General features: G+C 37.4%; 2 protein-coding genes across 2 annotated transcripts in view; one reads left to right on the top strand and one right to left on the bottom strand.

The window, feature by feature from the left end:
* The first annotated feature begins 53936 nt into the window (after nt 1-53936).
* Nucleotides 53937-124548, top strand: LOC145990866 (uncharacterized). Its single transcript, XM_083126311.1, has 6 exons — nt 53937-57302; nt 69241-69416; nt 70761-70954; nt 91309-91639; nt 101041-101138; nt 123445-124548. Exons 1-6 carry the CDS (start codon nt 54323-54325, stop codon nt 124145-124147), a joined length of 4482 nt encoding a protein of 1493 aa, XP_082982437.1. The 5' UTR covers nt 53937-54322; the 3' UTR covers nt 124148-124548.
* Nucleotides 124549-142327: 17779 nt separating this feature from the next.
* The window catches only part of LOC145991371 (trehalase-like), a 27746-nt gene continuing 25894 nt past the window's right edge, over nt 142328-144179 (bottom strand). The window contains exon 5 of the mRNA XM_083127364.1: nt 142328-142613. Within this exon, the coding sequence (XP_082983490.1) occupies nt 142470-142613 (144 nt within the window). The 3' untranslated portion in view covers nt 142328-142469. The remainder of the gene's footprint in view (nt 142614-144179) is intronic.

The following is a 144179-nucleotide window of genomic DNA, read 5'->3' as shown; positions in this document are numbered from 1 at the left end:
GCTTTAGTACCAAATAATCGAGGAAATGGTGTAGTTCTCCTAAACACTTATCTTCACAATATGCTTCGCTTGTAGGACGTGCTGATAAGGTTTGCAGAGCTGTACGCTACGAAAGACACGCAATAAGGAAACGTGCCCTAAACAGGCTAAAGACTGTGCTGCCAAAAAAGTGAAAAATATATAGACGTTGGTATATACACAAACTGCAAGCAATGTTTCTCTTGTTGGAAAACATATTCGATCTATTACAAAGGAGAAATACACATCTGCATAATGAAGCAAATAAATTAAAGATTACAAACAACCTCTTTCAACCGCTTTAACCAAATAAAAAAGTTCAAAATCTAGAACGTAACCTAACCGACAGTACTACAAGAGAAGTCATCAATATCTTGAAAATGTGTTCAACTAGTGCGAAGAACGTAGTGAGCCTAACTGATTTGTTAAGTACATTTTATGTAAGTCGGATTTATAATTATTAACAATTTCATTTAACACAGACCGATGTTGATTGTGATTTGTATGTTCACATTATTGTGAAAAACGTTGTCGGAAATGGGCATTTCGAAGATCGTGTACTAACTTTCACGCTATTCGAAATGAAATTCACTTAGTACATCTTCAATTCGAGTTACATAGCGTTGTATGCACGATGGTAAATATTGCATAAGTGAATATTACACCCATCATTAAAATGTTTGCAACTTTGTTCAATTTTGGTATTTCACAAATATATTGTGAATAATTTTGTACCCTTGTACTCAATATAAACCAATGGATGTTACATTATTTCCTTGTAGTACATTTCTGTCAAAAAGAGCAAGATCTAAGATTAGTGTAATGCAAGTTACTTCGTTAATGTACAAATGTGTGTCGCATATCAGCCTTGGAGTATATTTTCGGGTTATACAACTCAGACACACATTGGAATGGAAATGGAAAATCTGCGGACAAAGTTCTTTAACGAATAATAATTCGTACAGTTGCACGGTCAATCATTGTGAGTTCATGTAACTTTTCTCCTTTATTGTTTAATTAAACTAAGATATTTTCATCGATATTCTCAAAGCGTTTCATTTACCGTGTGATCAAAAATCTATTTCTATAGGCTTGAATTAGTAGGTTAAGACATTTAAGTTTGATGTTCCTAGTACTCATCAAGTATTTCGAGTAGGTTAACTTAGTTAAATTAGTACTTGTACACTTTGACTCATCTTCTGCACGCGTTTGTATGTAAAGTTCTTAATACGAAAAAATACTTTTTAGAACTATGACAACTATAACTTGCAGCCAAATTTGAACCAGAGAAATTAAAAATATCTGCAAATTACAAACTGGAATTGCGTTTTCAAAGTCTGAAACTACTATCTTACAAATTATTTCATCATTCTTCCTCCACATAAAACTTTTCAAAAAAATTTTGCATGTAGAACTTTGATCCGTACGTAAATTATTGTACAGTAAATAAATATATGAAGAAGGTTGGGAATTCTTTCGAATTTAGAGTAAGTATCAAATGCAGAGTAAAAATTTATCTAGATTGTATATTGCTTCTTTCACTTGATAACTTCAAAAATAAAGTTACATTATGGTGAATGGTAAAGATTGGATTTTAAGTATATCGGTATAATTTTAATACTTTCTGATGTTATGTAAAATTTGAAATGTTCCTGGAAATGATTGCAACGTTCTGAATGAATAAGAAGGAACTATTTAGTCAGAAAACTAAATATTAGGCATTTGTTCTGCGTTGTGTTAAATGTTGTAAATAGATTATACCGGACTACTATCGGATTAGAAATTACGGTTATTCAAGTTTAGACTCCAATTAAAAGTTAATCAGTAGAACCACATAAAAACGAGTTACATCAAAATTCAGCTTATTCAATTCTGTGTCAATCTATAGTTACCAATTTATTTTTTATTATGCCTTCTATTTTTATTATCGTGAGAACAAGATAGGATTATTTTTTAGTTTGGCAAACTATCGCTCTCTTTGAGATTCTATAAATAAAGAACCGGTGTTTTTTTTATTTATAGATTATATATTATATAATTTATTTATTTATTATCCAAACTCTAATATCCATAATTTATAATCCGATAGTACTCCTGTGACTTTCTGTGAGCCCGTAGTACCTCGGAGGCCTCTGTCGATCTCCTTGGCGTAGTGCTTAGCACATCGCGCTTCGACGCCAGGGGTCCCGGATTCGAATCCAATCGGGCAAGATATTGATTTGTCCTTAATGGGAAAATTGAGAATTTAGTAAATGTGATAGTATATGTGAAAACAAATATTGATTGATTGATTTGCTTCATTTTACTTCGCTTCTTGTGCCACTTTTGGATAATTTGCGAAGATAGGGATGAGTGATGAAATGATGAATGAACACTCACAACCATCCATGCCCAAGCCAGGATTCGAATCCAAACCTTTGGCCTTGAAGTGCGATGTGCTAACCACTACGCCAAGGAGGCCGGTTTGTGGAAACAAAGAAAGAGATCGAAGGGGGGGGACTACCTCTTATGGGTTTTCCTTTCATATTTAAAAAAGACAGAAAAGCAAAAATAAACCAAATCTGTCAATCAATTCTTTCTTTGTAACTCTTTCACTATGCAATTCTTCTTTAGCATGCAACGTTTCTTATTAAAATCATAATACGATTTATGAAATGATGAAATCTGAAATTCTAATTAGAACACGGACAACCTTCTTTGTAATATACCGATCATGTTTCAGAAAAATGAATTTTTACAATACTTTTGCATGTGCAATTTTCCCCTCTTTTAAAAGTAGCATGTTTTAATTATGTTACTAATCATTAAAGGAATACCTCAATACCATCCCGAAGTATGATAATTAATATTTACCCCTCAAAGTAATGAAACACTTTCCCTCTCTGAAACTCGCATAGAAATGATAGCGGCCGTTTGCTTCTGCCAAGCCCCGAACGAACATAACCGAAGGGGCACCGAGCATAACCGATCCTCCCACATGACGTCACGCGTTCGTTCATGATCGGCAATTTTCGGATGGCGCTACCTTATAGTATATTAAGTTACCTTGGCCATTACTAGCGTTCCTTTGAGCGGTTGTTCTTCGATTGTTATTATGAAAGTACAAACTTCGATCGTTAACTTGTCGCCTAAACCTCTCTTGGTTAGCTCCAGATTGCCTATAGTTGTTTCTGGGATTCCTAGCAGCTGGTTGGCCCATAAATCTCTCTGAAACTACAGTTTGAGTAGATGAATCACTGCATGACTTATTTTCCACAGACACTTGCCTTACAAAATGCCTAGATTTTTCGAACTTATTCGAGTTGTACTCCCCGCTTATATAATCACCAGGTAGTGACAAAGATTGGGTTTCATCACTAGAATATAAGTCTAATGTCCTGAGTTTTTGTGTTAATTGTTTAAGGTTGGAAATTTCGTGACAACCCACAATCTGCAGCGACAGCTGTTCTTTATTCAACCCTTAAAGTCAGTCATTAGATCATGTTTGTGCATGCCAATTTTGACGGCCAGCGTAGAGAGAAGTTTCTCGAAGATTACTTAGGTAAAATCAAAAATAAGAACCAGCATGACACAAGATCGACTCGAGGAATTATTGATGATGTTTGGTGAACAAAACTTGTGCAGAAATGTTAATATTTCGCATTGCATTGAATTGATAGATTCAGATCATACGGCCCTCGTAGGCTTCTTTTGTAAACTCAACTGTTAACCTTGGTATTTTTAACATGCACAAACATTTCAGTACAAATAGAGGAAAATTAAATAAACCTTACGGCACCGGTGCCACAAGAGAAAGGTAGATTTCATCTGCTTAGAGTGTAAGGTGGATGGAGGACAGAAATCAATGATCGATCAAAGTTAACTTTCGTCTTTCGGAACACATATTGAAAAAATATTGTATGTAATACCTCGTATCATGTACTAGGTTTTATTATAACAAATAAAAAAAGGTAAAAAAGGTGAAGTGCTCCCCTGTGCAAAGCACCACGCCATGAAGGCGTATAGGGGGTGTGGGGGTAACGCCCCACACTTTCTTGATCCGGTCGTGAGTGGGGGTGATGTGATCAGCATCACGCCCCTGACCGCCTTTACCCCCCAGGGTTTCCCCCAGGTACCCATGTTATTCGACGCTGGGTGGGCGCCGGGACCGCTTCCATCGTTAGAAAAGTTCCCAGATTTGAACCGGCCGGGGATCGAACCCGGGACCTTTAGCATGGTAGTCAGACGCCTTACCGACTTTTTAATTTTTTTTATTTTTTTTATTTTTTTTTAAAAGGAAAGCCCCTATGCGGAAGCTTCCCCCATCACACTTCATTCACTCATATCATTTCATTCATATTTCAATTTCAAGACTTTTCAGGACAGACAATCACAAACATCCATGGCCGAGCCGGGAATCGAACCCGGGACCCCTGGCGTCGTAGCGCGATGTGCTAACCACTCCGCCACAGGGGCCGCCCACCGACTGAGCCACCGCGGCCACAAATTATTATAACAAATAGAAAATACATTAACAATACAGAGGCATTAATTATATTATTTAATTATTAAATATTAATAATTAAATGTTAATAGTTTCGTTAGAAGCATATAGAAATATGCCTGTATAACATGGGATCCTTTTCACTAGTGTTGTATATTCCAAAAGTTCTTACGTTAATTATACTGTATTATTAACAGTGACGTGCACTGAGGAGTAGCTAGTCTAGCAGAGATAGATCAATCAATCTCACATCTCGAATTATATTCAAATCACAATATTTATTGTCTTGTTAAAGCCACCACAGCTCATATGCAACACCTTTTTTTCCACGCTCTTCTCGTCCATGTTCTCCGCGGGCAAAGCCGGCTGGATACCCTAGCTCGCTCTTCTTCCGCCTGACCAGTTTCCAGGTAGAAACGGCCGCCCGAAAAAAAAAAAAAGGAAGATTTCTACCTCTACCTCCATCGCCCCCTCTCCCCGCTGCAATGGTTGAAAGCCCGTGCTTTCAGGTCCCCCAGTCTATCTCCTATAGGACAGATAGCGGATTGGTTTCTCATAGATTTTTTTTTGTAAATTCTCTAAAGAACTCAGGGTAAAATTTTCTGCAGTTCTCTGTATTTACACAACTTTACACAACATTTTACACGTTGTACAATGTGTATGTATAATATGGGATGTAGTTTTATTATTTATGAAATGGGAACGTGTTATGTGCAGACAATAATGTTATGCTTTCTTTCCTTTTTTTCAAGTATGGAATATATAATGATTAAATTACAAATATGTGCTCGGGCTCTCTCTCACTCTCTTTTAGTAGGGTTTTATTTAAATATACTACTCTTGGCCTCTAAAAGTCATAAATACGGATGTATTTATTTGGGCAAGAGAACGGGCGTTCATATTGTTGTTGGATTTATTTATTTTACTTCGCTTTTCTGCCACATTTGGTTATTGCGAAAATGAGGATGAGTGATGATATGATGAAATTGATGAAGGGACCTCATATGAAGAATCCAGGCCAGGATTCGAACCCGTGATGAGTGCGCATTCTTGTCTTATGTGTTGTACTCAGCAGTGAATAATGAAATAATTTGGAATGAAAAATGTATCTCAGAACTCAAAAAGCCAAATGAATATTATTGAAGAAACTACAAAAAAGTGTGTTTTGTTTCCTGTTTTGTTTCTGTGCATAAAGTGGACTTAAAACACCAAATGAACCAACTGTGCGGGAGTGGTTATCACAGCGCGCTACGACGCCAGGAGTTCCGGGTTCGAACCCCGTCATGGCATGGGTGTTCTTTGTGTTTGTCCCTTCATTAATTGTATCGCATCATTTTCGCAATTAACCAAATGTGACAAAAAAGCGACGCTAAGTAACAAAAATGAAATCAAATCATTGATTGATTGCTCGATTTGGTTTATTTTAGTTCGTTTTTCCGCTACTTTTGGCTAATCGCGAAGATGATACGATAAAATTGATGAAGGGACACACACAAAGAATACCCATGGCCAAGCTGAGATTCTAACCCAGGATCTCTGGCTTAGTAGTCAAATCAAATCGTTTTTTATTTTCGAATGTGGGTGGGGTTTACGTGTACTTTTTTAGTACTCATTCATCATTTTGTAATCTTTTCCTGTTATTGACATTCTTCTTTTTAGGGATACTGGGCCATAAAGGGGGGAGGGGTGTGACCCACACCAACCCCAACCCCTCCCTTGAGCACGCCACTGACTGCTACCCCAAGTGTCGACGTCACCGCACGTCACTGATTATTAAACATAAAGAAATCGTCATACAGGCTACATATAAAATTGCTAGAAAAAATTTGAAATAGGGAGGGCGCTGTTTTGTTTATCGTACCTCTTGTTCACGAATCCTGAAACCGCCAGTGCTAATTGGGGAGCAATTTGAAAAAAGTTAGCGGGATCCGGTGTCCGGCGCCAGAAAACAGGCGCGATGGGATTCGATGCGCTGACCACACTTCACCCAATGAAAAAGTCGCTCTAGCAGGACCTGGCTGTCGGAGGGCTGTTGCGCCAATTCATTTACACTAGCTATTATCAGCAAAGGTTATACGTACTCCTACAAGTACATTTATAGACTCCAAGGGGTAAGTCTCGATTACAAATATTATTACTGTTTTTATTAAAACTTATTGTAAAAATTATTTGTTACTTCAATAACCACCCGTAAATGCTTCTCGCATTAAATAAATAGTATTCCACTTAATTGTCACTGATTTTTTCCACTGTGAAATGGTTAACACAACGCGTTACGGCGCCAGGTTCACCGGGTTCGAATCTCCGCCTGGGCAAGCGTGTTTGTGACTATCCTTTCATCATATCACGCATCCTCATCTTCGAAAATAGCCAAACGTAGCAGATAAGGGAAGAGAAATAAACTATCAATGAATTATTTATTTTTAACTCTTCATTTATTAGATAATTCTTTTTAGCATGCGACGTTTTGGTTAAAATTATAATACGATTTATAAAATCTTGAAATGCTAAATGTTCTCAACTTTCTTTGTAACGCATCGATCAGAAAGTTTCAGGCATGGATTTTCAAAATACATTTGCACGTGTACTTTGCCCCCGTTTAAAAGTAACGCGTTTTCAGTCATGTTACAAATCATTAAAAGGATGCCTCAATACCATCTCGGAGACAACTCATATTTTCCCTCTCCTCAAAGTAAAAAAAAAATACTTTTGCTCTGAATCTCCCATATAAATGCTACGGGCCGTCTGCTTCAGCAGAGCTCAATGCCTCTGGCATGTTCTGACATCCCAAGCGGTTTGGCATAGGCGAAAGAATGCACGCCAGTGATTTGTGCTGCCAGGTGGTGACGTCACAAAATGAGAGTGCAGGTGGGTGGAGTTTGGACGTCACGGACGGTTAATGTCGTAGCGCGTATCAATCAACGTTAATACTTTGGAATCCGCATACCTTTATGAATTATCATTCATTTATATTAGTTCGTGATCGTAAAGAAGTGTAAATCTTAATATATAAGCATAGAAGTTAAATAGAAGGGCAAAATGAAACATATTCGAGTAATGTTGTGTGATGCCAAGTTTTGTATAAGCTACATATTTATTTAAATTCCTTCAAAATTCGCGATTGTATTTAAAATAAAATAATAAAAAAAACTCACAAGTTCTAAGTCCCACGCTGAAGTGGTCTATTTTTATTTTGTACATTGCACATCACTTTTCAGTACGCTATTGGGTTAATCGCGACGATGGGATGCACCCCTTATTTCTTTTTTGCAAAACCCACAACAATTTTCATAAAAGCCATATTCATTGTAAATTTTGGCACTAATGCCCTTATTCTCCCCTAAAAACGACTTTACACTTTTGTTTTTTGACATTTTGACGTTCTAGCATCGCAGTCAAGGAGCACAGTGTACTAGGTTATACCCCGCCGTTCGGGCAAAGGAGTGTCAAGCAGGGTGTTCGACTGATGATTCCGGTTTCGAATCATGGCAATTGTCTCGAGCGTCTGAGTCAGAAAACAGTCTCATGTCAACCTCTCTTTAACGTAGCACACCCTGAACTGCTGCAGGCTAACGAGACCTTGGCGCGTGGACTCACATTCAATATAGCTAATCTTCTGTGGGGCTCGTCTTGATTGATTGATTGATCACTCCTGCTACTTTTGTCTAATCGCAAAGGTAAGGATGAGTGATGATATAACGAAATTGATGAAGGGACACTCACAAAGAACACATGCCCAGGCCGGGATTCGAACAATTGTATACAATTAGTTGTAATGTATACAGAGAAATTCATCTTCTGGGCTTCTACAACCCAACTTTTTCGCTTATAGATGGCGGCTGTTGATAAGGGATAACCCCCGAAATAAAATTGTCCTCCCCAGTTCCGACACACAATCATGGACGTCCGCAGGATTTTTTCCAGGGAGGGGCAAGGAAGGTATTTTTTCCAGGGGGGGCAAACAAGGCACATTTTCTCCAAAAATAGTGTTGTTCCCTAAAAAAACATTGCTTAAATTTGAATTTATGATGTTCATGCAACAATTAACACATATTATTGTGGCTAAAATGAAATTATGTGTGTGAAATACATAATTTTTGGTTGATTTTCATTTTCCAGGGGGGGCCACGGCCCCCCCCCTTGCCCCCCCTTCCGGACGCCCATGCACACAATCACCGCTATTGATTTCCAATGTATGGGCAATTTACTCTGCAAACAATAACAATAAATTTGCAAGAGAATGAAGTTGGATAGTTCAATTACGTAGGAAATAGGCACCTCTTCCGTAGTTCGTTGGAACTTTCGTCGGCTTGAAGAAATTATTAATTTTTTAGAGCATACTATTGTTTAATAACGGTGATAATATTCATCTACACTAAATTTCTAAGTGAGAGTATTATTATTCATTTTGCAACAAAATATTTGTGTGATGAAAATTTCAAACATTAATCGAGGATTCTGTATGAGAGGATTTTAAGTCTTTATTTCCTCAGATTTCTAATACTAATTAATTATATTATTTAAGATTACGAAACTTTTGAACACAGGAACTTTGCATATAAAGAAGCGGTAAATTTAGAAACAATGTGGAATTTACCACCCAATTGAGTCTTTGTTTTGTAGTGTCCAGCATGTCTGTGCGTTTGCTCTAATTCATTATTTTTTCTTTCGAACACACATTTAATCTTGAAAAATGTATGTTGTATTAAGATTTCTCTTCTCGTTGGCCCTCCATCCAATAATAAACATCACATCTTTTACCAATAAGATGCCTCGCTCCTGTGCCACCAATTTTAAGGACAACACATCAACATGGACAGAAAGAGGACAACAGAACGGCTTCTAGACTCCCCCCCCCCAATCAAACGAAACGAAATCGGTATTTATGTTTTACTTAGCTTTGTCTTCCCCCTCAAATATCGGAAGAAATCGGCGACAATGACAAAACCACTTTACATTTATACTGATTTGACAATACTGTACTTCGAAATTAAACGTATGCAAATTAAGCATATCTTCCACAATTTCCTCATAAATCTGTTGAAATTCGTAAAAATTCAAGCAGCCGATATTCACCATAAACACATTCCATATATATTCTCACAGAAATATGATATTTTTTACTATCGGCGTTCCCCTCACATCCGTGTAACTGGTTTCACGAGGTTTTACTATTCGTAGTACAATTTAAATTTATTTTTACTTTATTTTACATTTCTATCAAGCTAAAAATTCGTCATTAAGACCAAAGGCGAGCGCACTTGGGGGCAAGGGGGACAGTTAATACTCACTTATAAATTTAATGTAGAGAAATTTTATTACCGTTATTAATTAATATTATTCCCTTTGATTAATCAATTATTTTCAAACCGACGAAAATTCGCAATTCCCTATGTAATTGGAATATCTCATTTCGTTCTACAGCAAATTACTGGTTACTGGTTAATACCATGTTAATACTCACTCATTCGTTAGTCTCGTGTTACACCTATGTGGTCGCAGAAAAAATTGTCCACACATTGGAAATGAATAAATTATCAGTGGCCTCAAATTTGGCCGGGGCTTATATTTTTTAAGAATTTAAAATATAATGACAATTCAAATGAATTACAAAAAATAGGTATTTTTCTTCTTCTAGACTACAAAACTGGACTTATTTTTTTAAAAAAAGTATTCAAAAGGTAATAACAATTCATATGAATTACAAAAAACAGGTATTTATCTTCTTCTAAACTACAAAATTGGACTTATTTTTTTAAAGAATTTAAAATATAATGACCATTAACATGAATTACAAAAGAAACAGGTATTGCTGTGAAACGTACCTTTCTACGAACGTTGGTTCTCATTTAAACAAGAACTGTGCTCTCCTGTTCTTCTGCTCAGCAAGTTTTGTAATTATTTTTTTTATTAATTTTGTAATTATTTTTTCATTGAAGCCCTCTAAACCTAATTGTTTAACAACAAGTTTTTCTTGGTCACTCAATGTCCGAAATGGTGTTGCCAACAACATAGCGTATCTTACCCAATACCCACCACAACGCTACACTACAACACGCGGGATCGAACGAACGCGACGCCACGGAAGTAGCCCCGAATCAACATCCAAAACCATTGCACCCCTCCCTTCGCTCTCTCTACTAGCACGTGACCTTCACTGTAGCGTGTAGCGTAGACCACGCCGCCTTCCTCTGCGACGAGCCCCGAGATGATAACTGACATCAATGCCGCTAGGAGCGCTGTCGTATCCATTGCTGCTGACCATGAACTTACGTCGGTAAAAATCGCCTTTTAAAAGATTGTGTGATACTTATGTATTATGGTGATTGAAAATTACGTCAATACGTCCGTTTTCCTTTAGGGGCTAAGCCCCGGAAGCCCCAAGGGACGAGACGCCACTGTAAATTATGTGTAGTTGTTTTGAATCTGCTGTACGAAATCATGTTTACGTGTAAGTATGAGGCACAGGGAAGGGAAGGAAGGAAAATAAAGGGGATGGGAACAGAGAACTTTTGCGCCACGGAAGCTTCCAACGCATGGCGATTCAGCAGGATTTGTAACTCATATCTGCACAATATATTTATAAACAAACATAGAAATCATGATTACTGCAACACTATTTCCTCTTTCGAAATGAAATACATCCTAACGCAACATATTTACAGCAGACGACGAACGGCAGCAGAACTTCCGACGAGTCTGTGACGTCATAACATTTGCACCAATCAGTCTTCAGTTTAGAACTCCCTATTCCTAACTGCTTGGGTGGCTTGTGATTAGAGAGCATGCATGCCTCTGCGCTGACGTCACGCGTTTGTGAAAGATCGGCAAACTTCTGATGGTTCGACCTATGGTTCGACCCAAGGTACATAGAGATTAGGTAAAGCCATCTGAAGATTGCCGATCTTGCACGAACACGTGACGTCACCGGAGAAACGGTGAGCTCGGCTGAAGCAGACGGCCCCTAACATTTATATGGGAGATTCAGAGAGCGAAAGTATATTATTACTTTTAGCAGGGGGAAAATAATAATTGTCATCCTCCAAGATAGTATTGAGACATCCTTTTAATGATTAGTAACACAATTGAAAACGCGCTACTTTTAAAAGGGGCAAAGTACATGTGAAAAAAATGCATTTTGAAAATCCCTATTCCTGAAACTTTCTGACTGAAGCGCTACAAAGAAAGTTGCGTGTTCTCCTTTAGAATTTCGTCATTTTACAAATTGTAATATAATTATAACAAAAACGTGGCATGCTAAAGAAAAATTAAGAGTTTTAAAAGATACTTGATTAATAGACTTAGTTTATGCGTGATGCGTGATGATGTGATGAAATTGAAGAAAGGAATGTAGACCCATGGCCGGGCGGAGATTCAAACCTGGGTGCCGTTGGCATCGTAAAGTGTTGTGCTAACCACTTCGCCACGGAGGTCAGCATTACAAGGAAATAAATAGAAAATGTCATCTATGTTTTAATATGCGAGAAACATTTGCGAGGAGGTTATTGAAGTAACAAATAATTATTACAAGACGTTGTGATGAAAATTATTAATATATGTGAAATATCGAGAGTTGACCTTGCAGTCTCTAAATGTAATTTTGTGGTTACGCAAAACCTTTACTTAAAATTGCTAGTGTACATTTATAAGCTATTAAAATTTAAAACTTATTCCTGTTCGAAAAAATAAATTGCCAAGTCAAATTAATATTTCGTAGAAATACATATATTTTTCTTTCATGAGGCCAAGAGAGTATTTGGAGGGGACGGTGGCTTGGGAAGGCTATAGCCCCGGATCTCGATCTGCAAAGGGGCTTCCAGTGGGAAAACATTGCTATAGATCTACCACAAGGAAAAAAACCTTGGGAGGACAAGTCCCCGCGCAGCTTTCCCTTCTTCCCTCCACCTCGGGCCATAAGGAAGCATGGTCAACTCTACCCCTCCCCTACTCGCGGGGGTACGGTGCACAGGACTCGCGGGTCTGCGCAGGTTGTTTTGCTCGTGGTTCTATTATATGAAGTAGTCCAGAAAAAGGGGCGAAATGATTTTTTTTTTAAATGGCTCAAGAATACAAAGATATAAGTGGACATTTGACCAGTGATCAGAACGCTACATTTTAAAAGTAGCTTCGCTACAGCTACAGCTACTCTTCCAAAATGTAGCTTCGCTACAGCTACAACTACATTTACCAAAAAGTAGCTCGCTACGCTACTCATGTGCGCTACTCGCTACTTCGCTACTTTTGCGCTACTTCTGCATAAAAAAATTAAAAACAACCATATGGATGGGTATTAAAAATCTCCTAATACTGGTAAATAAATTCTGTTATTTATTAATATGATTCCCATCATTCAATAATTTTGAAAGCATGGTCACTTCAGTTACTTATTTTTACTATAGTTTTTGAGAATACCATACCTATGCAAGTGGCATATCAATTCAAATTTGATATATGAATATTGCAATTAGGGTGTTATCCAAATTAATGATTACAACTATACACAAATAAAATTTGGTAGGATTACGTATTCATGTTCACATCAACATATTTTTCTTCAGAATAAATATTTCATTTTTTGTAGGCTGATAGGAAGGCAGCATTTTGAATTAAAAGTACCTGGAGCCCTTTGATTACAAAAGGGCCCCAGGTTCGATACCCAGCGGAGGCACATAGTGGTTCGGATCCAGTCTCGATCAGCTTATCTATGCATAAAATGGACTCAAAACAAAAACTAGGAAACACGCCAAGTTGGGAGGACGGGATCGTCGTGCTCCTCCATTCCCCACACTGCTCATAATTCAACATTCTTCCTCGTACTTACAATTAGCGGAAAGTGGCAGAAAGCGACTAGATAAGAGAATAATTAAATAAACCATTCATACTCATTGTCATGATTGAGAGAAGTTGAAGAATAGATGAGGAGGTAAACAGAAGAGGACAAATGGGTAGTGGACTATATCAAAGCGTTCGAAGATTAATATGGAACAGGGGTGTACCTATGAAATGCAAGAAGGTAATATATAACACATACTATGTGCCAGTAATTACTGGATCAGAGACTTGGACAATGTCATAGAGAAACAAAAAGAAGATGCGGGCAGTGGAGATGAAATTTTTAAGGAGTCTCTTGAGGAAGGAATAGAATAAGGAATGAGGAGATCCGACAGCCAGTGGGTGTGGTGAAGCTTCAGGACAGACTAGATCAGGCACACATGAGATGGTTCGGACACATGAAGAGGATGGATGCAGAAAGACTACCAGTAAGAGCTTATAATGCAACAGGAGTCGGAATATGGCCAAGGGGGAAACCAAGATGTTTTGTGAAAAAAGCAGATAGCAGAGAGTGTTAGGAGAAGAGGACAAGATTGGAACACAGTAGAAAGAGAGGAGTGGTGGAAGACCAGGAAAAAATGAAGAGGCTTGACTTCTATGCCGACCCAGCCAGAGGCAGGAAACGGCGAAGGATGATGATGATGATGAGAATGTCATGATTAGCAAAAGTTACAGGAAAGTAGGAAAAATACATAAATTTGAAAACAATGAATATTATCTAAAGAAAATTGTCGTTTCTGCATACTTTTTTGCTATATGATAAAATATATTTAGGAAACTGTCGTGTAAACCTGAGTGTTCTAAACGTATTGTAATTTTAAAATTTGTGAACAAAAATTATCGCGAAAATAATTGTAATTCCAGAAACTGTATATCATTCTTGTAACAATAATTTCTTGCTGGTGAGATTCTGTATACTGACGATGATCAATGCTGTTAAAGTATTGAGCCATTTATTGCTGGCACTATTCCTTTGTCAGTGCAGTGGAAAATCCATCGATCGTTTTTGCACTGCAAGTTATATTTTACACAGCAATTAATGACATTTTTATGTATCTTACACCATGGATATCCACAGGATTTGTTCCGGGGGTGAAGCAAACGAGGCACTTCTTCCAGCGGTGCAGCAAACGAGGCATGTTTTTCTCCAAAATAGCGATGCAGATAAAAAAAACGTAGCTGTTAGCTGGAATATATTCATATATGTCAGTTAGTTATGTGGATATCTAAATTATTCAGATACTAATTAAATAAATTACACAGATATCTATAACACTGGGGAACAAAATAAAGATTTTATTTTGCGGCATAAAGTTTAATAACAGTTTCAGCACACAAAACAGCTATTATTGCCAATTGTATGATTGGTTCAGTTGAATTGACTCCAGTTATAAAAATAAACACATCATGGAAAATATAGGAGGTAAAATTACTCTACGCTTTTCTCGGTAATATGAAAATTTAATAATGGGCTGAAATTCCCATAATAAACTTATTTATTTATTTGTAAATTGTTGCTAGGCAACTTATGAAGCATCGCTAGGCAATATATCGGACACTCAACAAACCTTAAGGAAGAATACCAAAACATAAAAATGGTTTTAGAAAATAATTTAATATGCTGAACATAAGTGGCTCGTGTGTGTGGATTTGAAGATGGTGATTTTTTTACTAGGACAGCAAAGTGGGTACACAAAGTATCCCTGTTTCCTATGTTTGTGGGATAGTCGTGCTAGAGAAAAGCATTGGACGATAAAAGTTTTGCCCCCACGGGAAAATATTAGTGGGAAAAGCTAATATCATTCATGAACCGCTGATAGATAGGGACAAAATCATCCTTCCGCCACTGCATATTAAACTTGGGTTGATAAAACAGTTTATCAAGGCCTTAGCTACAAGTGGTGATTGTTTCAAATATATATGCCACACTTTTCCAGGACTAAGTATTGAAAAATTGAAGGCAGGAATCTTTGACGGACCACCACAATTTGTACTCATAAATGATGCCAATTTTACAACTTACATGTCTTACATCGAATATGAGGCCTGACTGAGCTTTGTGTCCCTCGTCAAAAACTTTTTGGGGAACCACAGAGCAGAAAAGTACTCCGATATATTTGGAAATATGTTGAAAAAATTTTAGAAATTGGGAGCTAATATGAGTGTGAAGATACATTTTCTACACAGCCACATTGACAGATTCCCTGAGAACGTTGGTGATTTAGTGAAGAACGGGGAGAAAGGTTCCATCAGGATATAAGGATAATGGAAGAAAGGTACCAGGGACGGTGGGATCGCCACGTGATGGCCGACTACTGTTGGAGTTTACAGAGGGTTTGTCCTCAAAAGCAATACAGCAGGAAATCGTATAGAAAACGTTTCACATAGTTTGTTACTTCATTCTGTACATATTTTCTTAATTATTTTGATCATAGGCCTATATAAATTTATTTTTATAATAATGATTGTAATCACAAAAAGAAATATTAAATTGTTGTTGGAAGTTCATTTATATGTATGTCTTATGTTTCCGCCATTTTGGTTTAGTTGCATTTATTTCATAAATTAGAGCCAATTCAGGAAATATATTATTATATCATTATTCAGCAGCATGAAATTGCACTAAATTAGCTCTCAAACACTGTGCCGCAATTTCACTGTTCCCCAGTGTAATCTACAATCTAGATAATCTGTGTCTTCATGTAACAGACTGTCTTTATGAACCTCCTGCAAAATTAAGGGTTATTGTCGATTTTTCTGACGCTGTTGCCACATTCAAAATGCTGAGAAAAAATGTAGCTGTAGCGAAATTTTCGCTACAACTACAGGAATTTTGTAGCTACGCTACCGCTACAACTACAATTTTCAAAATGTAGCGTCGCTACAGCTACAGCTACAAATTTTGTAGCTAGCTACAGTAGCGACGCTACAAGTAGCTCGCTACTTCTGACCACTGCATTTGACAAGCTTAGTCTAAAACTTACAACTGAAATCGTACGTGTGTATGTGTGGGGGGAGGGGGTTGGCTACGTGAGGTAACACAGTGGAATATGATTCACAATACTAAAATTAAAATAAATATGTGGAAACAATAGAAATCAAAATATGTTGTTGCTAGTGACGGCGCAATAATAGATATGGAGGGGTAAATCATATTTTCCCGGGGCAATCATGTTTATTATTTAGTTACATACGACACAAAAATACATATTTTGGCTACAAGAGCATTCATTCATTCATTTATTTATTTTTGGTGGTTTAACGGGAGCAGATAAGAGAGAGAGAAAGAGAAATTGTCGAACGAGAATAGGGGGGTGTTCCTGCCCCTCCCCCCTGTAGTGTGTTCACTGCCTATAGCTATGCTGGAGAAGAATGCACTAATTAATACGCTATTAAATAAAACAGATACTTTTAAAACTTTTCATCAAATTATTTGTGAACTATGATTTAAATTTAGAGAGAGCACATACCTGTTTAATTTAATTTGGACGAGTTAACTTCTGAAGCCTGCCATTTCCGAGCTTTCTTCCGGTGTAACTGCACTGCCCTTTGAGCCCTAGCTGCTGCGTTCAGGTGGCGGAACGAGCAGAATACTAATTAAAACAAATATGTGACAAATATATATATAAAAAACAACGTGTTGAAGCTATTGACGGCGACAAAGAAAAGACAGAAAAGAAACGCGGAGAGTGCAGTGATATTTTACGGGAAGCAGTCGCGTTTATTACACCCTTACATTTAAAAAGTTCTGCTTTTAGATCTCGCACAATGCCTTTTTCACAAAAATGGGCAATCCCGCATTTTTTATATCAATCAAGCTGTGATATTTTAGATTTCTTCTGTTAGTTTTCTGATAATAGTTTTCACAGCTTTCCATAGCATTTAGGCATGATTTCTGTTGACAAGAACAAAATAATCTTATTTCAAAACATAGAGCAAAACGAAATCCAACGCGCTTAAGTTAAAACTCCCTTACTTTGGAAGCCTGGAGAGAACAAAACAGGGGTTCCTTCGTAACACGATTTCTTGAAAACCATTTTACAGATTTGAATCAACTTTGTGATAAATTGATTAGAAAGGATGAATCTTAACAGTTAAAGTTGTAACTTTTCCCCTGCTACTATATTTTAGAAGATATTCGTTGTCAAATATCTGAATATTTGCATAAAAAACCAGCCTTTTCCGTGCCGAGTGTTTCGACGATGACGTAATGCATCCACGTACAACTGCGCATGCGATCTGCGCCGCCGAACGAGCACCCCGTGGGTTCGACCATTTCGTTGGGGTTTATCGATATTCTTCATATGTCTATGTGTAGTATGTCTATGGTCTATGTTCTTCACACTCGTTTTATTCGATGGTTAGCAGGAATCGAATCATTTGATTATACCTTTTCTGAATATACAAGTTGTCCATGTGTGAAGAAGAAGTATCTACTTCTCACCAAAAACACTCTGCGTTAATTAAAACTCAGATAAAATGATATTTTTATAAACAAAACAAGTTGATAATGCACTAAATGCATATTTTTATTGTTACATGCTTGAGACGTAGACGTTTTTTACATACCAACTTCTGTGGAGACCAATCATGGAAATTTCACTACACACTTAACATTACCTTACGTGATCGACTAACCGAAAGAATACGATGATGTAAGTTTAACCAAACAGCTTTGAGAAAAGTGATATGTATTTTTTTTTTGGACATCCAAGTATGTTCCGAGATCAATATTTGAACATTTCACTAATGCTCTGTGAGAATTGTGAGTGAGAGGAGCATATCCCCCTTCCGCTGAATGTACGCGGGGAACCCCCTGATCGAAAACCTACATTAATTTGATTAATATGTATATATTTTGGTACTACTTTACTATACCGGAGACACCTATCAATGATTTATTTCACAATTTTTTACATTGCTAACGTACTATTCTGCGTTGCAGAACATTTCTTTAGGTGAAATAATGGATTTCTAACGAAAATAATGTCTTATTTCTTACATACGATAGCCCCACGAACCATCACGGGACGAGGTATGCCTACAGGTTAGGTTAGGCCTGTTAGGTTAGGTTCCATTAGCACTCCTTTCGTTCAATTTAGCATATACGGACAACATCGGAATTACAAATTCCACGGCATCTTCCACACCCGGCAACAACTTCACGACGCATCCTCGACACGTCATGTTATAGCAGCAGCAATAGCGCGTATTGTGCTCTCGTGCAGAAAGCAAATGGCGGCAGCAGCAATAGCGCGTCGGAAATAGATTTTCGTAGAAAACCACATGTATTCGCATTAAAATGGATCAAAACTACATTCCCGAACATCAACAACGCTACAGAAAATGATTTGCGTAAGTACTTTCGGTAAGAATTTACAATATAGAGAAAGTCTCCAATTTCGTTAATTTTCGGTATACTAACTAATTTTGGCCTCCTAATCACGAATCTGTTGTAAAAAACCGGGGGTCACGTCTGGAAATTGTACATTTTGATGAAAAATTGTTCGGCCTCCTAATCACGAATATGTTGTAAAGAACCGAGGGTTACGTCTGGAAATTGTACATTTTGATGAAAAATTGTTCGTTAGCGCCAAAAACCATCCACGGGTAGCCCCACAAACCAGTGACGTTAGCCCCAAAAACCATCCACGGGTAACCCCACGAACCATTCACTCGAGGTTAGGTTAGGCCTGTTAGGTTAGGTTCGATTAGCACTCATTTCACCCCTAAATTCATCAAAAAAATAGGGATTGTACTAGAATTGAACATCATAAATCATTTTCTTGTAAAACAACGGCGTGGTTGGAACTACGCATATACACCTATATATATAAAAAAATTCAATCGGCTTTTTTTCAAATTTTTAGACGTGACCCTCGGTTTTTTTTCAACAGATTCGTGATTAGGAGGTCAAAATTAGTTAGAATACCGAAAATTAACAAAATTGGAGACTTCTCTATATTGTAAATTCGCTCCATACTTTCCCCTGTAAATTTGAAGAAATCCGTCTCCAGTTAAGTAAACTGTTACCATTTTTTTATTACTGTAAGTTGCTAATACACTCTATTTTCACAGCTTGTAAAATTTGGTACACATATTTATTTTGTAAAATTTGTTGCTGTTGTCTGCAGGTAGTTAGTTATATGTAACGTCATGCTATGGTAAATTTTTAGTGGTGCCCGTAATGTAGAGTGACTGTTTATTTGCAGTTACGGATGGAAAAATTTCGAGCCACCTTCTCATTGGTGAATGATTTTCAGAAGTTGTCAGGGGGAATGAGAAAAGTTATTTAAGAAAAATGGAAATGGGTTTTAAATTATGGTAACAGTATGGTATAGTGAAAACACATTTCACTTGTTTATTTCCTAATTATTTACATTTGTACTTACCTGTTATACCTATTTTGCATAGCGGAACATTTTTGAACGTGGGATTTTGCTTTTTTCACTGAAAAAAGCGTAATTTTTCACATTACAAGTATGTATTGTTCGTTGCTAATTCACTTTCGTTATACACAATATGGCGGGCAAATCTTGACTCACGTTGTCTATCGTCAGTTGATATGCAGTGTTTCCAAACTTATTAACCGAAAAATGCCACACAAACTATTCACAGAAGGTTTTTACGCGAAAATTGATCCACAAACCATTCACTGAATGTTAGGTTAGGTTCAGTTAGGTTAGGCAAACATAGAAAATGAAATTTGTAAAACTACCGTGTGGTTGCTACACTAATAGGGGGTTACATAATGGAACACACGGAACATTTGATTCACGTAGTCGATGGTAATGGTGACAAGAGCTATCGTACATCGGAGATACATTAATGTCGAAAAATACGTGATTTACCGGTGGGTCATTCCATGCCAAACCATCCAATGGTGGTTGCATGACCATTTTAGGAAAAAATCATTTTTAGTACATAGGTTTGTACATGTTTCTAGATATCAAAACCAATGTTAAAAAAATATTGTCTTTAGTTCTCCTGGGGCAGCCATTTTTCCAACATGGCGCATTTCTTTTTTTGCTCATGTAGCAGTATACAGAGACCTTAATATCTCAAAAACCATTAAAGCTAGAGACCTGAAACAAAATTCATTTTGTAGCTAATGAAGTATACTTCCTATGATATTCAGGTATGTTTTGCTTGAAATTGCATCGTAAGTACGAAAATTATGGTGGAAAATGGGGTAACAATAGTTAAAAAATTGCATTTTTAAGCCCGATTTTGTTAATGAAAGGGTTTAATCTAAAGCTTGATTTTTTTTCATGTGTAGACCTACCTGCAGGGTGTCTGTAAATAAAATATCAGTGCTTAGAAATGCACCCCTTTTTTACAGCATGGGCTCAAACATGGCCGTTCATTGAATTTTGACAGTTTTCGGGGTTAAATATCTCAGATGAGTCCCCTTTAAAAATTCTGAAATTTGGCACATAGGAACCTAACTCACAGTAAAAATCTCAACTTTTAGATTCAACTCGTTTTAGTCAATATGAGGTAACGTATGTCACCTAATTTCTGACGTTGCAAAGTAAGGTTAAACTACATTCCATACTTAGAGTAATGAAGTCTTTTCTTTTTCTTTCTTAAATTTGGGTTAAATAAAGGCTCAGAAAATATAGTAACATAAGGTTTTAACACTTGACTTACCATAAATTGAAATTACAAGGTATGACAATTGAAAATCTGCAAAATCTAATTGCAAAAGGTTTTGATTTATTAGGTACCCATGGCCAGTTGGTGTTTTTAGCTCCAGTTTCCTATTCATTCTCTTTGTTAAATCAGGCAGAATTTTTTGTTCTTTCACTAAGTTCCTAAGTAAATTATCAGAAACCTTCAGTTCATCACATATATTTTTTCTTGACCAAGTGGTAGCAGTCACACTGATGATTCGGACCTTTTCAACATTAGTTTTCGCTAATTTACATTTTTCTTTGTATAACTTCCATGATATGATTGTACTGGCCACGCAAAGGATTGTCACACTTGCCTTCTATTTCTTCAGTTCTAATACTTTGTGAAAAGCAACTTTCCTCGGTACTACTTTACTATACCTGAGACACTTGGGAATCATTTCTTTCGCACTTTTTCACGTTGCTAACGTACTATTCTGCATTCCGGAACACTTATTTAGGTGAAATAATTGAATTTGTTAGGAAAGAAATGTATATTTCTTACATTTACGAGTACTTACTGTTCTTGTTTATTTCCACACACAACATGGCGATAGCTTACCGTTAATCGTTCCTTGAGCCAGAAAAAACATTGACGTTAGCCCAAAAATTCACGATAGCCCCACAAACCATCACGGGGACGAGGTATGCCTACTAGGTTAGGTTAGGCCTGTTAGGTTTGGTTCCATTAGCACTCCTTTCGTTCAATTTAGCATATACGGACAATACGAGAGCGTATTGTGCTCTCATGCAGGAAGCAAATGGCGGCAGCAACAATAGCGTGCCGGAAATAGATTTTCGTACAAAACCACATGCATTCGCATTAAAATGAATCAAAATTACATTCCCGAACATCAACAACGCTACAGAAAATGATTTGCGTAAGTACTTTCTCCTGTAAATTTGAAGAAATCTGTCTCAGGTATAGTAAAGTGTTACCAATCTAATTGCAAAAGGTTTTGATTTATTAGGTACCCATGGCCAGTTGGTGTTTTTAACTCCAGTTTCCTATTCATTCTCTTTGTTAAATCAGGCAGAATTTTTTGTTCTTTCACTAAGTTCCTAAGTAAATTATCAGAAACCTTCAGTTCATCACATATATTTTTTCTTGACCAAGTGGTAGCAGTCACACTGATGATTCGGACCTTTTCAACATTAGTTTTCGCTAATTTACATTTTTCTTTGTATAACTTCCATGATATGATTGTACTGGCCACGCAAAGGATTGTCACACTTGCCTTCTATTTCTTCAGTTCTAATACTTTGTGAAAAGCAACTTTCCTCGGTACTACTTTACTATACCTGAGACACTTGGGAATCATTTCTTTCGCACTTTTTCACGTTGCTAACGTACTATTCTGCATTCCGGAACACTTATTTAGGTGAAATAATTGAATTTGTTAGGAAAGAAATGTATATTTCTTACATTTACGAGTACTTACTGTTCTTGTTTATTTCCACACACAACATGGCGATAGCTTACCGTTAATCGTTCCTTGAGCCAGAAAAACCATTGACGTTAGCCCAAAAATTCACGATAGCCCCACAAACCATCACGGGGACGAGGTATGCCTACTAGGTTAGGTTAGGCCTGTTAGGTTTGGTTCCATTAGCACTCCTTTCGTTCAATTTAGCATATACGGACAATACGAGAGCGTATTGTGCTCTCATGCAGGAAGCAAATGGCGGCAGCAACAATAGCGTGCCGGAAATAGATTTTCGTACAAAACCACATGCATTCGCATTAAAATGAATCAAAATTACATTCCCCTATTCATTCTCTTTGTTAAATCAGGCAGAATTTTTTGTTCTTTCACTAAGTTCCTAAGTAAATTATCAGAAACCTTCAGTTCATCACATATATTTTTTCTTGACCAAGTGGTAGCAGTCACACTGATGATTCGGACCTTTTCAACATTAGTTTTCGCTAATTTACATTTTTCTTTGTATAACTTCCATGATATGATTGTACTGGCCACGCAAAGGATTGTCACACTTGCCTTCTATTTCTTCAGTTCTAATACTTTGTGAAAAGCAACTTTCCTCGGTACTACTTTACTATACCTGAGACACTTGGGAATCATTTCTTTCGCACTTTTTCACATTGCTAACGTACTATTCTGCATTCCGGAACACTTATTTAGGTGAAATAATTGAATTTGTTAGGAAAGAAATGTATATTTCTTACATTTACGAGTACTTACTGTTCTTGTTTATTTCCACACACAACATGGCGATAGCTTACCGTTAATCGTTCCTTGAGCCAGAAAAAACATTGACGTTAGCCCAAAAATTCACGATAGCCCCACAAACCATCACGGGGACGAGGTATGCCTACTAGGTTAGGTTAGGCCTGTTAGGTTTGGTTCCATTAGCACTCCTTTCGTTCAATTTAGCATATACGGACAATACGAGAGCGTATTGTGCTCTCATGCAGGAAGCAAATGGCGGCAGCAACAATAGCGTGCCGGAAATAGATTTTCGTACAAAACCACATGCATTCGCATTAAAATGAATCAAAATTACATTCCCGAACATCAACAACGCTACAGAAAATGATTTGCGTAAGTAATTTCTCCTGTAAATTTGAAGAAATCTGTCTCAGGTATAGTAAAGTGTTACCAATCTAATTGCAAAAGGTTTTGATTTATTAGGTACCCATGGCCAGTTGGTGTTTTTAGCTCCAGTTTCCTATTCATTCTCTTTGTTAAATCAGGCAGAATTTTTTGTTCTTTCACTAAGTTCCTAAGTAAATTATCAGAAACCTTCAGTTCATCACATATATTTTTTCTTGACCAAGTGGTAGCAGTCACACTGATGATTCGGACCTTTTCAACATTAGTTTTCGCTAATTTACATTTTTCTTTGTATAACTTCCATGATATGATTGTACTGGCCACGCAAAGGATTGTCACACTTGCCTTCTATTTCTTCAGTTCTAATACTTTGTGAAAAGCAACTTTCCAGTTTGCTTTGCACTCCTTGTATGATGTGAATAGTTTTTCGAGGAAGGGAACTTTATTGTTTTTCTGCAATCAGCCTCCTCACTTTTGAAACAGGAGATACATCAAAAACAGAAGAGACTTCATGCATTTCCTTTAGTTTTTCTTGGGTTGGCACAAATACATCATTTCCATTCTGTCATTCAAGTGAGTCACTTTCTCCAGATATGAAAATTTTACTCCAACATGTCAGGCATATTGATTTAACTGGTATAAGGCTTACTTGATACTTTTTTACCTTACCATATGATGCAAATTGATTTTAAAAATTCCCTTAATTAAAGAAAAAGTTAAGTGGTACTTCTGAAGATCACAACATATTTTACCATATAAAAATCTATTTTCAATGGTATTTGCATATTGTCTCTAAGCCATCCACCTGGAGTCTTGACCTAAGAAGTGTTTTATCATTTTCCCTGAATTTGTTAAGATTAATTAGGTCTTTTGGAACCTTACCAAAGTGTATTTATGACAGTCCTGTCCAGTTAAAAATTCTACAGAACACTACATTTCCTGTCACAGATAACGAACATTCACAAGTCGCTACTCTCGGCACATTAGGCAAAGAAAAAATGACAGCAGAGATTGTACATGCACAGATCAATTCCAGGCTGGTCTCACATCCTATCAAAACATGTATCTGAATCTTCTGCTGTGCATGACTCACATCTATTTCAAGGAATGTCTTTTCTTGGAAGAAAAAAAAAGTGGAAAATAAAGGAAACAAAAGATAATATATTCTACCAGCTTTGATCCTCCAAAATAAATAGCCTACTTTCAGTGGAGTGCCCAAGGAGGGGTTTGTGGAGGTCATAACCCAATACCTTTGGCCTAGTATTCCATAAACAATTACGTCAAAGGCAGGATAATGTGGCAGAAACAGGGCTGTATACTAAAAAGTATATGTAACCCCCCTCCCCTCCCTTTCGAAATTCCTGGGCATGCCACTGCCTATCTTAAGCTGCATGTACTGCTACATTGATAAAAATATGGGGGAAGCTCAGTTTTGGAGCTGACAATACCAACTGATCATGGGTACCTAATAAATCAAAACCTTTTGCAATGATTCACAGATTTTCATTTGTCATACCTTGTAATTTCAATTTATGGTAAGTCAAGTGTTAAAACCTTATGTTACTATATTTTCTGAGCCTTTATTTAACTCAAATTTAAAAAAGAAAAAGAAAAGAGTTCATTATTCTAAGTATGGAATGTAGTTTAACCTTACTTTGCAACGTCAGAAATTTGGTGACATACGTTACCTCATATTGACCAAAACGAGTTGAATCTAAAAGTTGAGATTTTTACTGTGAGTTAGGTTCCTATGTGCCAAATTTCAGAATTTTTAAAGGGGACTCATCTGAGATATTTAACCCCGAAAACTGTCAAAATTCAATGAACAGCCATGTTTGAGCCCATGCTGTAAAAAAGGGGTGCATTTCTAAGCACTGATATTTTATTTACAGACACCCTGCAGGTAGGTCTACACATGAAAAAAAATCAAGCTTTAGATTAAACCCTTTCATTAACAAAATCGGGCTTAAAAATGCAATTTTTTAACTATTGTTACCCCATTTTCCACCATAATTTTCGTACTTACGATGCAATTTCAAGCAAAACATACCTGAATATCATAGGAAGTATGCTTAATTAGCTACAAAATGAATTTTGTTTCAGGTCTCTAGCTTTAATGGTTTTTGAGATATTAAGGTTTCTGTGTACTGCTACATGAGCAAAAAAAGCCATACGCCATGTTGGAAAAATGGCTGCCCCAGGAGAACTAAAGACAATAATTTTTTTTTAACATTGGTTTTGATATCTAGAAACATACAAACCTATGTACTAAAAGTGAAATTTTTCAAAAATGGTTGATTTGACATGGAATGACCCCGGCCGAATTAGTTGAACGAAGGGAGAAAACACTTCCACGAGCTTCCAAAAGTCTACAGAAACTCAGTTCCGTAAGTAGTTTCTTCTGTAAATTTTAAGAAATGTGTTTTCACTATACCATACTGTTACCTAAATTATTTTTTATTTGAGAAGTTAAATTGATACTGACCAAAGGGTTGCACATGAAATTACAGTCCAACTTCTGATTGTTGCATGAACATCACCGACATATCTTCTTTTTTGATGTGCTGTGTTCACAAGATGTGAATTGACTACATGCCTACATTTGAAAGGTAGGTTTTGTACAGCTATATCTACTCGCTACTTTTGCATAAAAAGTTCAACAACCACATGTATACTCAAAGGAAGCCCGGTGGAGACACATGGTGGTTTTGGATCCTACTTTAAACTGTAGGTCCATAAATTGGACTTAAACTCAAAAGAAGCCCCAAAATTTGTACTTACTATGTCCTGTTATTGATTACACTAGTCAACCACTGATACAAAATATATGTGTAATGTCACACTTTTTTCTACAGGGTGTCCAAAAAATAACTGACACATGTACCGTGCGTCCATTTCGATCTTCAGCCGAGAGATTGGGAGAAGCGTGGCGGGCGGCGCTGACGGAAATGCCGAAATTTGTGGCCTGTAATGGCTGCTTATTTTTATGGACATATGCAGACATTTATATAAACATTGCAAAACGAGCACTAACCTGTGTTATAAGAGTTGTTCAAACTGATATCCACCAAGTGCCAAGTGTGTAGACTTTCGGGGAGAATACGTTGAATAGCCTGAAGCTAAAGTCCTTCTGGGTCGGGCCGAGAACTTATCAGCCTCGTACTGACACAACACACATACACACTGCAATAACACAAGCAAGTAACGGCAAGTAACCAATAATAACACTCTTGCGCACACTACGAAATTAACACGCTCTTGGTTTACATCTGCTCGCCACTATATTCACAGCTCTGTCGCGAAGGAACAAAAAACTCGAGCTCGGAGATTTCGGATTGCAAGGAAGCTCACGAACACCATTGACTTTTAACGGTTTTGTCTACAGCATAATCTTGATACAGTGTTGCACATTCGAAACCTCCAAACAATCCCCATAGACACAAAACTCTTTCAAGGATATAAACTTAAGCAGGACGTTACTGGTCAAAACTATGATTAAAATGTTTTATTATCTGTGCCTCTTTACATTGTTTTTTAAAGCGTATTTATTTGTGCATATAAGGGCAGAACTTGGATGAATTACAGATGATAAATTATAACACAGGTTAGTGCTCGTTTTGCAATATTTATATAAATGTCTGCATATGTCCATAAAAATAAGCGGGCATTACAGGCTGCAAATGTCGGCATCTCCGCCAGCGCCGCCCGCCACGCTTCTCCCAATCTCTCGGCTGAAGATCGAAATGGACGCACTGTATATGATATTTATTGTGCCATTGGATGTGTATGGAAACATTTTTTTTCCAAACAAAGTGCTGTGCTCAATGCAAAACAGCAAATTAAATTTCAGTACATGAAAGTTTGTCCCGCACTGTAGCCATGCTTGTGCCTGTCTATGGGATGCACGTATGTTTGAGTCTCCTGGTGGAGGTGTAAAAAAATTCCTGAGATTTTTCCCTGTTTATGAGACGCCTGCCGTGGCAGAGAGCTCACAGCCGTCATTGAAGTATTGGCGGTCAATTGGGGCAATCTGATCTTTGTTTTCTTCAACATTATTACAAAGTCAATTCGTTTTCATTTGTACTTGCATCATGTAACACAGGCCCATTCCATTTCAAAACATGTCCCTTCGTTTGGGACATTTGACTTTCCAATAACTGTCGGCATCCTGAATACGTATGGGTCATTCCATGTCAAGTGAACCAATGAAAAACACCTGACCATCTCTAATTTTATTTATACTTAATTGTCATGAAGTACCAGCCTAAGGTAGGAAAAACTGCAAAATTTCAGATTTTTATCTGTTCTACTTTTCTAGTTAGAGGCCTCTAAATTATGAAAAATAGCACAATTTGCCGCACACATGCAATCACAAAAAAAGTCATAAATCAAACTAGAATTGACGTAGAAGTTTGGGATAAGAACCAAATTGTTGCTTTTGGTATGAACTTTAATTAGATATATCACATGACTACTATTCAATTTTTTTTCATTTCAAGGTCATTCAAACTTTTTTTTGAAAATAGAATTATTCAAAAACCTATATATTGAAAATTTTTAAAAAATGCACATAGAAACATACATATTTCAACATCAAGTCTTAGAAGTTTTGTTATAGGATCACAATGGGATCATAGTTTTTGACATGTATAAACAAGGCATCAATTCAGGCAGGCAAAGAAAAAAAATCTTACCTTCATAGTCTCAGATGTTATTGAATTAAACATATGTTAAAATTCAGGACAAAGTAAGAAACCCATATTTTTTTTTGTTTTGTCCAAAAAAAATTCCTGGCCCGAGATACAGGCTGCCATTTCTCACATGCGATTTTCAGCAAAATATTAAAATGCCCTAGGCCTATCTCTGAAACGGTTCAAGATATTTTGTTGCTGTTTTTTTTATTTGAAAGAGAATAATTTTCTGATTAAAATGATGATCTCCGTTTGGAAATATGTGTCCAAGTTCTCTTCTGAAATTTTTTTTGAAAAATCAAAAAATATATATATTTTTTTTTTTCAAAAAATGCCAATCCCAAAAATTGTGATTTTTTTACTTTTGATCAGTACCATACAGTACTACATTCCCTGAAAAGGAGAACTTACACTTTTGAGTTAAACAGGTTTTATAAGCAATTGAAAATTTTTCCATATATTAAACCAGTTTTCATTACCACATTCTCACATATTGGTCTCATGAAATCAAAATCTAGTCTTATTTGACATGCCATTTTAATTCTTCATAAAGATATGTAACAGACACAGCTTTCAAAACATACTAAAGTTTCCAAAATATATGTGCAATTTCCAAAACATATTACAGGTTCCAAAGCATCCCACTTCTGTGCACTCTGCTTAGAACCGAAATTAGGAATTCAATGAACTAAAAATTTGTTCAACTGCATCAGTATCTTCCTTTGATATTGAGTGATGCCTTCCTGTTGAACCAATAGGAACTGGGGTACCCACAATCTTTAAAAACATCGCGAATTGGAAGTGAGCACTGGTGGTGGTGTTGCTGTCTAAACTGGAAATCTATATCCAGCAGCTGGTCCATGTGGTAGCATAAGGTGTGTAAGGGGTAACCTTCCACTTAGGGGCCTGAAAGTAAACCTCACTTCCACATTATACACTCTGGACTGCATTTTGCAGACAAACGAGGCTCTTGCGACTAGCACTATGGCCAGTATAAATTTGTGTGTTGTCCTATTTTTTGTCCTTATGTGTGCTGAGTGCCTGTTTACAGCCTCAGCTTTTAACCAAGCTAAGGATATTTTAAGATTTTAGTTATGCAACGTTAGAGTTGCTATTTGTAATGGTAACCGGTTCCGTCTATTTCTCCTCACACCGATGATGCTATGAAATTAGCGAAAATTTTGAATTTTTCTACTGTCCGGTGAGTGTTTCCTTTTACCTTCTTTGATTTTTACTTAGCCCTTTTGGCCCTCCTTGCTTTTATCCATTATATATATATATATATATATATATATATATATATATATATATATATATATATATATATAGTGTGTGTGCACGCGTGCACGATTTGTAATTAATTAATACACTTACAAGGGAGGTCTAAATCTGCCCCTCCGATTTCCATGAAACTTGGCAGGTGTGTAGAGCCCCCCCCTCAAATGTCAAGATGAGGAGAAATTGAAGTGGGGATCTGACCCCGAAACCACGTAAAATATGGCATAGGAAGAAACAGGGGGCATAGGGCCTCTCTATACACCTGCCAAATTTCATGGGAATCGGAGGGAGACACAGGGGTTAGATGATCCCCACGTCAATTTGTCCTCATCTTGACATTTGAGGCTGGTTTTGCTCCCTAAAACAGTTTTTTGGCCGAAACAAAAAAAACACGTATTTCTTCCTTTGAGCCCTTTATACACTGCCAAGTTTCATGGAAATCGGAGGGGGACACAGGGGTCATATCCTTAATTCAATTTGTCCTCATCTTGACATTTGAGGGGATTTTGCCCCCTAAAACAGTTTTTAGCCAAAACAAAAAAACAAGTATTTCTTCCTTTGGGTCCGTTTATACACACACCTGCCAAGTTTCATGGAAATCGGAGGGGGACACAGGGGTCAGATCCCCACTTCAATTTGTCGTCATCTTGACAATTGAGTGGGTTTTGCCCTGTAAAACCGTTTTTTAGCTGAAACAAAAAAACACGTATTTCTTCCTTTGGGCCCCACTATACACCTGCCAAGTTTCATGGAAATCGGAAGGTGACACATAGGTCAAATGCCCACTTAAATTTGTCCTCATATTGACATTTGAGGGGGGTTTGCCCCCTAAAACAGTTTTTTAGCCGAAACAAAAAAAAAACACGTATTTCTTCCTTTGGGCCCGTTTATACACACAACTGCCAAGTATCATGGAAATCGGAGGGGGACACAGGGGTCAGATCCTTACTTCAATTTGTCCTTACCTTGACATTTGAGGATGGTTTGCCCCCTAAAACCGTTTTTTAGCTGAAACAAAAAAAACACGTATTTCTTCCTTTGGGCCTGTTTATACACACACCTGCCAAGTATCATGGAAATCGGAGGGGGACACAGGGGTCAGATCCTCACTTCAATTTGTCCTTATCTTGACATTTGAGGGGGTTTTACCCCCTAAAACCGTTTTTTAGCTGAAACAAAAAAACACGAATTTCTTCCTTTGGGCCCCACTATAAGCCTGCCAAGTTTCATGGAAATTGTCGGGGGACACTTAGATAACCTCCCTTGTTAGTCTTACACTTTGTAATTATGTAACACTACATATATTATAATGTTTTATTTTAATTTGTAAAACTGTAACTGTAGAACAATTGTATAATTTTTGTATAACATTTCTATCTTGTTATATGTGTTAAAGGTTTCATCCTGGAATGGAATGTCTCACATTTATGTGTGTTTTCATTTCCAATACATTCGAATGAATACATATTCGTTTTAATGACATTTACAAAATCACCTCTGACATTTTATGTTAAACAAGTAAGATTATTTTTGTGCACGAGTGTGTTAGCCGATGCGTAGCAAAGTATTTTAGGAACAACACTTGAAAAAAATTCTTGTAGGGCTAACTAATGAAAAATTTCTTTGTAATCGAAGATCATAATACCTTTTAAGGTGTGGCAATGTTATAATGGGATTGAGATACGAAACTCTCTGATCCGGATTTTCGGATCCGGATCCAGATCCGAAACTTTTGGATCCGGAACTCTCGGATCCGGATCCAGATCCGAAACTTTCAGACCCGGATCCGGATCCAGATCCGTAACTTTTGGATCCGGATCCGAACGGATCCAGATTTTTCAGATCCGGATCCGTTTGGCCATACCTAGTCCAGACATGTGTCTTCCTTTCACAGGGGTAGTTTGGTTGGACCATTCTTCTATTTTCTGCTGGTGGAATTCTTCAACTTCCTCTTTGGGCAACAGGATGAAGGCTGTTGATGTGTATGACTTCATCACTCTTGTAATATCCTCGGCATTCTGAATTGCAGCTGTACTTGGGCTGGAAATATTATGTTTTGTAGCATGGTGCTTCAGCAGGTCTCCTACACCATCGCAAGGCCCCTTCCCATGACCACTAGCACTGTATACCTGCTCCACTGGCACAAACAACTTAGTCAATTCAAACAGTTGGTAATGATTTTTGAAGTGACTTGGAGCACCATCAGAAATAATGATGATCTTTTCTGCCTGTGATTGCAGCTGTTGTTGAATTATGCATATTGCCAACAATGCATGTGCTGAGTCATGTCCTCTGTTATCACTAATAACTGCAACACTTGTGGTCGTGTTTTGAAAATATGTGACTCCTGTAAAAATTGAAACTTGGTCATTACTCCAGTGATACCCTTGTACTTCTTGTGGCAGAATCACAGACGAGTTCTCAGCAAAATCACAGTGAAGCACTAAACATAGTTGTTCAGCCCCTACACGTCCCTTCACTTCTGCAATTTTTTGTTTTTGCAATTTCTTCAGATGTTGGTGTGTAACTGCTTTCACTGTCCATTTCCTAAGTTCGTCAATGAAGGTATCAATGGCAACTGTTTTCTTAATGAGTTTATTTTCCTCCCATGTTGCATATGTAACTTCCGAAGAGTCATCTGCTATGTTTCTGTAAGGCAGTCCAGGGCAGTCACCACATTCCTGAAACAAACAGGTCTCTCGCTCTACATCACATACTACTAACGACTTCACACATCCAACCATGGTGTCATATTCAAGTAAGTTCTTCAAAGTTACCATGGAAAGTTAAAAAAAAATACAAACAGACATCTCTAGGTGGGTGTGGAACCACCCACTTAGGTCATAGTGCATAAAATTTTGATCTTCCAATGTGGAATACTGAATGTTCCTTCTTATATATAGCGAAAGTTTCTTTAATACTGTGGGTCATGTATCTTTTCACTTTCACCACTTTTTCTCCTGCAACTGTTATAGTGTCTTTTTTGTTGGCACTCTGGCGAGAACAGTCCCATTTATCTTCCAGATAAAATGACTGTGCAATTTGAACATGTGCTTCATTCACAGGATGACCATAATAGGGATCCGGGTTTCCAAACACTCCTTTTGCAGACCTCACATTTCTTTTGTCCACCATGTATTTTGTTTCAGATGGAATGTGGTGCAAAATTTGTACCTTAGAAAGGAACACTGGGATAATTGTTAGAACTTGCACCTTTTCATTGTAGGGTTCACACAATTCAACAGCTGAATTGAGCCGGACCCTGTGGTTGAGTGGTTAGCACAGGCTTGGTTGTTTGTGAATATCCATTCATCACTCATCTCCATCTTCGCAAATTAGCCAAGAGGAACAAAATGCGAAGTAAAATAAACTAAATCAATCAAATCAAATCAACAGCTGAATTGAGGTTTGATATAAATTCACGGCAAGTTGCACAAGCTTATTTTGGTTCATTTTCTTCTGCAGATGGAATTTCTACTTTGAATAGTTTGGTCAGTTTTGTTTTGGTATACTCACTCACAGCTTCAGTAATTTATCTGCACTTTCTTGATGCATACAGCTTACGACTGGACTTCACTGACCATGGTTTCTTAACAGGACTAACACCAACCTCTCTAGCTGACTGATTAAGGAAATCTAATTCATCTTCTGCAGTTACAAATTGTTCATCATCCACACCATGGGAGTCTTCTTCTTGTTCAGTTAGTGTCATTGTTGATATTCTGTCCAAGCATCTAGAACACAGAAAGTCATCACTGGAAACATCTTGACTTTGAAACAGAGTCTTGAAATGAGCACTCTTTTTCCCAACCTGAAGAAAGTCTGTTGTTTTGCTAGTCGTATGTATCACTCTTTTTAGTCAGCACGCTTCACTCTCCTGTGGACCCAGTCAGAAGACATTTCAAACTCAGTCCTTTCCACAAAACACCCTACACCTCAATCAATCAGCAGAATCCTCACAAAAGCTTACAGGTACTGTGGGACCACACCTTGGTGAACTGCTCTCTTTGTTTGCCTGTTGACAACTGAACTGTGAATTCATGTGTCCTGCCTTTTATATGCTAGGCCAAACACATACAATTATCTGGATGGTCCAGAATGTTCTAGAAAGTTCTGTTACATTCTGGAATAATCTGGATGGTTCCAGAATGTTCTAGAAGGTTCTGTTACATTCTGGAATTATCTGGAACTTTCCACATTGTTCCAGAAGGCCTTTAATGATTTGGAAGGTTCTATGTAAAGAAAATCCATCCAGAAGAATAGAAACATTTCACCAGTTCCAACTTTGTTTAATTTATCGTTTTTATTCCATCACATTGAGCACCTTGGTCTGAGAGTGGATTTTTAAATAAAAATCATTATGTAAAATTCCAGATCCAAAGTGGTGCGTCTCCTTTTCAGGATATGTAGTACCCTTAGATATACAACTCCTGTAAAAATCTCAGAATTTTTTAGACAAAAGAGTTTAAAAAAACCTGCAATATAGAAATTAGTCATGGAAGTTAAAACATGAACATTGGGGAATGTAGTACTGTATGGTACTGATCAACAGTAAAAAAATTAAAGTTTTGGGATTGGCATTTTTGAAGAAAAAAAATGATTTTTCCAAAAAAAATTAGAAGGCTACAGCAAGAGAACTTGGACACATATTTCCATACAGAGGTTATCATTTTAATCAGAAAATTATTCTCTTTCAAATAAAAAAAAAACAGCAACAAAATGTCTTGAACCATTCCAGAGATAGGCCTAGAGCATTTTAATATTTTGCCAAAAATCACACGTGAGAAATGGCACCCGAGGTGCCTTCTTTGGCCAGGAATTATTTTGGACAAAACAAAAAAATACGGGTTTCTTACTTTGTCCTGAATTTTAACATATGTTTTAATTCAATAACATGTGAGACTATGAAGGTAACCCCCCTGCCTGAATTGATATGGACTATGCCACAAATACTATACACTAGGTAAGACCATATGCAAGGAAAACATAATTATCATACCTTCCCTTCTTTCATGGCAACAACTTTAATTTATTGTATTGTAATTTTCAAGAGCCATGATTGCTGCATCCATTTCTTACTTTGAAAGGTAGTAATTACGACCAGTGGGACATCTAGGTTCCATAAGGGTGAGGATCTGAGAGACAGGCACTTGTAGTTTATATGCATAGTCGGTTTTGAAATTAAATTATGGAGAAGGACCAGCAGGGTGCAGAAATTCAACTTCCACCGTATTTGCAGCCTCATTCTTGTCCAAGACTACAGCAAGCCACCAATGATTGTTGTTCTCCCATGTTACATTTCCTTTCACTTCTGCCAGTTGCAGCTTCTGTTTCACGCCTGCTCCTAACATAGTAAAAGTGCATGACTGTTCACTTGTTGAAAATACCTTTGTCACCAACACTGTATCAGACACCAGGATGAAACTGTGGAATTTATGTGTATCTGGTATCGGTTTTGCAGACAGAAATATATCTGCAAGTATTGTTTGTTCTTCATTGTGTAGTTTTTCATTGAAGAAGAAGAACTGTATGGAGTCGACGTTTTCCTCACACCATGTAAACAGCTGTGATAGTGTAATTATTTGATCATCATAGGGCCGCTGCAGACTTGCCCTTCCTGCAAGTCTTTTCACAGTACCGCCTAGACCATCACACACTCCTTTCCCATAAGCTGTAGCATAAAAATGCCACTCCGCTGCTACTCCAAAATCATTAACATCATGGCAAATGTTTGAGAAGTTTTTCCTGTTTTTGAACTGCACAGCTGAACCATCTGAGAAGTAGTAAATTTGTTCCAAATCTCTAATGAGCACCAATCTAAGATGAGAGATAAGCTTTTTTTTTTTTAAATAAATGAACTGCCTGCAACAGTGTCATGCTCCAGACATTCAGAGATACATACAATACTTTTGAATTTTAGATCATTGTGATCCTTGTAGTAGACTGCTATTGGAAAAATAGTTGCTTGGTCATTGTTCCAATGAAAAGACTGGGCCTCATCTTGTACTACAAAGAATAATTTTCCGCAAAGTCCATACGTACCACAGCCTCATTTTCTTCAATGTTCTGCTTCAAGTAATTGTAATAATCTCTCTGTTTCCTTGCAATAATAGAATGTCTCTTCAAAACTAACGACTGTTCACATAAAGATTCTACAAACTCATCTGTAGTTTTAGTAAACGTTACTAAATTACATCTGTCAACAGATACCCACTGCTTGTATGAAATGTAGTCTACCGGTTCATTATCTAGCTGCAACTGTAACTCATCTTTAAAATTATCTACACCTTGACATGAAGAACATTCATTAAGGTGGCATGCTGTACCTGGTGCTATACACATTATCTGCACTAAACACGATTTATAGTCACTTACAGCTGTGCCATCATTCAGTGTAATTTTCTTGGATTTCAGCACTTGTACCATTAGTTTTATATTTTGATGTGTTGTGCAAACGCAGACTGTGTGGGTACCACTTCCACCTGCCAAGACACAATGTTTAGGTCGTAAATCAGCAAATTTTGTAAACCCAATCTTATCAGTAGAATTTTCGTTTTTGAACAGCTCATACAGTTCCTTCAAGTTGCCCAACACTAGCCTCTTTTGAACATGAATTCTACAGTCACCTGTTTTTATTGAAACAAAGTCTTTTTTCCAGGCACAAGACGGCTGACAGCATCACTGTTGTAGAACTGATTACATTTTCAATGACAGCTTCATTTAAAACTTTTCCAGGTTTAGGATTAGGTGTTGCCAAAATACCCTTTCTTTAACCAATGCTTTCGCTTTTCTTGCCATTCTGTTGCTAACCTGAAATTCTCTTTGTATTTTATTGCATGACCAGCTTTTAGGTAGTACTGTTAAAATTTGCAATTTTTCACTCACACTTACATTATCTACTTGAAACTTTTGTTTTAGCTGACTGATCATTTCACATTCTGCATTCTTTTCCACAGTGCAGTGTACTTGCTTCTGTTACTATTTTTTCTCTCAAACATCTTTTTATTTTCCTATATTTTTTATCACTGTATGATTTCCTTTGCAATTTTCTCTCAGCACAAGGTAATTCTTCTAGAAAGATTGTAGAGTTATTCAAATACTCTAAACTGACATCTAAGGACACAAATGCTTTGTCAACATTACTAGGTCCTGGACTACTGGCACTGAACAATCACATGCCTCCTGATTTGTAACCGTTGCAACTTCATTTGTTTCCTACAACTGTCACAAATTTTCATAGCCTACCTGCCACAATGATGTCTGACATGTCGCACATCTATTCAGTAACAGGCTGGGGACTTTTTTTTAACACTCTGGTGTCTGTCTTTCTTAAGAGGGTCGCAGCAGAAAATCTTTGCTGTTTCACTTACTTTTTCAGCCATACTGGAGAATAACAACACTCACACAATGTCTAAGATCAGTAATAATAACCCTTTTACGGAACCCACTACTTAACTTGCAGAAATACATAGTCTTTATGTAACATGTGCAAAGAGCAACTTCACTGCAGGAGAGTCAAGGCACAACTGAATGCTGGCCGATGGAAACAGCAAGCATGTACTTGTTTGAACATGTTCTGACTTGCATTCCCTGGCTAAGTCTCATTTTGGCATGTTTTCAGACTGCGGTTGGTCATAATATTTCACCCATAGCCATCCTAAATCAGAGGCATAACTTAGGGGCGACAAGGGGCACTTGCTTTCCCCCAATATTTTGAGACTTATAACAACGCTTTATAAAAACCTGGTAATTATTAAAACTTTTAAATATGTTATACAATAGTAGTTTCAAATGGAATCGTATCCAAATATACAAATTTGTACATTTATTTTAGATCGGCCTATACATTTTATATACATTATATATATAATGTATGTATATACAGCATGTAACATTGTTATTCGTACACATAGAATTTCCGAGGGAAAAATGTCATATCTACTAGTAAATATAATCATTTTCATATCTACCTGGAAATTAATGTTAATGAAGGTTTCACCAACAAATGTCAATAAAAATGTATGTTCAAAGTGTATAAAGAGAGCATATAATTTGTGTGAAAATAGAAAAACAAACTGTTTCATGGAATATTGTTATTCATACAGGTAAGAGTTTCAATCTTCCTCGCATACAGCGCCACTGCTATTCGGGCGATTTCGTACAGTTTGCAACTTCATAACAAGTTTGAACATGCAAGTGCGCTCCCCGTCAAGCGGAATGCTGGCGTAGGTATTGTTGCAGGCCTATCGTCTATCTGTCAGTGTGTTCGAAATGGGTAAGGTGAAGGAACTTAGTTCCGATCTGAAGGATGTTATTATAAATTTGGCCCTTAGAGGGTATTTGTTACGAAAAATTGGACAAACAGTCTATAAATCACACTCCACAGTTCAATACATAGTAAACAAATTTAGAGAGGAAACTTCACAGAATGTGTCTAGAAAACCAAAAGAGAGATGGTTGAATAAATGTGATGAATGGTTTAGTTTAAAAAGAGTGCGAGAAAACCCCTGGCTAAGTGTTCCACAGTTATGACCGTTAGTAGAAAATGTTGCTGGCAAGATGATGTCTGACGTGCCTTGTATAAGCATGGATATCATGGCAGAATACCACGAAAGAGGCCGTATGTAAATAAGGTGAATTGCAGGAATAGACTTTCATTTGCGAATGAGCATATCCACAAGGACCAGGAATTTTGGGATAGTGTCATATCGTCAAACGAGTCCAAGATTAATATATACGGGTCAGATGAGATTAATATGGTCCGGAGAAAATCAAATAAAGACAATGATCACATTAACACATCAAATAAAGACAATGATCACATTAACACAGTTCCAATAGTTAAACATGGTGGTGGATCATTAATGATTTGGGGCTGTATGTGATCCAAAGGTGTTTGTACCATCCAGTTTATTGATGATATCATGGATGCATATGTCTATTTGGACATATTGAAGAACAATGTAAAGCAGAGTGCCCAAAAAACGGACATGCCGCCTATCTACAGATTCCAACAAGACAATTACGGTAAGCATAAGACGCGAGTTAACATGAATTGGCTAATATGGAATGAGCCCAGACTACTACAAACACCAGCTCAAAGTCCAGACTTAAATCCCATTGAGCATTTATGGGCAATTTTGAAGAGGCGAGTAATAAAGCAGGCATCAAGTACAAACAAGAGTTGAAAACTGTTGTGCAAGCCGAGTGGAATAAAATAAGCTCTGAAACATGTCGGAAACAGGTTAATTCTATGAAGAACAGGTGTCAAGCAGTAATTAAAGCCAAAAGATACGCATCAAATTATTAGAACTGTCAGTCAATTTGCTCTGAATATAGTATTTCTTTTATATTATTAAGTGTACGAATAGAAAAGTTGTACAAGAAATGACATGTTTCTCTTTCAGTTTTATTTAATTTATTATTGTCATTGATTATACAGAATTTGGGTAAGATTTTATGTTCCTAATGATATTAGTTATTGAATTGTAAAGAAACAATCCTTTCAGATATTAAAGCATTTTCTTTGAAAACCCGTGTGTACGAATAAGAATGTTACATACTGTATATAATATATATATATATATTGTAAAGTTTTTTTTTAAACAAATATTTGTTAAAAACTCCCCCCCCCCCAAAAAAAAATGTGAAACCTCAAGTTTCCTACATACCCATTATTTCACCATGTGGCCAATTTGGTAAAAAACATAGTCCCTTTACAAAGGAATGGAATTTACATTGCAATATTTCCATGTCATATGGTCTTACCTAGTGTATAGTATTTGTTTATACATGTCAAAAACTATGATCCCATAACAAAACTTCTAAGACTTGCTGTTGAAATATGTATGTTTCTATGCGTATTTAGTAAAAAAAAAATTTCAAAATATAGGTTTTTGAAATATTCGATTTTCAAAAAAAGTTTGAATGACCTTGAAGTGAAAAATATAATTAAAAGTAGACATGTGATATATATAATTAAAGCTCCTAGCAAAATCAACAATTTTGTTCTTATCCCAACCTTCTACGTCAATTCTAGCTTGATTTATGACCTTTTTTGTGATTGCATATGTGTGCCGAAAATTGTGCTTTTTTTTCTTTTCCATATTTCAGAGGGTTCTAACTGGAGAACTACAACAGATACAAATCTTCAATTTTGCAGGTTTTCCTACCTTAGGTGGCACTTCATAACAACTAAGTATGAATAAAATCAGAGGTGGTCACTTGACATGTAATGACCCGTATGATACTTTTGTGACCAGCATTCAGCTTGTTGTTTGTGCGAAAACCATGTATCAATGCCACTTCTCGTTTCTTATTCAAGTTTGTCTCCCTGAATTTAGTCCACATCATCTTGTGATGTCTGTGGCAAATCTGGATGCTGGGCATTGCGGATGCCCACACTCACTCTGATGCCACCACTCAGCAGCACCATTTCTATGCGATCTTGACGAGTTTGTGACAAGGATAACAACCTGCCATTACATTGCTGACAATCCTTCTTCGGTCAATACTAACTTTCTTCAGAATGAAGTTATGTAGAAAACAACTTCTGTTTCGTGTTTCTGAGTCAATTCTAGCCTGAAATTGTGTATCACATAACCCCCTTCCCATTTCAAACATGAGCTGAATCCAAGATGGCGGACTTTAAGATGGCGACTAGAGACCACTGGGCCCCTCGACCACATTTACATCGGTGACGTCAGAACTGCCGTGAACCTTCAGGTTTCAGAACTATTCGCTGTGGTACTTTTAGGTGCTCCACCCGGTATATGACATTTTGTGTTGTATATGATTTCATTGTTTGAGCTCTGAAGCATGTAATCTCAGAAAGCAGATGCAAATGATTATATTCTTTCGGTGACAGAAGGTGCTTGTGCATTAAACTGAACCGCCAACTTGTCCAACCTATCAAAATATCGCTCTTGTGCAACTGCTACGTCAGATAAGGAGCCATCGAGCAATGTAGGCATGTTCGGTTGAAACAATGATCTGTTGTAGCTTTACAATACTGCTGCAACAACACTGATCCCATTGCTTTACAGTTAGCCAACTATTCTTCTTTCTCAGTTTGGGATTACCTGCAAGCATATTTAGTAGACTTAGTTACATGCTATGGAACACATTATTTAAAATAAATGTGAGCCAGGATGGATCAAATTCGAAATCCGGATTCCATTCGAAATCCGGATTCTCTCCGAAATCTGGATTGCCCCCAAAATCCAGATTGCCTTTAAAATCTGGATTCTCCATTTTTACTATCCGGATTGTGGATTTTTAAAATCCGGATTTGGTCATCCCTAGCCTCAACCGCCAAGTTTTTCATATTGCAGACAATGAGAGAATCAAAACAAATTCATGCATGTCAAGCAGAATGTATTTTTACTTATTTTTTGTCTCCTGAACCATACATTTTTTGTAAATGACTTTCTGTGCATAAATTATATAATAAATGTTTTATTGCTTAATATAAATTGCGAAATATCTTCGAAGCATGGGGGCATGTGAGTTATTGTTTTTGGTTAAGGAAGATATAAATTTATGAAAAACTTGGTTGCTTCATTCATTACTATAAGATGCTCACATTTCAAGTTTATACCATCAATTGAAAAAAGCGTGATTTGTTATTGGTGATACATGCAATTTAATGTAGTGTCTGCTACTATTACTCTGTTTGGTTCAATTTATGAATCACTTCACTAAACCAGGATTCAAGTCTTGGTCTGTCCATTTCTTGGCGATAATCAACCTTCCCTTTCTTTGCATGGAACAGTAAACATTAGGGCTGAGCTGATACCACTTTGAACAGATACCCTCACTGATACCAACCGATGCTGATACTGATACTTGTAAAATTTTGATTTTAAAATAATAAAGGCTACTTAACTAAGTCATAATCACTCATCACATCACATTCCTTTAATGACATTACATAACTCACAAATTATTCTCATGTAGCATTATAATACTTTAAAATGTCTTGTGACATTTGATAATTTTTTTTCATGAGAACTTCTCTGTAGACCCAGAGCATGCAAAGAAAGAGTTTTTTCAAATATTGCAAGACTTTTACCATGGATTGTGTGTCTTCTTCAGTTTCATGTAAACACTATTCATTGTCATGTTTTGGGTTAAATTGGAGAGGAAGGAAAGCAACGTAAACATTTATGCAAATACTGTTATTAGAATAACGCCTCTTTATACTATGCTGTCCAACATTCTCAGTCATTTGCAATAAAAACAAGTCGCTGCGGTGAAGGCTGATACCAACAGTCACATAAAGATACTTACACAGAAAGGAAGAGTACAGTTGTTGAATCCACAACCCTCCCTCCTTGCTCGAATGCAGATAAAACAAAACTAATTCCACAGCGAGCTTCACCCTTGTTTCCCAAGAACCGCGCAATCATCTGACCTGGAAACATGGTAGTAATGCTGGTTTTACAGAAGTTCACGTTTCTTAACCCACAAATCAAATGAATGATTTATTTTATTTTCACACAGTCTTTACAACGTAGTCAAATACAAGCATAGTTTGAAGCTCTTGCAAGACATGTTAAATCAGTCTGTCATCCACCATCTTTAGACAAGGTGACCAATTATTCTTACTATGTGAGACCAATCCTTCAAATTATCTTGCAACTGTAAAAATTGCAACTCAAGAGCTTTACATTTATTGCAGTTATAAATAAGTTTGTGATTTTACCACCACCTCACCTAAACCATGAAATATAATTTTATAAGTTTTGCTGCAAAATTGCAGTTTTTCATCCACCATCTTCAAACGCATTGTCCAATTTCACTCACAAGTTATCTAGCTGCAGAAATAATTTTACCCAAATGATTCTAAATTTGCAGCCATGGCCACTAATTGATGACTTATCCCTCTCACCCATCCACCCCAACTCATGCTCCTAAATCATGCACCATATTTTGATAATTTATTGTCAAATTATAGTGCAAGTAATATCATAATGCTCCTGTAAGTTTTGTGCACGAAGCTCAAAACTGTAGTTTCTACAAAGGTTTCATAATGCTAAAAATAATCAAAATATGAAAGTATCATGTACACCAGTGGCAGCTCGTGAGAAAAATATTTAGTGGTTCTGCACAAAAAAAAAACAACTGAAAGTACGAATTTTGGTTGTAAGGTATATACATATTCATGGACGTCTGCAGGATTTTTTCCAGCGAGGGGCAAGGAAGGTACTTTTTCCTGGGGGGGGGGGCAAACATGGCATATTTTTCCCATTAATAGTGTTGTTCCCTCAAAAAACATTGCTTAAATTTGAATTTATCATGTTCGTGCATTACTTAACACATATTATTGTGGCTGAAATGAAATTATATGTGTGAAATACATAATTTTTGACTGACTTTCATTTTCCAGGGGACTTGCCCCCTTCCGGATGCCCATGTGCACATCAGAAGTACGTGATCATGCAGTCAGAGGGAGAAAGAAGCCATTTTGATTAAGAGAAAATAATTTTTTTTAAAGAACGTATCATACAAACTTACCTTATCGTTTGTAAATGAACTCCATTCATTAAATATTATCCAAATATTCGCACACGAAATTCATAAACACGTTTCACTACCCTCGGCTTCGGACTCGCAATCGAATACTGTGATAAACGAAGGGATAGTTTTCACTTTTCACAATGAACTGAATGATTGACCTTCTACTCAGCAGGAGGGAAGAGGTTCGGGCAGAGAGTTGTGATGGCTTTCGAATCAGTAGTGCCAACCCTAGAATAATATATTTTTCTTTCTGGAATTAGTATTGTGTCGCCTGAAGAATGACCGAATAAAATAAACAAATCAGCGGTACTTCTAATTTCTAGTTTCGTAATTTTACCTCGCTTTTCTACCTATTGAGTTTATTATGATGATGAATGTGGATAGTAAAAGTAGGTGGTAGAAATTATACTATTTCGCACTTAAAATAGAAATTTTCCTTTCCCAGTGGTTGGCAACCCTCATTCTTTCTGCAAACCATGCAGCTCAACGCTACTCTATGCAAAGCAATGGGAACAGGCTAAAGCATGGGAAAACTTCATATACACGGAGAGGATAGCGACCTGACGCTTCTAGCACTCAAAGCCGAAAACAAAGCAAGGTACACATCTGGGTAGCGTGGTGTGTACAACCAATGATCGAATATCTAAAGAGCAAAATCTGTTGCTTCATAAAATACAATATAACTAATTTCCTAAATAAATTATTTTGATAAAAAATGTGGTGGTTCTGCAGCTCTGCAGTTCTTATTGCAGAGCCAACCCTGATGTACACTGTATTTGCTGTACTTGAGTACCCCACACCATTAAAAAAAATGAAATAAAGAAGAAACTGAAATTGTTGCAGATTATGAAAATGCACGACTTATATGGGTGTAGAGCTCCTAACCAGACATTTATCCTGAATAGGCAAGCAACCCATTATGATGAGAAATGAAAAAAAATCGTTTAAAGAACATTTGGATTTAATTATATCACAATTTTCAATAAAATGTACTCAATTCTCCCTTGTAATGCTTTAAACAGGCAAAATATTATTGTATATATTGATTGTCACAGGTGAAACTATGATGTGCCACTATGGTTTTCCCAGTGTTCCGAAAGTTACTTTTGAAAAGGTAACTAGTTACAGTTACTTGCTTAAAAAAAGTAACAGTTACAGTTACTCATTTAAGAAAGTAACTCAGTTACAATTACCTGTACTTCAAAAGTAACTGTAAGTTACTTTTACAGTTACTTTCTGCTGAAAATTTTCTTGCAACCAAATTACACAAATTGACCATTAACTGTAATGAAATATTTTATGAAGACTTTCATGTATTTCACTTATGTTGTACATGATATGTCTTCGTATATTTATATTTATCACAAAATAAAATGCTCTCCTGTGCTTTGGGCGATGCAATGAAGGCGTATAGGGAGTGTGTAGTTAGTTAGGGCCCCATGCTTTCTTGATCATGGCCTAAGGTGGGGTGATGTGATCAGCACCACATCCCTGGCATCCATTACCCTCCAGAGTTTTCTCCAGGATGCACTTTATACAATGCTTGGTGGGTGCTGGAGCCACTTCAACAGGTGGAAAAAATCTGTTCTCCCCCACCTTGGATCATATCCAGGAGGTCTCGCATGGTAGTCAGGCACCCTAACAACTTTTTTTTTTTTTATGAAGGAATATCCCTATGCGGGAGTATCTCCCGATATTCACATTTTCTCAATTTTCTGTTGAAAAAAAAAGGAAGTCTCAAAAAAGGGAAGTAAAATAAACTTCTGTATTCTCATTGGAACAAACACAAACATTCATGTCCAAAACGAACTAGAATGCGGGACTCCTGACATATAGTGCATTGTGCTAACCACTCCGCCACCAAGGTTGACCTGAGCTACTGCGACTTAAACATTTGTATTTATTATCATTGTTGTACTTAAGGAGAGTCCATTGCAGTGGGGGGTTGATTCTAGAAACTGTATAGAAAGAGAGAGAGAGAGAGAGAGAGATGTCACTCACATAGAATATATTCTAACAAGGGTGTTATGCATAAAGGGTGTGTCAGAGATAAATAAATTTGAGGTACAATTTCAAGTGTTTATGAACCAGAAAATGATAAAAATGATAATGTAGTAGCCTTTAATTGAGCATTATGAATGAAGGTGAAAATGGCATTTTAAACTTACCTCAGTTCTCTCGGAGACGATTACATAAGCAAGCAAGAATAATGGCTAGGGTCTTCCTTATCCGTTTGTTTGCCACTTGAGTGTTGTAATTCACTGTTGTATCAATAACAATGGTGAGATCTGTCATTTCAAGGAAATGGTTCTCATGTACATCTTAAAAGAATAGCACTTACCAAAATATAGTACTTTGTTCCATCACATGCATGTTGCATCAAACATGGCATCATGGAGCTGTGGAACAGTTGTGTATCATCAGTTTATTATTATTATTATTATTATTATTATTATTTAATGAAAGAGTAGAAGGAACCAGTAGATATTTGGAGAAGGTTACAAATAGATTTTGAGAAAGTTGCAAGTGCATTTTGGAAGACAAACAATGTCAAAGACAATGGTGCCTGAACACCCTTCCCTCCTCCTAAAAATCATAGTTCAACCATTTGGCCCATCACATGGAATGTGTTATCCATGTACACTTCTTGGCGAAAGGTGCAGCAATTAATGCCCACCCACTACTACTCCATGCTGCTGAGAATAGCACTTACCAAAATATAGTACTTTTTCCAGCATTTCCAGAAATGCTGAATAATCGTAAATATGTGAATTCTAAACAGAAATATTTTTACTTCCGTTTTTAAATTATCAGGAACTGAGATAAATGAATTCACGTGGAAACAATTACATTGTTTTCCATTCATATGCGCACTTGCTAGCTCTCGTCTTCTTCAGTTTCATTCATAGTAACAGTACCGTTGAATTCTTTCGTAAAGACACTGAAATATTGCAGTACGTCCCTTGTCATTTTAATCTGATATTATAGCAAGGATGCTGCTTACACAAGGGGGAAGTTATAAGGTCACAGAGGAACAAACTACAAAAACAAGAGAAGCTTATCTTGACGGTTCTGGGAAATCCACCCCTCTTCCTAAGTGTGTATACTGCTTTGGAATTCAGGTCTACCAAACGAAAGATGAAACATCGATAAACCTGTCACCTTGAAATTTCTGGCTCCTGGAGCCTACCAACTGCCAACTGACAGGACACAAATTTAGTACAACTACTTTCTCTTTTCTTCTTCATCTATTGTATGTTTGAAAGAATTAATGTATCAAAGAATGAGCTTTTGTATCGCAGCAGAAACTAAATTCTGGCTCACTTTAAGTCTTAATCGTCAATAATTTACGACACTTCCATAGAAATTTAAGTGTCGCAAAGTAACTGTAAAAGTAACTGTTAAAACATTACTTCTATTGTAAAAAAGTAACTCAATTACAGTTACAACCTTAGTGACAATGAAGTTCGACCAGTCACAAATATAGGAGTGCGTTGTAAAAGAAGGAGAACACATGCATATGCTGAACATATTTTATTCAGCAGGCTACATGGAACAAAGGAAAACATAAATTTCCGCTGCAACGCAGCAATGTATGGTGTCCACACAACATAAAACATTTTCGTCCATCTACACGTGACATTGAAGTTCGACCACTGTTAGAGGGGATCATGTTTACCATGGTGTGACGCCGCCCCGTCAGCGAATAACTGTGGCAATGCGTCGGGGCATGCTGCGGACGAGTCGTTCAAGGTATTCCACATCGATGCGGTGCCATTCCTCCTGCAGGCAGGCGATAAGAGCAGCCACTGTCGTGGGTCCCCTCTGTTGCACACCTCGCTTAAGAACACGCCACACATTCTCAATGGGCGAGAGGTCGGGACTCGATGGTGGCCATGGCAGAGTTTGCACGTGATGGCGAGTCAACCATTCTCTTGTCAGCCGCGCTGTATGAGGCCTGGCATTGTGTTGAAAGATGAGACGCCGCCTGTGAAACAGGTGCCTTCGCACTGTGGGAAGATGCCGCTCCAGTATGCGTGTATAGGCGTGTGCATTCACAATGCCCTCACAGACGTGTAGTGGGCCAACCCCAGATGCCGTCATGCATCCCCATACCATCACTGACGCAGGTTTCTGTACCCGACGTGCATAACATTTTGCTTCATTCTGTTCCTCCTTCCGACAAATGACTGTTTTCCGTATTTTCCCGTACACAACATTGAAAATGGATTTGTCCGTCCACAAAACCCTGTTCCACTGCCAAAATGTCCATCCCCGGTACATTCGTGCCCACCGTAGTCGATTGCCTTTGTTCAACATGGAAAGGAAGGGTTTACGTTTCGCCTTGTACACTCGGTAACCGCATCGCTGTAGGTAATGGCGAATGGTTCTGGTTGACACTTCAATGTGAAAGCGTTCTCGAGTCCACAGTCGTAATTCGGCCACAGAAACATGATTGTTGGTCTGGATATAGTGCCTAAATATCCGTAGGTCACGCACGCTCAGTAGGCGTTTTCGACCGGGGGCCTTACCTGGCTCTGTAATACCCGTATTTTGGTGGTGTTTGATCATGCAGTGGACGGTTGACTTGGGTAAGTTCAGTTGGCACCCTATTTCCCGTTCACTGAGTCCATCCCGTTGCAACTCCACCACTCTTCTCCTCACGGTGTTGTCAATAGGTTTGCCCCTGGCCATGGTGATGATGCACTGCGGTTCCTCGGTGCATAGCACGCGCTTATATACGGCGGACTCCCTTATCGTGTCCGTGACGTCATGCTTCCGTCGAATGCACCACTATCTGGAATTTTCCGTATGGGTCTGGTGCCTGGTCGAAGTTCAATGTCACGCGTATAGTTCCCCGTTTTCGTTCTTTACGTGACCTTGGGTGAAACATGCTGGGATCACGGTTCTTGCCTGCTGACGCGCCTCCTCTTACACACATGCGTCACTTCTGCGGGTCACCCATTCCACCGCCTATGCCTCTGTGCATTTAATCACGTATTCCTTTCTGGTCGAACTTCATTGTCACCAAGGTTGTACATACTTCTAAAAGTAACTAGTTAAAGTTACATTTTCTCAAAAAAGTAACTGTTACTTGTAACTGAGTTACTTATAACTAGTTACTTCCAATCACTGGGTTTTTCCCACATAAGGAAGTGGCTGATAACCAAAGTGCTACCACATTCCAAAATTAAAACCTTTGTTCAACTATGCTGCAACAATCAATGCAAACATTTTATCTAAAAATTTCTGATACTTTTTCTTTTTTCATTCTTGTATATACGAGTTGTGGCTAGAAAAAAAATGGATTGATGTTGCTGTCGACAAACGGCAATCGCGTCAAGGTCAAGTGGTGCATGAGTGTATAACGTGATATCCTGCCTATCGATTGTGTGATTTCTCAGGTTGTGTGGCGCTTAGTTCGGCTGTAGCTTGTGGACGAAGTGAAGCAGTACATCTGTGCTCCATCAGGAAAATGTTAAGTGTGAAAGTGGAACAGCATATCAATTTGAAGTTGTTTATGAATCTCGGAAAATCCGCCATGGAAACTTACGGTTTGTTGAAGGAAGTATACGGAGATGAGTGTTTATCACACACTCAAATGTCTGAGTAGTTTCAATGGTTTAAAGAGGGACAAGAAGCGGTCCCAGATGAGTAGCATCCTGGACTGCCTTGCACGTCAAAAACAGAATCAAACATTGCAAATGTCAGTGAATTGATTCGAAAAGATCGTCACTTGAGTATTCGAGCTATTGCAAAACAACCAACATTATTACATTACGGTGCTGATGACCCTTCGTGAGCGAGTAAGAATACGACAACCTGATTTGTGGAAAAGCAAGTCATGGATTCTTCATCAGGACAATGCTCCTGTCCACACGGCATTGTCAGTGAAGGCTTTTTTGGCCAAGAATGGGATCCCAGTGTTAGAACATCCACCCTATTCACCGGATATCACTCCGTGTGACTTTTTTTATTCCCAAAGGTCAAATCAGCACTGAAAGGAACCAGATTTACGACCGTAGAATCTGTGAAAACAAAAGCGACGGAGGTCATGTACATGGTTTCAGAAAATTATTTCCAGCACTGCGTCCAGCAATGGAAGATTCGTATGGAGCAGTATATCGATAGTTCAGGGGAGTACTTTGAAAGGGATAATGTTTGTATTGTACAAAATAACCAATATAAGATTTTGAAGCAAGAATCCGGTTTTTTCTAGCCCCACCTCATACATATGTTCTTTTCATTTCTGTTTAAAGTTCGTGATTTGAGGAAAATATCCTGAAATAATTCACTGGCTTGTACTACATTAATTATTTTTAGTATTATAAGCTCTGCTAAACCTTTTCCTCACAAGTTTTGTTTTAAAAATTGACAATTTTAGAATCTGTAGAACCTCACAAGTATACAAAGCATTAATTTGCAACATTTTCTGGAAAAAAAATAATTCTTGACTGGGTTTTTAGGTGGGTTTTTCTGAAGAAGAAAAAAAAAACATTTGGGAAAACTGGGCTGAGCCCACCCAGGCCAACCCTAATTTTGAAATGGCTGATGTGCAAAATTTAAAGGAAAAATGGATCCAATTCCAGTTGTCAATGCAAGTTAATATGTGAACTGGTGATAAATTAGTAGCTAATGCTGCTGATTGGTAATTAAGAGTTTCTGGGTTAGATTCCTGTTTTTGACAAATTGCACAATGCTCCCAATGGCAATTTAAACTTTAGATTCAGTCCCGATTAGCCTGTCTGAACACAAAGTGGAGTTGAAACAAACAAGATGCCAGCCAGAATGTCCAGTGGCATACCCTAGAGGGGAAATAATGGTCTAAATGGGTTTCCAAATGGCTAAACTAGAAACTATTCATGGAAAGGCCTCCTTGTAATATTTCTCGTGGAAAGATAACTTTGGTTTCACGGAAAGCTATTTTTAAATGTAATAAAGAACTCATGTGTTTGATTCTCGGTAGAGACTTCAATTTCTGTTTTGGCAAATTGCACAATACTTCCCACAGCAATTTAAACTGTATGTCGAATCCCAATTATTATCCTGGCTTGGGCATCGACGTTTGTGATGTCTATTCATCAATTTCATCATATCATCACTCATCCCCATCTTCACAAATTAGCCAAAAGTGGCACAAGAAGCGAAGTAAAATAAAGTATATCAATCAAATCAAATCAAACCAAACAGAATTATCATATCTGAGCATAAAATAGAGTTAAATGAATCAAGATAGTGGTCAACGTGTCCAGTAGCATACTCAGAGAGGAAAATTAGAAGACAAGTGCACAAATTGTCATAGCTAATCTCCATCTTCAATTGTATCACCAACACTGCACAATTCCATCTCAGTTTCATTTATTTTTTCCAAATAAATTTCCATACTTTCACAGTCATGCAACCTTTGTGAGTGTAACTTTCTTCACAATTCGAGCCGGCCCCCGTGGTAGAGTGGTTATCACATCACACTATGACTCCAGGCTCCCAGGTTCGAATCCCAGCCTGGGCATAGAGGTTTTTGAGTGTCCATTCATCATATCATCACTCATCCCCATCTTCGCAAATTAGCCACAAGTGGCACAAAAAGCGAAGTAAAATAAAGTATATCAATCAATTAATCAATGAATCTTCACAATTCAAAACTTGCTATCACGTGGTGCATACAACCGTTGTAGTTCTTTCCACACTTCTTTCGCAGTACACAAGTGTCTTATGTGCATTTGCTGTTCATCACAATTTGCAAGCACAATTTTTGCTAATGCCTTAACTTGTCACGTTTCTAACTTGCGTTCTTCCTCTGCATCATTTTCCACATCAGGTGGACTTCCCTTTGGATCCACGATTGTCCATAGATCGTTTTCCATTAACACCATCTTGCATAATTTGTTCCATTTAATTTACATATGGTATTAGACATATTGCCTGACATCTTGAATCATCACCGGTACTTTAGTTCTTTCATACAGTTTGCATCAGGCGCTTGTGCCCATAACCATTGTTGAATTATTTATTAACAAACATTTCAAACAGTGCAGAGAACAAAAATACCGGGTGTCCGAGAAGTCTTTGTATGAAAACAAAAATTAACTGTATCCGCTATATGCAACATAGACATGAAAAAATGGTACCAAAATGTTCGGAAACTATTCAAGTTTTATTGGCAATAGGAAAGAAATCAATAAATCTCCACGTGAGCACCCTTGGTAGCACGGAGTACATCTAGTCGAAATTCAACTTTTCGCCATGCATTAGCCAACATCAAAGGAGGGATTGATGTGATGACTTGGGTTGTCCGTTGTTGCAGAGTTGCAAGATCGGATGCAGGAGTTCTGTAGACATTGTCTTTCACATAACTCCATAGAAAAAATCTAAAGGGGTTATGTCTGGAGATCGTTCAGGCCACGCCGTCGGTCCATCTCGACCAATCCATTTTCCAGGAAATGTCTGTTCAAGGTAGGAACGAACCTCCAGACTCCAATGTGGCGGTGCACCGTCTTGTTGAAAGATAACATCTGGGTGGTATTCTAGCAATTGAGGAACAGCAAACAATTGCAACATGTCGAGATACACTCCAGATGTTACGGTGTCCTCACAGAAAAAGAATGGTTCGATTATTCTGTCATGCAGCAGCGCGCACCAAACGTTCACCTTCGGGTTGCCCATGGTCGACTTCCTCACCTCATGAGGGGGCTCTTTACCCCAGATACGCACGATGTTTGAAACTGTCTCTGCACTGTTTTTTGTGACCTGTTCTCGTGAAACCACAGGACACACTCAGCCTTTTTCTGATTTGTGTACATTTCCGGTTTGCTGGGCACTGGCACTGCTACACTACTGCAACGGTACAGAAATCTGAAACAAAAAAAACTTGAATAGTTTCCAAACATTTTGGTACTATTTTTTCATGTCTATGTTGCATATAGAGGATACAGTTAATTTTTGTTTTCATACAAACACTTCTCGGACACCCGGTAGTATGAACATGAAGATTATGCATGCATGAAGAACAACAACTTGGCATTATATATACATTTCATGAAAATCTGGGATGGTCGGGTTGGGAACTGTGATGATTTTGCATGGAGTGACCCAATTGGGAAATATTTTATAGTGTATTCCACCTTCCCCCAGAACACATCTCTACAGGGTGCTTCAAAAAGAATCACCTGATTTCAAATGGCTATATATTTTTTATTTATCAAACCAGGAACTTGGAATTGCTTTTAAAATGTACAGCTATACATAAATTTTTACATAAAGAAATGTTCATAAATGCTCAATGTGACCCACTTCGGACGCTCTGCATATGTCCATACAGTAGGAGAATTCATTCCATACAGATGCGAGCATGTCTGGAGTCACTGCTGCTGTGATCCGATTTTGCAGTTCATTCACAGTAATCAGAAGTGGAGGCACATAAACAGTGTATTTATGGTTCAACACCATACTGTCGCCGAAATTCACGCTGCACTGTTGTAACAGATTCACACACTTCAAAGTGCAGTACACAGAAAGGTTTTTGTTGCGACGTGGCCATCTTGCTTGAATCTGATGCGAGCACAGGGGGGAGCAGATTACTGCTACCTGCCGGCAAGCATGTGAAACTTACGAATATCTTCTTCCTAACAGTACATTGTTCGATGTGTTTTAGCGAACGTTTACTGAGTTAAATGACTTCGAAATCTGATGATTCTTTTTGAAACACAGTGTATAATGCCCACCTAAAATTCCAACCTGTTCCAAAGGAAGGAAACAAATAGATCCTGTGTATGTTAGTGTCCATGGTGCCAACTCTCAAAATAGGCATTTCTATGGGCATTATGAAAATTCATTTTCGGAATGATTGATTGAATTGTTATTTTAAGTCCACTTCATCCGTAGAAAGGGTAATCGGGACTGGACCTACAGTTTAAAGTATGATATGAACCACAGTACCACACGCTCTGCCTCCACCTGGTATTTAACCTGGGACCCCTTGATTACAAGGGAACGATGTTACCAGTACACAATCGGGGAGGCCCTCATTTTCAGAATGAAATGAACTTAAAGCATAAAAGTGTATGTTGTACTACGAAGGAATAAGAAAGGCAAATAGGCAAAAATCCACACCCTACTCATGAGTTTTGTTCCATCACATGCATGTTGCATCAAACATGGCATCATGGAGCTGTGGAACAGTTGTGTATCATCAGTTTATTATTATTATTATTATTATTTAATGAAAGAGTAGAAGGAACCAGTAGATATTTGGAGAAGGTTACAAATAGATTTTGAGAAAGTTGCAAGTGCATTTTGGAAGACAAACAATGTCAAAGACAATGGTGCCTGAACACCCTTCCCTCCTCCTAAAAATCATAGTTCAACCATTTGGCCCATCACATGGAATGTGTTATCCATGTACACTTCTTGGCGAAAGGTGCAGCAATTAATGCCCACCCACTACTACTCCATGCTGCTGAGAAACTATGTATGAAAATCCACTGGCAAGGAAGGGCTTGGAAATGCATTCCCCCTCTGTTTACAGTCTTGACCTGGCTCAAATGTATTTTTTTTCTACTTGGTCCTCTTGGAAGTGTTTGGGAATGTGTTCTTGATTGGCTTCCATATCACTTTACTTCTTTCTTCGCCAAAAGAATAATCGCACCAATGACATGCCTTTACCTTCAAGGGGAATACTTTATGTGTATAATAAAGACTGACCTAATTAGGCAAGTGGGCCACTTTGCATTTCCTCTGTAGAAAAAAGAAAATAGTTTTGGCCAACTCCAAACACCATTTGTAAATTCTAGGTGTAGAAAAGTGAGGTATAATAATATAAACACATAAATAATGTGTGGTTTCATTTTCTTTACAGCTGGAAGCAATGTGTGCACACATCGGAATGGCGAGGGAGGTAGATTTTTTGCTGCATGTTGTCCAGAAGTTGTGCAGCCCTTCCTTCAACCTTGATATGCACAGAAGCTGTAATTTCTTAGCAATAGCCCAGCATGGAAATAGTAATTTGGCAGTAATGTTCATTTTACACACAGTGACATGCAATTTCTCATGTGAAATGTGGTAATATTTCTAGAGAAGTCTTAATGATTACCTGCCAGTATGCAGTGAAAAATGTGATTAATAATTCAGGCCCATCTAGAGACAATTGTGAGACATTATTTGTGAACAATAGTTTGTTTCTGCTGATTGCATACAAATAGATTACCTGACAATTGAGTTCTATTGTATTATGCTTCAGAAACCGTAACAATGGAAAAGATGGAATGTGGAAGTTACTGTAAGGATGTGATTAATGGAAAAGATGAAGCAATAATAAAAGATGGCTCAGTTTTTGTTGGTGAATTGTTTGGGATCTTGGTGAAGATAGTTTCATCTTCCAGTGGCATCATCAGAAGTTTCATCAAAGGTAAAGAGATACTAGTGCAGTTGAATAAAAGTCGACTCTACTTGGATGGTGTTGGATGCAATAACAGACCTTTAACAGAAAGTATCACCGTGGGAACATTCATCACCTTCAAAGTCGAGAGAAAGATTAATGGAAAAGGAAAGAATTTGTACTTTGCTGTCTTGGCTTGGGCATGTTCCAAAAGCTCTCACACTCCAGAACTCAGTTCATCAAAGTTGATGGAAAAGCTTAAAGTACCTGCATTGCAATGCAAGAATAAATATAATTATAATGCACAAAAGGGAAATATTTTGAATGAAAGTCAGCTTGTAGCACAAGATATTGAGGGTTGCATTTTGACACTGAGAAATGAATCTGGTGTGGCATCTTTTAATTTTTTAGCAAGAGACGAGAAAGCTTATTTTACGAGAGATAACATATTCTTCTTGGGACGAAGATTTAAAAACAAGTCATCCTTAGCCTATTATTTACACCAAGGGCAGAAAATTAAGATGGATGTTATTAAAAACAACAACAAACTGCAAGTGCCTTATTCAGCATTGGTCGTATTTGTGGAGAAGGAAGATAAAAGAAGAGAAGACCTTTCCTCTACAGGTAGTTTGTTAAATGAAGTATCATCCAGCGCAGTCTCAGATTCATTGTCAAATGGTAGTTCTACTGGTGAAATTTTATTTGATATCGACTGCAAAGTTGAGCAGCCTTTGGAAAAGGGAACAGTTGCTGTTGGCAATGTACAAGGTGCAGTGAATGACCTCACTGAAAATGTGGCAGAATATTCATGTGAAGATGCTATCAAAGTCGCCTGTGATCAATTCGGGGTTTGCTTCAGTGATGAGCTACTTGGAAATATCCACATAGTGAAAGGTCAAAGTGGGAAGGTGACCTACAAGGACAATGCTAATAGATTGGGTGTTGTTCAGTGGAATCATGAGGGAAGAACCTTTTTGATTCCTTTCCACAAGAACCATTTGTTTTATGATCAAAAAGAATGTTCTCAAAGGGAATGGGAGGAATCAGTTTTGAATGGAAGTACATTGAATTTTGATGCATTTGGCTTCAAGTTGGATTCTGGAAGTGTTTACTATGTGTCGCTTGCTTGGGTCGGGAAGAAACCAAAATTTACTGAGGAACAAATGACAGACCAACATGACGAGAAGATTGCAAGCCAAGAGCCACAGAGTAGAGCTCACGTGAAACAATCGGAGACCATGGAAACAGTGAAAAGTCAAATTACTGCTAATGCCTGTTGTTATGACACAGAGTGGACAACTGAAGAGAGTTCAAAACACGGAGCAAATGAAGTCTTACATCCAACAGCGCACAACATTTCTAACTCTAGTCTTGTAGAATTAGATGAAAGAAAAGTGGCAGAAACGAAAACTGCTTCTGATAATATTGTACAATGTCAAACAGAATTGAAAAAATCAGAAAACAATATGTGTGATGTACAGAAAGTATCAAACAGTCCTAATTTGTCAAACGAACAATTGAATTTAACACAAGTGGGTACACACACTAACTCGGTAATCAGTCCCATTGCAAACAAATTCAACACCAAAGCAGGAGAGCCTGATGATTGTACAAATTCTCAAAAGAGTGACAGAAAGCATGTCCAGAATAAGCCTTCTCAAGTTACTGAATGCTGTGGACCCTTGTTGTGTTTCCTGTCACATACAGAGGGAGTTTTGCAGCTCAACATCTTCACTGGTGGAAGGAGCGAGGTTGTGTTTGACAAAAGCATGCTGTATATGAATGGTGAGCTGTGTGGTGAGGAACCATTGTCCAGTTACATTAGTTTGGGAACAAAGTTGAATTTTAATGCATTGAAACTGAAGCATCCACATAGCTGTGGAGCAGAGTACCAGGCATTTCTTGTTTGGAAAGGTTCTAAGCCTGCTTTATCAAGAAAAGCTTCACCACAGCCAGATGCAGTCTCATGGGAGACTAAGAATCACCAGGCCACCTCACAACACACTTCTGCAAAATGTACAAACAAGATATACTATGGAGAAACAGGACAAATAGGTGTGATCTTGAATTCTGATGAAGTTATTATTAATAGAAATCGGAATGGTTCAAGTAAAGTACTTTGCTCAAAAAATGTCCTTCACGTCAATTCAGGTAGTTGTTCCCAAGTTGCTGATGTAGGTCAGAGTATAAAGGTTGGAATGCGAATAAATTTTGAATGTTTTCGTATGGCTAAAGTGCACGAGAGTGGTGCAGAATTCCAATGTCGGATTGCATGGACTGGAAAGAAGCCACAAACATCAGGAACATCAGAAAAACAAGCAACTGAAACAGAGATATTGAAGGACACTCGGCAAGCTGCTGGTGAAGTACAAGAACTCACCACAGGAAAAACTTACAATGGTTTAGTTACAAAACTGATGCCTCCCTATGCTTTTATCATCAGTGTGAAAGTTGCAAGCAATTTTGTAGAAGTTTTTGCAATGACCAGCAGCTTGTGTATTGGGGGTGAGAAATTGCCTTATGATTCCCATGTAGATGACTATGTGTGGATAGGGGATGAGGTGCAACTCAAAGTCCGGAGGGGGGATGGTTCCACAAGCCGTGGCAAGTCTTACAAATGGGTGGCAGCATGTGTTTGGATGAAACTTCTGCCAGAGAACGATGAACCTCAACAGCAGAAGGAAACGGTGGGTTGCAAAGAAGTTGAAAGTGATGGTGAAATAACATACCTCTCTGTAGATTCAGGTGTTCTAACTACCTCTACAGGCAACATGGTAGACGTCTACAGGGATAAAATGGAACTCTTTGGTGTGTCCCTAACCAATCTGGATTTGAAAGATGTATTTTTCGAAGGTAAATGTCATTTCTTGATTTTCATGCATGTTTCTCTCTCTCTCTCTGTGTGTTTATGTATGATGGCTGAGCTGATTTCACTTTGATCTGACACAGATTCTGATATTCTTGACTATATCAGACTTGTATGGTGTCACATCTGCATCAAGGTTTGTGTAATGATTTGCCAGAATGTGGACAGAACTCTGTATTCTATAGCTGCATCAAAACTGGAATGATACGACACAATCATGATCCATTGACTTCGATATTTTTCTGAACATCAACGAAATATGTGATGAAGATACACATAGTGTGGATTTCAATTCCCAATGTGATGATCTTTTCCTTTCCAGTGAATGGGAGGAATAGCCTAGGAGCATTTGCAATCCTGTGGGTTTTTGAATGAAGGGAAAAATGACTACCACTGTTATGTTTCTAGTATGGTAGACAATCATGTACTACCAGGTGTTTTGCCTGCAATTGTTGCATATGGACTGTGTGACGTCATCAGTCCAAGTGCTACTTCAGGCACTAACAAAGAAATCACAACTCCTTTAAAATTGGTGTTTGACAATTTGCATAAGACATTCTTTGTTCAGAATTGAAAATGGAACAAAAAAGATTCTTACATTTTTTTCAGTATTTATTTGCCAATCTGCCATGGTGGCCATCTTGGATTTTGGATGTCATGTATGTTCTCCGACACATTGCATGCCTGCTAATGAAGGCATCGTCCATTCACATGTCTTCCCTTCATGCAAGAAACCAACAAACTTACAAATGGTCAAAACCACTCCTAAAGGAATTATGAACAATTTTATTTGTTAATGTCTGCTGCGGCAGTCATCTTGGATTTATGATGTCACATAGATCATGCACCACAATTGTAGGCATTAGCAAATTATCACGAGCAGTAATTTATCCCCTTCTTATGCCAGAATGAGAAGTAAAGTGTAAAGTGTAAAATATTGCTTAGAACCTTCACAGAAAGGGTTCAAAATAGTTTCACTGGAGATATCTCCATAAGAGTTCAGATATAAAAGGAAAGCGTTAAGAATAATTTTTGTTCCGTTTTCAATTCTAAACAAAAATGTATCTTCAGCAAAATTGTGAAAAACCAATTTTATAGAAGTTTAATTGTTTTTTTTTATTAGTGCCTGAAGCAGCAGCCCTCTTGAATTGATGATGTCACACAGTCCATATACCACAATTGCAGGCAAAACACCTGGCAGGAAAAATGATTGTGTACCATACTATACCTTTTCTGCGCTTAGAAGGGACTGCACTGTAAACACAAGGGCAAAGGTATTACTCCGCCAGGCTTCAGCGATTGGATGATCGTAAAACTTCTGCTGCTTCCACCACGTGTGAGAGAAAGTTGGCACGAAAGCAATGTTACAAGCTACGAGAAATTAAATAAAAAGGAAAACTATAACTATTCACAAGATAAGCTGAACTTCTGTACTTAAGAATTTAATTTGAAGATATAAAAGTGTTTTACTTGCCTAAGCAGAGTCAGAAAGTCGATTCCTTCCATAGATTCCTCCCCTTCACTGTTGGTGCCGCCGCTACTGCTATCAGCTGGATTGATAACAAGTCGGTCAACAATCGTGTCGCACATGTAATCTGATTCCCAGAAGCGTTCCTCTTCTTTCTCCACTATGCAATACAATAAGGCGTCTGCCTTTGCCGGTCGGGTTTCTTAGCCTTGTGTTTAATCCTGAGAGGAAATCCTGTTTTTTAGATTTTACAGCAGAATCTACCCACACTTTAGAAACAGTATGACCTTCATTCACCCACGTTTCATCAAGGAAATACAACTTTCGCCCCTCCCGCCTGTATTCGCGTATTTTCCTCAGGTAGTTCCGGCACCACAACAATATGTCTTCTCGGTCAACAATAATATTTTTTCTGTTGCGTTGCACAAACTCGAAGCTGATTTCTTTCAGAAGTGTGTGGAAACTTGTTTTCTTAAGGTTCGGCAGATCCGGATCACTATTCACACTCACCAACACTTTATTTATTGTTGGCGCTTCGTTCCTCTCCAAAAAGTGATGAACCTTACGACGGATCCTCGCAAACTCATCGCACTGAACTTGGAACACAGGCTTTTGACGTTGACGCTTTTTCCCTGGTATTGTTAAAATGCCCTTATTTAGAACCTCGCTGCGTTCAGATTTTACACTCTTAACAGAGACACCAGTAAACTCAGATGTCAATTTCATCACGTCCTGGATAACCATAGTTGGATATTTCTCGCAAAACTTTGCGAACACATTCAATACAATTTGTTTCTCGGCGCTTTTCAACGGTTTTCCGCTGCAGTGTTTAACGTAGCCAAAGCGAACATCCATCTAGCACAAATTGAAATTCCCTCCCACCTGCCCAGCCATTATGCATGCGTGTTGTACCCAGAGTAAAAATTGTCACATCTTGTGTATTTATGCCAACCTGGAGTTCATTTACATACTAAATATTGGTTATGATAATTCTAGAGTACGATAATTACAATTGTGTTGAAGGAATGTTCTATTCTTGCAAGTTAGAAAGTGGACTATATTTTGTTGCGCGTGGCAGGGTCTGTTGTTCAAGCAGACTCAACGATAAGTGTTGCCAATCTGCCTATTCTTTTGCTAAAATTAGCTGTTTTGAACTTTTTGGTCCTGCATTAATGACAATAATGGCTTTCAGATATTTGCACAGCACAGTAGTATCATACTTATTTGACATCATTCAAAAATAGACACGGAAGTGACCTATTTTTCGTTTGTTTAATTATTTTCTTTAACAGCAGTATTAATCCTTGTGGTATTGTTGCAGATGTTCCTATTCGAACGTTCTCTACGTCGCTGTTTGTAAATATGATGCTAGATTTTAAAAATTTTTAAAAATGGAAGAAATAAAGTGGCTGAAGTTCCATTTCGTTGGTAATTTTCGATTCGTCAAACCTCTTACGATTTTTGAGTAAATTAGACGAAATTCTGCACATATATTCTCTACGTCCATTGCAAGACAGGGTCTACTTCAATTTTTGATAGCATAATAAAAGAAAATCGCGGATCCACGATATTGAATTTTTTTTTCAAATTCACTTACAATTTTTGTCCAATTTGCGTGAAATTTGGAAAACTCTAAAAATGTATGCAAAACTACTCTAGTTATGTGAATATGTTTATACTACATATATATATTTAATAAACCTACGGATATACAAAGATAACACTCGGAAAGAACTGGCCATTCAAGAAATGGCTTTCTTGTTAGGGAAGTGAGGAGGAAAATTTGTATTCTTTATTCTATGAAAACTAGCAACAAATAGGGTATGACATGTCCACATTGTGATTATGGTGATTATCCCTAAAAAGCATTTCTACAATATAATGTAGAACCCTACACACTGTGAGAATTCGCTTTTCGCTATATTCTGCAGTTATTGGTTGGCAACACTGTATTCATACACGTGCATTTGTTTACCGTACAGTTCCTTCTCAGCGCGGATCCTGTATAGCAACATATCAGTGGTAGTCATTTCTTCCCTTCATTCAAAAACCCTGGATGTAGGGAATATTGACAAATGCCCCAGGACTGGAAGTGATAGAGATAAAAAGTACCACCATGTCATTTGTTTTACTTTTGTCTTGACATTCAAGTAAATGTTTGGATTAAGATGTTTATAAGTAGGATATCATTCTTTTGAATGCCAATGATCTCCATTGTTTTAGTTGCTTAAGAAAGAATAATGTATGAGGCTACATACATTGATTTCTCCCTTTGAAGAAATGTGTCGTTCTTCGAAATCTGTTCCCTAATCAAATTTGGAAGGTACTCAAAAGGTATCTGTGAATGTCTTATACTGTCCACTTATCGTGAACTACTATTTGCTTGGCAGCTCAGAAAAACTTCAGTTTTCAATTCCGCCTGCAACGTACTCCAGTTGGACACCAGTCGTCCTCCTTTAGTCGGGAACATGAGAATCTTTGCAAATCATCAGGGCTTGCTGGGTAGAAAAGAAACACAACATTGTTTTCAAAGTTAAAACGCAGTTTTATAATCACTTATATTTCATAATAACTTACCAATAAAACACTAGAATATTCAATACTAACGTTGGGCAATTCACTCACATATAGCGAAAGTCAAATTACATAATTAATTGCTTACTTTCAACTTATTGGCAAAAAGAAAATGCCAAAACCCAAAAACTGTACTTGAATTCTCTCAGTTTCCAAGTTCTTATTGATTTTTCACCTTCACCTGTTTTCCAAACTCAGTCTGTCGTCAGGTGAGAAACATTCAGGTGGGTTCACTTCCTCTGCTGAGATGAGAAAGTGATGTCAACACAAACAGATTATGATGTATTTATAAACATATATACAAGTTCCGAACAAAACTGTATCAATCTAACTGTAGTTGTCTGTGACAGCTTGCACATTATTTGAAGTAACAAACATTTTATAAATCTTAACTTCTTACAAATATAAAATATTAAAGGCTCAGGTTCGTTACAATTGCCCCTCTTCCGGGGAAAATTTGTGAAGAAATTGTAATTTACAAGTTCTGAAAAAATTTTGAGGACATAAAGAATATTTAAATATAGAGTTTATCTTGACAATTGAATGACTCAATCTTGGCTTCTCTTCATTTGACAACAGCTCAGAAGGAACGTAGTTTGTAGTATCCAATACAGAATACAATCCAGGATAGTTAATCACCCATTAAACAGAGAATTCAGGCAATGATTGATTCCATGATGGTTTAATAGAACAGTAGGCTTCCATATATCTAGTTTCTTTTCCAGAAAGACTTTGTAGAAAACGGTATAGGGTTCGATAAGCAATGAACTGAAACAGTACTTTCCTATAGCACTTCAAACTCAACACTCTTGTTGCTTCTGTGCTTCTAGAATAATGCCTTTAAATTCCACACCAGCAATATAATAACTCCTGCTTATAGGAATCCGTCCGAATATTTACTATATGGACCTTCTCTGAGAGGTCTGCGACTTTATACATCCCGACTCTATCCTCATCCTGGACCTTTCGAATGTACCACACTAATATATATACGTGGGCGTACCCAAAAGAAACCGAACTAATTTTGTGGTGGGCAGAGCTTTTGTAGTACTGCATTTTGCCGCTAGGAGCGCATAGAGCGAACCTTCCTTAGTCCGTAAGCCGAGTTCCGTCGCTGAAGCAGGTCAGGACACGTTTCGGCGGAGTTTAGAATGACAGCTGTTTTGTGTGATCGTCGTTTTTGCAATGGCTGATTTTTGGGAACAGCGTATGGCATTGAAATTCTGCTTTTTGCTCGGAAAGAGTGGAACAGAGACTCTTGAAATGTTAAAAACGGCGTACAAGGACGATGCTATGGGGAAAACTCAAGTGTTTGAGTGGTTTTCCCGTTTCAAAAGTGGTGAAATGTCAATTGATGACAAACCTCGTTCTGGTCGTCCTTCCACGGCCCGAACACATGACAATGTTGAAAAAATTCTTGAAATCATCAACGAAGATCGACGACGGACCATTGAACAAATTGTGGAGCTGTCGGGAGTGACTTGGAGTTCAGTGCAGTGAATTTTGACAGACGATTTGGGAATGAAAAGGGTGGCTGCCAAATTCGTGCCATGACTGCTGACTGCTGAACAAAAACAAGGTCGCGTGGAAGCATGCCGTGCTTTGAAAGAAGAATCCCAAAATGATCCAAACTTTTTTAAAAAATTATCACAGGTGACGAAACATGGTGCTATGCTTATGATCCCGAATCGAAGCAACAATCAAGCCAGTGGAAGACTTCAAGTTCGCCGCGCCCCAAGAAAGCTCGTTAGGTGAAATCAAACATTAAAACAATGCTGCTTTGTTTTTTCGATGTGAGAGGAGTCGTCCATTCAGAGTTTGTTCCCCAGGGTCAGACAGTTAACCAGGCTTTCTACTTGGAAGTTTTGAAACGATTGCGCAACAGTGTGCGGCGGAAGCGGCCAGATTTGTGGCAGTCGGTTGACTGGTTTTTCCATCATGACAATGCCCCAGCTCACACAGCCCTGTCTGTACGACAACTCTTGACCAAAAATGGTATGACCCCTGTTCCTCACCCCCATACTCACCTGACCTTGCCCCGTGCGACTTTTTTTTTCGTTTCCTAGAATGAAAGGTGACATGAAAGGAAAGCATTTTGCTGACATTGCTGAGGTGAAGAAATAAACAACGGAAGAGCTGTCACACATCACAAAAGATGACTTTAAAAAATGTTTTGAAAAATGGAATCAAAGATTGTTCAAGTGTCTTAATGCAAGTGGAGAGTACTTTGAAGGGGATTGATGGTTTGTACTTAAATTGTGAATAAATAAGTTCACAAAAAAATTAGTTTGGTTTCTTTTGGATATGCCCATGTATATCTAGAGGATACCTTTTTATTTGATCAGGAGTGGTAACAAATAAAACACTAACTGCATTCTTCCTAAAACTTATATCTGCCTGGTGCAGTTTTTAGAAAAAGCATACGCCAGAGGAAGTCCGAACCAAAACCTTCTTAAATGAATACTTTGGTGCTAAAATTCATGCCACTAATATCATGTTCTACTTGTCTACCACCTAGCACTATCTTCTTAAGGCTTCTGGAAAAGCTATACCAGTTTTACATCCAGAAATTTTTTTGCCCTTGACTGCATGAAGATACATTTTTTGTCAGCAAAAAGAATTTACATATTATTATTGTTTTTTTTCGTCCCTTTGAGTTCACTTGCCTAAACGAAGAGGAAGCACTTAGAAAAAGTTGAGGTTTGTTTGACATGATTGGGATTGCTGGTTGTGCAGAAACACACTAGTAGTCTCCACTGCTTCTTCTTCCTGCTCTGAGGCAACACCATGTCTTTGTGAGAAAGAACCACAATTGTCGCCTCTACGTCGTGGAGAGTACTGTCTAGGCAGACTAGGACTACGTCGTTCTTGGTAACTCCATCTGTCTGGAGAACTTTGCCTTTGTTCTGGACGAGGCCTGTAGGAGTTTCTCTGTCTTTTGTTCTGATCTCGGTTGAAACCTCTCCTGCCTAATCCTCTGTTGAATCTTCGAGGTTGTGAGAAATTTCCTCCTCGACTCTCTGAATCAGTCTGGATATTCCGGATCTTAAAACTTTTATTGCCTGCAGCCTCTTTATTCTTAGAGTCTTCTTTATTCTTCCAGGCATCAGGGTCATCAAAAATATCGAAGTCCTTTAAGAAATGTGTAAATTCATCCACACTTCGTGGAGCGTGCGCCAGACAAAGATTCCGAATGCTATACGGCAACTGTCCAATGATCAAATTAAGAACTTCACTCTCATTAAAATTGTCAGCTAGGTTTCTGTACGCTGCATAGACACTCCAAGCAAAACTCTCTAAGTTGTCGTGGACCAGGCGAGAATATCTTTGGTTCCTCACAGCCGCTAGTTGACTTTGTTTCACCTTTTCTGATGCAAATTCATCCTTAAAGCGTGAGCAAAAAATCAGCATAATTCACAATGTTGTCCGTATTACCAGCTAACCAATGTTCAGCCTTGCCGGTGAAAACCGTAGGTAATAATTCCAATCTATAGTGCGCAGGCACTTGTATTAAGTCAGAACTGACATTTAATTCATGCAGATATCATTCGGCAGATTGAGCTTCACCTTTAAACTTTGGAATGTTCGCGATATCAGCCATTCTGGGCATCTTAAACTCTGTTCTGGGTCGAGGAGAAAAACCATCATTACTATCCTTTTCTCTAGGCCTCTTGCATCTATCAGAAGTTGTGGTCACTGGGGAAGAATGGGTTTGGAAGTACAACAGGAGGTCCATAGGCAGTAGCTTCTGGGTTCAGTGTCCTTGGATTGGATCAGGTAGTATATCGGAAGAGGTTTCTGGTCGAATCTGTAAGTTATGGATCTTTTCCTGCAGTTCACTGACCCTACTTATAATTGTACCTGTCTGTTCCTGAATTTCTTGGCGAAGAGATATTTCCATCTTTTTAGCCTTCTCATGGAGAAAATTAACCTTTTCTCCAGCTGCCTTTATTTCGACTTTCTGTTCTTGCACTATATTTTCCATGAGTTCCATTCGTTCACTGAAGGTTTTTAGTACTACATTAATAGACTCTACAGAACTCTTTAATTCTTGAACTCCCTGTGGAGGGTCACATTCAGATTCTCTTCCAGACTGGACAATTTCAAGACAGGTTTCCATATTTTTCTTCAATTGCTCCTGTTCCTTCTGTATCTGTCCTTGTCGAACTGTTAAGAACTCTAGCTGCTCTTCCACAATTTCCTTTACCCTTTCGTCCACCTTTTCAGTGACTTTAATACGAAGTTTTTCTATCTCTCCTCTGATGCTCTCTACCTGTTGAAGTTTATGTTGAGAGAATAGAGCCTGTAACTCTGTATCCTCCTTTCTTCCTGGTTTTCAATCAATGCACGGAAAATATCCAAGTCTTCTTTTCTATTTCTCTCTTCCTCCTCTTTCTCTTTCCTTCTCTTTTCTTCTTCCTTCTCTTTCTCTTTCCTTCTCTTTTTTCTTCTTCCCCTTTCTCTTTCTGTCTCTTTTCTTCTTCCTCATCTTTTTCCTTTTTTCTCCTTTCCTCTTCCTCCTCTTTCTCTTTCCTTCTCTTTTCTTCTATAGACTCAACTATGAGTTCAAACTCTATATCATCTCCTTTTTTCGAACTTTCTCTATCTGAGCCATCTCTTTCTTAATTGTAATATAATTAAGCCTTGTTTCCATATTAAAACCAATAAGTTGCTGACCAAGGCAGTTTATTAAGATAAAAACACTTAACACGTAATGTTTCGACCCTGTATCAGGGTCTTCCTCAGACGAAGAACTAAACTAAAATGATGAAATATACTACACACAGAAAGATTACATACACATAGCAGGGTTTCAAGCCACACAACAACAAATCAAGTTGACAGTCCTTATCTAGGAAGATTTCTCCAAAGGAATTAAACATATCACCTCCTGACAGTTGTTGACTAATGGGTCTACTACACTGACAGGTGATTGGCAGGTCAAGATTAGTAAGAGTCTAGAACCACCTGCTTACCACTCCCCCACCCCTCCTGCCTTTTTGGTTATGGATGAATACCTCCTCCTCTGGTCTTCTTCTTTTCCCTTCTTTCTTCCTTCTTCTTACTTCTTTTTTCTTCATTCCTTTTCTTCATCCTTTCAACTTTCTCTAACACACTCTTCCATTCCTTGTTTATCTCGAGTCCTCCATTCCAATTCATGATGTCTTCACCTTTCTTTTCTATTTCTTTGGCCTCCTTCCATTTTCTCACTAGTTCTCTCTTCTCTTTTCCTATTCGCCTAGCCGAATCCCATTCAACTTCATGTCCTGTTTCTTTCATGTCTTTATCTTTCATCAACCAATCAAGTAGCCAGTGATCTGATGAGGGTTTGGCAGGAACGCTCGGTTCTGGTTCTGTTTCTGGTGCTGATAAACATGATGTGCATCGCATCTCTTTATTTGATGCCGAGGTTACTTCCTGCCCATCACAACTACTGTGAAACCTCTGCAAACATTGGCAACACTGAAAGAATTCCCTGTCATTGGTAAGATCATCACAGCATCCAAACTTGGTTTCTGCATGCATTGTCGTTCTTCCTCTGCTTCGCAGATTCATTTCTGTCGCGTCTTTCTCCATTCTACAACACCGTCTATGGCTCTTACCAGTTAATACCTTCACTTCACTATCACACTTTTACATTCGTGAATTCGAAGGACTTTCACTATCACCTTCGTGAATTCTATGGACGAACACTTTCAGTATGCACTAAATCGGGCATCACGTTTGAATTGCAAAAATAATTTGCACTCTAGCTCCCACGATTGTACCAAAATAACTATGCACACGAGCCCCACGTCGGTGTGCCAAAATAACTTTGCAACGTACTCCAGTTGGATACCAGTCATCAGAAAGTTAGTCCGCTCCTCCTTTAGTCGGGAACATGAGAATCTTTGCAAATCATCAGGGCTTGCTGGGTAGAAAAGAAACACAACATTGTTTTCAAAGTTAAACGCAGTTTTATAATCACTTATATTTCATAATAACTTACCAATAAAACACTATAGTGCGCGTCAAATCTCCTGCATATGGCGATAGCCAATAGCAGCACACTGCAGCGGTGCCATGTCGAAATCTCACACGGAAAGAGACAGCGTGGTCGAGCGAAAGTCCTTGTCACGGAGAGCACGGAACATTAGATAATATAACATATAATAAACTTAATGGGAGAAAATAACATACCTGATTAGGGACTGCATAATTCTTTCAATATTCTCAAGGTGGAAGTTGTAGAGCCTTTGTAAGATATTTTGTCCCATAAAGAGTACGTTATCTTTTTGGTAGTAGAAAATTCGCCACGATCGTAAATTTCAAAGACTGTTCTACGAACTACGTCTTTTTTCAAAGTCATCTAAATTTATCGTTCTTTTCGGTATGTTAATGTGCTTTCTAGTCTAGGTTATTGAAACATTGGAGCAGGCCCCGATCCACATTGTTTTGCCCCCGAACATATCCGAGAAACGGTAGCTTGATTCACACCACACGCTTGAGCTGTTAGATCCTGGCACTTCAATTTTACTTCTTTGTTCGTCACTCGAACACTTTTTTTTTTTAAAAAAATGTATTTTTCCCTCTTCTCTCGCCATCACTACCACTTGGTTTACTCAACGACATGCTGCACACACCCACTAAACACATGAAAAAAAACGAACAATGACGGTATCCTCTTCGTCAACTTCTTCTGCCATCACTGGGAACGAACGTGCCCTGTTCCCTTAGCTAATCGGAAAGTTTCAGAATGCAACAGGAACGAAGGGAGAGCAAAAAGGATACAATGCAAATACGTTTATAATAACATTGCTTCTACAGAGGGAACGGTACAAGCTACAATCACGCTTGTTTTTCGTACATACTCGCAAATTAATTATCTTTCCATCTGTGGAACTACTGATACTTGAAATAATCTATTTATATCCGAGCGCCAGGTACACGATTTAGTAGCGAGGTGAAACAGCTTCTGAACTAGGCAACTCCGCACGTCCGTGATTCGCTGGTGCTGTTCAGTCGTTCAAGGCTATATGCAGGAGATTTGACGCGCACTCTAGAACATTCAATACTAATGTTGGGCAATTCACTCACATATAGCGAAAGTCAAATTACATAATTAATTTCTTACTTTCAAATTATTGGCAAGAAGAAAATGCCAAATCCCAAAATCTATACTTGAATTCTCTCCGTTTCCAAGTTCTTATTGATTCTTCACCTTCACCTGTTTTCCAAACTCAGTCTGTCGTCAGGTGAGAAACATTCAGGTGGGTTCACTTCCTCTGCTGAGATGAGAAAGTGACGTCGGAACACAAACAGATTATGATGTATTTATAAACATATATACAAGTTCCGAACAAAACTGTATCAATCTAACTATAGTTGTCTGTGACAGCTTGCACATTATTTGAAGTAACAAACATTTTATAAATCTTAACTTCTTACAAATATAAAATATTAAATGCTCAGGTTCGTTACACGCCATTGCTCTTCTTTTTAAGTCTGAAACTGCAGCTGGAAGCAGTGAACTGTGACACATGAGCACATGTTCATGCACATGCACACACACACACACACATATATGAATATCTTTAATAAGTGTTCTAAATGACTGCAATGGGTTTACTTTTAAAAAGAAAATGTATATTTAGACTTTTTCCATTCCAAGCCAGGGCATATTAATCATGTTTATATCAGTAAAAAATTGACAAAATGCAAGAATTTTGCACTAAATTACATCCTATGTGTAGATGTATTTGATTGATAAATTTATTGGTAACTTACCTGTATGTCTCTTTTGGCCAATACTGATAAGAGTACTGATTAATCTGCCTTGTCCATACAATATACCATTCATTCTTTGCCTGTCATTTGTAAAGGCAGATATATATTTCTTTAAGGTCAGAAAATCAGTTACGTGTGGAGATGTGGGAATGAAGAGGAATCAGAAACTAACAAGTCAAAACATAGTGTTATAAATTTTGGAGGGATGACAAAAGATCCTATACAGCAGTCTGCCAAGATATATAAGTATTGTGATGAACGTAAAATAAGAAGACATGTGGTACATCAGCTGGTAAGTCGTTAGGAAAATAATGAATTACTAAATTGTATAAAAATTCTAAATTGACATATTTGTAACACATACATTTTCTGCAAATCTGACTTGTAGATGTGGCAAGTGAAATTAATAGAACTGAAATGAGATTGGAAAATATTGTGTTATCTCACCTTCACCATGTTTGCCTTTTCATAAGTTGAATACAATGATTCTGTGAATGAAAATTGTGGATTATTTGGAGTTCTGTTAAAGGGAGTTGCAGCTTAGCCAAAGAGGTAATTCAGCCAGCCTCTGTTGCAGAGCGGTTAGTAAATACACCATGCCCACAAATTATTGGATGATTTTATAATGCTACAGTTTCACTAATATTGAACACAGACAGATCTTATATTACCACCACGTGAAAGAGGGTTTTGGAAGTTTTGTACTAGCCTTAAATGCATTCTGTGTGTGCCCGACGTGTGACACGGCAGATGTCCAGGCAGTACTCTGATTCTCTGGTATGGTTGTCACCTTGTAATCAAGGAGTCTCAGGTTCGATACCCGGTGGAGGCACATAGTGGTTCAGATTCCACTTTAAACTATAGGTCCAGTCCCGATTAGCCTTCCTGTGCATAAAGTGGACATAAAACACCAAATCAATCAATCAAGTACTCCAATTCTCACCAAACCCTCTCAAGCATGTCTTGTGTGGTGTTCCTGATGGCTGTGTTATGACCCTTTGGAATTCTGACAGTGTCTGTGGAAGTTGAGGGATGTAAACGTAGTCTTTGACAAAACCCCACAGGAGGAAATTGCTCCACTGTTAGGTCTGGTGACCAAGGAAACTGCTCACTGTTAGGTCTGGTGACCGTGGAACCTGGTGAGAATAGAGTACTGCCTGGACATCTCCCCTGTCACGCGTTGGAAGCACAGTGAATGCATTTAGGATCTGTGTAAAACTTCAAATATTCCTCTTTCAAATCATGCTAATATTATGTATTTCTGTTCATGACTGAGCTAGACTTTTTCTCTTTCCTGTAGATGACAGTAAAGTTCAAGGTTTTCAACTATCACCTGGTTCCAACATTTTACTTGTATTGTCAGTAGAGGGATCTGAGTGTACTGCATTACATGGACATGTGTATATCACACTATCTTTAGCATGCATGTTTCTGAATGTATGCATGTACATTGTACCAGCTACAGGGGTTAAATATAACAACAGAGGGATGCATTAATGCAAGATATTTGAGTTTAATACATGTTGGTGAGTGTTCCTATGTGCTTTTTGTATTACATTATTTATTGGTTCTAATGGTTTTCATGTATGGTGCTCAAAGGATTACAGTAAACATGTGTTCCCATGTTTATCTGTAGATGCAAGAGCTGGGTCGCCAGATAGAGAAAACTCCACACGATTGTTCACCATCCAAGATAGACACACATTATGAAGAGGAAGAAGAACTGAATGAGGAAAAGGAAGATAAATCCATTTGTAGGGACTCGGAGATAATTAACGAACACAAGAAAATATTAGAGACAGTTTCTTCAAATGTTATCGATGAAGACAGGTAAGAATTGCTTCGAGTAAGTAGAGTGTTCAATTCTACATTGTTTCCTATGCCAACATTGTAATTTTTTCAGCTTGGTCTCCTTGAAAAACATAAAGTCTAGGTTTGCCACGTTCTATTTGACACGAGCCAGCTTAGCTCAGTGTAGAAACAAAAGATACCTAGGACTATTAGAATTGAGTAATAACGTTTATACTTGAAAGAAAATACAAGGTTTACCCACTACGGAAGGTCTAAACCGAAAATATATTCTGGAAAAACATCTATACAATTTATATGCTGAATACTATTCTTTTTATTAATAAGTTTATCCTTCCTTCTACGTTGTAATGATTCTATGTATTATGCTGCTTCTTCTCACATTCCACAGGCCTCTACTTTAGGATTTTTACGCTTTTGAAAGGCTTCTTCTTCTTTCAATCAATCATTGGAAACTTCTTCTATTGTGAAAGGCTTCTTCTTCTTTCAATCAATATTTGGAAACTTCTTCTTCTATTCTGAAAGGCTTCTTCTTTCAATTAATAATTGGAAACTACTTCTTCTATTGTGGAAGGCTTCTTCTTCTTTCAATCGATCATTGGTAACTTCTTCTATTGTGAACGGCTTCTTCTTCTCCAATCAATCATTGGAAACTTCTTATAATGTTGAAATGCTTCTTCTTCTTTCAATCAATCATTAGAAACTTCTCCTTATAATCAATCATTGGAAACTACTACTTCTTAATTTCTATTTACAATCAATCATTGGAACTTTCTTCTTTCTATTTACAATCAATCATTGGAACTTTCTTCTTTCTATTTACAATCAATCATTGGAACTTTCTTCTTTCTATTTACAATCAACCATTGGAAACTTCTGGGCCTCCCCTAGGGTGCAGTGGTAGCGTCATTGCCTTGTAATCAAGGGGTACCGGGTTCGATACCCGGTGGAGGCACAAGTGGTTCGGATCCCACTTTAAACTGTAGGCCCGATTAGCCTTACTGTGCAAAAAGTGGACTTAACAACTCAAACCAAACCATTGGAAACTTCTGTTATGGGCATATAACTTGCGATCATGTCATATTTATATTATCTCCTAAAGATGAGTCTCTTTTCTTTCTTTTCTTCTTGGGTCTTTAACATTGCTTCCTTTACTATTGTCATAAATGCCCTGTGCTGACTTCGATTCTTCTATAGCTACAAGCTTAAACTCCCTTCTCTCTCCTTGATATGTCACATTGGAGACCTTACGGATCTTGGCTCATAACAGGAGGTTGAATCGTCTCTCTGCCTTCTTGTCGTCGACGTTTCAAGATGAATTCACGTACTCTCTTCCCTCTTTTCTTTGGCATAACAACCTAGTCAAAGAACTATACTCGAAAAAGAAAATTTTAGGTGCGTCTAATCTTAGTACTAGCACCGCCTCCTATGCCAAACCACGGATCACTAACATGAAGCGCTCACACTGGCCCAGTGCTACTAACAGAAAGTGCTGCCGGGAAGTGCTTCGAGGCGACTAACTTATAATAGCACCTCTGGGGACGACAGAAAGCAACCAATAATAAAAACTGACAACTTTCTTCTTGCCAGAGGTAAGTAAAACTATTCTGATTCTCAAATCAGAGAAGGACACATTTTCATAATTGTTTCCTCGGTTATCAACTTTCCTCAATTTCATTCATGTTAATATATACTTTATCTTAATAGTTTATCATTTACAATCTGTCTATTCTTTAAGATACATAATTTTGTATTATTCATTCATTTGTTTCCTAATTATTATTATATATACACAATCATCTTTCTTCTCTTCTTATCTCTACAATCTATTTCCGCCTTTGTACTGCAGCATGCTGACATCTATTGTTGCTCCCGTGAACTACTTCAAATTTTCCTACACTGACTTCCTTGTCGTAACTTTCCATCTTCACCTTTTCTCTGCATCATTTCTCTTACATCCTTCGTACAGTTGTACCTTTTTATGTTGTCCAAGTTCTCTCTTTTCTGCACCTTGGTTTCAACATTTTTAAGAAGCGCCATGTTCCTAAATATACTTATTACTACATACGGCCCTTCATATTTGAAAAACAACTTCTTGATCGTTTTGTCATTGGCCTTACTTATCGTGTGAGTTTTACCGTACACTATGTCTCCTTCTTTTATCTCTATAGTGTTTTCCTTAGCTTTTCCCTTGGGTCTCTTTTTCTTTCTTCTATTATACAAATCTAACAACTCTTCTCTTCTTACTTCCTTTTCAGTAATTTCTTTGGGCCATTCTAATTCATCAAAAATTGTAGGTTCTTCGAAATTCTGCTGGCTCATAGCTGGTGCCTCTAACAAATCATGGTTTAGTCTCTTGAATGCTTCATCTTCTTCTTTTTCCCATTTCCATTTGACGTGTTTTCTCAAAAGATCATACAAGGATTTAGCCTTACTTGAGAAGTTCTTTATGAATTTTGCTCTCCAATTGCATGCTCCTAAAAATCTTTGCAACTGTTTCTTGGTTATGGGCCTTGGGAAACAATTGATAGCATCATTCTTGTTTTCACATATCCTTATTTCTCCTCCAGATACCAGATGTCCCAGGAATCTTACTTCTCGTCTTGCAAAGGATCACTTCTCTAATTTCACAGTCAATCCAGCATGTCCCAATTTCTTCAATACCCAATCTATCTTTGATATGTGAGTTTTCCAATCTTTAGTGTGTATACACATATCATCCACGTAAATGTTTAGCCAGTCCCTGGTTTTAATACAAATATCCGGCTCAAGGCAGTCATGAAAGCTGAGACTGATGAATTTAACCCATAGGGTAATCTTCGAAACTGGAATAACGTTGACCCATATCGGAATCCCGTGTATTTTCTAGATTCTTTTTCAATCTTAACTTGAAAATACCCGAGATTCAGATCAAAGGAAGAAAAATACCTACTTCCGGCGAATGTATGAAGTAGTTCGTTAATTCTCTGTACTTGGTTCCTTGGAAGCAGAATATGTTTATTTAATTCTCCCAAGTCCAATACAGGCCTCACACCTCCATCTGGCTTGTCCACAACATGCATTGGACTTACATGAATCAGGGTGACGACAGGCCTGGAAAACCGGGAAAAGTCAGGGAATTTGAGGTGTCAAAAAAAGTCAGGGAAATGTCAGGGAATTTCATCTTCATTGACTTCTTTTTATTATTATTTATTTATTTAAAGATATCGTTATGGAACTCTGCACGGGAACAGGAAATCTCGTCCGTAAGTTTCGGCCTCAACTTTTAGGCCCCTTTTATGTGCCACACAACCACGTCGCCAGAAACCAGTAATGGCAGGAGGAGAGAGAGAGAGAGAAATTTCTCTCGCCCTGGCTTCTCGGCGTAAATTTTAAATTCGAACACTCTTTGGAGGAAAATTGTTATAACTTGGGCACTATGGGAGCAATCTACTTCGGATAACTTTTATCTTGCAGCTAAAACATCAATGCATGCAACCGTGTACAATTCAGAACGCCGAAGCGAGGAAGGGGGTTTGGGGGGTGCGACCCCCGAATTTCAATGGAAAGAAACATAATAATCTTGAGTTTGCCCTCTCTTCTCCCACTATTTTGGAAAGAAGCCGCGAACTTTAGTATTCTTTTCAAAGAATGGATATTTCTCAAGAGAATGAAAAATGTTTCATGTTCTTGGGTGCCATACCAGTTGAATATTATTTTTTTTTACGAAAAATAGGTAATTTGCAGTTTTTGAGGAAAATTGTTATAACTCGGGAACTATGGGAGTAATCTACTTCGGATAAGTTTTGTTTTGCAGCTAAAACATCATAGCATGCAACCGTGTACAATTCAGAACACCGGACTGAGGAATGGTGGTTTGGGGGCACAACCTCCGAATTTCAGTGGAAAAACATAAAAATCTGGAGTTTGCCCCTTTTTCACCCGCTATTTTGGGAGAGAGGGCATCAACTTTAGTATTCTTTTCAAACACATTTCTCAAGAGAACTTAACATGTTTCATGTTTTTGGGTGCCATACAAGTTGAATAAAACCAAAATGTGATTTTGTTTTTACGAAAAATAGTAATTTGCATTTTTGGAGGAAAATTGTTATAACTCTGGTACAATGCGAGCAATCTACTTCGAATAAGTTTCGTTTTGCAGCTAGAACATCAGAGCATACAAACGTGTACAATTCAGAACGCCGGACCGACGAAGAGGGGCTTGGGGGGGGGGGGGGTGACCACCGAATTAAATAAAAAAAAAATCTAGAGTTTGCCCCCTCTTCACCCGCTATTTTGGGGAGAAGGCGCAAACCTTAGTATTCTCTTCAAAGAATGGACGTTTCCAAAGAGATTGAAACATGTTTCATGTTCCTGGGTGCCATACAAGTTGAATAATGAGCCAAAATGTGAAATTCTGTTCAGAAATGTGGCATGGATATGTTGCGGAGATGGGGGTGAGGGGATGTGAGGTTGGTCATCAATATGAATTTCCCAGGCTTGCTCCAGACCTGTGTCAGAGTTTCCACCCAAACATAAGAGTATGGAGCTCCAAAAAGCACATTCATTTCGTAATCAGCACCATGATACCATATGGTATCATCGGGGGAGTAAAGGTTAACCCTCTAAATATTACGTGGAAAATGCTTTGAATTATCATTTTCTCTTGTTCGTATGGGAGTAGTAAAGGGACTTGTCAACAGATGGAGGGATGGGAGCGGCTGGCGCCGTCCGACGTCAGACGTCGTAGTAAGGCATTTTGTTGGGCAAACTAAAGAAACATGGAAACAAATAGGTTCCATTGATACATTCGATTTTTGTTGAATATCACCACCCGACAAAGTACCTCACTACAACATGCAACAGAAATTGCATGGACTGCAGCATCCAACAAAGAACGCATGCATAAACAAGAAGAGCTTTAGACTGCCAATATGCTGCTCGAATTTTGTTACTCTTCTGGCTCACTTCACCTTATTTAATGTAGCAGTGCTTACGAAGGTTTTCTTTCATCTTCCTGACGTATTACTTCGAATTTGAATTTGAATTTAAAATTTTGGGAACATCAGCACTTAGGCTATTTTGCTTCCGTCACATTATACGGGGGCCAGCCCCTTATCATTACTAGAGCCTGGAAGTTTGGCAAATGCCTCTTTTTATTTACTGCATATATATATAAAAATTTTCCGGATATACGTTTTTTATGTTGTTTCGAATGATTTAGAAGCCTTTTCATTTTGCCTGTTTTGCCTATTTGGGACCCCACTGCCTATTTTTAATTATAATGCCTTTTTCTGCTTTTTCAATGAAATTTAACCATTTTTTTTTTTTTTTTTAAATGTTGGCATTTATTTTTCTTCCGTTTATTACGTGAATAATTTTCGCCTTATTTAAGTAATATTGAACTCACGCATGTTTCAACATTGCTGAAGGAGAAAAGTGTGAGAAAAAAGTATTTCATGCTGAGTTAGGATATTGCCTTTCGGTTAACATTTCCTTGTGCATGATTGACTGCTGAAGTGGAGAGGTTGATTTCGAACACAAAGAAAATATTTCTGAAATCTCCCTCTCGAACCCGAAAATTTCAGGAAGTTGCGCCTGAGCTTAGTTTACCTCCGCAACCAGTCTTGACGAGATGGGGAACCTGGATATCAGCAGCTATATATTATGCTAACAACCTTCAAAACATCAGTGAGGTGATCGATGCTCATCCAGAAAATGAAGCGGCTTCAATTCGTGAAGTGAAAAACTCCTGTGCTATTCAAGTGTATTTTTGCACATTATGGTGCATTGCCAGAGACAATTACAAAGCTAGAAAAAAGAGGTGAAACTCTTGTAGCATCCATGAAAATCTTCGAGGAATCTATGCAGCAGATGATGGAAGTGCCAGGAGAAAAGGGGTCAGCTGTTGCGGAAAAGTGCAAACGGGTAGTGAGTGCAAAAAAGGACTTGAAACAATTGAAAACAATTTGTGATATTCTAAAAGATGAAAATGCTGTTACCAAAATGAGCCCAGCTACATTAGCTTGTTCTATGTATATTCCAATAACTTCTGTCGAAGTAGAAAGATCATTTTCTATTATGAAAAACATTCTCTCTGACAGACGACTATCAATGAATGTTGAGAACTTAAAAAAACACCTTGTAGTTATGTGCAATCAAGACGGAGAAAATTGAAATGCTCTTCCCAATGTAGATTTTAACATGTTGCCAGAAATTATATATAAAAGTAAACGACTTCCAAATGTGCCATTTTTTCGGATTATTTTGCCTTCTTTTCTTCCATTTTTAGTGCCTATTTTCCACATTATAAATGCCTTTTTGCCTGCCTATTTTAACGAAAATAAATGCCTGAACTTCCGGGCTCTAATCATTACAAATAACAACTCTAACGTTGCATAAGTAAAAATCTTAAAATCTTGTGACTTCTGTTTAAAGCTGAGGCTGTAAATGGGCACTCAGCACACACAAGGACAAAAAACAGGACAACACACACAAAATATTATACTGGCCATAGGGCCAGTCGCCAGAGCCTCGTTAGTCTTTAGTCCAGGGTGCACTATGTGGAAGTGAGGTTGACTTTTGGGCGCCTACGTGTAAAGTACCCCTTACCCCCTGACGTATTACTGGTTTCGCACAAGTTAACATACGTTTACAATGACATTGCACTATTCTTAGATATCAAGAAGAATCCAACCCAATGGGATATATATCGAATACTATCACGAAAAAGTTAAACATAAATCTGCATTTGTGAAAGTTATAAAAATTGGCAAGTGGATGCTCCCAACCTCAAATTTTCTGCAACACTAGTATTGCAATGAAATTAACGCCACTCTCTGTCCTGTCTGTTTAAACTCATGAGAGATTGTCATTAATCTCTCACTGAGTAAGGTTAATATCCAATATTATGAAATAACATACTAATAATAAATACGTAAATATTTTAATATTTACTCAAATCATTCATTCATAAAAGCAAAGCCCAGCCCTGCTAAATGTTCACTTTCCATCTACTGATTTATACGAGGGGTGGCCAGAAAGTAATTTCCAATTAGTAGGGACATTGATTTTTCGCAAACGCCAAAACCGTGAAAAATGGTAATTGCTGCGAAGTTATGTTTAGGAATGTGCAGTGATGTCTGGACCATAGGCGTAGCTAGAACTTTATATTTGGGTGTGCACAAAAGAAAATGAGGTCTTGTACCTTTTTAATAGCATATTTTGCAACACAATCGCTTGGCTCTTTAACTGCGCTGATGTTTGTAAAGGAATATAAATTCACTAAACGACAGTGTTGAAAATTTCTGAATACATGTAGTAGAAAAAATCAAATTGCATAGAAATTACACACACACAAAATGTTCATAAATGTTACAAACAAATACATCAAAATACACGTAATCTATAACAAGAGACGTCTGTCAAAAGGTACAATGTTCTTAAACTCATCAATAACTTCATTTACATCAATAGACTAAGCTTTTTCCTGTTCCACAAATAGCAAGAGCAGGGCTTCCAATCTATCATGCTTCTGAGTTGCTTTTAATTTAGTTTTAACTTGGGTAAGCTTGGAGAAAGCTCTCTCTCACATGTGCAGCTTGTGACAGGTATAGAAGAAAAGCGCTTCAGTACAGAGTAGAATGCAGTAAATATCTTCTTTCTCCAATGACATCAAAAAATCGAAAAACTATAGACACTCGTTTCATCAGCGATAATGCACACGTTTGTACCAAGTATTGACATTTTCAACTTCTTACAAACTGCCGCTTATTTTCTGTCTTATTGAAATATCTGTCTTTAATTCTCTTTGATAAAGCAGCCCATTAGGGTTTGCCTGGGCACACCCGGCACACCCCGTAGCTACGCCTATGGTCTGGACAAATTTTTCGCCCGTTCAAAATATCGAAATAATGCGAATTTGGCATAAAATGCGAATTGTTGGCGTTTTTAGTGATTTTTTTTTAAAGAAATGTCCTAAAACAACGAAAAATTCCATGAAATCCAACATTCTTGTCTTTTCTAGGCCATGTTTGTGTACATAGAACATGCAAGTTTTCCAACATTTTACTCAAGAGTAAACTATAGAGTTGTACGTACATGGAATAATTCCAACAGCCACATTAAATCATGTATTTTTCACGATTTTTTCAACTTCTATCTAAACCATTTGCATCACAGAGCAAAGTGGCAGAGTTCTAACAGGAGATTGAGTGCGTATCTACCGTCACACGGGAGCCACATCTTCGTATTTATCGCACGAGATATGTATGTATGTTTCGAATTACCAAGCTAAGGCGCACCATCGGCATTTGTCGAGCGAGTAATAATGGAGCTGTCATTAAGACGTCTGACTACTATGCGAGAGACCCAGGGTCGATGCCCTGCGGGGGAGAACCAGGATGTTTTCCACCTATTCAAACTGCTCCGGCGCCCACCCAGCATCATATGAAGCTAGTACCTTGAGGAAACTTTGAGGGGAAAAGGTAGAAAGGAACGTGGTGCTGATCACATCACCCCTACCTTCAGCCGTGATCAAGAAAGTGTGGTGCCCTAACTCCACACCCCTATACACCTTCATGCAAAAGTGCAGGGGAGCACTTTACTTTTACTTCCTCAAAAATCTGTTCCAACATATCAAACTGTCACGAAAATACGTAGACCATGCGACCTACAATTTAAAATAATAGTTTAAAAGCACAATGGAGTACTACGTTTCGGTATATTTGGCAGATAAATGTTCTAAAACAAAAACACGAATTTTGGGAAACGTAACACTAACAAGTCAAAAAAAGATAATGCCAACTTTTGGTGCCATAATATATCGGTATCTGTCACATGAGATTGTTTGATTTAAATTTTTTGGGTGCATCGCCACTTATGGTCATTATGCACCCTTCAGTATATACGGGGAAAATTCAATTATCTAAAATCCTTACCTTAAAATTAAAAAAGGGGTATGGAAAATAACTTTCCCAAAATATCTTTCAAGATATGAAACTCTCACGAAGAGGCGTAAGCCATGTGACTTACAAGTTGAAACAGAAGTTTAAAAACCCCATAAAGGTAAAATTTCAGATATTTGCCAGAAAATGCGCTAAAATGAAAATGTGAATTTTGGGAAAAATAACACCGTATAGTAAAAAATAAAAAAATAAGAAAATAAACCATTTTTTAAAAAAAAGAACAAAATATCAAGGTCCCTACCGATTAGGCATAAATGAAACAAGAATATCAGTTGTAATTTGTTGCATTAGTAACAGTGAGTCCTAACCTAATTTTCGGCATAATCACCACCATTGTTCTGGCATTCGTCGTAGAATGGCACTAAATTTTGTATGCCCATGGTATATGTGTCTGACAGCAAAGACTGGAACTATCTCTACCGCAGTGTAGCGGTCAAATCCTTGCCCTGCCAGAAACCTCTTCAGTTAAACAAAGAGATGAAAGTCTGTACATTCAAGGCCAGGGCTGTACAGGGAGTGGTTCAAGATCTCTCACCTGAAGTGATGCAAAGGGCTCGTGTGTACTCAGCTGTATGGGGTTGTGCACATTCGATTGACCTTCCGTGAATTATCTGCACCATCGTCTGACCATGCTATCACTCACGACGTCCGGTCTGCACACCTCACACGATTGCTGGTGGCTCTGTGCCAATTTCTGAGCGTGCAATGTAGGCTACATCGCAGTCGGTGGGAGACTGTATGAGAGCTGCAATCTTTAACCTAGAACTGTCCTAAAACGACTGCATTGCAACTGTACCAGATTGCAGTTACATGCCACTCATTACAAATAACAACTCTAACGTTGCATAAGTAAAAATCTTAAAATCTTGTGACTTCTGTTTAAAGCTGAGGCTGTAAATGGGCACTCAGCACACACAAGGACAAAAAACAGGACAACACACACAAAATATTATACTGGCCATAGGGCCAGTCGCCAGAGCCTCGTTAGTCTTTAGTCCAGGGTGCACTACGTGGAAGTGAGGTTGACTTTTGGGCGCCTACGTGTAAAGTACCCCTTACCCCCTGACGTATTACTGGTTTCGCACAAGTTAACATACGTTTACAATGACATTGCACTATTCTTAGATATCAAGAAGAATCCAACCCAATGGGATATATATCGAATACTATCACGAAAAAGTTAAACATAAATCTGCATTTGTGAAAGTTATAAAAATTGGCAAGTGGATGCTCCCAACCTCAAATTTTCTGCAACACTAGTATTGCAATGAAATTAACGCCACTCTCTGTCCTGTCTGTTTAAACTCATGAGAGATTGTCATTAATCTCTCACTGAGTAAGGTTAATGTCCAATATTATGAAATAACATACTAATAATAAATACGTAAATATTTTATTATTTACTCAAATCATTCATTCATAAAAGCAAAGCCCAGCCCTGCTAAATGTTCACTTTCCATCTACTGATTTATACGAGGGGTGGCCAGAAAGTAATTTCCAATTAGTAGGGACATTGATTTTTCGCAAACGCCAAAACCGTGAAAAATGGTAATTGCTGCGAAGTTATGTTTAGGAATGTGCAGTGATGTCTGGACCATAGGCGTAGCTAGAACTTTATATTTGGGTGTGCACAAAAGAAATTGAGGTTTTGTACCTTTTTAATAGCATATTTTGCAACACAATCGCTTGGCTCTTTAACTGCGCTGATGTTTGTAAAGGAATATAAATTCACTAAACGACAGTGTTGAAAATTTCTGAATACATGTAGTAGAAAAAATCAAATTGCATAGAAATTACACACACACAAAATGTTCATAAATGTTACAAACAAATACATCAAAATACACGTAATCTATAACAAGAGACGTCTGTCAAAAGGTACAATGTTCTTAAACTCATCAATAACTTCATTTACATCAATAGACTAAGCTTTTTCCTGTTCCACAAATAGCAAGAGCAGGGCTTCCAATCTATCATGCTTCTGAGTTGCTTTTAATTTAGTTTTAACTTGGGTAAGCTTGGAGAAAGCTCTCTCTCACATGTGCAGCTTGTGACAGGTATAGAAGAAAAGCGCTGCAGTACAGAGTAGAATGCAGTAAATATCTTCTTTCTCCAATGACATCAAAAAATCGAAAAACTATAGACACTCGTTTCATCAGCGATAATGCACACGTTTGTACCAAGTATTGACATTTTCAACTTCTTACAAACTGCCGCTTATTTTCTGTCTTATTGAAATATCTGTCTTTAATTCTCTTTGATAAAGCAGCCCATTAGGGTTTGCCTGGGCACACCCGGCACACCCCGTAGCTACGCCTATGGTCTGGACAAATTTTTCGCCCGTTCAAAATATCGAAATAATGCGAATTTGGCATAAAATGCGAATTGTTGGCGTTTTTAGTGATTTTTTTTTAAAGAAATGTCCTAAAACAACGAAAAATTCCATGAAATCCAACATTCTTGTCTTTTCTAGGCCATGTTTGTGTACATAGAACATGCAAGTTTTCCAACATTTTACTCAAGAGTAAACTATAGAGTTGTACGTACATGGAATAATTCCAACAGCCACATTAAATCATGTATTTTTCACGATTTTTTCAACTTCTATCTAAACCATTTGCATCACAGAGCAAAGTGGCAGAGTTCTAACAGGAGATTGAGTGCGTATCTACCGTCACACGGGAGCCACATCTTCGTATTTATCGCACGAGATATGTATGTATGTTTCGAATTACCAAGCTAAGGCGCACCATCGGCATTTGTCGAGCGAGTAATAATGGAGCTGTCATTAAGACGTCTGACTACTATGCGAGAGACCCAGGGTCGATGCCCTGCGGGGGAGAACCAGGATGTTTTCCACCTATTCAAACTGCTCCGGCGCCCACCCAGCATCATATGAAGCTAGTACCTTGAGGAAACTTTGAGGGGAAAAGGTAGAAAGGAACGTGGTGCTGATCACATCACCCCTACCTTCAGCCGTGATCAAGAAAGTGTGGTGCCCTAACTCCACACCCCTATACACCTTCATGCAAAAGTGCAGGGGAGCACTTTACTTTTACTTCCTCAAAAATCTGTTCCAACATATCAAACTGTCACGAAAATACGTAGACCATGCGACCTACAATTTAAAATAATAGTTTAAAAGCACAATGGAGTACTACGTTTCGGTATATATGGCAGATAAATGTTCTAAAACAAAAACACGAATTTTGGGAAACGTAACACTAACAAGTCAAAAAAAGATAATGCCAACTTTTGGTGCCATAATATATCGGTATCTGTCACATGAGATTGTTTGATTTAAATTTTTTGGGTGCATCGCCACTTATGGTCATTATGCACCCTTCAGTATATACGGGGAAAATTCAATTATCTAAAATCCTTACCTTAAAATTAAAAAAGGGGTATGGAAAATAACTTTCCCAAAATATCTTTCAAGATATGAAACTCTCACGAAGAGGCGTAAGCCATGTGACTTACAAGTTGAAACAGAAGTTTAAAAACCCCATAAAGGTAAAATTTCAGATATTTGCCAGAAAATGCGCTAAAATGAAAATGTGAATTTTGGGAAAAATAACACCGTATAGTAAAAAATAAAAAAATAAGAAAATAAACCATTTTTTAAAAAAAAGAACAAAATATCAAGGTCCCTACCGATTAGGCATAAATGAAACAAGAATATCAGTTGTAATTTGTTGCATTAGTAACAGTGAGTCCTAACCTAATTTTCGGCATAATCACCACCATTGTTCTGGCATTCGTCGTAGCATGGCACTAAATTTTGTATGCCCATGGTATATGTGTCTGACAGCAAAGACTGGAACTATCTCTACCGCAGTGTAGCGGTCAAATCCTTGCCCTGCCAGAAACCTCTTCAGTTAAACAAAGAGATGAAAGTCTGTACATTCAAGGCCATGGCTGTACAGGGAGTGGTTCAAGATCTCTCACCTGAAGTGATGCAAAGGGCTCGTGTACTCAGCTGTATGGGGTTGTGCACATTCGATTGACCTTCCGTGAATTATCTGCACCATCGTCTGACCATGCTATCACTCACGACGTCCGGTCTGCACACCTCACACGATTGCTGGTGGCTCTGTGCCAATTTCTGAGCGTGCAATGTAGGCTACATCGCAGTCGGTGGGAGACTGTATGAGAGCTGCAATCTTTAACCTAGAACTGTCCTAAAACGACTGCATTGCAACTGTACCAGATTGCAGTTACATGCCACTTCTTCCTGCCTGCATGTGTGTGTGTGTCGCTCTCCGACCACTAGTGCTGCGTATAGGCACCATTGGAGCTTTTTTCAGGATGCCCCTCGTATATGAACTTTCAGAAGCTTTTATTATTAGAGTGTTCTTGTTTTAATGTGTGGTTGGCTAAATCAGGTACCTATACAATGCAATTCTATAAATTCCTTGCGTTAAATTTCTAATACCTACATACCCTTTCCGTCAGCAATAATGGTATAACTGCATGTTGTCAGTTTCACCGTACTTCACTTGGATATACTGTACTGAAGCAGAAATCCCATTGATAATGTAAGGAAATATGACACTTTATTTTGTTTGATTCAATTGTTTCACTTATATGCAAGAGTTAAGTTGTTTGCTTTACAGAGAAGAGAGTTGTAGCTTTATGCATTGAAAAATGAGTCCGCAGTCCGCACTCATGGTTCTTGCAAGCAGAGGGTTCCAAACCCCAGTGGAAATATCAACATATAATACGGAGAATGCATAAGGAGACTGATAAATTACAAATTGCATTTCTTAATCATTCACTCTTCACTCTTATCTCATTTAGTCGTAACTTTAAAAATAATCAAGTATTTTATTTTAAACTTACTGCGTATGATAAAATTCCGTAATCCTTTCCTAGCTTGTGAATTGTAATAATTTTGCAAATTCACTATTTGCAGTTTGAATTCAAATCATAGAGAATGGAGAAATTAAGTCAATTTCATAGAAGATAATATTGGTACTTAACAAAACCATACGTGGATCTGTGTCAATTTATTATTTCTATTTGCAAAAACATCGATTTAGTTTAGTTTGTAATTGTCAGGGAAAAATATAAATTTTGTCCTGGAAAACCTGGAAAAATCAGGGAATTTTATTTCTGCATGTTTGTAGCCACCCTGATGAATGCTATTAGTTTTCTATAATTTCCCCGTCGATCCATTTTTCCAACTCTTTCTCTAATGCTTTACTCTTTGAGAAAGGTATGGAGTACTGACGAGATACAATGGGTTTATCCGTATCCACCTCGATTTTATACACATACACATCAGTTAGTCCTGGTCGTTGGCTATAAATTTCTTTGTGTTTTATTAGGATATTCTTCCTTCTCTTGTTTTTAGACATCTAGGCATTCTTCGACTTTTCTCTGTATTTCCTCTGCTGATGCGATATATTCGCCATCATTTATTTCAACATTATTTTTCTCCATTTCATCTTTCAAATTTTCATTTGTACTATAGTCATCATATTTTTCTTCATTATACAGTGCATCATCTTCATTAAATACAATACTCTGCCTATTAATGCCAACTTTCTCCTCTTCTTCAGTTTTCATAGGAATATCAATTATGCCTTTTCCCAACGATTTCAGGTTCAGTCTTTTTTCTATGTATATATGTCCATCATAATTTTCTAAAAATGGTACTCCCAATATTATGTCACATCTTAATCTTTTGACGACCAAAAATTTGACTTCGAAATTAACTTCTCCAATGTTCATAATTACTCTTACAGTTCCTTGGATCTTATATTCCTCTTTTCCGGCTGGCATAACCAATCTAACTCTATCTTTATCCGATGCGTTCATCTTCGCCTGGTGATATCTTAGTTTGATTCTTTTCCAACATGCATCACTCATGACTTCCACGATGCTTCCACAGTCAATCAAACATTTGACCTTTAATTCTATTATTCGTGCCTCGACATACAACGTTCTTCCTGGCTTCAAATTTTCAAAGTTAGGTTCCCCAATAAGATATAATTTCAAATCTCCATTCCACTTTTCATCCAATTCTCCCTTCATGTTTTCTTTATTTCCTCTCGCCCTTACACCTGGGAGTCGCTGTAAGAGCTCTACATGTTTGTTGTTCTTTGGCTGTTCCGCATACCTCAACTCATCATTTGGTAACTACCACTCGCCATTTCTTCTTTCCTCGTGTACTTGGTTTCTTACTAATTCTACCGCTTCACTTCTTTCTTCATTCATTTGTATATTTCTTCTATCATCTTCCTTGTTGCCACTATTCCTTTGATAATGCCTTTCGTTTTGTTCAGATATCCAACCCTGGTTAGCATCTCATCCATATTGACGATAATTCTTTCCTCCTCGGTATCCTCTATTACCTCTCCTCTATCCAGCATTTCTTCTATTATAATTTCCAACATCCTCTTGTCTATAGTTTCTTCTCTGACAACCTTCATCGTTTCCTATGAACAGTCTTCCTCTTCCCTGGAATGTGTTTCTCAGCCCTACATTCCTGATTCCAAACTCCTGTCCCCTAAATTTGGGTTCTGGACAATGCTCTTCTTCCATATTTTGCCTTTTCGTGTAGTATCTTCCCTCTCGTTCATTCTTTTTTCTCTCCCAAGAACCTTGCGTCTTCTTCAGCATATCGTCAGTTCTTAAGTAATCTATCAGATCATCTACTTTCCTTATTTTTCATTTCTCTGTTATCTTCCATCTTTATCATCAATTTTTGCAACATATCCATCATGTTTTTTCTTCTTTCTTTTCTTCCTTTTCTTTTGATTTTCTTTTTCTACAATCTTTACATTTGTATCCTTCTCTTCTTTCACATATTTTCCCATGTTTCTCCCTTCGGATTCCTTCACATGCCCAGTGTTTCATTCCTTCACATATCCTACACTGGATTATCTCTTCCTTATTTCCTTCCTATTCTACATGTATACTTTCCTTCTTCCATTTTGTTCTATTTTCCTTCCAACCTTGGATTTCTAACGTTACTCTCAAATCCTAACTTTCTTCAAATCCCACACGTTAGTCGCCATTAATCGTGCCACATTCTATTTGACACAAGCCAGCTTAGCTCAGGTTAGAAACAAAAGATACCTAGGGCTATTAGGATTGAGTAATAACGTTTATACTTGAAAGAAAACACAAGGTTTACCCACTACGGAAGGTCTAAACCGAAAATATATTCTGGAAAAACATCTATACAATTTATATGCTGAATACTATTCTTTTTATTAATAAATTTATCCTTCCTTCTACGTTGTAATGATTCTATGTATTAGCTGCTTCTTCTCACATTCCACAGGCTTCTACTTTAGGATTTTTACGATTCTCAAAGGCTTCTTCTCCTTTCAATCAATCATTGGAAACTACTTCTTCTATTGTGAAAGGCAAAAGGTAAAAAAAAAATGTAAAGTGCTCCCCTGTGCTTAGCACCACACCATGAAAGCGTATAGGGGGTGTGGGGGTAATGCCCCACACTTTCTTGATACGGTCGTGAGTGGGGGTGATGTGATCAGCATCATGCCCCCTGACTGCCTTTATCCCCCAGGGTTTCCCCCAGGTACCCATGTCATTCGACACTGGGTGGGCGCCGGGGCCGCTTCCAATGTTAGAAAAGTTCCTGGATTTGAACCGGCCGAGGATCAAACCCTGGACCTTTAGCATGGTAGTCAGACACATTACCGACTGAGCCACCGCGGCCACCTTTTCTGATTTGAGAAACGTGAATTCATCTTGGAACGTCGACGAGAAGAAGGCAGAGAGACGATTCAACCTCCTGTTATGAGCCAAGATCCGCTAGGTCTCCAATATGACATATCAAGGAGAGAGAAGGAGTTTAAGCTAGTAGCTATAGAAGAATCAACGTCAGCACAGATGTCGGCTATGTATTCTTATTGTGAAAGGCTTCTTCTTTCAATCAATATTTAGAAACTTCTCCTATTGTGAAATGCTTCATCTTCTTTCAATTAACAATTGGACACTTCTTCTTCTATTGTGGAAGGCTTCTTCTTTCAATCTATCATTGGAAACTTCTTCTTCTATTGTGAAAGGCTTCTTCTTTCAATCAATCGTTGGAAACTTCTTATAATGTTGAAAGGCTTCTTCTTCTTTCAATCAATTATTGGAAACTTCTTCTATTGTGAATGGCTTCTTCTTTCAATCAATCGTTGGAAACCTCTTCTTCTATAGTGAAATGCTTCTTATTTCAGTCAATCATTGGAAACTTTTTCTTATAATCAATCATTGGAAACTTCTTCTTAATTTCTATTTACAATCAATCATTGGAACTTTCTTCTTTCTATTTACAATCAACCATTGGAAACTTCTGTTATTGGCATATAACTTGCGATCATGTCATCTTTATATTTTCTCCTAAAGATGAGTCTCTTTTCTTTCTTTTCTTCTTGGGTCTTTATCATTGTTTCCTTTACTATTGTCATAAATGCCCTGTGCTGACGTCGATTCTTCTATAGCTACAAGCTTAAACTCCTTCTCTCTCCTTGATATGTCATATTGGAGACCTAGCGGATCTCGGCTAATAACAGGAGGTTGAATCGTCCCTCTGCCTTCTTGTTGTCTCTCCCCTCTTTTCTTTGGCATAACAACGTAGTCAAAGGACTATATTTGAAAAAGAAAATTTTAGGTGCGTCTAATCTTAGAACTAGCGCCGCCTCCTAGGCCAAACCATGGATCGCTAACATGAAGCGCTCACACTGGCCCAGTGCTACTAACAGAAAGCGCTGCCGGGAAGTGCTTCGAGGCGACTAACTTATAATAGCACCCCCGGGGACAGACAACCAATAATAAAAACTGACAACTTTCTCCTTGCCAGAGGTAAGTAAAACGATTCTGATTCTCAAATCAGAGAAGGACACATTTTCATAATAGTTTCCTCGGTTATCAACTTTCCTCAATTTCATTCATGTTAATATATACTTTATCTTAATAGTTTATCATTTACAATCTGTCTATTCTTTAAGATACATAATTTTGTATTATTCATTCATTTGTTTCCTAATTATTATTATATATACACAATCATCTTTCTTCTCTTCTTATCTCTACAATCTATTTCCACCTTTGTACTGCAGCATGCTGACATCTATTGTCGCTCACGCAAACTACTTCATCTTGCGTCTTGATTGTGTTTGCCATTCTGGCATGTAACAAGTTCCACTGTATTTGTCTTACGTTCTTATTTAACTTTTATTGTCTGTGTATTGTGATTGGTGTAGATCTGTTAATCATTTCTTGAGATAGAGAGAGAGAGAGAGCAAACTTTTGGGGGGGGGGATTTCCCCTTCCTACCCCTCCATGGTTTCTCATCCTGGCCAAAGCTACATCACATCCATGTTTAGATAAAGTTCCCTGTGCCATGAAGGCACATACAGGGGATATGGATCCACGTATTCTCAATCTTGGCCATTTTAGAAGTGATGCAATCAGTACCATGCTCCAGCCACTTTACCCATGCATACACCAATCCCAGCTGCACAATGCCTAGGAACTGTCCATTTCTATCCAGTCTCTAACCAAAGTCCTGTTGTTTACGTAAAGTAACTGCCAACAAAAAAGTTGATTCCCTCTGGCACACTGCCCACTCCATCAATAGTGATCTGAACAAAAAACACCTTCAAAAACAGTCAATCCTCTGCCATCAATCTTTTCAGGCTGACTGTCACCCTCCCCTCTCCCTCCCATTTCACACTTCCACCTCCCATTCCACACTTCCACCCAAATAGTCTTCCAAGTGTCTGTTATTACTTGATCCCCCTTACCATTGCCTCTTTCTCACCACTACCGATCGTCGGCTTGTAATCAAGGGATACCAGGTTTCATACCCGGTGGAGGCACATAGTGGTTCGGATCCCACTTTAAACTGTAGGTCCAGTCCCGATTAGCCTTACTGTGCACAAAGTGGACTTAAAACACCAACTCAACTCACCACTAGGACCACCCCCCCCCCCCCCCCCAGAAAGAAGGAACAAATTTTCACTCGCACACATTGCACCAGTCCACGGACCAACCCAGCCTCACCAGACACATGATCACAAACGACCCTAACCCACTTCAAAATATCCAGGCTGTATTTACTTTGTTCAGCCATGAGCTCTCCACTGCCCAAATGGATGTTTTATCCTCACGTTCCCCCAATCAATTCTACCACTATTCCATGCATTTGCCTGGAATCTCCTATGGCAACATTTTTGGGCAAAAAAACCTCCCTCCAGACCACAGCCAACAGAACCCATCCAAGAATTCTCCAATCTTGTCCTCCCTTCTCCCAACACCCTCCCCCTTCCTTCCAACCAGCCCCTGAATGGCACATCACTGCCACTATTTCTTCCATCTCTGACTGCTCATTCCATGCTCCATGGCAAACCAAACTTCACCCCTCTCAACAAAAAGCTCTTCTAGACATCCACCACAACAATGACGTCAAAATCCTCCCAGCTGAGATGGAGTCAGTCCATCACGGTGTTTTTGAACTCTCTTGATTACCTGGCTGAATCCACTCGCTGGCTATCTGGCTCCACCTACAAAACCACACATAGATATCAGCCCACCTGGTTTGTAAATGTTCAGCAGTTCTGCAGTGAAAGGTGCAAACACCCAGAGGGGTTAGGATTGGATTAGATTGGATTGGTTTGGCGTTTTCCACAACTTAAGATAAATATAGAAAATTCAACCTTAGCAAACCAAATATCATGCTCCAGCCACATGATCGATTCTGTTTCGCGAGACATTACAGAAACCTAGCTAGAAGTTATTTTAATGATTGATTGATTGATTGATTTGTTGTTTTAAGTTCACTTTATGCACAGTAATGCTAATCTGGACTGGACCTACAGTTTAAAGTGGGATCTGAACCACTATGTGCCTCCACCAGGAATCAAACCCGGGACCCCTTGATTACAAGGCGACGACGTTACCACTGCACCATCGGGGAGGCCAGAGAGAAAGAGGCAGGTTAGGATGCAGCACGTTTTTTACACCACTTCTGTTAACAGACTAGAAAAATCTGATAATCCAATGCCTTTTATGATATCTAGGATATAATCAGTCTTAGCAATTAAGGAAGAACTGAGACCCCCTCCCCCCCTTTTCTGTTCACTTTTGCAAAATATGCATTTCTAAATTCATTCCCAACCGAAAATTTAAAGGAACATATCATATCGGTATTTTGCTGTGTAAATGAAATGGGAATGAGTATGTCAATGTTTAAATGACATAACCTTACTAAATTCATTGTCTATATGCAAAAAAGTATCTTGCCAAGTCATTCTGTAGGCTAAATCAGGTTCAAAGTTCATCCCATCCCCACTCCTCCAAATATATTCCGGGGTAGATTAGTGCAGATTGCTCTTGTAGTTACAGCCATTGTAAACTTGTTTTTTTTATGTTTCTTTCAATTTTGTCAAATTTTCCCATTTTCAGAACTTTGGAATTGGAACATAACACCAAAGATTCTTCAGAACCAAAAGATGGCAAAGATACGGGGCAGAGTAGCGGCAGTAGCACGAGTGGTGAGGAACAGGAAGAAGAGGGTATTTCAGGAAGGAACATTATTGCACATAGGGAAAATGAATGTGTACAAACTGCATCTGAAGCCGATTCTGGTACCAGCTTTCAGTATGCAGAGGATGCTCTCCATGATGATGATAATCATGGTGACTCTGAGGAAGAGACAAGTGAGGAGATACAAGAGGCTGTAATACTCACTGCTGATGATTACATTGTGCTTCCAAGGAAGAGATCCACAATGCAAGTAAGTATGCACAAACATTTTATCTTTAACACTACTTGTGATATTAAAACCAGGTATGGAACAGATTAATCTGTACTGTTCAATATCTGTTTATAGGTAAAATTGTCTATAGTTTTGATGGTCCAATACTTCTTTAAATAGGGTATAATTTAGTGCAACATTCTTCCCTTTTGTTAACATTTTTATGAATATACTCCTATAATTCACATAGCATGGTTTTGTAGACGAAATGCCTAAGAACGCAGGTAAAATTCATGGCAGTTGTCTGAATTACATGCATTAAAAATGAGGTTAATGCACCATTCATGTTCTTCAAGTAGCATCGCAATAATTTTGTATTGGATGTATATTGCATATTAAATTTCCTATAGTACTTCTATAGGAAGTAAACTTTTATATCAGTCGATTCTTAATAAAAACCATGTGCATGTCCTCATTTCATTCAGCTAATTAATTTTTGTATTTTCGTGATCAGCATATTGAGTAACTATACCACTATTATACATACTTTTATTGTGAGGGTGAAATGAGTCAGTTACCTTTATATTCTTTATTCTGTATGGAATATAACTCATGTAATATGTTTCATGCATGAAATGCAAACACATTGTTCTTTTTCTTTCCACTCAAGTTAATTTCCATTAAATCATAATTAACCTTACATATCTAAATTTGACAATATGGAACGGGGTCCCAGGTTCATATCCTGGCCTGGACATGGATGTTCTTTTGTGAGTGTCCATCTATTTCATCATGTCATTACTCGTCCTCATCTTTATGATTAGCCAAAAGTGGCAAAAGAGTGAAGTCAAATGAACCAAATCAATGAATGACAATATATAGAGGTAACAAAATTCAAAATTTCCTCCCATATGAAAACTTGAAGTAACTGTCATTTTTATTACTCACTACTTGGCAAACTAATTTAGTTACAGTTACTGTTACGTATCTTTCTCTTTTCATGTGTCATTTCAGTGATGTTCCCAGCTGCCCCAGTGACTGAGTAATTACTGTGTTTGTGTCATGATCTTGCCATATGCAATGAATATGTTTATTTTGCACAGGAAAGATCTAGTGTGGAGCTGAGTATCTTATAAACAAATAGGGGGAGGGGACAGCACTAGCTACCTAAATTATTAAAGGCAAAAATTCTTCCCACCATCCCCTTTGAAGGCAAAGGAGCATTGGTCGAAAAGGGGGGGGGGGAATGCATCTCCCCAGCTAAAAAAAATAGCAAAAAGCATCCCCCCCAGCTAATTCACTTTCAATGGCATCCAGGGATGCTTTAAATTCAGGGAGGATGCTTTATTCTTCAAATGAAATTTTGAAAGTGCATTTCTCTCTTACAGACAGCTCGTAGTAAATGTCAGAGTATCGGCGAATGCTCAGCCAATGTAGGATAGATGCAACTGAGTGCAGTAGTTTTTTTTTCGTAACAAGTCTGAATTATTGTCATAGAGCCATTGAAGAACATTCTGACAATAGATCCCTCTGGCATATCATTAGGACAGTAACAAAATTGTGAACGGAATCAGCAATGGGGTTGTGCTGGATGGAAATTTTCAGTCAGGAAGTGGAAAAATAGGTTCCATGTTCGGGATTTGAAATGTTCACCATTTCCTGACAAAGTAAGGATATTTTTGGGATGAGAAATCCTGAGGATTTCCTGGCACAAAGGAAAGCTCTTTGAAGTGACTGTTTTCGCACATGTAGACATAAGTAGAACTGCCCATTCCAATAAATTTCCTACTCTTTAATTTCAAGAATGAAGCATGTTTAGTACACAAAATTATATCAGGTATACACTTAGGCCAATACCTAATCAGCTTCTGAAAAATCTCCAGGGTTCTATCAATGTCACAAGTAAATACATGATGCAGAATATCAATACAATCTACAATTCTGACTGATTGTATTAATTAAAAGTAGCTAATTCTCAAAATTTTCTGCATTATAGGTGTTAAAATTTCTTTGAAATATCAGTTTTCAATCCAGGAATGCAAAAGTAATCTCTTCATGAAGAAATATTGTGTAGTATTTGAAGTTTTACATGTTGGGAAATGGCGAACATTTTCCATTTCAATCTCACCCCAACCAAACAACAGAAAGAAAATAAATAAATAAATCCATCATTCACACCCATGTGAGATATTATTTCTTGAAATAAAACAGCTTTATTGAACTAGTTTTTTTCCTATTTCTGTATTTTTTTTTTATACATCTTTCATTGTTTCAAGTTTCTCTAGTTTCTGTGTTATGTGGTTAAAGAGTAATCATCAATTAAAATATTTGTTGCATTTCTGTTCACAGAAAGTGGCACACTCGTTTGAGTTAAGTCCAGCTTCGGGTCTGGCAGTACACCCGAAGTAAGTGTTCGGAAACCAGCAGTGTTGCTTACTATCAAACATTTTAACCATGTGCAGGAAGTCTTGTGTCTCTCAGACTCAAAGAAAAGGGCTAACAGAAAGATTGCAGCATAAATATTAATTAACTGGACTGTCCACGTCTACATCGAAAGTAATGTAAATGCGAAAAATTAGTGAAAAGTATATTTTAAAAAAATGCATTTTTGACATTCGTGATGAAGTGGTTATCACAATGCGTTAAAATGCGAGGGGCCCCGGGTTCAAATTTGGCCTGAGCATGAGTGTTCTTTTTGAGTCTCTCGGCACTGAATATGCGATGAAAAAAATAATAGAAATCCGAAGCAAGAAGAGTTTATGTCACAGCCTGGAGGAGGTACCCTTCCCCCACAAATACACACACATCAGTCATCCAGGCTATTAACAATATGTCAATGGTTGTCCTCTCATTTAACTTTAACAGTAAATGGAATTTTTGTAAAATGAAAATTGTTGGGCTTTCCTTTTTTACACGTGCACGTTGGTTTCATAATGGAGCAAAAAAATGGAATTGTGACTCATAAAATCACTACCGGCTGAATGAATTTCTCCGTACATTCCAGAATAATGATTCTTCTGTTTTAAATAAATAGTTTTAAAATAATATAATATATGTGCCGTTGGTTAATAAGATTCCTCGTCACATAGCAGAATCTGTTATGTTGATGGAAGCTAGAACACGATTATCATTTAGGGTTGGAAACACTCACCTTCCACAAAAGCACGACTTCACAACGTTTTCCTTCATTTTCATGCACAAGCTTGACTTGTATTCTGTCAGCAATGTGCACAGCACACAAACACTACCCGATGAAGTGTATTGCTTTCAAATTAATGTAATTAGCGAGAAGCGACATCAAAAGTTTCGAGCTGGACAGGAAAAGATGCAATATTATGGGTAAATTACTCGAATAGCTTGGTTTCTTCACTGTGTCTTGTGGCCAAGTCGGTTAATGGCCAGGTCCGTAAGCTGAAATAATAGGTTCGAATCCCCGTGTCTCCAAAATATTTTTTCTATCAAATGGGTGCTACATAATGTATTTTACTCTTGTCACACAAATTGCAGCCTCACACTTTGTTATTGTTTGCGTGCCAATAAGAAAATATGACTAACTAACTAACTACCTCCCTAGCCTTCTTAAACCCGAAGGTTCATGGCTGCAGCAACACAGGCCTTCCATCTTTCCCTATCTTGAGCAAGATCTATATACTCTTTTCCATCCCTACCGATTTCCCTTAGGTCCATCTCAACGTTGTCCCTTCATCTTTGTCTTGGTCTTCCTACAGGTCTCTTACCATCATTTTTCCCAACAAGAATCCTGTAAACTCCTCTTTTCTCTCCCATTCGTGCCACATGGCCTGCCCACCTAAGTCTTCTTGATTTAATTATTCTAATAATATCTGGACATGAATACAAATTATGTAGTTCTAAATTATGTAACCTTCTCCACTCACCTGTCTCCTCATCCCTTTTAGGTCCAAAGATTTTCCAAAATATCTTATTTTCAAATACTCTCAATTTATGTTCCTCTTTCAATGTAAGGGACCAAGTTTCACATTCATATAATACTACAGGCAAAATTACTGTTTTGTATATTTTAACTTTTAGTTTCTTAGATTTTGATTATTACCTAATACTTGGTTTCGACCTGTAAGCATATATTTAGTTTTCTCTTTGTTAACTTCCAAACCTATCTCTTTAGCAGTTTTGAAAAATATTTTAGCATTATTCTTAATTGTGTTCACATCATCCCCCAGTAAGTCTACATCATCTGCATATGCTAACAACTGAGTCACACCATTTAATTTTAGTCCTTCTTTAGTTTCTTTTACCTTCCTTACAGCATATTCTAAGGCAAAATTAAAGAGCAATGGAGATAATGCATCTCCTTGTTTTACCCAACATGAATTGTAAATTTGTCAGACATATTAATACCCACTCGAATTTTACTTTCTGTTTCACTGGTGCATACTTTTATCATACTAACAAGCTTCTTAGGTATTCCAAACTCGACTAATATATTATATAATTTATCTCTTTTGACCGAATCATATGCTTTTTTGAAATCAATGAATAGCTGATGGACATTTTGATTATATTCCCACTTTTTTTCAAGTGTCTGTCTGATGTGAAAAATTTGATCTGTAGTTGATCTGTTACGTTTAAATCCACATTGATAATCACCTATAATTTCATTAGCATATGGGGTTAGTCTTGTTAAAAGAATGTTAGATAATATTTTATATGTTGTTCAGAGTAGAGAAATTTCACGGTAATTATTGCAGTTCATTTTATCACCTTTTTTAAACACAGGAACAATTATGGATTCTTTCCACTGTTGAGGAATTTCTTCTTTATTCGATATTAAACAAATTAATTTATGAATTTGACATATTAATGAATTTCCACCATATTTAATTAACTCAGCTGGTATTAAATCAATGCCAGGTGCTTTGTTATTCTTTAGCCTTTTAATAGCATCTTTAACTTCAGTCAAGTTAGGTTCTGGAACTAAATGTTCTGCTGTGTGGGCTTCATTTACTTCTGATTTATCTCTAGCATGGACATTTAAAAGGTCATTAAAGTAGTTCTTCCATCTATTTAGAATATCGCTTGGGTGAGCTAGAAAATCACCATCTTTATCTTTATCAAGTTTACTTTAGGTTGCCACCCCTTTCTAAACTCATTTACACCTTTATATAAATCTCTGATATTTTTATTTTTGCTGTTTGTTTCAATTTCGTTAATTTTGCTTTTCAAGTAATCTCTTTTTTTACTTCTAAACGTGCGGTTAACTTCTCGCTTTATTCTATTATAATTGTTTAGATTTTTATCATCAGAGTTATTTAACCACCTAAGTCTAGCCTGATTTCTTATTTCTATTAGATTATGACATTCATTATCAAACCATGGCTTACTTTTTCTCGGTTTATGGTATCCTATACTTTCTTTAGCTGCTGATTCTGTTGCATTACGTATGTGCTCCCAATTCTTATTTACGTCGGTTTCATTTATTTTTTTATCATCATTTAAATCCTGCAAAACATCAAATCTATTTGACAGTTTAATTTGGTAATCTTTCTTCATTCTTTCATCAGTAAACTTTCCTGTATCAAATTTTAGAACTTTTAGATTTTGTTGCTTATGATTTATCACTGAATTTAGCAATTACTAAATAATGGTCACTGGCACAGTCAGCACCTCTATGTGTACGAACGTCAATTATACTAGTATGCCTTCTCTTATCAATGAGAATATGATCTATCTGATTATGAGTTTTACCATCTGGAGAAGACCAGGTATATTTATGGATATCTTTATGTTTAAAAGTGGTACTTTTCACAATTAAATTCTTTAAGGTTGTAAATAATCAATCTTATACCATTATCATTACTTAATTCATGAAGACTTTCTTTACCAATCCTGGGTTTAAATGTATCTTCTTTGCCAATCTGTGCATTACAGTCACCTAACAGAATTTTCATATCATACTGAGAAAATTTATCAAAGACCTGTTCTAACTCTGTATAAAAATCATCTTTAGTATTATCATCTTTATCTTCCGTTGGTGCATGTATGTTTATTAAAATAATTTTACACCACCTAGCCTGTAAAACTGCATATGATATCCTATTATTAATAAATTCTACTGTTTTAAGAGCCGAGATAAATCTAAGTATTATTTATGAAAAAGCCTGTTCCAAAATTATGAATTTCAGTACCACCATAGAAAAAAGTATAATTTTTAGTTTTACAATTCCCTTCTCCTGGCCACCTAACTTCCTGGACAGCTACTACATCTAATTTATACTTAACTATCTCATTAACTGTACACTGAAATGCCCCAGGCCGGTAAATGCTCAGAACATTCCAGGTGCCTAATTTAATATCCTTATTCCTAACGTAGATCTTATCCTTAGTCCAGGGACCTCCCAAAGTAGTCCCCACCCAGAGATCCGAACGGGGAACTATTTTACCTCCGGAATATTTTACCTTGGGAACATCCATGGCCTTATATTGCTGATTCTTGACATGTCTTTTTACAGTGCAGAGTTGTCAGCTCTACGCCTAACCCCCAATATGAATGTAGGAACTACTACACAAGACAAACATAAACACATTAGACAGCACAATTACTACACAAGATGAACATAAACACATTAGACAGCACAACTACTACACAAGACACACACAAACACATTACAACTATAACACAATATAAACACAAACAAACCATAACTACTACATAATATAAACATAAACAAACTACACACCACAACTACTACACAAGACAAACACAAACAAATTAGACAGCACAACTACTACGCAAGACAAAACAAACATACTAGACAGCACAACTACAACACAAGACACATACATACACACCACCGATACTACACAAGACAAACAGAAACACATTAGACAGCATAACTACTACACAAGATAAACACAAACACACTAGTCAGCACAACTACTACACAAGACAATCCCAACCACACTAGACAGCACACCTACTACACAAGACAAACCCACATACAAGCACACCACAACTACTACACAAGACAAACCCAAACACACTAGACACCACAGCTACTACACAAGACAAACCGAAACACACTACACAGCACAACTACTGCATAAGACACACAAACACATAACAACCACTACACAAGAAAAAAAACATAAACGCACAACTACTACTACACAAGATTATGAAAAAAAAGAGGAATGTATGTCTTCTTCAAGTACGAATTTTCAAAGACCGGATGAAATCAAATGAACCACTGATAAACTGATATGAGCCGGCACCGACAATCTACACAGTAAAGATAGTTTGTCATATTTGTTTTAGCTTAATTTTGCTGAGTTGGCACCACTCGTAGTCTCAAGACCAGACCAGTACGTAGAAGAGTGGTGGGGACTACTTTTTATTTCCTCTTTAATATAATTTTCATTTGTTAATATTACTCCTAAGTATTTGAATTTGGAAACTGGTTCAAACGAGTTGTTATCAATAATTAGATTTTGATTATTACCTAACACTTGGTTTCGGCCTGTAAGCATATATTTAGTTTTCTCTTGAAACTATTACTCGTTCAGAGAATGTGACTGTTGAGATCTTTTAGTTGCTGCTAAGCCCCGATATTTACAACAAGTGCTAAAATTGAAAATTGTTGTGTGATGAAACACGTTAATATTCTCAAGAAGAAAACCACTGAAATTAAATGAGTAAGTTGTGAGGAACATCAGCAGATGTATTTTAAGATGTTCCGTCATTCACATGTCACTCTCCTCGTTTTATACACAGACCACAATGTTCAATCAAAGTAACCAATGGCTTTGTACTGTAACACTCTTGGGGATGGTCTCTGATTTTCAACCTGTCAGGCATGTAGGTAGTGGGGGAATAGTTGGGAAAATGGCCTGATCCATTTTGCTAAACCAAGGGCCCACAGTGTCTTGGTTTGGAGATACAAGAAATCACACTTTTTGCTTCAGGCCTGTGGCAGGAGAGGGAGGGTTATGAGTAGATTAGGATAGCAGTCCAAAGGTGGTAGTGTGCATCATTTTAGAGAAATGCAGGCCATTCTTCTGATGCAAGGAAAAAGAGGAAGCCTAAGAGACTGGTTGGCCAGAAGCCAGTCTCCTTCTTACAATACTAGCACTATACAGACACATATACAAATAACAAAAGGAAGAGGAGAGTTTGATGACTTGGCCTAGGGATAGAAAAAATGTGGAAAAAAAAGTAAATTAAAAATTTGATGATATCAGGGACATGGAAGCAGCTGGGGTAGTATATATCTTAAATTATCATTCTTTTTTTCTTCAAAATTTCAAATTCTTAAATCCAGTGGTGCTTACAGAAAGATGTATTTTAATGTGTGTTCAAGCTAAGCATTGTCACTTGTAGCAAATAGCAGCCACATTGCTTAATAAAATTACCATGGGAGTATTGAAATGTTGCCAATTTAAGAGTTACTATCAATTAAACATTATGGTTACTAGAATTTTAGACTCCAATTAAAAAGTAACCAACAGACCTACATAGAAGCAAGTTATTTCAAAATTTAGCTTATTCAATCCTGTGATAATCTGTGATAACCAATTTTATCAGGTATGCCTTGATTTTTTTATCTTAATGAGAACAAATAAAAGTGTCTGTGTTTTGTTTGGGGTTTTTGAAACTACTACTCGCTTTGAAATTCTGTAAATAAAATGCGTTGTCCAATCGTGAGAAAATTTAAATAAGATGAATTACACTCTACATAAATGTGCATTGAACCATGGAATATGTTGGCTGTTACTGTGAGCCTGGTAGTGACAATCAGCCCACATCTTTACTTCGTTCAATAAAAATCTGTATCAATTGGTTTCACAATGTGAAGTGGCAATGGTGATGGGTTTTAAAAACAGCTTCAAAGGGTTTCAAAACAAGATCAAGATCATATTTTTAGGACTACCCAATACTAAGAAAAAGTTTCTTCACAAAATTATAAAATAATCTGAAATTTTAAAATTGTATTAAAAACCATTCTACCTGCACCATATTTAAATTTCATCATTATGATGTTTTTTATTTATAGAATTTCAAAGAGAGCAGTCGTTTCGAAACCCCTCAAAAATAACATTTTTTTGTTCTGACAGCAATAAAAAATCGAAAGCCTACCTGAAAGAAAATGGATACCGTAGATTAAATCAGAATTGAATAAGCAAAATTTTGAAGTAACTCGTTTTTTTTTGTAGGTCTGTCTACTGGTTATTTTTAAATTTCGAGTATCCATAATTTTTAATGTGAAAGTACACTGCTTGTATCTGATTTTATCTTCTTTATTAATATGTAATAATTTTATTTGGCAGTCAGTTTCAGTGATTTGCTGTCACTACTCCCATGAAGGCTATTGATTTTTTAGTCCAAGTTAAGTTTGAAAATGTGATTTTAGTTATTTATTTTTTGAATTGCATGTATTTTATTATTTTTGTTTCACCTTCCGCAGTTTAATTCTGAAGATTCAGAAACCACTGATGAAGACAGTAGAAGCCACTCTCCCATGTCTTCTTCAGATGTCTCTGATGAATGTTGTTTCTCAGAAAGGTATGATAGTTATTTTTCTAACATTGAGTATTTCTTGGTGTTTTGCATGTACTTAGTGTATAATTTGTCTTTATTGAATCGCTCTTGAAAAGCACAAAAATGACCAAAATACTATATTTTATTAGGTTCAATAGTCGAGAATATATATACACATATTTGCAGCAAAACATACAGTAGACATGGACATACTTTATTTTGGGTGTATTAAAATAATATTGCAGGAACATAATAACATCATAATGACGGAATGTTTCTTTAAGGGAAAGACACTGTTATGGGGGAATGTGCCTCGTTTACCCTCACCAAACAAAAAAAATTCCTGCGGATATCCCCATAGGTGTTAGTGATTATTTGACCTGAAAGCATATCCTTCGTTATGGCCGCCGAGCGCTAGAACACGTTCAAATCGCGTCCCGCTAACTCATACATTTATAATCATATGTAGCAGCTATAGAGTTCTATTTGGTGCATTACAAGTAGTGTGAAGTGTAAGTGCAGCGGTTTGGACTGAAAAATATCAAGGAAGTGCCAGCTTTGTGGTTCTTGTGGAATATTATTGAAGCGAAAACTCCCACAACGCCATGGCTCCTGGATCGCGCAGAGGCAGCAGCAGCACTACGGCAGTCAAATCACCGTCTGGCAATGCAGGTAAGGGTGAACTTATGCAGCAGATATGCGACGAGGTAAAGCGGGCAGTGCAAACACCTGAAGTGTCGAAAGTAATTGTTGACGCGATAATTGAATCGGTGACGAAAATCGTGGTGGAAAGGCTTGAGGATTCGCTGAAATTCAACAGCTACATGTTCGAAGACCTACGCAAGGAGCTCCGCAGCAAAGATGATGAGATACAGGAGCTGCACGAAAACATTCACGAGTTAGAACAATACCAGAGACGTAACAGTGTCCGTATATTCGGGATCCCTGAGAAGAAAGACGAAAACACGGACAATATTGCGCTTTCGCTTTTTGAAGAACAGCTGAGCCAAAAATTAAAGCAGGAAGATATTTGTCGCTCGCACCGTGTTGGACAAAACCGCCCCGGAACAACAAGACCCATAATCGTGAAATTCACGAGCTACAGATCACGGTCGGCAGTCTTCAGGAAGAAAAGCAAACTGAAGAACTCGGGCATCGTAATCAGGGAGGACCTGTGCATGGCAAGACTGCAACTTCTACGTCAAGCCATCCAAAAGTTCGATACCAAGAATGTATACACCCAAGATGGAAAAATTGTGGTCGTCGTGGATGGCAAGAAGAACTATATCACGAGAGAGGCACAGCTCCGGGGACTCTAGAATAGGAATGATCATTCAAAATCCAGTGCATAAGTTGTCCTCCCCCGAACTACACTGTGTTGTTAAAATGAAGCACCAGACATAGACTGGGACGCGATGCATTATGTGATACTTATCTGGGACACAAGAATCCTCATTTTATTTAATATATTTAATTTCATTCTTTTTTTAAGTTTATTTTATATTATTATTTTTTACTACTATTTTTCATTATTTTTTTAATCTTTATGAAATGTATATCACAGTTGATATTTTTCTGTTAAATGCAATCAACTTTATAGATTTTGTGGAAAATATGTGCACAGGTAAAGATTTTATTTTGCTTCTGGTCGTCAGAATTCACGGGGTATATGTTAAACTTTCAAATGTTGCCACTCCTGGGTGAACCTCCTCTAACGGAACAGTGCATTCCATCGCCCTCAACCCAGTGGCAGTGGCAAACGGGGGGACAGACCTTTGCTTTCTTCCAAGAAAATCGCCCCCGGCCAACGCGACCACTGCTGCCTCCCCCCGCCCTCCCTCCTCTTTCACTATCGCACATGTAAACATTCGCTCCCTGATGCCCAAACTGGACGAAGTACGTCACACCGTAAAGGAAATGAACGTGGACGCCCTTTTAGTTACCGAAACGTGGCTCAAAGGACACATTGATGACAAAACCATAAATATCCCTGGGTTTTCAGTTTTGCGAAAAGACCGAAAACACAAAAATGCAGGCGGGCTTTTATTATATGTACGGTCTGAACTGCAAGCTGAAGAGATTTCATATATTTCGGAAGAACAAACAAATATTGAACATATAATAGTAAAAATTCGTTTAAAGAAAGAAACAGTTGGGATCTGTGGGATTTACAGACCCGGAGATATACCCTATTCTAAGCTATCAATCCTAGAAGATATTATGTCAGATATTAACCATAAAGTCCATCATCTAGTGGTATTAGGCGACTTTAATGTAGATTTCTTGAAACCAAACGAACCCGACACTTCCTATCTTCAATCACTTGTTAATCAGTTTAACCTCACTCAAATCTTAACTGAACCAACGCGAATTACCGCCACAACTAGAACGCTCATTGATCCAATATTTGTAAATAATGTAAGTGACATTATCAATTCTGGTGTTACGGTACCAGTCAGTAATTCTGATCACTCTTTAGCGTATCTCTCTTTACGTTACGGGAAATCACAAAGTAAGGGCAAAACGATCACATACAGGGACTACAGTGCGATAGTGAAGGATGCTCTGAAGGAAGATCTAGAGAGCATCGACTGGAATTCTTTGATGCACTATGAAAACATTGACGACAAGGTGTGTTTCTTTACGGAGAAACTGATTAAAGTGTTTGGTAAACACGCCCCTCTGAAAACGGTTCGTGCAACAAAACGAAAAGTACCCTGGATTACAGATAATGTTAAATTAATTATGAGGTTACGCGACAACATGCTGTTAAAATTTAAACGAACAAATAATCCTGCCCATTGGAATGAATGTAAGAGATTGCGTAACTTTGCTACTTCAGTCGTAAGACAAGAAAAAAAGGCATATTTTGAATACATCATTAATTCATCCAACGATTCGAAACACATTTGGCAACACCTGCGAAGCTTGGGATATGGCAGGAAAAACAAAATGGAGAGCCTTCCACCCACACTAAATGCCGCAAACGCACTGAACAACCATTTCGTCAACGTATCGTCCAAAATGGAAATTAATGAAGAGCTAGTCTCTCAGCAATGTGACAAATGTTACGCCAGCAGTTTCGACCACGGTGCAGAGGCGTTCAGTTTCTGCGAGGTGGATGGTTCTCGCGTCAGGAAAGCGATATACGAAATCCAATCAAATGCATCTGGATCCGATGACATATCAATAAAAATGTTAAAGCTCTCTCTTCATCATATCCTCCCACCGCTCACGCACATAATCCACATAATCAACTACTCACTCTCCACGGGCAGTTTCCCTGATTCTTGGAAGGAGGCGACGGTAATTCCCATCCCTAAAAAACAGAACCCGGTTTCTGTGAATGACTTGCGGCCCATCAGCATTCTGCCGGTGCTTTCAAAAATCATCGAAAAAATTGCAAATAATCAAATTCGAAAGTACATTGACAAACTTCATATCCTTCCCCGGCAGCAATCCGGTTTTCGCCCTCACCATAGCACACAAACGGCGCTCTTAAAAGTAACCGACGACATTTTTAAATCGATGGATCAATCTAACGTAACGCTACTGGTGTTGCTCGACATTAGCAAGGCCTTTGACACTATACCGCATAAGCTCCTTCTGGCCAAGCTTCATTATTATAAATTCTCGCCGACTGCACTTAAATGGTTCGAAAATTATCTTAGCGGGAGAAAACAGCGGGTTAAGACAGGGGAGCTATCTTTTCCACTTCAGGTACGAGCTGGGGTGCCTCAGGGCTCGATCCTTGGTCCGCTGCTATTCACGCTCTCGGCTGCTGATTTAGTCAAGTCTGAAAATATGCAACGTTCACTGTTATGCTGACGAAACTCTATTGTATATATCCACACGCATATCAAAATTGCAGGACGCGGTCGCACTTTTAAACCAAGATTTAAAGAACATAAGCGATTGGTGCGCTTCAAATGGGTTAGTAATAAATTCAAACAAATCAATATTTACAATTATCGGAACAGGCAGTCTCTTGAAACATATTAACATCAATGAATGCGAAATAATTCTTCACACACAGCGTATTAAATTTTCTGAAACAGTAAAAAATCAAGGACTGATCATGAACCATCGGCTCGATTGGTCTGAGCAGGTGATACAACAATGTGGCAAGGCGTATTCGATATTAAAAAGCCTCTATCTTCTGGTAGACTTTCTCTCTCCTAAGATAAAATTAAACCTAGTGCAGTCTCTTATCTTCCCCCTATTTGACTATTGCGATGTTGTTTACGGGCTAAGAATAACAAAAAAGCTTGCAATAAAAATACAGAAAGTTCAAAACGCATGCATTAGATATGTATATAGAACAAAAAAGTGTGAACATATTCTCCCTGTGCTTAATGAGCACGGAATCATTTCCATGGCACGAGGGAGAAAACTGCACTTGTTTTGTACACTGCACAACATAATTAATAGCAAGAGCCCAAACTACCTCTTTTCGAAATTAAACTTCAGAAGCAAAATTCACTCGCATTCAACCAGAAACGCTACCAGTTTCAGCTTACCTCGTTGCAGAACTTCAGCTTATCAGGCCTCTTTCAGCTACGCAGCACCCAAAGCCTGGAATGCACTACCAAATCTAACCAAAAATCAAAACTTCAGACGTTTTCGCGATATGCTCCGTGAATCACTGATCAAAGATCAGAAGCGGGGTAAATCAACTTATGAATAATGATAAATACTGTGAGTTGCCAGAATTTTTTTTTTTCTTACTATCAACTTTGTCGACTTCAGTTACTTTATTACCTAATTCACTGCCAATATTGTTCCAATGGATATGATTTTATTCCTATTGTATTTTATTGTACTTTCTTGATCAATTTCTTTGTAATCTGAATTTAATTTTAATTTTTAGTTTTTATCTGTTCTATTGTATAAGATTTTATTCCATTTGTATTTTATTGTACTTTCTTGTTCCTTTTCTTTGTAATCTTGAATTTTATTTTATTTTAATTTTAATCTGTACTTTTTGGGGTTAGGTGGTAGACCAGCAACAGCTGAACCTCGCCCAGCAATAAAGTCAATTCAATTCAATTCAAATGTCAATTCAATTCAATTCAATAATTGCTTATATTAGTATGTGAGCAGCTGGTTTAGGAGTGGTATGTCCATGCCCCTTGACTGACAGTACCCTTCAAGAATTACATATTATTTCTTTAATAACTAAAAAAAAATAGTTTTTATCGATACATTTAGACTTTGATGGAATATAAAATGTGTTTCCATGTGCGAAAATCACAAATAACAGAGATATTTGATCCCAAAATATGGCCCATGTAAGTTAAAATAAAACCTACCTCATAGTACTTTCAATGTACAGGACCAGAATTTCTTCTGCAAGGGGCTTCAGTTGAGGAATTATTGGGTTGAAAAAGGCTCAAAACATATTGACTATCTGAAACAACTTGGTTTAAAAGTTATAACTGAAATTGTATATAAGGGAGCCCTCACAATGTTGTTGACCAGCCACCCTGGTGAAGGAGGGGTAGGGGAACTAGTTCTTCCCCTCAGCTATTAACTAGCATGAGTTAAAAATCTGTGCAATTGAACAAATTATAGTAACAATATGCATAATTCATATAATAAGCAACATGAAAATATGCTGCAACATAACCAAATACAGTCAACTCTCGATTCTACGACCCCAGGTATAACGACCCTCTCGAAGTAATGACCCTTTTTTCACTCATTCCTTTCACGAGTGCTCTACCGCTCACAATTGGGTCTGAACTAAAAATAGACACCACCACACCATGCTTGAGTGATATCCAATAGCACCTGACATCTGCCCTCCTCTCCCTCAAGTGCACCAATGTTACCCCGCACCCGACTGCTGCTACCCAACACACCAGGCTTGTTTTGCCACGCTTGCTCTTGGATATGTGAGAAGAGAAGATCGAAGGTGCTTGGATGTTATTTTAAATCGACCTTGACTTGTTTCCTTGTCCTAAGAGCTGCTGAAAACTCGCAAGGGAGGGGAGGGGGAGCAGCCCGAAATGACTGCTGGACTTGCAGTCCTTGCAAATGTGTATGACAGGTCAAGCTCTTTCATCGATAAATACACCACCTTGAGAGATAAGATCGCAGGAATGTTCCAAAATACAGACGCGTGGTGCCTGGAAGTCTGGCCCATCTGTCCAGTTCTGACCTACAGTTCAGCAGGTTCTCGTGAGTGAGCAACTCTTGGCCTTGCAGCCTACAACTTCAGCTAACTGCTTTCATTCAAAACGTGTTCGTTGTTCCCTGTAACACTTCATAAAAAAGCGAAACTGTTAGAGATAATCAAAATCACATAGGCCAACTAAAGATCGTCAACCCGCTTAATGCGTTTTCATCCAGGTTTCCACAAAAGTTTACTTCGATCTTACGTGCAGCATAACTCCCGTTTCCCACTTCATACGTTTTCCTAATTGTGTCGATGTCGTAATATCTGCCAGAAAAGTGTTCCGTTGGCTGACTGACGTCTCTCTCTTTTCCTGTCAGCAAACGTGGGGGGAAGGGTGATGCCGATTGTTTCAGCCACGATTTTCTTGCTCGTGTGTGCACATGGGCTGATTACAGGCGAGGGTGGTAGTGGTCCCACCATCTTCCTTTCCTTTGATGTCTAAAATGGGGAAACTAGTTCTGACCCTCCCCCCCTTTCCCCAGGTCATTCCTCGCCACTGGTGTGCACAGCAATGTTGATAATTGCAGAATTCAGGTCCTATTTTTTTTTATGCTGTTCTCTGCATAGGAAATATTGCCCGTATTATTGTCTGTTGCATGGTAAAACGTAAAGCAAGGGTCATTTCTTTCTTCTTTACACTGCTGTTAAAAGTTCCGTCTTCGACAGTTCCGTTATCTTTAAAATGCTGGGGTTTTCTCTTACACCACCTGTTGCTTGAACTTCCAGCCGGTCTCCTTGTTTTTACGCTGCAGCTGGTGCCAGTGTTTTGTCTAGTGTCTGCAAAGCTCTTGCTTGCCAATAACAGCAATGACTCTTCAAGTGCGAAGGAAAAAGTTATTGTTTTGAATCTTGCAAAGCTGTTTTGATTTGACGATCTCCAGAAAGGAAAACAAGAGTTAATAAAACAACTTCATGTACTGCTCCTTCTGATAAGCAAACTGTAAATGTAATTCACATCCGCTTTTCTTCAGAACCATTCATGTGAAAAAAAAAAAAAAAAAAAAAAAGAAACTGCAACATTAAATCGTCGATTAACGTGAGAGTAAATAACGATCTACCATTTTGATATGTGAAAATGTGCAGTTTCATGAAGCTTGTTTTCAGTTCATTTTATGCTGATGGGCTAATCGGGACTAAATATACAGTTTAAAGTGAAATTCAATTCCAAACCCGAATGATTATCGACTCCGACACTGTTTAATGATGTGTCCTAGAATACGCATTGGGTGAAAACAGATCGCAAGTTGCACGTTTCCTTTTTCACACTGGATTACAATGCAAGTCAAGGAAGGAGTTTGGACTGCTCCCTTGAATGGGGGAGGGGGGTGAATGAAGTTGGTTGAAGCAAAGAAAACGTGACCTTTTTTTACGATGTATTTTACACAGCCCCACCTTTTTTTTTCTTTTTTTTTCTGGTGCCTAGAAAGGTTGTGTTGTTTCTTCCGAGAGATCTAATCTTAGCAGTTAATCTTGTAACAGACAATGCTTCAGTAGACCCGTATAAAATCCAACATTCATTCTGCCAGATTATCTCCCGAGTTTTGCTGGTGCCAGTCTGACTGGTGTCAAGATTCTTTAAGTTTCGCTTGCAATAAGCGAGAGATTGTTTTCCTTTCAATAGGTCTCAGTGCAAACCAGTTTCTCATGAACTAGAATTGTAAGAATTTCCTGGTAGAGCAATGACTGTGCAATGTTTTTATGTTCTATTTTCCTTCTCACAACATGCATCCTGTGCATAACAGGTTGTATAACTACCAGGATAAATGTTGTTTCCATCTCCTAGGCATCTTTGTGTCCGTTTGAGTTCTGTTTAAGCTGAAAATTGGTGCAAATTCCAATAACGACCCCTTTGAAATAACGACCATTTTCCCGGGAACTGTGAAAGGTCATTGTATCGAGAGTTGACTAATAGCATTACACAAGCCTCACCCATGGCGTAGTAGTAGAAAAAGTAAAGTGGTCCCCTGTGTATAGCACTACGCGATGAAGGCGTATAGGGGGTGTGGGGGTAACGCCTCACACATTCTTGATCCGGTCGTGAGTGGGGGTGATGTGATCAGCATCATGCCCCTGACTGCCTTTACCCCCCAGGGTTTCCCCCAGGTACCCATGTTATTCCTCACTGGGTAGGTGGCGGGGCCGCTTCCATCGTTAGAAAAATTCCCGGATTTGAACCGGCCGGGGATCGAACCCGGGACCTTTAGCATGGTAGTCAGACGCGTTACCGACTGAGCCACTGCGGCCTACTAAAGTTTTCCATTATCCCATCTGAGTATACAACAACAAACAATATTCATCCAATAATATTCACAAAACTGTCACGTGATACATGTTTGGAATATTCAAATGTAAAGAAATGAATGTGAATGCCAAAAAGGAAGGATTAAAAATCATAGATACTAGAGTTTGGACTTCAATAAGAAATTAACCAATAGACCTACATAAAAATGATTTACATCAAAATTTAACACTGTTAAGCCTTGTTTCCATGTTGGTAAAACATTCAAATGCTGACCAAGACAAAATTTATTGTAGAAAAAATTATACACTAAAACATAACGTTTCCATCCTCTAACAGGGTGTTCTTCAGACAAAGATTCACAATAATTTAGTTTATTCAATTCTGCATTAATCGATGTTAACCAATTTCCTCTCCAGTATGCCTTATTTTTTTATCAGTACAAAAAAAAAATGCCCTTTTTTTGAGTTTTGCAAATTATCCCTCTCTTTGAAATTCTATAAATAAAAACTGCTGGTCCAATCATGATGAAATTTTAATACAGTGCAGGCAGAATGGTTTTAAATACAATTCTTAATTTTCAGAATTCAAAAATTGGCAAAGGTCACTCTCAATTTGTGAAACACCTCTTTCTTAGGATTGGCCTTACAACCTTGGTCTTCTTTTTAAACCCTTTGCATCTGTTTTTAAAATGTAGTAGCATTGTTAATTCACATCCAAAAAACTATATGATACAGATTTTCATTCAACAGAGTAAAGATGTATGTGGAACGTGGCAACACTGCTCACGCTGACTCACAGTAACAGCTCGCAGTTTCCATGGTTCAACAACATGGTGTTTCAACAGCACTTTTTTCTCATTCCAATAAAAAAATAGAAGGCATACTGGGAAAAAAATGGTTACCTTAGATTAACACAGAATTGAATAAGCTAAATTTTGATGTAATTCTTTTTTATGTAGGTCTACTGCCAAATTTTTAATTGGAGTCCAAACTCTAAAGTCGTTTTCACGTTCAGAAGACACAACGGCGCTTATGGAGAAACCGTACAGTGTTGCCAATACAGCGCTACCTCATGTCGCCGGAAAATGATGACCTTGCTTCACAATGAAGGTGTTACATATTTTGTATATATAATGATAATTATATGTAATTATTAATATTAGTATTATACTGTGAACGTTACAGTTACCCTTTTTACTATGATCCATTGCGATCACTACACACGCGAGTGTAATGCACGAATATGACACCTTCAGAAATCACTTAAAAAAGTAAAAATCACTGAGAACTCACACAACTGAAAACACTTTTTCGAGAGAGGGAAAAAGTCTAAACAGACCAAAGCAGATCTCTCACTCAAGTAAGGGGAACCTGGCACATGGGTTAGATTCAAGTTGCAACTCAAACAAGCAAATGAGTTATGGCCCACGTGAACTGATAAGACGTGAATGACTCAAGCAAGGCATGTCATATTTCTATCTTGAAGCCCCATATTTTGTCACGTGTTGGAAAGCCTTTCAAAGGTTAATATGGTGTCTATGAATTTATGTGTACGTTGGAAACTGAAAGGTGATCTTCATTTCAGTATTAATGTCGACAGTAATGTAAACAAAAACAACGTGTATTTGCGACAGCACTAATGTTGCTCACAACAGCAGCATTGGAAATAATTGTCAATTATTAAATTTAAGTAATTTCAATTCTATCATAACAAACTGCATGAAGTTCATATTTTTACTGAATGGAAATAAAATAACAACTCGAAAACTTGGTGGTGATTAGCCAGAATGCTGCGGTGAGTCAGCTCAAGATGGCCAGACAACGTCTCCTTACTTCGCGCGCAGTTCGGGTTAAAAAGAAACTCCAAATGCATGGAAGTAATATTTCTGGGAACCTTTGAGTGGTTATAAAAAATAATTTCATTATTTTCTCCACAACTTTGTCGCTGGAAGTTTTTACTTAGAATTACAGAACAAAAAATGGCCAGCGACGACATTTTCTACTGCACGAATATAAAAAATCTCCACATACTTTATTTGAATATTTTTTAATGCAAATATGCTTTAAAGTATTGATAAATTCTGAGTACCACCGTCACCTATGACAATTAAAAAACAGTGTCAATTTTTTTAATAATGAATGTTTCAATTTTACGGCATGTTTCAACATTAGGAATGAAAACAATGTAAAAATTGTGTTTTCACAGAAAATTTGCGTTTTTAATTTATCTAAAATTATGTAAGCAAGTTACCAGTTTTTTGTGTTCACCATCATATTCTCTACAAAATTTCCTGCAAAACTGCAGGTACCAATTTTACTTAAGCTAAATTTGTAAATCCAGAAATTTTACAACAGCCCGCTCGTATTTCCCATAAGAAAAGCATTGCCCATAAGAGCCCATTGTGTCTTTTGAACGTGAAAACGACTATAGTATCCATGATTTTTAATCCAACAGTAAGTATTGTTGGCACAAGTCACCAAAGCGATCAAATCTTATAATAATACAAGGTACATTCCTCATTAATTTCATTCCATGTGTTAAAAAGTTAGAGTATCAACTACTTTTTAAAATGTGCCTTTTTCCTAATAAATGTAAATAAACTAATATAAGAAATTATAAGGATATTCTTTCAGGTCAAATAATCATTAAGAACAAAACATTCATACAGGATTTTCTTTGCGGAGGGGGGGGGGTTAAACAAGGCGTATTCCCCTCCTAATAGTGTGACACTCATGATAGTGTCTTCCCTGTAAAGAAACATTCAGTCAATATGAAGTTTTCATGTTCCTGCAATATTATTTTAATAATAAACACAAACAACTCTGACTGAATTAGAATTATGGGTGTGATATATATACTTTTAGGTTGACATTGGCTTCAATGATATTTTGAAGCTAGATTCTTAAATTTTTAGTTAATTTGAAAAATATGAAATATGGAAGCCATTTTTAAAAATTTTCAGAAATAAGTTGTCATATTTTCCGAAAAATGAAAATGCCATCAACTTAATTTCTGCGTAAGTTAAATCATATATCTAAGTTCATTTTTAAAATATTTGTGTTGCTGTTGCACCTTTCCCTTTCAATGATAATTCAAATTTTAGTAAACCATGTCCAGTCCAAAAAATCGCATAATAAAATTTTATTAATTTATTAGTGTACTAAAATATAAATATTATATGTTGGCATATTTTTTTCTGGAATTCTTATTGTTTGGTTAACATTGTTGTGAAGTTTCAAAAGGATTGAATAATTTATAAGGGAGATAGAATTATTTTTCTAAGACAGTGCAGGTCTTACTTCGAGGCTCTGGTAATGGAAGAAAGGTTGAATCACTGAAAGTTTGAGGGGCTATAAAAATGAAACCAGACAAGTTCGAGACAAAAAAATGTGGTTTAAAATTATGGTTTCTCACCACCTTGGAAGGATTAAATGTGCCAAGTTTCAATAAAATCTAAGAGCCTGGGTTCCCTAACTCCATTTTTTTGTTAATTTGACATGGAATGACCCTCATATCTTTGATCTTGTCAATCATTTGCTTCCCAGGCAGGGACGTAGCTAGGTTGATCAGTTTGGGGGGGCCCAAACGTAAGATTTTTTCTATCCAACTATTATAAATTAACTATTTATACACCATATAGGCCTATGCTGCATACATACATTATGTATGTATGTGTGTGTGTATATAGTGTTGGAAAGAAAAGAATCACACAGTGTGCAAAACACACTGACACGGAGGTGGATGGATGATCCAACTATCGTACACTGCACTGACGTAACAGTGCCGATTATTAATTCAGACCACTGTTTATTACATCTTGAGAATGTTGATAAACATTTTAAAATAATTTTGTCCAGAGACCATTTGATGTTAAGAGTTTTCAAATGAATGCTAAACATTTCCATTGACACAATATTAAGCAGTTATATACTAACGATATAATAATAATAATACTAATAATCATAATAGTAGTAGTAATAATAATAATAATAATAATAATAATAATAATAATAATAATAAAATAGTTTTGCTGGTTAAGTGGTAGAGCAGCCAGGTTTACAGGTATTGGCAACAGTGCAAATATGAAATGTGTGCGTAATGAGTTCAAGCTAGGCATCTCATGTATACAGTTCATACCGGAATCGAATCCGGTATCTCTTAGTTCAAGGGCGGGCCCGAGTCTTCTATGGCATCTGCTGATTATTCACTTGGGAAATGATGACGATAAGAAATTATATGCACACGTCTAATTTCTTGAAATTAATCTTATTTGTGTGTGGAAAACTGAATATATGATGTCACTGGATAAAACAAAGTTCCCACACGCTCAAATAGACTGCAGCCCCCGAGCCCCTTCCCTGGGTGTGTGCCTGCTTGTATTAGTTCCAAAATTTCTGTGCTGTTCCAACATCGTGAGGACAATTTGGGAAGTACTTGAAAGCGCAACCGAATGAAAGAACTCTTCGCAGGCCTTGTCCCTCAATATTAATTTTACTGACTAATTGTAAGTTTTCTCGGCCTCCTCGATGTTGTAGCGTCGCCGCCTTGCAATCAAGGGTTCCCGGGTTCGATACCCGGTGGAGGCACATAGTGGTTCGGATTCCCGATTAGCCTTACTGTGTATACAGTAGACTTAAAATACGAACTCCATTATTGGAAGGTTTTAGAATAACTAAACATGGCTTTTTATGCATCGTACAACTTTGCTTCTTTTCACCCTACTTTACAGTTTTTCTTCCTAGGATTTCCACTGAGTATAACACGCTACGAAACCAGAGGTCCAAGGTTCAGACATTGGACAGGTATGGTTGTATCATGTCTGTCCTATCGCCATTCCTTCGGCTGATCATTCATCCTCATTGTCGCATCCCAAGAGGTAGAAAAGCGGCGTAATATAGAAATATTTAAATGATTGATTTGGTTTATTTTACTTCGCTTTTATGACATTTATAGGCTAATCGTGAAGATGAAGATGAAAATGAATGATGTGAAATTGATGAGGACCATCATAAAGAACACACACGCCCAGTCCGGGATTCGAACCCATGATCCCTGGCATCGTAATGCACCTTGTTAACCACTGCACAACAAATAGAAACAGAAAATGTTTGATATGTTATTTGCTTCTCTATAACTCATGATTATATTATAAGTATTATTCGCTATATGACTAGGGATTAATTATATGTGTATGTCTAGCCAACCTAGCCACCTAAGCAGCTGCAACTTCCTCATTTGCAGGTGGAGGCTAAATGAAGAAAAATCACAGAAAGTCAGAAATATATATACAAAGTTTGTAACATAATACTTATAAAGCATGCAGATGGCTGTAAAAACAATTGCTACATAACTAGTTTCCTTCCTTAATTGAAAAGTGGTTTATTCTTCATTATACATGAGATGAACTACCCTGGGAGCCGAACCCAGGATCGTGTGTGGTAGTCAGACTCTCTTTTAGAATGCCAATATGTTGAATATTTGGTCGATCAGTCGAACCTGATCCATTGTTTCCAGAGGAAGACAATCTGGCAGCTTCTCATTCGATATTTTACTCGCGATGTAGGAAAACGAGATCACAAACACTTCGTAATGCTATCTTCTCGCGTTTACACCGCTCGGACAACAAATCCTACTTCAAACTGACAGATATCAACTGTCCACCAAATCAACAGATGAACCGACCGCTTCGATGTTTCTCCGAATTTTCAGAAAGCGGCCTTTCCCTCCTTGCAGGGCAAGTCATTAGCAGGAGGGTTAAGTGCATATGAGAAGAACCGCTATGTCATTCATTCCCGCGCCGAAAAAGGGACAAGCAATAGAATTTTGTTCTTGGAATTTGAAACGCATGGGGATATCTTTTCTGAACCATAAAATAATTAACGCAGAAAGTTCTAGCCACCCGTAGCTAAATCTTCCTGTTTGTGTCGTCCTTTCGGCACCCATGAAGCCAGTGCAGGGCCAGATGAAGAGAAAATGCGGGTTTTAGGGGGATCCTGGATCTGGTGTACAGCAGGGAGGAAAAGTGAATTTTCAATAGGTCTCAGACTTCCCTGACCGGGGCGGACCACAAAACCATTAACTGCATCCCCTCCCAATACATCTGTTTGTCTTCAACAAGCAAGAAACAGGGAAATAAGAAAGAAATGCCTTGGTTGGGTTCGTGCTACTGAAAATTGAGGAAGTGTTTCAAACTGCAAGCAAAATTTACTGAAGAATTATTTTGCAATATTTGTCATCAAAGTAAAATTTCCAGCAAATACTGAAAAGTTTCCCGGGCCCACGTGGACGTTTGCCGGGGCCAGTGCCCCCGCGTGCACCCCCTAACGACGTCCCTGTTCCCAGGAAAGTCCAGTTTTTATTTAAAAATCTACATAGAACTTCTTGTGTTGGCATTCCAACCTGTCACAGAGAAGGGTGAATGAACCTTTGGGAATGACAAATGTTGACAAGTGAGTTGTTGATTTTGGCCATGCTTCTGGCCACTCAAAAACAATGGCAGTGAAGAAAGTTCAACCAATAGTTACTGATATTAATGTATTAGTTCAGCTCTACTCTTAAGGCATAAGCTGCCCAGGAATGTTTTTCCATTTTGTTCATTGCCCTTATTGCAATCCGCCCATGGTGTGGGAGTCCACCCCTTCATGTTACACAAAGAAACCCAGCTACCACTACCATACCACCAAAATTTCCCAAGTTCAAAACCTTCTCAAAGTCTGACTGATGTTTGTGTAATGACCGTATGACTATGCAAGGTACTGCAAATAGGAGCTCAGGACACTCCATCCATGCAAATAAAAGGAAAAACAAACAAGAACAAAAATTTAAAAAATAAAAATAAACTTCCAAAATGTGTTAAGTGATAATGAGTTCAAAATTTGCAAACTGGACCCTATTTTCTCGTTTCTACCATTTGGTGACACTGAACACCTTTGGAGTCTCACAGTACATTATTATGCAAATGAATGGATACTTATGCCCCTTGAAATATTTTGAATAAAAAAAAAAAGAAATTACATTCATTTAAATTTGATCAATTTTTTTTTTAGTAACTCTGCACTAAGGAACTATGCAAGGCAATCATCCAATGTACCCTAGCATTCAACTTGTTTAAAGACGGGGAACAATTGGAGCAGAAGAGCAATTTAATATCAACATAATCCATCCCTCTTTTTTTTTCTCAATTTATATGGTAGAAGCCGTAAAGTGCCATGCTCTCTGGGAGACTTCCAAATGAAAGGAGTTTCAATGGTATTGTTATTGAATTTAAAAAAATGTGCAATGAATTAACATGCCTTGCACTATCGTTAGCATATCCCCTTGTTATGTACCCAATAGAACCAAATAATATAAATAGTTTGCAAAAGCGGAATAGAGATGGCAGTATCAGGCATGCAAGATTAAGAATTAACATAATATATGTGAATAACTATATAAATAAGAATATAACTAATGGGAAAGATGAAAAACAATAAAATCTACTATAAGAAGATAAATAATAAATATAAAATAAATAAATTAATATATATATATATATGTTTGATAAATCAAATCAGTGATCATATGTAAGTTAATACGAAAATTAAAGAAGTCAAAGCACTGATACAAGTTTGTGTCTTTGAACAGATATTGCATCTGTCTGATTGATTTACCATTCCCATAGCGGAAATTTTGTTTACATTATTGGCGGCACGTTTCAGTCGATGCCCCACAGCACTTTTGGATGTACGTTTCAACCGTAGCACCTACTTGGATGCACATGTCAGTCGTTTGGCACCAAGTATACACTCTGTTGTACCCAGTTAGTGTTGGAACATTCCAATCGCAGCCGCAAGGGAGAATATTAGTATAATTCCCAAAGCTTGAAGGAAAAAGGATAACGGAATTCATTAAATTGTCAAAAACACCTTTAAATGGAAATCCAGAGGAAATTTCACAAAGGAAACAAGAAGGAAGTCCATATCCACAACATCCATTAAGAAGTAAGTCCAGATCCAGAACGTACATTAAGAAGGAAGTCCAGATCCAGAACATCCATTAAGAAGGAAGTCCAGATCCAGAATGTTCATTAATAAGGAAGTCAAGATCCAGAACATCCATTAAGAAGGAAGCCCAGATCCTCCATATTGAGAAGGAAGTCCAGATCCAGACCATCCATTGAGAAGGAAGTCCGGATCCAGACCGTCCATTAAGAAGGAAGCCCAGAAATTCCATTAAGAAGGAAATCCAGATCATACCTTACGAAGGAAGTCCAGAGAGAAGAATATAAAAATCAACAAAAGAAATAATAAAAATCATATTGAAATGAAAATTGACTGTAAATAAGAATTATAGAAGAACGTAACTTATCATGTAAATAATCTGATTCCATGTATCCTGTGTTTAAATACTATATTCGTTTAACCTTTTGCGTCTCGAACGAGATACCCAAATGTAACCCTCACTGTTCCAAGCATCTCGATCGAGACGCTGTGTCAAGGTCGTAGTTTTTACGTTATAACTTTTGTATTTTTGGCTAGAATTTCGATTTTATTTTTTTATGTTGTTCCTAACACATGTATTTAACAGAAATGTTTTTTTGCATTTTTTTTTGTCTTCATGAAAATGGAGGGGAAAAGGCGGGAAAAGGTACTTCTCTTTTTCGGCTCTTTTAAACATCAAAGGAAGACCGGCTTTGTTGTTCTAAAGCAATGCTTTTCACTCCCTCTTGCTAAGTGCATTTGAAGGAAGCTTGTTTATCAGTATCCGATGTCAAAATGAAAGTTTTCCGTGAGGGCGCAAGTAGGGGGGGAGGGGGAAGACTGGTTGTTGAATCTGCATTGTGAGAATGGAATTTCGAAGTGCGCTGAAGGAAACCTTTGTTTTTTTAGCACAAGTGTCCACAAGTGGCAACAGGGGTTACCCAGCATTGTCTAAAAATAGAATTTCAAGCAGCTGCGTAGTTGTCGTTTTGTGCCCAAGTGCAAGGACATTTTTGGGTGGTGACAATTTTTTAAAATAATTTTTGGGGATTTTCTCCCTTCCCCCTCCATATATACGCCAAATTTGCATAAATTTTGCATTTTGACATTTTTTTCGGGGGGTGGGGGAAACACCATTTTTTTTAAAGAAAAGTATTTTTGAGGGGATTTCTCCCCTTTCCCCTCCTCCATATGTACGCTGAATGTGCATAATTTATATGTCTGAATCTGTGATTCATTCTGCGTACAACGGTATATCTTTCATATCTCTAGGGCATTTAGTTTCTGAGCTATGGTCATTTCATTGTAACTCTGCATTTTGAAGCTTGAATCAGTGGCGTGGCGACCATTCCTTTTGGGGGTACAACTCAAGTTACATTGGTCATATGATAATAATGCAAATATTTTTGTGTTCCTTACATGTCAGCGATAATTTCTATGTGCATTTTGAACTTTTCATATCCTTTTTTTCGGGGGGGGGGGGGGGAGAAACACCATTTTTTAAAAAAAGTATTTTCAGGGGATTTACCCCCTTTCCCCCTCCATATATATGCCAAATGTGCATAAATTATATATCTTCTGAATCTGTGATTCATTCTGCGTACAACGGTATATCGTTCATATCTCCAGGGCAAATAGTCTCAGAGCTAAAGTCATTTCAAGGTACCGCTGCATTTTGAAGCTTGAATCAGTAGCATGCCGACAATTCCTTTTGGGGGTATAACTCAAGTTACATTGGTCATATGATAATAATGCAAATATTTTGTGTTCCTTACATGTTAGCGATCATTTCCATGTGCATCTCGACACTGTCATGAAGAAAATAATAGAAAGATCGATGAGAATAATAGGAGATTTGAAGAAAAATTTGAAGAAAGTAATAAGAAACTAATAGATATGATAGAAGAGGGAAGAAGTAAAAGTAGAGAAATGTATGCACGAATAGCTAACGCATGCGAGGAAAATAGAAAGTTGGTGGAAAAGGAGATAGGTGAGGCAAAGTTGATGATAGATGATAGATGTTGAGATTGAGAGAAGAAAAGGCACGAGAACTTCAGGAAGTTCAGGAAAGAACTTTGATCACGGAAAAAGAAATTATGGAAAATAGAACCAAACTGAAGGAATCTACGATGAAAGCACATAAAAAGAAAAAGGAAACACAGAAAATTAAACGAAGCAGTGTGCAGGATAGATAAGACAGAAAAGAAAGTAGAAGAAGTAGAAAGGAAGATAGGAAAGCTATTTGTCAAAGAAGGAAACATAAAACCTACTTTTCGAGAAAGTGAAGAGACTTATATTAAGAAAGAACTGAGAGAAGAGAGTTAAAGCGATGAATCAACGATGGAGGAAGAAACCAGGTGAATAAAATAGACGAGATGCTACACTCATTTGCAGGAAGCAGATACTTTACCTCTTTTGATTTGACCCTGGGATATTTTCAAGTTGAGATAGAAAAGACGTCAAGAAAGTATACAGCATTCAGATATGGCTCAAGATTGTTTCAATTCAGAAGATTGCCATATGGTTTAAATTCATCTGTTTCGGCATTTATGACTGCGTTGAAAAATATATTTGGAATAGAAACTAAGCATTGGTTAACCATATATGTAAATGACATGTCCATACACAGTAAAGATTGGGATTCACATATAAGAAGAATAGATTGGGTATTGAGCAAATTAGGAAAGCAGGATTAACCGTCAAACTAGAGAAATGCTCTTTTGTCAAAAAGGAAGTTAAGTTTTTAGGCCATGTTATATCCGCTGGAGAAATTAAGCTATGTACAGACAAGGATGAAGCGATACGACTTTCCCTAAGCCCATTACAAAGAAACAATTACAGAGATTTCTTGGGATGTGTAATTGGAGAAGCAAGTTTGTTAAGGATTTTGCACAAAAGGCAAGACCATTGTATGAGCTATTAAAGATAACTAACAAGTGGAACTGGGGAGAAGAAGAAGATAAAGCTTTCGGTATACTGAAGATCGATCTCATATCATCGCCTGCCATAAGCCAACCGGATTTCGAGAAAACATTTTGCTTGGGAACCGATGCATCTAACATAGGATTAGGGGCGTATCTATTCCAGAAAGATGGGAATGGAGAAGACCAAGTCATCCATTATGGCAGCTGTTCTCTTAAGACTTTTGAGAAACCTTATACTATAAGTGAACTCAAATGCGTAGCCATCTTATTCGGAATATAAAAGTTCTCACCATACCTCAAAGGAAGGAGATTTAAGGTATTCAGTGATCACAAAAGCTTGATCTGGCTAAATTCGGCAAAACAGTATAATCCTAGACTTACCTGGTGGGCCTTGTTAATACAAGAATATAAGTAATTGATATAAAGGGCAGAGATAATCAAATTGCCGATGCATTAAGCAGAGCTCCAATAGGACGCCAACAAGAAGCAGAAGAGATAATCAAATTATCCATAAATGCGATTGTGGAGGAAGAAATGTAGAATATAGTAAAAGAGGAGTGAATAAAAGAGATTAAAGAAAATGAAGAACTTAGTACTATATTCAAAATATTGGAAGGAGAAACCGTTGTTGGAGAAAGGAAGATGAGAACATCTAGAATCACAGAGAGTTACAGAATTATAGAAGGCATGATTTTCAAGGTGAATGCTGAAAATCCACACCAACTAAGGCTATGTGTACCCAAAACAATGATCCGTAAGATTTTAACAACAGTATATGAAGAATCAGGACATTTTGGGAGAGACAAAACTTTGAGGCTGGCACGTCGTTTCTATTTTTGGAAGACACTGAAAAAGGATGTTGTGGATCATGGTAGAAACTGCATTGTGTGCATACAGACTAAGCCAGCTAAATGGAAATTAAAAAAGGAAGAACTATATGTTATAGATCGAAGGCTATTGTATTTAATATCTGTAGACTTAATTGGACCACTGCCGAGATCAAAAGGATTCCAATACATCCTTACATGCGTGGACATATGTAGTAAATTTGTAATGTGTTACAACATAAGAAAGGCAACAGCAAAAGAGATAATTAAATGTTTCGAAGACGGTTTCACTAACCACTATGGAATTCCTAGAAAAATATTAACAGATAATAGTACACAGTTTGTATCGAGTATTTCACAGACTGTATGCAATTCAAAAGAGTTAAAGTAATAAATGTAACGTGATATCACCCCAGCTCGAATACCATAGAAAGATACAGTGGAGAGATAGTTCAGATTGTTAAGAACATACTGCCATGATAACCATACACGATGATCAATTGCTGTTAATAAAATAACTAGGTTATTAAATAACGCTTTGTCAGAATACATTTTTTTTTATATTTTGAAGGTTACAATATGTTAGTCAATAATTAACCTTTGCAGGAGTATGCAAACCTTTCAGAATAGAAAGCAATAGTGTCGTCATTCAGTGAACACGTGATACCTCAAGCTACCATATCCTGTATGGTATGATAGTCTGGTATGACATATGTATCAAAGTTTCTCGAAAATTTCATTACCGTGGTAGCTATCATTAAACTATCACTAACAGAGTTTATGTTGACACTGCACTTAAGGGAAGTAAAATTCCCTTATCTCCTCGTTTCATCATGTGGTTAGAATACCAGTGACGTTTCTTCCCTTCCATCCTCTCTTCCAGGATCCATGTCAAGTTTTCCCAGACTGGATTTGAAACGTCCACATAATCCTTGAGTATTCCTGTTCATGAACATCCAACTTTCATTCAGCAACTCGTTCCCCAAACACCAGTGAACATCCACAGAGTGGCTACTCACTGGGAATTCCTTAAATTCTGGGATTTATGCATGAATTATTGGCTCTGTGAATTCTGTGTGAATTCGCCATGAATTTTTCTCCTTAGATGTGAAAAATTCCAACTTTTATTAATCCAGATCCCATTGAATTTATATATATATTTCTAAATGCCATGGGGCAAGTTTTTGAAAGTGTAGCCTTCATTTTTAACAAGGAAGGAAAGGAAAGCTGTGTGGTATCAGAAGAATCTATCTAACAGACTTAAGATTATTGCAAGATAAGGAATCATGAGGTTGATTAGGTAAATTTGAGTTTGAAATTCTGACACAATTAACAATTTTTTGTAGATTGGTATGACCCGTAACAATAGCAACTTGTGTTTGTAGATGTATTTCGAGTCTGAGTGTGTGAAATGCACCTTAAATTAAATAGTTTATACATATATACTGTTTAATTGAATTAGAATTAGAATTTTGTCCCTTTGTATTGTTAATATATTTGTGTGTGTTTGTGTGTGGATGGTGAGAGGCAGTATAATATGAAAGGTTGAAATAGGAAAAACATCTCTTGTACCCTCGCATTTTTGGAAAGTTTGCCTTGAAAACTGGGAATTATACTTGAATTTTATCATGGTCCTAAAGTGTCCACCCTGATCCACTTTCTTAGCGACACACAACACTTTCCGACAGCATCCATCTTTGCGAGAGTCCTTCACATGTGCTTGGTCCTCCATGCGTTAGTTCCACTAGCTTTCGCCAGGTCGGACCCTTATATATTTTTGGTAGATACAAAACCGTTACTCATTTCTACTCCTCTGTGCATGTAAAGATCATTAATATTGCTTTTCTAACTAAAGCATCATTTACAAACTCAATATTTCAAGTTTCAAGCAGAAAAAATAGTGTTCTGCATGTGATAATTAGAACCAGTTTAATAAAAACAATCATCCATGTTGCGAGCGACAAAACGTTCCTTTTATTTTGTGTTGCTGGGGAAACCCCTCTATTGGCAGACTTGTGAACTACAGAGGTAAGCATTCGGTTATGGACTTCATACTTCTGCCACCTTCTGTGAATTTAACAAACTACTTGGTGTTTTGATATACGTATAACCCTTGTAGATTGGCTTTAATTGCATTATTACAAACATGAAAATCCCTTGAAATCTGACACAATTGTCATGCCCTCTTTTCACTGCAGAATGATAAATGGTGAGCCTGTTCCATTGGAAGAGGTGACCCAACAAGGTGAGCAGGATGAAGGGAAGGATGTTCCTCCAAAAGCAGTGGAGGGTGCAGCATTAGATCAGCTTGCCAGTGGAACAGATACATGTGTGCCTTCACAACATAAGCGCTCCCTGATGAACATTTTAAATCCATGTTTTGAGGAAATTCTCACATCCACCTTAAGTGAAATTTTAAGCAATTTTGGAACCGAAGAGTCATCTTCGTATCTCAGCAGTACTGTTGTGGAAAATATTGAGAATGTGGTGAAAAAGGTAGTATTTGACAGCAATTTATTTCATGAGGTTATCGAGTCGATGATTTTGTCATTTTTTACCAGCGAGCAGTCATCTTCGGCTGCCATTTCTGATGTTATCACAAAAGTTTCCAACATGTGGGAGAGAAAGATTGGCAAAAGAATGGCAGAGGCAAGCACAGTGGTAGAGGATGGGCAAGTAGATGTAGTTACAGATTTTTATTATGCGAGCGACTCTTCTCCAGAGAGGCAAGATAGTGACATTAAAATTAACAAGAGCAAAGAAGAAATTGAGAAGGCAGAGGAAATCTTGACTTATAACGATTGCAATTCAGAAGTTGAGAATGTTACCCACCACCATGCCCAAACGCAAACAGTATCATATGGTCCAGTTATACATATCAATGTGAGGACTGATACATAGCCAGTCTCCATTTTACAAACCCCCTCCCCCACACACAAAGTTTTAAACTAAACAATTGTAGACTGTATCTTGAAAAATACATACATTTTTTTAATTCATCACAGATATGTTTCACTGGTTCCCCTTTGTCTAAATATTCTAGAGCCTTTAAATTTTTGTTCCACTGTCACTACCTTGTGTTTTTATATTTCACTCATTTTGCCAAGGAAAATTACTGTACAGTAATGAGTAAAAATAAACATGTACTGTACAGTACACTGTTCGCACAAAACAATAATATTGTCCGCACAACAATACATCTACTGCTCAACTGAATAGAGATTTAACAAAAACTGGAGGCTAGAGACAAAACATGTTGTATAACTCAGTTCCTCAGCTGAGCAGCCGGTTGTAATAGTACTCTAATGAATAAAAAGCAGAGTTTTTTTTTTTTTGGTGGGGGGGGGGGGGGTAAGTGTGTCTCTTAATACAAGTTTGTAAACCAGCATCCACTGAAGTCTTTTCATTGTTTTATGGTGTAATGCTATAAAGACACTCGAAGAAACCAATTAATGGAAAAGGTCTAATGTATTTCTTTTTCAAAAGACTTGAAACAAATTTTAGTTTCTTTGTGGATGACTGGATGCCACACACAAAAAAAGGAAGGAATAATAGTAAGAGAAAAGTTTTAGTAATGCTTTTGTTATTCACATTATGTAGCCTTTCTGGAGTAGAAGCCAGTATTATTTTATTTTTTGACGGAGACACAACATTCCATGATTGCACATTCAATTCAATTCAATGGTCTTTATTCTTGGGCGAGGTTCAGCAAATGCTGATCTACCGCCACAATTTGAACAAGAAATATATCAAGTTATTCTTGTAATTTTCATCGGCCTATCTGAAAAGTGCCTTACACAGAGTGAAGGGGCCTAAATGTCTTTCAATTACTTGCCACTAAGTATTTATTGTTGAGTTTACAATTTTTAAAAGCAGTTGACATATTTTAGTGTGTCAAAATATATAATTATCAGTGGCGTAGCATGAGCATTTCGGATGGGAACACCAATTCCGAAGGAAGGGTAGGCCCTTTTTTTTTTGCTTAAGAGTTTACTTATGGAATTAGCCAACGTATGTATTGTCTATTTAAAATCACAATCTCATTGTGTTTATTACATTAAGTCAGCCGGGTTCCGATAAAACATGATCCATGCTTGTTTTATCTAGAAAATAAGATGCTTCAGTGTTCAACAAATGCTTGGAGCACTGGTGTTTTATACCATTTTTAATTAGATTGCTCAAGTCAGAAACACCATACACCATTCGGAGTATTTTGCTCCGCACGTATAACACATGTGTAGCCAAACAGTATTTTATATTCAAGGAAATCTTTCGGCATGACGCAAGTAATTAAAAAAAAACTACCTGAATCACAAGCGCCTCTAGAACAACAGTAGACTTCATTGTTGTGGATGATACAACTATTGATTGATTGGGTTTATTTTACTTCACTTTCTACCACTTTTGGCTAATCGCAAATATGAATATGAGTGATGATATTGATGAAGTTGATGAAGACACACTCACAAAGAACAAACATACGTAGGCCGGGATTCAAACCGGAAACCTCTGGCATCTTGGCACGGTGTGCAAAACACTCTGTACAATCTTACACTCTACTGACGTAACAGTGCCTATTAGTAATTCAGAGTTTCAGACCACTGTTTATTGCATCTTGAGAATGCTGATAGACATTTTAAAACATTTTTGTCAAGAGATTATACGATGTTAAGAGTTTTGAAACGAATGCTAAACGTTTCCACTGGCACAATATTAGGCAGTAAGATACTAACGAAAAGATATTTTTTAAATAAATAGTTTTGTGGGTTAGGTGTTAGAGCAGCCACAGGCTGAACTTCTACCACGAGGACTTTATCAACTTGTTTGACAAAAACTGTTTTGTTCTTTTAGTTTTTAATGCACTTCACTGTTCTTGCGATAAATTACACAATGCAGTGGTCATTAAAGATACGTCAGTGAATATTGCGTATTGTAGCATCACACAGCACGAGCAGAGGCACGAGGTTTGTCTATGGGCACGAGCGCGAAAAACCGGGTAGGAATTCTACTTCTGTCGTCTGCATCAGAAGTACAGCGCCTTGAATCGGAAGGCAGGAAAGGTCACATGGCCCCTAGAACCAATCAGGTGCTCCGCACGCCTGCGTATGGCAGGAGCATTTCGCCCATGCTGTTGAGATTCAAGCGACAAGCTTCCCCTCCTCCTCTCTGCCTCCACGAAGGCATGGTCCTGTACGCCAACCTAGCTGGCGTCTGGCAAGCAGAGCAAGTAGAGAAATGCTACAACGAGAGCTGTTAGTGCAGCATTGTAGACGATTCGAGAAATTAGCTTTTTATAATGCCATAATGCTCAAACGTATATAATTAGTCACGTTTTACTTTATATTTACAGCATTTACGCATTTTTTAAAATCTTAAATCATGGAACGCAGGGCGTATGGGCATACTAGGGTGCTACGCTACTGATAATTATTTACTGTGTTCTTTTCTATTACCAAGAATGTACATACACCATTACTTGTAGCTGTCTACCAATAGATTCCTAGTGATGCAGCAGATTAAGTGGCACATTATACATGTATGCATATCAGTACATCTGCAAAATTGATGATCATGTTACCAATATGATATCTCTATAAAGAGCCTGTAATAGAGTATTCAGTCAAACTTTTTTTGTTATTGGTTTGTATAATATATATTATATATATATATATATATATATATATATATATATATATATATATATATATATATATATATATATATATATATATATATACATACATACACACACACACACACATATATAATAAATGGTATAATTTAGGCATCATGTTTTTCTAATTAATTTCTAAATGTGCAGTATATTTGTGTAAGTCAAAACTCATTGCAGTCATCTGATACTTACATATGCTACAGACATGAAGGGACCATTCAGCATTTTCATGAAACATTTCCCATTTCATATGAAATAGGTAGAATGGTAGTCTGGCTGCAGATCTCCACGCCCCCCTGGTGGCCCACATGGGAGGGAGGCCAGCAGTCGGTAGGTAAGCCAGTGCCCAATATTGGGCTGTAGTGCTATAGGGGTAGGTTAGGTACTGGTAGTAATTTTTTTTGTCAGTAACTCTTGATATTGGTTAAAATTTCATGTCAATTAATCTCTATAATTGTTATTTATACAGTGGGACCTCGATTTTATGTTTTTCAGGGGACCAAGCTGATAGAACTTAAAATGCGGGAAAATGTAAAATCAGGGAAAATTTTATAACATTTTGATACATTGGGACTATCATGATTGAATGTATAATGCGGGAAAATGTAAAATCCCGGAACGTATTATCTGGGTTCCACTGTATTCATATGTTATGTATTGCAAGCAACCAATGCATTACGAAGTTTTGTGCTAATTATTCCAAAATTCATGTGATAGGGTTGAGGCAATACCAGTGCTGGCAAAATACTGCCAGACATTTTCATAGAATGTTTTCTGGGAATTATGCAAAGCCACTAATTTTTTGTGCTGGATGTGATTTTTGGCTATTTTCATTTCCTAATTATGTGATAAGAAAATCTGTGATATTTTTAAGCAAGCTTTAACAATGTATTATTTGTATTCTGACATTTGTAACTATTGTAAACAATTTTTACCTAGATAGTGTACATTATAATTTGTATGCATGGAGTCTGTTGTAGCTCACATGTACATAACGCTCATGCGGTGTCTGAAAAAGTAGCCTGGGCCTGTACCCTAATGTAAATACAAAAATAGATATACATAAGTACATAAAGAATTAGGAATGACTCACCGTCATCCTATATTGTGGGTGGATTTATTTTGTACCGCAGGCTCTTGTAGAGTCCCAAAGAATTCCATGTTGTAAAGTCCAGAGAATGTGGCAGCCACAATTCTTGCTTACCGTTTGTTCCTCAAGGAAGACATCATGCAATAACCACAAGGACACCTGAGAAGGACTGACTCTTTCTCTTCCATGAGTTAAGCACGGAATTAATCAAAAATTTCATGTTTACTTCCGTCTGTCCAGTGGTACACATCAATAAGACAGCACACCCAACTCCAATTATTTCATCATGGCTGTTCGTATGGTGCTGATCAATACTGCATGTTCCTCAAGTGTACTTGCCAGGAAGGAAGAAACCATACTTAATAACTCATATTATTGTAGAGATGTTATTCAGAAGTTTTCTGCAGTAATTTCCTAGTTTGCGCTTGTCAGCTTCTTTAATTGATACACAACCATTAAATGATATGACTTCAGCTGTAGATTGTTTAATACATATTAGTAGAAGAGGGAGAGACTGTTGAGAGAGACAGTGACACGTATGTACTGGTGTACTAAACTGATCCATATGCAACACAAGAACGACCTGGACTACTTCGTTGTGCACCACCTGACATAACACTATTTTATTTACTTTCAAGAGATTATACAACAGGCAACAGTAAAGGTTGAAGGGTAACAGAACAAAATCTGTTGAAAGTATTAGCTCTAATTAGTATTAGTTTGTTTTTTTATGCATTTATTGTAAAGCACAAGGTGTCACATGAATAGATTAGTGCAGTGATTGTTTTAGATGATGCTAATATTTGTTAAAGTCCTTGATTCTCATAGACAACTTTGGAACATATATTGTCAGTTCAGTGACGTAACGTCACACATTAAAAGAACTTATGCACATTCATTACTTAGATCTCAGTGAGAAATCAACATATAAAATCTTCTGTGATATGGATTTCTGTGATTTGATCACCTTGGATTTTGTGACGTATATATTTTTATATATTTTTGAAAGCACTTAACTAATAGTAGTGTGGAGTTAATAAATATGTATATGTTATTACGGCAGTAATTGTACTGTATTGAAGTCTTTATCTAGATAAACTCTCAAATTATTGTGGAGGTTGAAGATAGGTGACTGGAAAGCTAAAGAAGAACTGTTTTTGATTCCTTTTAACCACAAAAGGGAATAAAACACTAGTGCAGTGTGTATAAAAATCTTCCTTCAGTAGGTATTGTACGCATATATGGAAGTTAAGCAAATCCACCATGGAAACCTGCACCTCACCTTTGCAATAAAGTGAGTATACAGTTGTCATAGACGACGTTTCGGTGGCAACTGGCCCCTTCTTCAGGTCATGAAGTCGGCTATTACGTGCATACGTAAACTTCGTCATTTAGAAAGAATCAAGGTATATGTATGGACAGGTTGAATGTTAGGATGACTAATGACTAAAACGTGATAAAACTATTAAAACTGCTATAAAAATTGTTAAAACTCATAATGTTACTCTATCACAGCTCCATGTTGACAGGAACAAGTATGTTTAATTACTATTAAAAATTGTTAAAACCGGTGAGGTTACCCTAACACTGATACACGTGGACAGGAACTGGTATGCTTTCAAGTGCTTGAGGTTGCAAGTGAGTCACTTTTCCTCCTTCCCCTTACTCCCCTCTCCTGCTGTTATGTAATTTCAAACTAGAAGTCGCATATGATACTTGTCTCCCACTCAACGCCCAGGTTAACCTTGAAACCGATTTCGTTACCCCCACACCTCCTATACGCCTTCATGGCATGGTGCTAAGCACAGGGGAACACTTTACTTTTACTTTACTTTACCGATTTCTTTATATTCTTGATTATTCCATTTCATCAACATTCCTAACCAAATTTCATCAATATTCCCATCATCCCTATTCAGCTTATTTTCTCTATCTTTACATATAAATGAGGCCTCGTAAACATTCCTGCTTAATAATTTGTCTTCCTCACGTATAACTTCCCGAGTGATTATCTCATGCTCCTCTTCTAATACATGCTCCGATAATCCCTTGTGGGGGTTTCCATTTCTAATATCTTTATCATGCTCTTTTCATCTAATCCCCATACTCCTGCCAGTTTGCCCCACATATTCTTTCTTACACTGACATTTGATTCTATATATGCCCTTTTTTCCTTCTAATTCATCGCCCTTTCTTTTCCCCTCTCTTTTGTAACTATTAAAGTGTTTTTCTACACATTTAGGGGCTTTCATCCCACATTTAATACATACAAAATTAACCGGTTTTAACAATTTTTAATAGTAATTAAACGTACTTGTTCCTGCCAACATGGAGTTGTGATAGAGTAACATTACGGGTTTTAACAATTTTTATAGCAGTTTTAACAGTTTTATGACGTTTTAGTCATTAGTCATCCTAACATTCAACCTGTCCACGCATATACCTTGATCCTTTCTAAATGACGAAGCTTTACGTATGCACGTATTAGCCGACTTCATGACCTGAAGAAGGGGGCATTTGCCACCGAAATGTCATCTACGACAACTATATGTAAGTAAATTAACTAATTTCGAATTTATGCTTATATATGATAGTGAGTAAGTCGCACGGAACCAAAAAATTAATTATTTGCAATGAACAGTACAAGTACTGAAAGTGACACTTCAAGACATGATCAAACTCTTCGACACATGTTTGAAACACATCTGTGATAATGTTCAGGGTTGTGTACTGCTCATAGGCTTGGGGACCCATTTAGCTTTTTTAGTGGCAATGCATTGTTTCTTTTACTTTATGGTTTTGTAATGCAAGTGTCTAAAAATGCAGTTCCTTTTTCCAAGCAAATCCCATTGCAGTCACTAATTACAGATGAACATTAAAGACTAATGAATGATCCATTTATGTTCTTCAAGGAACATTTGCAATACCTATTATATCAGATCAGCAATGTACCAGTTATCAGTGTCGGCAAATTTCTATCAGTACTTTATCAGTATTGATAAAAGATTTCATATCAGTCCATCCATGCAACATGTAGTACAGAAGGCATTGGTAATCTAATTTGAAACCAGTCTAGCATTAATCTTGCATGTAATTTGTATGTTTTTGTTTTGATATACTTTTATTCAATCACCTAAAGCCAGTAAGTTCATTTTCATTTCTGATGCACAGTACATTAATTTTCATGTTACTTGTACAAATATAGTTTATTACCCTATTACTATTGATGACTCACTGCCAACGTTCACAGTAAAAGAAAAACACATTGTCTTTTCCATCTGGAGAAGGATGAGGAGAAGAGGCTTCAGTTCACATTTAATGTTTTCATGTGTTGTACTGCTACAGGTACACAAAAATTATCACCATTTTAAAATTTTTATAGAGAACTCCATTTTTGTACCATTTCATTGAAGTTTTGCCAAAATTAATGTTTTTATTAAATCATCACTTTGTGGTTATCATCATCATCATCCTTTGCCGTTTCCTGCCTCTGGCTGGGTCAGAATAGAAGTGAAGCCTCTCCATTTTTCCCTGGTCTTCCATCACCCCTCCCTTTCCACAAAATTCCAATCTTATCCTCTTCTCCTAACACTCTCTGATATCTGCTCTTTACACCAACATCTTGGTCTCCCCCTTGCCCTTCTCCCCACTCCTTGTGCATGGTAAGCTCTTACTGGCAGTCTTTAAAAAAAATTTCTTCTCCACTGCCTGCATCTTACTTTTATCTCTCTCTGTCATTGTCATTGTCCAAGTCTCTGTTCCGTATGTAATTATTGGCACATAGTATGTGTTATACTGGGTGATTTTTTTAACCTGAATCATTTGAATATCTTGAAAAGAAATCATCCTACAAAAAAATGTTTCAAATAAAAAGTTGATAGTTTGGAGGGGGAAGTTTAGTGGTGCAACAAAAGAACACCCCCTCCCCCTCTTGTAGGTGGGGTGGGGGGCAACTTTGAAATTTCAAATAGAAACCCCTATTTTTTATTACAGATTCGGATTTTACGGGAAAAAATACATAAGTTTTGTCTGAAACATTTTTTTCGATTCGTGATAGATGGCGCTATAATCGACAAATTTTCATGAGCTGACATGAGGATCATGGGCCACAGCAGCTAACACATTAATTTCATTTTCTTCTCCAGTAACTGTTCTTCGACGGGTCTTTTGTTTAGGTTTAACGCTTCCTTCAGTAGTAAATTGATTGACTGTACGTTGAAACGAAGCGAAAGAACGCACCCTGTCTGAAACACGCTGAGCATAAACAATGACAGCTTGACAGAGATTCCTTCCAGATTCTCCATACACGAGAACCATTTCAATTTTCTCTTCTACAGTTAATACATCCATTGATATTAAAAAGTATCAACAGCTTAGTCAAATTAATCGCTCGGACCATTCTTGTGATCTAAAAAGCAATGAAAAACAAACAATGATTTAACAGGAAAAGTCTAAAAAGGAACTGTTTCTTGACATTGTTTTATTATTTTTATTTTTTTCTGTTGTAGCTTTCTTAAGCATCTTTCACACAACAATAAAAAAAATTAAACAAATATCGAATCTAACTTTTAAATGTTGTAAATAGGCGAATTACCAGCTTAATGAAATCTCAAAAGATTTGTCAAGAATTAGTACAAAGTTCATGCACGAGAATGTTTTATTTTTTGAATTTAAATGAATTGCGAAATGAAATACATTGGTTTTAAAGTGTAAACATTCAAGAAATGAAAATTTGTCGATTATAGCGCCATCTATCACGAATCGAAAAAAATGTTTCAGACAAAACTTATGTATTTTTTTCCGTAAAAATCCGAATCTGTAATAAAAAATAGGGGTTTCTATTTGAAATTTCAAAGTTGCCCCCCGCCCCACCTACAAGAGGGGGAGGGGGTGTTCTTTTGTTGCACCACTAAACTTCCCCCTCCAAACTATCAACTTTTTATTTGGAACATTTTTTTGTAGGATGATTTTTTTTCAAGATATTCAAATGATTCAGGTTAAAAAAATCACCCAGTATATTACCATATTTCATTTCATAGGTACATATTAATCTTCAAATGCTTTGATATAGTCCACCACCCATTTGTTCTCTTCTGTTTACTTCCTCATCTATTCTTCCACTTCTCTCAATTATGCTTCCTAGATATTTGAAGCTCTCCACTATCCTCAACTCTTCTGTGTCCATCTTTATTCTTGGTACATTTCTAGCTCTGTTTCTTGTTGTTATTAGTACTACACTCTTTTCTCAATAAATTTCATTCCTGCTCTTCTTATTTCCTCATTCCAACTATCAAGCTGTCTATGTACTACTTCTTCCCTGTTCCCCCATATCACTAAGTCATCAGCGAACAACAGGGCCTTCATCTCCTCCTCTCCTCTCTTCTTCCCCACCTCTTGGTTAATTGCATCCATTGTAATTATGAAGAGCAGTGGGGAAAGATCACTTTCCTGTTTTAGTCCATTACTTATACCAAACCACTCCATTCTTCCCACTGGTGTCTTCACACAGCTCTGGTTGGCCTTGTATGTGCTCTGCACTCTACACACTATCTCTTCCTCGTTCCTTTCTTTCTTAGAGCCTTCCAAATCTTTGTTCTGTCCATGCTATCGTATGCCTTTTCTACAGAGTGGCCCACATAAAAGTAGCCCGGCATGGTAATGCCAGATACCAGCCAAAAGAAAGCTAGGAAAGAGTAGAAAAATATGAACACTGGCTTACCTGCATGTTACAAGAGATGTTGAAAGTGGCCCCCTTTAACGTGGAAACAGTTCTGCGCACGTCTCAGCATATTGGCTAACACAGCCTGTGATGCTCTGGATGGTGTTGGTATGCCCCTGTTGTTTCGTACTCATCGATACAATAATATATTTATTGAATTGGTATTTTAAGTCCACTTTATGCACAGTAAGGCTAATCGTGACTGGACCTACAGTTTAAAGTGGGATCCGAACCACTATGTGCCTCCACCAGGTATCGAACCTGGGACCCCTTGATTACAAGACAACGACGCTACCACTGCACCATCGGATAGGCCCGATACAATAATATAGTAAGATGGAATGCAGTTCAGCCAGGGTATGGGGGTTATTTGCATACACCTTCTGCATTAAACATCCCCAGAGAGAAAGATCACAGGAGGACAAATCTGGGGAATGAGGGGCCACAACTCCTTGCTTACTGTGCGATCTTCTATAAACAGTTCATGCACCAATGCCAGGGATTCGTTCGAAGTGTGGCATGTGGCTCCATCTTGTTGGAAGTAGGAGTATAGTCTTTCTTCTGGTGTCATGTCATCATAAAACGTTCGCAAGTTTAAAGAAGCCACAATAAACTGCATTATTCACTGTTGATTCAAAGAACAAGGTTAATTCCAGCTAAACAATAAAACTAAACAACTGAACGAGCTGCATCCAGAAGAAGCATTTGTCATTTTGACTGTTAAGTTCCGTATGTAAGTCACTGGTTATTATTAAATTAGAGAAGAACAACATGAGTGAAAAAATGTCGGCAAATTTTCTTCCACTATCACAATTCGCTGCTGCATGGAAAACACCATCTTCTTGACTTGTTTACCAGAACTGCTAGGCAGGGAATTACTTTCATTTCTAGTGGCGCCAACTTTTGTGGTCATGGAGTGGTGTTTCATGCAGTATCTGTTTTTGCGGCATACGTATAGAGTTATATTAGAGTTACACACAATTATTAGCTCGTCTCTGGTATTGCCCAGCTGGGCTACTTTTATGTGGGCCACCTGGTATATGTAGGAATGCCATTATCAAATCATTTCCATATTCATAGTGCCTTTCCTGTATTTGCCTTATGGTAAATATCAGGTCTACTGTTGATCTGCCTCTTCTAAATCCATACTGTTTCTCTCTCATGTTCAGTTCTGTTACTTCCCTTATTATTTTATCTAATATTTTCTCATACACCTTTGCTGAGTGGCACATTATTGTTATTCTATAACATAAAAAAATTGTTATTTTGCTTAAGAATGAGCTTACTGCTTTTGTTCAAGCTACGAACAGGATTTTCAGCTTTTCACAAAATCTGATTTACTGTATAAAGCAGAAAAGAAAATAACCTTTTACAAACTTTTATTTCTGAATTTCTAATTAACAATAAACAATTATGAGGAGGTCCTTGGTAAGTCTCCTTCACTTGATTTATACTGAAAGGATCAGATACAGGAATTTATGGAGAATGCCCTGATTGTCTCTGCGAAGATTCAAATATGTAACCATACTTAAAAATTAACACAAAATAGAAGCTAATATAACACATTGAGAAATATTACTCACGGTTGTATAGTTCAGCACTGTACTTTTAACTTTATGAAGACCAACGCTAATAAGACCATACATTGAGAGCTCTCAACATTTAAAGAAGACTCACTATCAAAATCACTGAGCACTTATATTCTTCAACTCCTCTTCATTCCTCCTGTCTGTATCCTTAAAAAGCTGGCGGTAGAGGCCACCTCGCACCGATTCATCACACTACAAGTTTTTCCATCTTTCAAACTACGAGTTCACCATTTGAGTTCTCTTTTGGGCTCGAACTATCCATGCCCTTTTGTGTTTCGCTGTGATGAAATCTAAAAAATATCAACAGCTCGAATTACTACAAACTTTTCGCGTTTTTCCAGCAACATGCGTGCGGACATCAACTGCAAAGACAAGAAGCCATACTGTTGCAACTACCCCACACTGAAATTCACGAGCGCTTATATATTTTTTTTCTTTGGGACTCAGTCTATTATTTAAGAGCAAGTTTAAGTCTTTTTCATCCTCATTCGTTCCAAAGCATAAGTCCTACAACAATCGGTTATAATTCCTATGTAGTGTTCACATTCCTTTCTGTTCCCCTTCTTGAATATGGAACTATTAGTCCCTTTGTCCAATCTTTTGGAACTTCTCTCTCTTGCCACATTGTTTTCAACACAGTATAGCCACTTCACACCAATCACTCCTGCTCCTAGTATCATTTCCTGGCACTTCATCTATTCCAGGTGCTCTACCTCTCTGTGTGATGAAATGTAAAATATTGTGATTGTTGTGTATAGTAAAATTTCTTAACAGTGATCATAATTTTGTAACCAGATTCATGCATTTGACACACTATTACAATCTTCTCAACTGCAAAAATGTGTCCCAAACCTGTATTTTCATGTCAAGTTATAAATATTTATTTATATATATATTTGTTATAAATGATATATTCAGTCAGATAAAGGTCATCAAGTGTAATTCTACAAGTAACTCTACAGTCAGTTTTGTTGAAAAGTTTTTAACCATGAAAGAATAATGTACTGGTAGAATAATGTACTGGTATTTAAAAAATCATGTACACAAACACTGTTACTGAAGGTGGATATTTGAATTGAACTTGCAATGCAACTGCTGTTAATATTTCATTTTAACTACTTTTTTTAGCCATTTGAAATTTGCAAAACTATGTAGAAAATTAAAAGTATGCCATGTTTGCATTAATTCATAATTTCATTTTAAGTGAAAAATATAATTTCATTGAAAAGTTGCACACACATGTAAACGCTTTCCTGCAATATTTAAGGTTTCTAGATGTTAATTACCTTTCCACTTGAAATATAATGTTTTCTCTTTTATATGTATACAGTTTACAAAATGGTTCCTATTTTAGTTCTGTTGTAAAATTTAAAGAAATAACACTACTAGCAACATTACTACTACTACATGACATTGTTTGTGATTTGAGAGTCAGAAAGTTTAGAAAAAGGCAGCAATAGTTAATTAGGAGCTTAAATTGTTTTTGTCACACATAATTAGAAAGAAAATTATCAAATATATTTTTTTAAACAAACTTTTTAACATATATTAAGCAACACATGAGAAGTGTGCAAAATCGTATTAAAACCCCAAATCATCAGAAAATGATGTCTGCTTACACAAGATGAGAACATTTTAGTTCTGTAGATTTGATTATTATATTTTTATTAAAATTACGATTCGAGTTATCTGTTCTCTATGAATGTATTTTGTTGCATTGTAGTTTCCTTCTTCCAATACAGTTGAAAAGTGCAACTTCCATGTAACAACCATAAATTACAAGAAAGAAAGGGATCAATCAGGAATCAGATTTTTAACATTGGGAGATATATTTTTTACATCTATAGTTCTGTAGTTACCCATTTATTTTTTTAAGTTTTAGTGTTTTTAAAATAAATACTCTTAATTCCATCTTTTTTATTTGGAATAAGTTTGTGATATATATATATATATATATATATATTTCCTTTTTTGGCCAATTGTGTTGATGATTAACCCTTCGTTACGTCTATGGTTGCGCACAGTCTCAGACCAGGTTTTATAAATATGCCAAATTAATGGTCTAAATCGCCAAATCCTCAATTATTACAAATAGATCTTTTCTTGCAACAATTGAGATTCTTTAAAACTATAAAAATTGAAATTCTATAAAATTATAAAAAGGTACTCTTCGTTAATTGGGCATGGAATGGCATATCAGGTTTTCAGTGAAAACTAGGTACTCCTATAGCCACGAATAGACTTAGATAGCAAGGGGCTTCAACGATCCCTTCCTAGGGGCTCGAATATCTTACTAACAATGAAAACAAAATCGTGGGAAGGGATCGTTGACAGAGGGAGAGTTGAACGATGTTAAAATGAAACACCTCGAACGAGAGACTGTGCACGACCAATGCAGGGTTTAAAGAATTATTCACTTACATATATTGAGGTACTAGCACAAATCTGCTTTTGTAGCAAACTACAAGCAAAAAAAAGTTTTGTTTTAATGAAAAGTTAATAAAAGTTTTACTGTCACAATTTCAGTTGGTGTATTTTATTTTGTTTTTTGCTATTTAATTTCACAAAGCACAAGTGGTGTAACACAAGATGATGTAATTTGGTTTTGTTTTGTGTTGTGAATAAGTTGTGTTGGAGCAGTTAGTATTATGTGTGTGAGTGTGTGTGTGTATGTATGTATGCGTATGTGTATGTATCTATATATATATACACACACACAAGGTACAAGGTTCTCTAAAGGTACTTTACATCTTTGATGTCATACAGCACAACTTGCAATTGACACAAAGAAACATTCCATGCCCCATTTGATTTACCAACACATGAAGTTTTATTTTGCATTAGTTCACTTAAACATGTGCACCTCTGGTGGCACATACAATATCTATCCTCCACATCATATCCCTATCATCTGTGGCATTGGCAACTCTTTATTCTGGCATTCAAGTCATCAAGATCAGTGACAGAAGTACTGTACACTGTGTCTTTGATATAGCCTCACAAAAAGACGTCCAGGGGTGTAATGTCAGGGGATCTATGATGCCAAACAATTTGACCATCTCTTCCAATCTAACATCCTCGAAATGTCCTGTCCAAGACATCTCTCATGTCTAAGGCCAATCCTGGTGGTGCACCATCTTACTTACCTGACAAAAAGAAACTTTAGGCATTGGTGAATCGCTTACAACAAAGTATGATTCTTCTTTGTCAATTACAAGTTGTGCTGTATGATATGAAAATTGTAAAGTACCTTTTGGAACACGGTGTGTATTCATCAGATTATGACTTCCCTTGTATGTGTCCCATGAGTGGTCACCACTTCACAGTTATCTTCCTGATTAGCCAAAAATAGCAGCAACATGATACAGAATTATAAAAATTCAGCCATTTTACCACCCAGGGCGGTGACGGCAGATGCCACTCCCTTTCTAACGCCTACTCCCTCGTCACTATGCAGCAACGGGAAATTGAAAAATAATATATTCCTAAGTAAAACTACACATCAAACTATAAAATAAACAATAAGACCTGTTACACTATTGTAATATGTACTATTATGATCAAAGGGATGTCTCGAGCACAGATAATGTTTACAAATGCAACACAAAATTACATTTGTTATTAAACAAATCTTAAATGCAACACGTATTAGGAAAGAAATGCTTTGAAGACTTGACCTCATATTTTTACCATTATAGGTCTATTAATAATTGGATTTTTTTAAAAAATTACCTGTAATATTCTTTTTCGTATAATACTATCTTGCATAAAATGTAAACAATTTGCATTGATAATACAGTTCTTAATATAATAAAACTACATAAATATAGGTTTTAAGAGTAACTAAAATGTAATGACTATAGTTGTTAAATTTATCTTATTTAGTTAAATTTATCTTAATTAGTTAAACTTATCTTCTTTAACCAAAGAAAACTTTTCTTGCTTTACTGCGACTAGTGAATTCCTTGATCACATTGATGTCTTAGCCAGCTGGTGCTCTATTGATATCACCATTAGACCACTCAAGTGAGTTTCAGACATGGTTGACCAAAGATAATTTTTCATTAGCTTTAGTTTTGAAAAACTTTGTTCGTTCGCAAAGTTTTCAATTTCAATGGGCTTTATTCTTGGGCAAGGTTCAGCAAATGAAGTTAATTAAATCATGACCCTGTATCAGTTTTAAGGTCTCTGTTGGTGTACTTTTTGTTTTATTATAGCTGGAATCATTTTCTTTGCATCTTTTAAATCAGTAGGGTTGATATCTTTAGAGCCTTCATGATATTATATATGGGTCAATCCATGTCAAATCAGCCAGGAGTTGACCCTCATAGTCACCGATTTTGATGATATTTGGTACACAGCTTTGATTTGCTCCAAAACCTACACCTGTGAAAGGATTTTGTGAAAATATGATTAATACGTAATATAGGAGGGTTGATCAAACAAAAAGTCATTTTTCACAAACATGCAGTTTTCAATTGCATATATATCAGGAACGAATGCACATACAGAGGCGTTCTTGAGCTCGTTGTAAAGAGGAAGGAAAGTAGAATATTATGAGATAATCAATATTTGAAACTTGGTCCTATTTCAACACTCCGTTCCAATTTCAAGTTTGAACAGCTCAAAACACCCCCCCTACCATCATTCCTCTTACGATTGAGAAAGTCTTATCATGGTGTTTTTCCATATAAAAAAGAAAAATGAGATTGAATTTGCCATACACCAAAAATGAAGTGAACCGCAGTTTGCCTATGCTGAGACTTTTCATTTGTGTCATGCTAAGAAATGATTTTTTCACCTGCTGGGAGAAGGATGGGGATGACTTGTTTTCTCACATAGTGACTGGAGGCGAAACCTGGAATTGTATGTTACTGGTGAGTAGAAAGAACACAAACCATGCAATGGTGTCACTCCGGTTCAGTGAAACCGAAGAAATTCGAGCAAACACCATCATATCGCAAAATCATGGCAACAGTGTTTTGGGACCAAAATGGTGTAATCCTCGTGGAATTCCTACAATCAGGACGAACCATCACAGCAGATGTGTATTGCCAAACACTGTCTAATCTGCGACGTGCCGTCTAAAACTGGCATTCTGCCTGCCCACACACAGCTGACCATACTGTTGCGACAATTAAAAAATGGGAATGTTTTAATCACCCACCATATAGTCCCGATCTTGCCCCAAGTGATTACTTTCCGTTCCTTCATCTCAAAAAGTGGCTTACTTCACAACATTTCGATGATAGTGAAGTTCTCAGGACATCATTTCCCGACTGGCCGAGATCCCAGGCAGCAGATTTCTACGCAGAGGGTCTACGTAAACTTGTTCCATGGTACCGAAAATGCTTGGACCGTCATGGTGACTATGTAGAAAAATAGCCAGGGTATGCACTTGTATACCATCAAAATAAAAATTTTCTCGCTTGATTTTATTCTCTGTAATAACCAATCAGTCCCTTGCCCGTTGTATGTTTTTACGTTTGACCAAAGTATGGTTTTATGTTGGGCCAAATTACTGAAAACTAAAGAATGGATAGATTTGTGTTCTTATGTATACATAATTTTTTGCGAGGAAAAATGTAAACAATAATACAAGTTATTTATGAAAAAAAATACACAGCACTTTCTCAGTCACATGCTAACGTTGCTTTCAAGGTACCATACCTTCAAGTCCTAGCACAAAAGCCTTCTAGAGTTTACTTAATTTTCCATCTTGCATGGAGCTTAATCTGCACATAACATTGCTTAATCACCTTCACAATAATACCTGTAAGAATATTCTTGTTCTACTACATCTAAAGAGACAAACAATAAGCAATTCCCAACACATCTTTCATCCATGGTGGCTGACAAAGGACTGGTGAGTGACTGCAAGTTAAAAATAACTTCTACTTTCATGAAAAATATATTATATTTCCAGTATGTGCTGTGACTGAAATATTTCATAAGAAACACTGTTCCATGTCACTTATTTTACACTAGAATTATCAGCGTATTCCTAAAAGTTGTCTTAACATGAAAAAGTTGTTTTTAAAACTGATTTTGATTCACTTTTCCATGGTTGTGTAAACGGCCCAACGTAAGACCAATGTCAATTTGCCAACCTTTCCCATATAAAAACTAATGTTGGCCCAATGGTGGTGGTTACTTGGGATGACCTGGTTGAAATGACTTGTAGAATGACCCTAATATGATACATTGTACATATGGCCTTACCTTGCACTCTTGATCAGAAAGAAATATTGTGGGCAAATGGAAAATAAACACAATCTAATTTAAGAGATATCCATAGAGGTGTAGCCTTCACACCACATACGAAAAGTCATGCAAAAATCTCTACTAATAACGAGCTTAAACGTGTTATATGTTAACTGCATATTTATTTCTAGGTTTTATACCTAATAAAATACATTTCAGTTTTCGAATCCCCAAATAATCTTATGCGGTAGATGCGGCCATCTTACACAGAGCATAAGCTCCACCTACTTGCTTCAAGACTAAAACATTGAGTGATACCTAGACACTGCAGAGCTCTGGGATGTATCATTGTGTTTGTCTCTTCACCCATTTCATCAGTTTGTCACAATTAATCTAAGAGGTAGAACATGATATCAAATAACTGAAGTAGAAAGAAAGAACAATGATGTATAATGATTTTTGTTTTCACAATTTTTTCATGTAGTTATTTAGTGTTAGTTAATGTATCATCCTCATCTCTGTTATGAAACTTCATATTCTGGGCTCTCTGATCGTTTTATGCATCCACGTCAATCACCTGCTTTGCTTTTCTGATATGTTTGAACATTTGCAATGATGCACATCACGTTTTCACTTCATCAGGCAACAAGTTTGATCTGGTGTAAGGTTCTATCTTGTCCACTTATCCCATTTGGTACCACAGTGGTGAGGTTCTGTGAATTACATTCACTCAATTTAAAAAATAACAATAAAATCACATTAAGGGACTTTCAGTAATTTTAATAAACACGTGTACTGAGAGGATACAAGCTGGTGCAATAACTTTATTTTCAACAATTTATGTTTTATAATGAGAAACTTGCAACACAAAATAATACAAGATAATAAATAATGTTGCACTTACTGCTTATTTGCAGTATCTGCTTAACTGATTCAGCGAAGTCTCATCAATAGGTGTTGCTTGTGTCAGCTGTGAGCTCATTTCCATATCTATCCAGGTACATGAGGGCAACACCGTTGCTCCAGCCAAATCCTGTCTGCACTACATATTCACCTCCTCCACCAATGCCACCAAATACTGTTGCATCATACTGGAAAATTTAGAAATACAAGGATGTAAACCTTTGCATATTGTATCCCCATAAACAGCATATTTTATGTTGAACATGAATATAAAATATGAGTGTGATTGTCAAAACACGTTTTGGAGAGCACATTTTCAGAAGAAATGTATGTATGAGGAAATTATACCATTTGTGGTTAAAGGGCATTCACCTGTTCAACTGAGGGTCGTGTGTGGTCCCCAGATTTATGCTGTGCATGGGCAAGACTTGACAGAAGTGAAAGATCTGCACGCTGAGTGTGCCCATGCCGTAAGTGCTTGAGTCATGTTGGCAATCAGACACTTGCTACAATACTCTATTAAAACAAAAGAACGTTCAAAGCTGCTGAAGGCAAACTGCCGATCGGTGCTCGGGGTAGGCAAGTTTTAATCGAGTTTTGCGCGGTTTTAGTATGTGTATTTTACATCATCTTTTTAGCAAGTGTCTTTTCCTATACCTTTTGACCTAAATCCTCAACCAACACTTTCTCGACGAGGCACCATGTCAGGTGTCTGAAAACATCACTTCAACCTGAAGAAGGAGGTAGTATAACCTTTGAAACGTAGTTCGACAAATCTCATGCTCACCCACGTAAGTTACTGATTTTTAATCTTTTAACCTTTAGTTGATGTTCCTCATTACAGTTACATTGCTTAAAATGCATATATGTGTATCAAAACATCAAATAAATGAAAAAAAAATCTATCCACAACAAACCCATCAGATTGTATGTTCAAAATGTTTATACAGATTTAACTTATTGTAGTACATTGTGGGTGACACAGACACACATCAACAACATATTATCTTTTGCAAATAATAATGATTAACCACCTTGTTGGTTAAGCATGTTGAGCACTTGATGCATCATCTCACCACTAAAGGTTTTGGATTGAAGTTACAGAGTGAACAAGAGCATTCTTTTCAGGTTGTCATTTCTTCAATTTATTCTAAAGAAGGTGAATGCAATGCAGGTAGCACTGCTTGATTTTGATAAATGAATCATTTTGGTGTGTTCTGGTTTTTAATACTTATTCTGAATACAAATTTACATTTTTTTTTGGAGGTTTCCATTTCTTTGTAACAGAATGTTCAATATGTAAAGGTAAAGTTCACCATGACATGAAGGCACATTTAGGACATGTGGGTGGGTAGGGCCATTTTGGAAGTGATGTGACAAGCACCATGCTCCAGCATCCTTTACCCCCCAGGGTTTCACTCCCCTGCCCCCCCCCCCCCCAGGTACCCATTGTGGGTGGGTGAGCCCTGAAGCTGCTTTATACAGGAACAGAGCTGGAAAAATTCAGACACCCACGCAGAGAATCGAAGCTCGATCTTCCATGTAGCAGTCAGATGCCCTACCTACTAAACCATCATGGCGTATAATCAATATTTGACATTATTCCACACATTAGGTCAAGTATGCACAATTCCCTCGCAAGAGTTTTGAGCTACAGAGGCTATCTCTATTTATCTTGGTGTCAAATATTTCAAATAAAACCTTTTTAGATCCATGATGCTAATGTGTTTGTGTTTAAGTCAGTTTCATAGAAT

The sequence above is a fragment of the Lepisma saccharinum genome, chromosome 8 (genome assembly GCF_977018435.1).
Source record: "Lepisma saccharinum chromosome 8, izLepSacc3.1, whole genome shotgun sequence".
Classification (NCBI taxonomy): Eukaryota; Metazoa; Arthropoda; class Insecta; order Zygentoma; family Lepismatidae; genus Lepisma; species Lepisma saccharinum.
The sequence above is the reverse complement of the archived record's forward strand: the minus strand, read 5'-3'. Positions and strand labels throughout refer to the sequence as shown.

Coding starts and splice junctions, on each gene's coding strand:
- LOC145990866 (XM_083126311.1), top strand. CDS start 54,323: ATGGAAAAGATGGAATGTGGAAGTTACTGTAAGGATGTGATTAATGGA. Junction 57,303..69,240: donor GAAAGATGTATTTTTCGAAG/GTAAATGTCATT, acceptor TATTTCTTTAAG/GTCAGAAAATCAGTTACGTG. Junction 69,417..70,760: donor GACATGTGGTACATCAGCTG/GTAAGTCGTTAG, acceptor GTTTATCTGTAG/ATGCAAGAGCTGGGTCGCCA.